At 51.1% G+C, this 140,514-nt stretch overlaps 4 protein-coding genes and 2 long non-coding RNA genes across 16 annotated transcripts; 3 read left to right on the forward strand and 3 right to left on the reverse strand.

Moving 5' to 3' along the window:
• Nucleotides 1-210: 210 nt before the first annotated feature.
• Nucleotides 211-11,167, reverse strand: LRRC47 (leucine rich repeat containing 47; the record flags this gene model as incomplete). Its single annotated transcript, XM_038538816.1, has 7 exons — nt 211-2,025; nt 2,172-2,261; nt 2,598-2,700; nt 3,258-3,373; nt 3,972-4,088; nt 5,096-5,554; nt 10,547-11,167. Coding segments are annotated over 7 exons (1,755 nt in total), but the record flags the coding sequence as incomplete, so codon positions are not given.
• A 95-nt stretch (nt 11,168-11,262) lies between these two features.
• On the forward strand, nt 11,263-14,204 carry LOC119872027. 2 transcript variants are annotated; one of them, XR_005358914.1, is made up of 3 exons: nt 11,263-11,574; nt 12,117-12,302; nt 12,475-14,204. It is a non-coding gene; the product is annotated as an uncharacterized LOC119872027 (long non-coding RNA). The 2 variants fall into 2 exon arrangements; XR_005358913.1 differs by having other exon boundaries at nt 11,263-12,302.
• Nucleotides 14,205-14,925: 721 nt separating this feature from the next.
• Nucleotides 14,926-53,081, reverse strand: CEP104 (centrosomal protein 104). Of its 6 annotated transcripts, none has more exons than XR_005359810.1 (23): nt 52,934-53,081; nt 48,472-48,597; nt 47,022-47,195; nt 46,491-46,629; nt 44,934-44,996; nt 44,550-44,629; nt 42,271-42,439; nt 41,652-41,807; nt 40,444-40,668; nt 38,520-38,717; nt 37,810-37,977; nt 37,038-37,211; nt 34,896-35,072; nt 31,387-31,593; nt 30,883-30,990; nt 26,647-26,683; nt 26,178-26,244; nt 25,509-25,617; nt 23,441-23,579; nt 23,229-23,296; nt 21,020-21,110; nt 18,428-19,862; nt 14,926-16,920 (listed from the first exon to the last, which is right to left on the reverse strand). XR_005359810.1 is itself a non-coding variant. In XM_038537750.1 (22 exons), the coding sequence occupies exons 2-22, from the start codon at nt 48,582-48,584 to the stop codon at nt 19,747-19,749; spliced, it is 2,775 nt and encodes a 924-aa protein (XP_038393678.1). In that variant the 5' UTR covers nt 48,585-48,597; nt 52,934-53,081; the 3' UTR covers nt 17,497-19,746. The 6 variants fall into 6 exon arrangements, 3 of the variants coding, with proteins under 3 accessions (XP_038393678.1, XP_038393677.1, XP_038393679.1); XR_005359809.1 differs by lacking the exon at nt 14,926-16,920 and adding an exon at nt 17,092-17,490; XM_038537750.1 differs by lacking the exon at nt 14,926-16,920 and having other exon boundaries at nt 17,497-19,859.
• Nucleotides 53,082-53,417: 336 nt separating this feature from the next.
• DFFB (DNA fragmentation factor subunit beta) lies at nt 53,418-68,590 on the forward strand. 4 transcript variants are annotated; one of them, XM_038537752.1, is made up of 7 exons: nt 53,418-53,760; nt 55,492-55,618; nt 60,935-61,168; nt 61,949-62,028; nt 62,130-62,300; nt 64,028-64,128; nt 67,329-68,590. In XM_038537752.1, the coding sequence occupies exons 1-7, from the start codon at nt 53,596-53,598 to the stop codon at nt 67,561-67,563; spliced, it is 1,113 nt and encodes a 370-aa protein (XP_038393680.1). In that variant the 5' UTR covers nt 53,418-53,595; the 3' UTR covers nt 67,564-68,590. The 4 variants fall into 4 exon arrangements, with proteins under 4 accessions (XP_038393680.1, XP_038393683.1, XP_038393681.1 ...); XM_038537755.1 differs by having other exon boundaries at nt 60,980-61,168; XM_038537753.1 differs by having other exon boundaries at nt 53,418-53,718.
• A 3,186-nt stretch (nt 68,591-71,776) lies between these two features.
• On the reverse strand, nt 71,777-79,667 carry C5H1orf174 (chromosome 5 C1orf174 homolog). The gene is made up of 4 exons (XM_038537757.1): nt 79,513-79,667; nt 74,050-74,160; nt 72,767-73,249; nt 71,777-72,392 (listed from the first exon to the last, which is right to left on the reverse strand). The coding sequence occupies exons 1-4, from the start codon at nt 79,525-79,527 to the stop codon at nt 72,282-72,284; spliced, it is 720 nt and encodes a 239-aa protein (XP_038393685.1). The 5' UTR covers nt 79,528-79,667; the 3' UTR covers nt 71,777-72,281.
• A 70-nt stretch (nt 79,668-79,737) lies between these two features.
• LOC111095966 lies at nt 79,738-99,235 on the forward strand. Of its 2 annotated transcripts, XR_005359813.1 has the most exons (4): nt 79,738-79,850; nt 86,365-86,533; nt 87,112-87,383; nt 87,971-99,235. It is a non-coding gene; the product is annotated as an uncharacterized LOC111095966 (long non-coding RNA). The 2 variants fall into 2 exon arrangements; XR_005359812.1 differs by lacking the exon at nt 79,738-79,850 and having other exon boundaries at nt 86,104-86,533.
• The last annotated feature ends 41,279 nt before the right edge of the window (nt 99,236-140,514 follow it).

Genomic DNA, 140,514 nt, shown 5'->3' on the forward strand with positions numbered 1-140,514 from the left:
AGGGGCAGGTGTCTCTGGGAGGGGATCCACCTCTCGCACCAGGCCTGGAGGGTCCAGCAGCCTCTCTGGGCCCAGCCTGTGTGATAGTTCAGTGCCTCTTGCTTTTTGCCGGCAAGATCTGGGTTGGGAAGAGGGTTCGTTCGGGTCCTTTGCTTTCCCATAGACTACCCTGAAATAATGGCAGGAGGGGATTCACCAGGGAGGAGTGGAAATGTTATGAAATGACTTTTATTAGAAGGTCAGGCCGGCAAGAATGTCAGGGTTTGTCAAAGGGATGGCTGGCAGCAGAGACCAAGGAGGTCTGGTTTCCCAAGGTAAGTTCAACACATCTGTGCACTTCACACAGGGTTCAACACAGGGTTGAGCCGTCAGGCTACAGGGTGACAGGTAACAGGACGTAGCTCCAGCCACAGCACCCACAGCAGCCAGCACCGAGTGCCCGGGGCTCATGAGAGGACAAGCCAGAGGCACCAGCCAGATGTTCAGTAGGGTTGTGGTTAACAGAACGAGGAAAAGCCACCATCTGGTTCACGTACTTCAGCCCAGCCACCGCCTTCAGGGACGGAGGGGAAGGCCTGGGGATGTCCAGAGAGCGAGATTGGGGTCTCAAGGCAGCCGTGCAGTGTCCTACAGAGCGGGTGGGCTGAGCTCTGGGAGAACCATGTGCCTTTGTCAGTGAGCCTCCATATGTCTGGTTTCAATGGCTAAAAGCGTGGGTTCAGTGGCCGCTTGCAAATGCTCCCCAAATCCACAGAACACACAGCCTGACTTTCGCAGGTCACAGAAAGTGACACAGACGGAGACGTTAAATAAAAAGTCTGTGAGTCCGTAAAAACCACCTGAGTGGCTGGCTGGCCGGTGCCTGTACGCAAGCACGTGCAGACTCGCACAGACGGATACACAGCTTGTCCGAGACATTCAAAACCGGAAGTAACCTAAAACACAAAATGCTCAAGAACCGTTCACCTGGCACCCGCTTTGTGGTCACCAGCTCCAAACTTGGCCTCCCACAGCCCCTGCCCATCTGTCCTTTAGCCAGATGCTGACAGAACAGTCTGGCTTGTGTGTGGAAGCCCGTTCTGCAACAGGGAACCATGGGCTTGGCCTGAGCTGCGTGTTCTGTTGTCTGCTCCTCCCCACGGTGCCAGTGTACACGAGCACAGCCCCGCTCTTCCCCTGAGGCCCAAGGAGGGGATGCTGTGGCTCTACCCCTAACATATCCAACCGTAATATTAAGGGAAAAAAAAATGCTTTCACCAATTTTAAAGTCACCTAAAAAATATTCTTTTCATAAAAAGATGACGATTTGCGGCAAGGAAGGAACATGACGTCACTCCACATCTGTAGGCTGTACCAATGGTGTGGTGTGGTTTTAAAAGATGCCGTATTGTAGAAAAGTAATGGTACAGCTCAGCGAAATGTGTGTTCTTTAGCTTCCCAGGGTACAGCTGACTATCCAAACCAATTAGTGTTTTTTCCCCTGAATAGAGGTATTTGCTATATCCACATCATCTCAGAACGTTTTCAACAGTTAATTCCGATATTTGAATAATTTCGTAAAGCGTTAGTAATCAATTTGGTGCTGGAAAGGGAAAATGATTCAAGCCCAGGATAATGTGGTGTCACTGCAACGGGAGAGAACTGTCTGGACGATCAAAGAGCCAACGCGTGCACCTTGAGAACCACCGGGGTGAAAATGTAACAAGTAACTTGATGTCACCAACAAGAGGCACGGCTGAGGACACGCGTGGCAGTGGCGGACATGCCGCCCGGGGCTCAGCGGATCACGGTCACGTGGGGAGCAGCACAGCCCAAGTCCGTCTTGGAGGGGTACACCACTCTCAGGTGCCCGTCCTCATCCAGCACCCGGACCTGCTCCACCACCAGCGGGGCACTGCCGTCCTTTTCGGCACTTGGGCTTGTGCTGGGACCCAGAGGTGGTCCAGAAACTGCATCAGCTTCAGGATCTGAAAGGGATCCGTCCTCTTTATTTTCTAGAGTGTACTTGTTGATTTCTGCCATTTTCTGCAAATGAACAATATGGTTTTAGGGGCAACTGGGGAAGACAAAGGCAGCCTGCAAGGGGCAGCGGGGGGGGGGGGGGGGGGGGGGGGCGTGTCCGTCCCGCATGGCCGGAGCACTGACTGGGCGAGAGGTGGAGGCTGACTCACCAGCACGAGGGCATCCATTATCTCTTTACAGGTCTGTAGACTTGTAGCACTTGTTACTTCCAAAAACAGATCAGAAGTTGTTTTCTTAATCTTAAAGAAAGAGGGTTTCAGAGAAGAATAAAATTATTGAAAACATCAACAAGTGTTCTGAGGAGAAACCTATAAAACGGTGCCCTGCAAACCAAGACTGTCCCCTTCCCCAAATGAGGCAGAGGCTGGAATGCACATGCAGTGACACATGGTACAGCACCGCATATGACAGGAACGGGAACTCCGGAGACTGGGAGCCTGTGAGCCACAAACAAGGGCTCGGGGACTGCACCTCAGGCATGCGGACAAGATGTATGTCATAATGGAGTAGATGCTGTGTTCACTCAGCAGGTGGAACAGCCCCAGACACAGGGACATGCATAGGCTCTGCCCTACCTTTGTCTTCTCGCTGTTGGTTATCGGTGGGAAAGAAATCACGTCACCATCAGCATCCACGAGGCAGGGGTAATTCTCCTTCCCATCCAGTAAGTGCAGATACCTGTGCGGGAAGAAACAGGAGAGGCCTAACTATGGGAAGATAGGCCTATGGGTTAACAGTACAAATGGGTGGGAGATAAGGGCATGTCCATGAGCTCGGCAAGATGTGCTAAAGCCTGTGCTTATGTGGGCCTGGCAGCGTGGCAGGGCACCTGAACCCCACCTGAGCCACTGGTGATGGGGACAAAACGCTGTGGCCCTGACGGCTTTCCTGTCATCAGGGTGACCACACTGCCCCCCCCCCCCCCCCCCCCCCCGTGCACATGGTGTGGGCAGAGGGACAACTGTCCCTCCCGATGAAGGGCCTATGTGCCTAGAAAGCCTGTTCTCCCCAAAGCAGTTTCTGAGCCCCGGCTCCACCAAGAGAAAGCCCGTGTGGCTCAGTTCCTTTTATTCCACCTGAGACTCCCTGACAGCACAGGGAATACAGTCTGGGAGATGTTTCAAACACTGATAGGGAAATGTTTTCAAGTTATGGCAGCCTGTGGGTAAACGGAGGCTGGTAGGCAGGCCTCCCGCTGTGGGGTGAGTGCAGCAGCCAGAGAGGAGGCCCCCGACCTGTGGAGGCCTGAGACGTTCTGTCTTTTCTTCTGCTTCCTATGCTCCTCAGCCTCTAGCTGCAACTGCCGCACCAGGTCCTTGGCCTTGACTTCTTTGCGCCCCAAGGGGACGATCTAGGGGGTAATGGAAACAAGTTTCCGTTAGGGCTGCAGCCAGGACATGCTGGTCCACTGCTCATCTGGCCACCAACATGGCGTCCCCCCCCAATCCCTGTGACAGTGGTGTGAGCACAGGAGGCCCCCAGAGGCCCCTCAGGGTCCTGACTGCCACACACACCAGTCCTCTGGGAACTGACTAACCTTCAACCCGCCATGGGCAACGGTGGCTCCCAGGCCTGTGGCCCCTGGATGGCCCAGCAGCTAGTGCTGGTCAAGCCAGGCATTCCACACGATGGCCACAGGGAGTAACAGACCGTGGCGGGACTTCGACAAACCAGGCTCGTCAACTCCAGTGAGGGGTTTTGCAATTGGGACATAAACCAGTGTTTGGTGAAACGGGAGCAAATGAAGAAAACCACTTCCAAATCAGCACCTTCTCTGACGAATTTACTTTCAAATGAACCGTGAACACAACCGGCTTTTGACCTGATGTACTTGTCAGGGACAGCATCAGATGCTGCCTCAGAGAGTGCGCACCACCCCCAGCATGTGCATATTGCTGAAGAATGCAAAAAGAACAGGTACGAAGGGAGGGAGGGGCATGCAGCATCACCTTGAGGTCCTGCGGCGGGCGGGCGGTGTAGACCAGGGGCCCACGCACGGCCCGGAGGTCGTGGGTTGCGATGGTGGCCGCTGTTCTCTTCTCACAGATGTCCTCGTGGAGCTTTGTCTGCAACGTGAGACCTGGGGAGCTCATGCCCAAGCACCGCACCCTGCCCCCTCGACCTCCCCTGCCCAAAATGCATCTTGTGGAACTGCCACTGGAAAACTCTCTTATCTGTTCAGGGACAGAATTTCTTTCTCTAACAGAAGATCTGAGACTTCAAAGAACCCTTCCTGAACTAAAATTTATGACCGAATAAACAAAAGCAGGACTTAAAAAGAAAAATCTCCCCTGCATGTTTTTCTTCAAAAACACTGACGTTTGAGTGTATTCAGCACTCCTGGCTGGGAGTGCGCTTTGCTTCCTGAAGCAGCGTTGTCCCCACAGGGGCACACTGGTGGGTTTTTAAACATCAACGATGTGGCTTCTACTTTAAAAGCGGACAGACTGGGCAGCCCCTGTGGCTCAGCAATTTAGCGCTGCCTTCAGCCCAGGGTGTGACCCTGGAGACCCTGGATCGAGTCCCATGTCGGGCTCCCTGCAGGGAGCCTGCTTCTCCCTCTGCCTGTGTCTCTGCCTCTCTCTCTGTGTCTCTCATGAATGAGTAAATAAAATCTTAAAAAAAAAAAAAAAAGGCGGGCAGACTGCACAGAAAAATGAATCAGGATTCGTTGAACTAAGATCCACAAGAAACTGAAGTCATAGGACAGCAGCTGGCAGGAGCTGGCAATGTTAATACTGCCTTGTCAGAAACTAATTCATTACGGAAACCAGAAAATGCCCCAAGACGTCAGCAACTTGGGAAACACTGGTCTCTCGTGGAACAAAGCTGACGTCAGAAACAAGGCAGGACTGCAGGGGTGCCCACCCCCATGGGCAGCCCCGGGACTGAGGCCCAGGTCTCACCCACACTGGGTACACGTGCGCTGGCACCACCCCCACCTGCACTGGAGCCAGGTCCTGCTTGGCCTCCCACATCCCAGGTGTGGAGGGGCAGTGGGCAGTGGGACAGTGAACCAGCGGTCCCTCACTCTGCTCACCCCACCCCCCCGCCCTGGGCCGCAAACACCCACCTGGGAGGTGAGGAACCGTCTGAGCGCATTCCCAGCCTGCAGGTCCATGCCTCTCACGACAGCCCCCACAATGAATGGCCGGACATCCTTGACTGCGGCGTTGACGTGCACAGTCAGCGGGGTGGGGTTCTCAGACACATGCAGGACGCGGAGCAGCAGCCTGCTGGTGCTGCCCACCTCCTCCTCCTCGCCCTCACCACTCTCCCTCCTCCGCCTCTCACGCCGTCTCCTGCGGGCCTCTTCCTTCTCAGGACCGTCTGTCCTGCCCTTGCCCCGTCCACCACCCCGGCCTCCGCTGCGCAGGTACTCCAGGATGGACTTGGTCTGGCAGCCGTGCACCATCTTCTCCAGCCGCCGGTCTGTCAGCTTGTTTCCCCGGAAGTTGACCTCCTTGAGCTTGGGGCAGTCAGCCAGCTCTGCCGGGACCTCACTGAGCTGGTTGTTGGAGAGGTCCAGCGTCTGGGAGGGAGACAGAGGGCCTGTGGTCACACAGCTGTGGGTTGCGCAGCCCCACCCCACTCCACCCCACCCGAGCTGTCCCCAGCTCTGCGAGCAGACTGACCCCCACTACCACGACCCTGCACCCAAGGGCAATGGCTGCCAACAATCCCCCACGGAACACTAGTCTTCCTCTTTCTGCTCCCTGCAAGTTTCCTTGTGGTGACAACTATCCCAACAGACAAAGGTGACAGAGGAAGGAGCACAGGACAAGGGGAATGTGTAGTTATGAACAGATAAGTACTTGAGATGAGAAACAAGTTCCCCACAAGATGATGTTGAGATTTTTTTTTTTAACTAAATGAACTAAAAACGAAGAACACAGGGTGGGTAACAAGTCATTGAAATATGAAGCCGCAGCAGCAGAATGCACAGCACTCAACTCCATCTGCACGCAAACTGGCAAACTGGCTGTGACGCTGGCCTGGATGCTTGATCCTCCTCCTGACCCAGGAGAGGGCGTAGTGCCTCTGCTGTCTGCACCATAAAGAGGCAGATGAAACCCTATGGCTCATGCAAAATAACCTGCCGTCAGGACGGGGGCTTTGAAAAAAGGGCATGGCTGGCATTAGTATCGCTGAGATGATTGATGGAAATCATCCAAACAGCCACTTTGTGGGGTCACCTCTTCCAGGGCTGGGCAGGACAGGAGGTGGGTCTGGGGCAGGTCTTCTGCTTCCCCTTCTGGAGCTGTGCTGAAGAGGACAGCCACCCCCCCCCCCCCAAAAGGTCAGGCTCTGCCTCCTGTCTTCCCAGCACAACCGTGCTAGTAGCAGTCTTGGCCCAGACAGCACTGGGCCTCTTTCTTGTTCTCCTGCTGGGCCAATGGGAAACTCTGGACTGGCTTTGCTGGGCACAGCTAAGACCAGACAGGTCTTAGAGCTTCAGTATGGCAGCCTAGAAGAAAGCCTGTTATCTGGTTAGCTGGAATGAGCACAGGGGAGTGGTGTTTGGAAAATGGGAGCAAGGGGCAGTGGCTTGGGGAGAGCTCTGGAGCAGAGGGGGCCTGTGTGAATGATACCTGGTCAAAGCAACGCCAGTTGGCACCCCCTCCCCCCCAACACACACACAGGTCAAGCGCTCACATTTGGTGGGCTAGGCTGGTGACCAGGCCTGGTCCTGACTGGGATGTAACGGCCCCAACAAAACGGGTGATGGATTTTATCACAAACTTCTGGGAAGAGGGGAGGGGCTCTGATGATCCAGAAGACGCTGTGTGCTTTGGCTGCTAGAGAGGACAAGTCAGACCCCAGTCATGAGTGAAGCTATCCTGTGGCTCAAGGAGCCAGGCTGCTGAGAAGCTGGGCAACCAGAACGCAGAAGAGGTGTCACTGAGGAGCCTCCGAAGGCTACGCCAGAGCCTCGGGAGGGAGGGAGCAACTAGAACAGGCTTCCATCTCGCACTTGGGACCCGGGACAAAGAAGAGAAGCAAGTAAGCCAGACCTGGCCTTCTGTCTCAGTTACCTCGGGGGACTGAGCGGCCTAAGGGGCTATGGCCATCTCGTGCCTCACCGGGCCTTTCCACTCAAGCGGGATTGGGAGGGTGGGGTAGGTGGAGTGTTATCATGGCCCTTCCAGGTCCCCACCATCTGGAGGCTTGTGAATGACAGCCAGCAGCTGGTGTTTTGAGGTCAGGTTTGGGGTAGCCTGTATGGCGCCACACCTGCACACACCAGCTTTGGTCTGCCACATTGACCAAAGGACCTTGGAGGCTTGAGAACTCCACACTGGGGTAGCCCTCACTGCTGCACGAAACAGGCAGGCCAGGTGGATGCAATGTGCAGGGAGCAGAGGAAGAACCAGGGAGGAGGAGGCTGGAAGGAGGCGGCTGGGGGCTGTGCCTGACCGGCTGCCCACCCCCACCACAGTGGCCGACAGTGCGAGCATCCTGGGAGCAGAGGCTTCTTTTAGGGGCAACAATGAGCAAATTATGGACATTTCAGAGCAGTAAGGAGGCGGTAGCAGATTGGAGTTCTAGAAGTTGGGGGTCCTATAAAAACGTGGTCACCTGCAGATCAGGGTACGCGCTGCTCCCGTACAAACCTATGGTTGGTTGGCACTGTGCACCCAGAACAGCAGACTCAGTTGGGTTTCTGTCTAGAAGAGGAATGCTAACGGAATAGAGGAGCCTCAGGAGAGGCCCTGAGATAACAGGCAACGTCACTGAGGAGCTGCACTCATGCAGGAGGGCAGGTCTCTGACCACGAGGCTGAGTTTGGATTGTGTGTGCTAACCCCTGAAGGGTAACTGCACATGGAAGGGTGCCCCAGAACCCGTCACCCAGAACCGACACATGTAGACACCCATTTACTCCCTTCCTGCAGGTCGCATGAACATCTGTGACCTGGACTGGACCATCAACCATCACTGCTGCAGGGCCACGCTGCCGCGGAAGGGGTCTTACAACCCTGGCCTTGTGAATCTGAGACAAACACGCCACCTCCAGGCTGTGCTAGGACTATCTTTATTCCAGTGGGGGTGCAGGGCCCGAGGGGACCCAGACCCCCACCCAGGCACCAAGTGGCCTGCTGCCTCTGCAGCCACTGAGGAAGACACAAAGACGGAAGAAGGGCTTCTAAACTTCAGTGTTTTTGGGTGCTGGACAGAGGTGTTGCATTTGAAGTATAAAGTCTCTGTGAAGCCTGACCACAGGGGACTCTCACCCATGAGTGGCACGGATAGCCCAAATGGGTGCAGGGACCAGCAGGGGTGAGAGGAGACCCTGGGGATATCTATCAGCCCCAGATGGCTGGACAGAGCCCAGTCAGTCACCTGTGACAGGCAGGAGTGACGTGGTGTACCACGGCCTTGGCAGCTGAGCCCCACAGGTGACAGAAACCCAATGGAAGGACACGGCCCCCGGGAGAAACCCTTCTAAATGCTCCGAGGTCTCTTGTGGGGAGCTAAGCTGAAGGGCCAGACACCAGGAAAACTCCGTAACCGGGCTCAGGGCAGGCAGTTAACCAGTTGGTGAGGTTCAGCTTGGAGAGTACACAGCCGTCTCCTAGTCCTGTGTCACCTGTGGCCAGAGAGGGGAGAGGGTCAGGCCTTCACAGTGGCAGGGTCTGGGGCCACGGCCTGGAGCAGATTCTTGGGGGAGGGCACACTGGGGCACCTGTCTCCTTGCTGTGGAAGTGAGGGGGGGACAAGCAGAGGCCTGTGTGCTGCTACTCAGGTGGCTCCCGCTCCTGGGGAACCACACCTCTGGGTATTTACATCCTGCATGAAGCCTCCCCAAGAATGTGGACCGGGCTTCACTCATTTAATTAGTGGGGTGCTAGTTCCAAGCCTTCCCCTTGAGGAGTCCTCCGGCAGTCGAGCTCTCAGGAGCCCTGAGCTGCCACGTAAAGAAGTGGATTAGCCTGCTGGGCAGAGAGAGGTGCCAGCACGTCGTGGAGAGAGCAGCCATCACAACGTTCCAGCTGAACCCAACCCAAGCTCACCGCCAGCTGAATGCTCACTCATGACCGGGCAAGCACAGTGAGGGCTCAGCTGGGCCAGCCCGGGGTGGAGAACCATCAGCCACACACAACTGTTGCTGTTTTCAGCCACAAGGTTTCGGACATGGTCCTCTAGTCACAGTTGGCCCTCTCAGTGCCACCAACTCCCTGTTCATGGCACTGTGGCCGTCCCCACAAGTCTCCCATGGCCAAGGACACCGGCAGTCCTGCCACGGAACAGAGGAAACCCGTGCTTCTACCTTGGAGCTCATTTTCCCCACACCAGCTGCCTCCCCACAGCACCAGGCAGGACACAAAGCCCCAGCACGTGTGTAGCAACGCTGCTTGCACGGTTCTAGTACCTACTGCTCCTCACAGGGGCATCATTTTAGAAAGGCCCCCTGAGGACACCTAAATCCAAAAGGGATTCCAAGTAGGTCTGGCACCACACTCTGCGCAACACAGACAGGCCTCTTCACGTGGAAGAGATCTGATGGAAGCCTGGAGCTGGCAGCCAGGACGGAGAAGGTGAGGGAGGTCGCAGAGGAGACGTTTCCTGAACGATGGTGTCGGGACACAAAGAAGGCCACGTCACCCATGCCTTTACACGTGCTGCGTGCTGCGCACGTGGTGCAGAACATGTAAAACAAACTTAAACTCGGGTAAGACATTCTAGATCTGAAGAGAAGAACCGAGTCTGCGCTCTCAAGACCTGTACTGAGCCCTGTATCTGGTACATCGGTCCTCCGGAAAGCCAAGAGGTCCGACACACCTGAAGATGGGGTCAACAGTGCTGCCTGTACAAGGTGTCGCACCTCAGCCACAAAGGCAGGCCTCAGGCCCCGGTGACCCCAGTGCCCTGGCAGTCACCCCGACAGCCCCGTCCTGCCACCAAGCAGGCGTCAGTCTGCTGAGCGGCCTCGTCCACTCCTCCTAACTACGGACACACACACGCATGCACATCCACGCACACAGCTGCTTGCACACTTAGGTCTGTACAGACACGTATTTGTAAGATCAGTTGATTATATCCTAAGCGTAATTTCTGCTGGAAATACAACAGTCCCTCAACCGTCCACACATTTTATTGCTTAAAGAGTCTGCATAAAAAGGTTGAAAAGTAGGAGGAAGAAGAAATACGAGTCTGCCTTTTTAAGGATGAGATGGGAGGACGCAGGGGAGACGGTGGTGGACAGGCGGCGCCCCCGACGGGGTGTGGGTCTGGCCGCGCGATTCCCATCCTCCCCACTCCTACTCGGACTCAGTGGGCACCTGCCCCCGCAGAGCATCCCGCTGGGGACCCGGGGAGAGTAAGCAAGCGGCTCCCACACAGTGCAGTCTAGAGGAAGACACGAAGTATTTGTCGTGGGCTCCGGGCAACCCCTTCCAGCCTCGGTGAGGCAGTCGTCGGGGTGACGGGGGCGGACAGCTTCCCCGCCCGCCGCGGGCCTCTCCGCCCCGGGGCCGCCCCGCCCCCGCCCCCCCCCGGAGGCCCGCCCCGCCCCCGCCGACCTTGAGCGAGGTCAGGTGCGCGACGTCGGGGCTGAGCTCCCGCAGGCAGTTGTCGGCGGCCGCCAGTTCGCTAAGCAGCGGCAGCGCCCCGGGCCGGAAGAGCGCGGCGGGGAAGGAGTCGAGGCGGTTGCCCGTGAGGTTGAGCGTCTGCAGGCGCGGGGCGCAGCGCGGCAGGTCGGCCGGCAGCTCGCGCAGCCGGTTGCCGCTGAGGTTGAGGCTCTGCAGCTGCGGGAGCCCCGGCGGCTCGGCGGGGCCCAGGCCCTGGCCCGGCGGCAGCGCCTCCAGCGCGTTGCCCGACAGGTCGAGCACGCGCAGCGCGGGCAGCGGGCCGAGCTCGGGGCTCAGGCCGGGCCCCAGCGCGTTGCGCCGCAGCACGAGGCTGTGCAGCTGCGGGAGGCCCTGCGCCAGCCCCGGGCCCGGCTCCCGCAGGCTCCCGCAGCCGCTCACCTCCAGGTAGTGCAGCAGCGGCAGCGTGAAGAGCCGCGGCGGCAGCCGCCCGCCCGCCTCGCGCACCCGCTGCTCCAGCCCCGGCCCCGTCAGCAACAGCTCCCGCCGCCGCTCGCGCTCCGCCAGCTCCAGCTCCGGCCAGGCCTCGGGCGCGGGGGCCGCCGCCGCCGCCGCCGCCGCCATCGCGCCGCCGCCGCCGCCGCGGGACCGCTTCCGGGGCACGGCGCGTCACTTCCGGCCTGGGCCGGAAGCGGCGACCTCGCGGGGACCCGGCCGAGGGCGGGGGGGGGGCGGCGGGGAGGCGCTTCGTAGGGAGGAGGAAGGGCGGCTGCGGGCCTCGGGGGCGCGGTCCGACGGGCGATGGTCGCCCCCGCCTCCACCCCTCCTCCCCCGTGGACGCCGAGTGGTGGTGCCCCCTCCGGCGGAGCGGGACTGCGGACGCAGCAGCGCTGACACCCCGCAGACGACCCCCACGGTCTACGTCCAGGCCTTCCCGGAGGGGAAACCGCCTTTAGCCCGAGCACGGCAGGGCCTCCAGCCTCTCCGGCCTCTGAAGTGTGCGGAAGTCAGGGAGGTTCACGGTCGGGCGCCCCTTCCCGCCCCTCACAGCCCGGGCAGCTGCTCTTCCCGCCGGGGGCCCTTGGTCCCGTGCCCCAGACCTCCCCCCGGCAAACCGCACCTAGACTCCAAAGCCACAGCCCCGCCACCCTGCGGCCCGCCCTGCGCAGCCGCGGCCACCACCCGACCCCACCGCAGCCGACTGACCTGGAGCAGCGGTGGTCACCACCCCCTCCACCCTGGCCGGTGACGACGCCCACCGCCTGCCCCAGTGTCCACCCCAAGCACTGGCGGCTCCCATCCTCTCCCCCTGCCCCCCGCTCGCACCCCTCCCCAGCCAGGCCACCCACCCCTCACCCCCTCACCCCCTGAGGTCTGGGATTGCATGTCCTGGTTTGCACGGGCACCAGGGTGACTGCTGTGCAGATCTCTGTGGTGCCCCCAGGTCCCAGGGGGCGAGGGCGCTTGGGATGGGCCCGTTCTCCGGGGCCAGGGCCGCCACCCCTCTCTGCCCCTGTTTTCTTTTTATTTTTTTTTAAAGACTTTATTTATTTATTCATGATAGACACAGAGAGAGAGAGGCAGAGGGAGAAGCAGCCTCCACACAGGGAGCCTGATGGACTCGATCCCGGGTCTCCAGGATCACACCCTGGGCAGCAGTCGGCGCTAAACCACTGCGCCACCGGGGCTGCCCGAAATTTTGGAACTTTGAAGTGTGATATACACCCAGAAAAGTGTGCACGCGTCATAAGTAAGTTCACAGATTGGTTCTGGTGGGTTCTGCTCTCGGTAGAGGAGGCTCCTCAGTGGCTGGCTGCTTTCCTTCCACTCGTGCCTGTGGGTTCACCCCGGTCGGGGAGGCAGCCGTGGATCGTGGCTGTCGGCTGTTAGGAGTAGATTGTGAATCTGCCCCGTCTTTCCAGCAGGGTCCTTGGGCCTCGGGGACAGCCCACCCCCCCACACACCAGCACCACCCCAGTGGATTGTCCTCTAGGTTGCCATGGTGATCACTCCCTCTGCAAGGGGCTGGTGACGCCTATGCCCCCAGGGCACTGCAGGGGCCTTCCTCCTGCTGTCCTTTCTGAGCTGGCTGCAGCTGCCCTCGGTGACCTGCTGGAGCCACTGAATGCCGAACAGCCTTCAGCTTCTGCAGAGATTTCTCGGAGGGTCCTATACACATGTGTGGGATCTGTGTCCTCTTGCTGCTTTTCTCAAATAGATTTTTGGGGACGAGTCCAACATCTCTTCCCTCTTGATGGGCTGTGAGCGTATTAGTAGTTTTATAGTAGCCAACACTGCAGACAACCTTGATGTCCATCATGTGGCCTAGGTGGGTCACATCCCCTCATGTACCTGGGTCAAGGAAGACTGCCACCCAGCTTGCACTCAGTGGGGTGTGTCCTGCCTCCCACTCACATGGCCAGAACAAGGAGGAGGCAACTAAGTGTGAATCTGTTCTAGAAGCTTCCATCGGCTTTGAGGGAAAATTCTTTAGAGTCACAGGCTTAGGGCTGGAAGGACGTCAGACTTGAATCCTCTCAAGCTGCCTCATCAACTGGAGCATCTCCACTTTCTGGCATCCTCAGCACTTCCCATCCTGGCTGAGCTCTGCAGGGGCTGCTCCCAGAAGGCTTTGTTTGGGTGTCTGACCTGCCCCAAGGGAAGGGTCACAGCTGGCCCTGGAAACCCTTTTTGCCAACAGTGTTTCTAAGGATAGGCTGTGACTTCAACCTGGTCCATAAGATAGAAGTGGATGTCTGCTGGGGGCTTCTGGGAAGTTTTACCTGAGTTAAGAGAGGCATGTGAGGAGAAAGCCCTTTATCTCCCATCTACCTTTGTTTTGGCGTAGCACACTGGAGTGTAGGATGTAATGCTTGGTGCTGCAGCAGCCATCTTGAGACCATGAGGAAAGACAATGCCAAATCAGTGAGAGCTACAGAAGGAGCCTGGATCATTTCAGTGGTTTTACTGCTGTTTAGTTATTTTTAAAATCCTGAAAATTCAAACTATGCATTGAATTAGCATTGCTAATCTAACAAAGTGAGCTGCACTAGTTCAGAAAGTGTGCTTGTGTACATGCCTAATCCTCAAGAGAAGAAAGCGCTAAGCAAAGCACAGCTTCCGTTGCAAGAATAATCCTTACTCTCAGCCAGACTTTTGATGGACAGGATGATTTTGAAAGTGAGGTAATAACTCAGCAGTGGCATCTCTGAGGGCTCCTGGGACACTCTGGAGGTACTTCCTGTGGGGCAAGACCACTTCTCACTGTCATTAGAGAATGGTGTTCCACACACAAGCCCAGGGTACTCATGTCTCCTCTGAGTTATCAGCTTCCCACTAGCGTGGAATGAGAAGGAGCATTTTTGGACCTAATATAATTATCACAAAAGGCACCATGACCCAGAGGTGACTCCCTGAGATACTGTGTCTAAGATGGTGCTTTAAAAAATAGAAAATCATCCAGGGGCGCCTGGGTGATGTAGTCTGTCAGCTGAGTGTCTGACTCTTGGTCATGATCTTGGTGGTAGGTTTGAACTCCGAGTCCTCTGCATGCGGCGTGGAGTCTACGTGAGATCCCCCCTCCCTCTCCCTTTGCCCCTCCCCTGCTCTCTCTCTTAAAAAAAATAAAAAAGAGAAAGTAGTCCTAACTTCAGCAGCATATATACAAAAAAGAAAATAGTTTCTTTTAAAAATGGGTATTACTGGGGCAGCCCCGGTGGTGCAGCGGTTTGGCGCCGCCTGCAGCCTGGGATGTGATCCTGGAGACCCAGGATCGAGTCTCACATCGGGCTCCCTGCATAGAGCCTGCTTCTCCCTCTGCCTGTGTCTCTGCCTCTCCCTCTCTCTCTGTGTGTGTCTCTATAAATAAGCAAAATATTAAAAAAATAAAAATAAAAATGTGTATTACTAATTGCATTTTCCACTTGCATATTGTTCAGTGTATTTTTAATATTTTTTATAAATGTCTTGTTTATTCAATGATAAATTATACTCAATCTTTTAGGAGTTTACAGTTCATTTAATGTTTTATAATTTGTTTACATGTTATTTTAAATGCATTGGATATTGTTTTGGTATTTTTATCATATGAATTGTAAACTATTTTTAGTGAAACTACTGTTTTTAATGTGAAATAAATATTGAAATGCCAGTATTGCTTTGTTTTTTAAAAGGTTTATTTATCTGTCAGTGAGAGAGAGAGAGAGAGAGCACGAGTCTGGGGAGCAGCAGAGGTAAAGGGAGAAGTAGGCTCCCCACTGAGCAAGAAACCTCCCTCACCCATTTTGGACTCTCTCCCAGGACCCTGAGGTCATGACCTGAGCCGAAGACAGACACTTTACCGACTAAGCCACCTAGGTGTCCCAGTATTGCTCTTTTTTTTTTTTTTTTTTTCCTGATATTGCCATTCCTAATCTTTGTTAAATGTTTTCCACATACCCTTCAGGTGAAAAGTGATGCAGACATTAGGCGTATGGTGTCCTTATCCAAACAGTGGGCACAATTATGACCCCCAGAGAAGTCCAGGCTCTAATCCCCAGAACCTGTGCAAGTGTTAAGTTTTATGGCCTAGGGGAAAGATGGGTGATGATGGGTGACCTGAAGATGGGGAGGGGGCCCAAGGTGGCCACAGGGTACAAGTAGAAGAGCAAGGCCGAGATGGGGAGCCAGGGGGCTGGTGGCTGAGCAGCCCCGGTGCAGAAGAGGGGCCCTGTGCTGGAGTAAGCAGGTGCCTCTGGAAGCGGGGTGGTGAGGAGTGGATCCTCCCTGGAGCCCCCATGGAGGGACACATCCAGCTGAGCCCCGATCGTAGACCCGAGGGACCACGGGAGATGTGTGATCTGCAGGATCATGAGGGAGGGTGCACAACCTGTCCCAGCAACAGCAGGTCCCTGACACTCAAAGCGAGGCTGGAGGCCAGCGCAGTGCTTTTCTGGCGATGTACAGGAACTCTCTGGGTCTTCCGGTGCCGACTCTCTGTGGGTGGCCTGTTGTAAATGTGTCCTTCTGGTTTTCTGTTTCTGTGAGGTGTCCTGACACGCCTTTTGACACAGACTCAGGTTGTTAGAGAGTCAGATGATCGATTGTTTAGCTGTTGTGTTTGTGTCTCATTTCATAAATCTCCATCTCATTCAGAAGCAGAAAATACAAAATAGGTCTGGGTAGGTTAAACCTTTGAATTGGAAGAACCTAAGTAGTGATTGCTTTCTGTTCCCGGCCCTGCTCCTGGCCTGGCCACCAGGTGAAGCTTAGAGCCTGGACACCTGCAGGCTTGGCCTCCTGCCTCTCCCACCCCAGGCTGGGATCCTGGCATCTGGGAGACAGCACTCCCAAGTTATTCCATACCCCATGGGGATCCCTGCAACACCCCCACCCCTTTAGGCAGGACACTGCACCCTCCCTCTCCTGGACAGTCCCAGGACACAGAGGTGCCAGAGATGCCTCTCCCAGGGAGTCCTCAAGCTGCAGGCCCAGGGCCACAAAAGAGCGTTTTGCTTGATGACCTCTTGTGCACAGGGGAATCTACCCAATGGAGCATCTGACTTAACCCCCCTGACTCTCCCCGCCCCTCCCGTGATACCCGCACTAGTGGGTTCTGGTTAGGGGGCCTGGGGCCTGAGAAGCTTGGTGGAGTCTTGAGGCCTTCTGGTTCATGCCTGTCTCCTTGCTCCCCTACCCCTTGCAGGCACAACTTAGTGAGGGATGAAGGGCTGGGGGTGGCCCTCAGCTTAGGGGCGGGCTCCCTCCCCCAAATTGCAGACCCACAGGCCAGGCTGGGCCTCATCAGCACCTTCTCCTTGGCTTCACTCCATAGAGGGGAAACCAAGGCAGGTCTGTGAGGATCCAGTGTTCTCACCTGGGCCCACTGCCTTCTAGGGAGCCAGCATCCCTGTCTGCCATTGAGGAGGACTTCAACTGCCCCTCTGCCCCATCCCCATCCCGTGGTCCTTGTGAGGATTCTGTGAGGAGTCCAGAAGATCCCCAGGGGATTTCCCCGCCTCTGTCCCACAAGGAGCAGCTCAGAGGGTCACCACCCTAATCACAGATTAGTCTCTCCTGCAGCCTGTGTTCCAGAGCCAGGGTGTTCAGCTGGCAGCCCAGGACTTCCTTGATGGGGAGGGTAGGCAGAGGCTGGCCAGGGGTGGTGAGAGCCAGGAAGGCTCTGGGCACACACCACAACAGCGCTCAGCTTCTCTGCAGAATGGACCCGGTTTCTAAGAGCAAACAGGCAATGGCACAGAGGAACATCTCATTCCAGCCGCACACAGAAGGGCTCTCTCCTCCTCTTGCACCTCTGCAGGGGTGAGTGGAGCGCATGCCCTTGGAACATGCACCCTTTGGTCCCATGCTCTGCGGTGCGCGCACACACCCTGTTCACCAAACAAAAACAATAGAAGTCATTTTCCTGTTGAAACTGTAAAGCCATTAAGGTTAATATATATTTGTGGAAGGGGGGGGAAAAAACCTGTGCATTGTAACTTCAACATGGAAGTGAGTTTGCAATTCCCCAGACTAATCAAAGCTTAAAATCACCCCATAAATCAACAGAGAAAATACTGCCTTTTTACTTATTTGAAAGCCAAATGGCCTTGTTGGAGGGTAAAAGGTTCTGCGGCCAAGGGGACCACGGAGGACACTGCCAAGTCCAGTGGGCCCGTGACACCAGGTGAGGACAGTCTGACTCTGTTCCCAGGGTAGAGCTGGTGATGATTTCCTCCAGTTAACGCAGCTTACAGTCCTTCGGCTCGCTCAGGAGGAAGGCCAGGCTCTGTCAGTCTGTCCTCATCCTCGCAGCAGATCGCCAGCTGCCCTCTCCACACACCCCCACCCCCAGCCATATGCAATTTGCCTTTTAATTGTAATCTTGAAATAAAAGTGACAAAACATTTAGTGATCTTTTTATTGTGTCAATATGCTCAGGGTGAACTGACCCCTAGGCCCTGAAATAACAACAAAAATATATTAGTTAGATATTATCATTCTGGTACCTGAAATAAAGACAAATATAAAACTATGTTAAAATATTAAAAAGTTGCAAATTTTCATTAAAAGTATTTACATGTGTATTCTGATGCCAAATTTATAGACATATTTCTTTTAAATTAGCTTGATAAAAAATTCTGAAATATGAAAATAATAGAAATAAATAGTTAAATATCCACAACATATTCATGAATGAAAAGTCAATTATTAATTCCTGTTCCAAATTTACATATTTATTTATAAATGGCCAAGGGGTCTTACAGTTCCTTCCAAATTTTTTATCTTTTATTTGTGGTTCCTTAATAGTATATAACTCTGCTGTAAAGCTTTAAGTAGCCACTAATCACCGCCAGAGATCATCTCAACATAAATGCACAATTCTTCTGTAACCAGCAATGCTAACTGGTTTTAAACACCCCGATTCTGTCATCTCTAAAATTAAATATTTTTACAAATATCTTTTTTAAATTTATAATATATAGAAAATATATATTTAAAGGTTTTGATTGGAGGGGAAGGGAGGATTCCTTCCCTAACTCGTGTCACTGTTACTCTAGTTACAGAAGTGGCTGGTCTGTGCGGTGAGGACGGAGCCAGGAAGGCTCGTGCTGTAATCCCAGTGGCATCTGCACTCGGCTCTGTCCGCTCAAAGTTTATTCTCCTGATATACTTTTTTAATTGAGTTATTTTATTATTTTATTATTTTTTTGAGTCATTTTATCTAAAGGTGATTCTCTTAGTCCTATTCTTGCTGCATTAGGAGGAAGTATTAGTTTATTCAGGATGGAGTGAGTGGTGCACATTCTACCCGGGGAGCACGCTGCTCAAACTTAGCTGTTAGTTTTCTAATATCCATTTTGTTATTTCACATGGTTGGGAATGAAAAATACTTACACACGATGTAGTACACATCTGACCCACTCTACCACTTCTCACTGGTGTTCGGAAAGCCTGCCTGGTACTCAGGACAGGAGAAGCATGCCTGGGCCGTGTGGGGGGACAGGAAGGGCTGGCTGCTGCAGCGGGTCCCAGAGGAGACGCTGGGGCCTTCCTAGCAGAGCTCACACACACACTGGCTCTTCCCCACAACCACCTGCATATGAAGCATGTGGAACCACTTCCCAGACACGATGGCTGGTCAGGAGCTGGTCAGGGGGCTGGATTTCCAGGTCTGGCTTCTTCATTTTGAGCGATGTTGGCTGTTTTAAGTGTTTTAAGTGTCACAGGACGTGTCTGAGAGTGAACATACAGTCGCAATCCAGGTGTGGACATGTGGGGGGGAGCACGGTAGGCCCAGGGCAGCTGCTTGGAGCCTGCTGGTCTGTGCTGGATGCTCACTTGGGGATGTTACAGAATGTAGAAGCTACCCCACGCCAGAGTCAAGTATAATGCCATGTTTGCCTCAAGGGTTTAAGAAAGGGTTGTTCCGACCGACCCGAGCCCAGGACAATCAGGTGACTGACAGTCACTTCATAATTCTGTTGGGGATGGCACACATGGGAGGGACGTGAGCACCCTGAGGACAGCTCTGACTTGACTGACAGCAGCGTCGACCTCCGCTCCACTGGGGGGCTGCTGCAAGAGGGGGCTGCTGGGCCCAGCACTCCTCATGGGCCTCCAGCTGGGAAAGTGCCGCAGCGGGACCCATGCTCAGCGGCCTGTGACGGTGGGGGGGCACGGGCTCCGCAGAGACGGGCGAGGAGATGTGCTGGGCAGAGAAGGCCCCCGGTGAGGCTCGTGTGTGCAGTCTCTCTTCTGCTGGTCACCGCTGCCCGGGGAGCTGAGGCCCGGCAGGGACTCTGCAACACGTGGGAGCCGGACATGCAAAGGTCACAGCAAACCTTCGTGGGGATCACTGCAAGTGCTTGAGAAGAGGGCACTGTGCTCGCACTACGCCCTCAGCCTGCTGACCTGCCCGGGCGACAGTGTCAGTCCCCTTCAAACACAGCGACTGCTGGCTCTTCTGTTCACACTGGCTAGGAGGGCAGAGGCCTGGCTGCGTGTAACTGTGGTGGGTCTGGTCCTAACCCCAGGACGCAGGCTCTTTGGTCAGCTTCCAGGGCGTGGCAGGTAAGGACGAAGGGGGCCAAGGGACAGTGGGGGGCGGTAGACAGGGTCACCTTGTCCAAGGACGGATTTTAGGAGAAATGATTCACAGTCAGGAAACGTGCTCAGTCCCTTGTGGGATTAAGGGAGACAGAACGTGTGTCATGTCACCGCTTTGTGTACGTCCTGCCAGAGCTTTTGTTCAGTCCCTTTGGGGTCGGGATCTTGCTTCCGATCTTTGATCCTGAGGTCCCTGTTTTGGTCACGGCTGTGCCTCTACCTGCTAAACACACAAAACATAGGCACTGAGTTAGGAGGGAGAGTCAGTTACGGACAGAGCATAAGGCCACAGTGATGGCGCAGTGGCCGCTCAGTCCTCAGGTGGCTAGGCTGAGTGGGCAGTGAGGACAGGCAGTGCTGGCTACACAGGAGGTGCCATGTGAGCTGACAGGACAGGAGGGAGAAGAGCTCAGGGGAGGGACCCAACATCAGGGGTGGAGGGGAAAGAATGGAGCTGCTTGCCAATTGCTGGCATCAGAAATTCAGTTCCAGAAATGAAGTGAAGGAGCAGCCGTGGGACCAGAGCTTCACATCCTGGCTGATTCACCTCAGGGCCTCCGAGTGCCCATGATTGCTCGTCTGTGGAGGAGGCTGCTGTGAGGGGGGCGCCCAGAACCCACATCCCGGCACTCATCTTGGTTATTTTCCTACTTATTATACGTCCCTAAAGTCAAGCTGTGCACTCAACAGGTTTTTGGTCAGGAATGATTTTCTAATGAAAAATAAACATTCTTGTAAGATATTCTAAATCTAACATAAAATAACTAAAATTATAATTTATGAAACAGGCAGGGATCCCTGGGTGGCGCAGTGGTTTGGCGCCTGCCTTTGGCCCAGGGCGCGATCCTGGAGACCCGGGATTGAATCCCACATCGGGCTCCCGGTGCATGGAGCCTGCTTCTCCCTCTGCCTGTGTCTCTGCCTCTCTCTCTCTCTCTCTTTCTCTCTCTGTGACTATCATAAATAAATAAAAATTAAAAAAAAAGCTTAAAAAGAAATAAAGAAGTATCTTTATAATAAAAACAAACAAACAGGCAGCAGCATTACCTGTGAGTCTCCTATTTAACTTTGTGTTTCTAAGTGCTCTGTGTTGGTGACACAGAAAGACACCGAGGACCAGGGTTGCACCCTAAGAACACCCAGGGAGCTGGGTTTGCTGTCTCGATGACGCCTTGTGGAGCCTCGGGAAAGGGCAGGACCATAATGAAAGAACCTCTGGCAAGAGTGTGGTGCTGACAAAAAGAGTTCTGGTCACGCAATTAGCCTGCTCGTTAAGACCCAGAGACAGGACACAGACTGGAGGGACATGTCTCCAAGCCACCGCAGAGGGGCGGGGACCCCTCTGCGATGGCACAGATGTGCAGGAAGGCACGGCCTTACCTGGCAGTGGAGCAGGCACCTTGTGCAGCACGTGGGTCTTACGCAGGTTCATCGTGCAGCCAGCTGGGCCCATAAGATGAACTTTCCACGCCTGAAACAGAGGAGGAGGCACACAGTATGGCAACCAGGCAACCGACAGAGCTCACACTGGAGCTGAAACCAGGGGCAGCCATGGCTCCTGGGCCTTGTTATGTAAGTGTGTTTGACCCCCAGGAGTAGACAGTGGCTCTGGGTGGACGGCCAGTAAGAAAGCAGGGGTCAGTCCTATAGTGACAAAGAAAAAAATTCTGCCAGCAGCTGGGTGAGCTTGAAAGATCCCTCCCCCGCATAGCCCACAAATGGGAAGGTGGCCTGGGGATACCCTGTGCAGAGGGGCCTTCACCTGTGCCCACAACTCCTGACCCACAGAAACTGCGAGATAATAAAAGGGTGTTTAAGCTGCCAAGCGTGTGGTGATTTGCGACACGGCACAGATGACTGTACTCTGAGAAAACAGATGAGGACGAGAGGCCTGCAGACTGCCTTGTAGCCGTGAGCTGTGAGCTGGGCTGCGGCTCCCCAGCTGGGAGCATGAGGGCATGCAGGAAGAGGGGCCGAGGGTTGCTTGGCTCAGAGCAGGCAGTGACACACAGCAGCCAGAGGAGGGGACTGGGTATCACAGGACAGCATGAGTGTCATGGTAGCAATAGGGACACAGAGGCTCCTATTTTCTAAAGATAAACGGGGAGAGAGAACAGTGTGAGAACTACGTATCTCTTAAAACGGATAAGCTGTTGAAGAGGAAACGAGCCCTGTGAGGACAGAGGGGTGGTAAGCAGGGGCAGGGACAGCAGCCATTCTCTCTCTGGTCTTTCCTGAATACGTCCCATTCCATAGACTTTGGGACCAGCCAAGTATTTTATGTCATCATAGGACTTCATTGTAAAAATTCCCTATTCGTCCTGGAAGAACGCACCACTATCTAAGAAGTAACCACAGGAAACACATAGTTTTAAAAATCAAAGATGGATCTGACCTGGCCTTGCCTCCACTCCCCGGGAACAGGGCAGGAGAACTCATGCCAGCTGAGGGGAGGCGGGAGTAGATCCAGCCCACAGGAAACCCTACTAGGCAAAAGGCTTCTCATCAAACTGTAAGGAAAGAGCTTGAGAAAGAAGCTACTTAAAAACATATCGAGTGGTCTCGTGTGCAGCCCCACCTGGAGCCTGTACACTAGTGCTTCTGCCACTGTGCTGCGACCAGCAGCACGAGCCCAAGGGGAGCAGCCAACGGTCGTGGTTTGTGGAGCAATGTGGCGGAGCACTCACAGGGCAAGGGATGCGCTGTCCGGCTGGGCCTCTGGGGAGCACGAGAAGGGGGCACACAGGTTGGGTACAGAGGGAACACCAGCCCACAGTCATTTCTGCGGGTGACGGGACGTGAAGGCTGCCTGCAGGTTCCTTTGCTCTGCTGCGTACTTTGTTATATATTTGACATTTTCTGAGAGTGGCCGAGCAGGGCTGTCTGGTGTGAGTTTTCTGTGGCCAAGAGCTCCAGGGTGCAGCTGGATCTGAGCCGTCATGCGGGTACCACATCCCACGGGGTTGGGATGCAGTGGAGGACGGCAGGTAGCAGTGGGTAAGGAGGCTGGAACAAAAGTGACTAAGCCAGAGGCAGGTCTCCAAAGCTGTACTGCCTGGCACACAGAGGGCATCGCCATGGTCATGTGAGCTGAACAACCCTCACGAGCCTCAGACTCCCTTTGGTCAGAGAAGCGGGGTACAGGACGGAGGTTGGGGAATGGAAGGCCTAAGCCGGAGGCACAGTGGGTGGGCGGGGTAGCAGAGGGGAGAACCTGCATCACCCATGAGGTGGAATTTCCAAACTGCACTGAGCTCGGTTTCAGTAATGAGAAGGATGGGCATGCTGCAGTCTGAACTAGACGCCATTTGGGGCCCCAGGACACAGGGGAGCCCAGTGACTGGACAGAGGCCAGAGCTCACCCCTCAGAGCTGAGCCCTCCCAGAGGATCCACAGTGCTACAGAAGGAAAAGATCACATGAGCAGGTAGGTAAACAGAGTAAGTATTTGGGCAGAGCTGAAACGGATCAGGCTGCTCCCAGAACACTCACTGCCCCCTGCCCGTGGTCCAGCCCTGACAGCCCGGTCATCATCACTTGCCAGGGGTGGCTAACCCCGTGTGGGGTCACTGCCTGAGGTAGACCCTTACCTCTTCTCCAGGTGAGAAGTTCTCATGGCACAGAGGGCATCGGTTTGCCAGCTTCTCTGGTTTGGCAGCTGAAATGGTGTCAATAAAACAAGATTTAGTTCTTCCTATGAGACCTGGACACCCCCTCCACAGCGTGTCCCTCCCCGCTGGGAGGACACTACAGACACAGAGGGCACGGAGGGGTCCAGGCAGGGGCCTGAGCAAGCACTCACGATTACACTCCTTTGTTTTTATGTGTCTGGGCAGCTCTTCCTTCAGAATGGCCTCACTGCAGCGGTAGCACTTCCCAAACCCATCTTTCTTGTCGCATTCTGTCAGCAGGTGCTCCGTCAGGCTGGAGATCTCCACCACCTGCATGCCAAAATGCAGAACACGGCACGTTGCCAAGAACACTGGGGAGTGTGCTGCCCCCGCCGGCCTGCATGACCCGAGCATGCTTCGGGGCTGGGGCTGGGTCCTTAGCTCAGTCCTTACCCTGCTAGCCCACATGGCTCCTGCAGTCATTCACAGTATTTTGCTAAAGACCCTGTGGCCTCCTCATGTGACTGTGGTGGCACATCAAGGCCATTACTAAGGGTGAGGTTGGAGGAGCGATGGTTAATTCCAGGGCAACACTGGTAGTGAGCTGCAGAACAGCTTAGCCGTGTGGCCTCTGGGTTCGAATCCCAGCTCCCCGACACTTTTAAGAGTGTGCACAGAAACAGGATCACAAAGAGTGTCAGGAGAGTCTCTTGCCTCCCTGGTATGTTGGGCAGGAGTGACTTAATGCCCGATAAATCGTCAAGCCATGGACTCATGTATCCTGTGGAGAAGCCAACCATCTCCACTAGGGTCCAGAGTCCACACTGCCAGGCGGAGGGTGGGGGGGGGGTCTGCCCACTTGAGCACTTGCAAGAGCCCCAAGGTAGAGGCAGGAAGTCCCTCTCCTTATCAAGAGGAAGGCCTACTGCACCTCAGAAGAGATTCAAACTTGGGGGGGTAGGAGATTTCTTCACCAAGATACACAAAGTGTCAACCAAGAGACGGACAGACAAGGTGGACAACAGTAAACTTAAAAGACGCATCAGGATGATGCACATGCAGGACCCCGAGTGGGAGAGGGTAGCTGTGGCACCCAGAGCTGGCTAAGGGTTCTGGTCCAGATGCATTAAGGATGGGCACAGATTAGCAGAGCAACTGGCAGTTCAGTGTAATCATGAACAAGAGACTAGAGGTATCTTAGAAAAGAGGGCACTTGAAGGGCCGATGGACACCAGACAGGTGCTGCACCTCGCCATCGGCAGAAGCAGGGAGCTGGTGAGGATGTGGAGCAGTCCCCCATGCCAGGGCTGCAGTGTGGACATGTGGCCCCTCTGGAGTACCGCCTGTGTCAGCCCTGCAGCCCAATGCCGCACGCCCGGTCACTCCACCCCTTGGGGTGGGTGCATCCACAGGTGTGCCAGGACACAGATACCAGAATGTCTGTAGTAACAGTATTCATGGTAGCCTTGAACTGGACACCACACAATTTCCAAAAACAGCAGGATGGAGGGATGAACTGTGGACTATTCAAACCATGAGTGCTATGGAGTAGAAAAACTAACAGGACACAAAGGTCAGGGCAGTAGTGACCCTGGGGGGAGAGGGCCTGGGAGTGGTAACACAGGCATGCCATCTGTGGTGCTTCTTCAGTGGGTGCTAACACACATGACTTAAAAATGGGCACCTCATTTTGTCAAGCTTCATAGATGCTGCGTTGTTTATAAATTGAGGGTTTGTGGCAACTCTGCATCGAGTGAGTCTGTTGGCACCATTTTTTCCAACAGCATTTGCTCACTTTGTGTCTCTGTGTCACATTTCAGTAATTCACACAGTATTTAAAACTTTTGCATTATTATCACATCAGTTATGGTGACCTATCTATTATCAGTGAATATGGCTTGCTGAAAGCTCAGACGATGGCTAGCATTTTTTAGCAATAAAGTATTGTAAAGTATGTACATTGTTTTTCAGAGACAATGCTATCACTCACTTAACAGACCATAGTATGGTGTAAACATAACTTGTGTCTGTCCCCGGAAGCCCTAAAAATCATTTGACTCACTTTATTGCAGGTTTTCCTGTGGGGGCTGGAGCAGAGCCCACAGTGTCTCCGAGCTGTGTCTGCTACATACGTCAAAGAAAACAAATCAACCCCAAACAAAACGGGTAGCTATGCAGGCAGCTATTTTTCCCACAGCTTTTCCTTTCCAAACTCTATAGCTGGAGCCACCTCTGTGACTCAGACCCCCGGGGACTGACCTGCTTGCAGTGGGTGCACCTCGTCAGCATAAGACAATGCTTCCAGTAATGCAGGTCCAGGCCCTCCTCCGTGAATGACTCACTCCTTTCCCCACAGAAAATACACAAACTGAAACAAAACAGAAGTGAGAGGAAGGCCTGGGTGTCACCTGGAGACATGCCCGCCTTCCCTGTCCTCAGGCGGGCCTCACTGGAATTCCGGTCCTGGGGGCACAGCCCACTAGTAGCTCAGTAGGAAGAGCAGGTGTTTGTGACAAATTATCTCCAGGTCATTCAGATTCTAAGCAGTCAGCATAATCTAGCGCAGACTCGAGTTAAGTCAGGAGAACAAAGACATTTTACTGAAATTCCTGTAGGTTTGCTGCCGTGACTGAATGGGAAAAAGTATTGTGTTGTCATAGTATTTTGTGCCTTTAGCAGCACTTCTGACAAATGGGCTGTTGCCTTCTCTCAGGGTCAAGTGGGGAGGCCTCCTGACTCCACCAGAGTGAGCACCTATCAGTCCAGTGTGTGTGTGGGGGGGCGGGGCATGTCCTAATGTTTACAAATGATTGAGAGCTATCAGTTTACAGAAGCCCACCGCGCTCCAGAAAATACTTGCTTCATGGCATGTTCATGCAGCTAGTCCCTCCAACCCTCACAGACCAGGGTAAAGACACCTCTACTTACTTATCTAAATAGTGATTATCTGGGATTTCTGGAGCCGGAGGTGGGGCTGCTTTCCCTCCTTGTGTGTCTGAAATGAAGAGAAAGCATTTAAAAATAGCTTTTCGTAGAAATTATTTTCAAATTTTTAGTAACCAGTTTGCTATGAAATATATTGAAACGCACACAAACTGAGGGGTGCCTGGAGGGCTCAGTCGCTTGAGCCTCCAACTCTGATCTCAGCTCAGGTCATGATCTCGAGGTCGTGGGATCAAGCCCCATGTCAGGCTCTCTGCTCAAGGGGGTCTGCTTCTCCCTCTGCACCCCCTCCCTCTGCTCACACTCCTGCTCCCTCCCTCCCTCCCTCTCCCTCAAATTAATCAATCATTAAAAAGCATAGTAGTCGACAAGGGTTGTATTAGTTTTACATTCCCCGGGTATTTGTTCAGCCAATGAGGTGGCCCCTGCAGGGAGCCCCACACCCAGCACCTACCTTGACTCTCCACCTCCATTGAGGGGCCTTCTTTTCCCTAAGACACAAAAACAGAAAGATCAGGAACAGGTGGCTGCATGGTGAGAGCCTGTCCAGGATATATTTTGACACTGAAAGTAAGCTTTTCTGTATTCAGACTATCAAAGTAACGTAGCACCGTTACTCGTGAGCCGTTAACACCCAACGGTGCACCTCCCTCCCATAGGGTCTGGGCAGCACATGACCAGCACAGTTCTCCACGGAGGCCTAGGGTGCTCCTGAGCTCCACCTCCTCAGCCACCTCCCCACTCCTGGCTCCTTATGCTGGGCATACCTTCTCTCCTTGGGGGTCCCAGGACCCAGCTTCTCCTGACCAGGCTGAGCTGCTGCCCCAGGCCACCCTGCTGAGATGAGGCTCCAGAGTGACAGGTGCACACGGGGACAGATTGCAGCCTTCTACCCTTCTGCCCACTCAGCCTCCATCGGCCCGCCAGCCAGTCTTCAGCTGCCCTTGGAGCACCCTCTGCGCCTCTCTTGCCAGGTCAGGGCCCTGTTTCTGGGGGCCCTCCTAAGCACTGGCTGGTGTACCCGTGAATGTCTCGCAGGTTCATTTACTTCTGCTTGAAACTCTCAGCCGGCTTCCCAAGTCTCCTGTCGCTTATCTCATCTCTGCATTGCCTTGTGCTCCAGTCTCCTGGCTCCCGCCACCCTGCCAGGGCCCTGGTGCTTGAGCTTTGACTCTCCCCTCTTGTCACCCAACTTTTCCCAAGACAAGCTGCCCCAGAGGCCCCCACCGAACTCGGTGTCTGCCAGCAGCCGTGCCCCTCGAGCCCCTCCTCAGCCCACCACCTGCCACACTCTCATGCATTCCCTTGTATATCTTGATCATTGACGGATGCTGCTAGGGGAGGCACGGGTCCCCGAGGATGGAGAATTTTGTCTGTTCTGTTCTCCGGTACACACTGTCCCTGGCACACACTGTCCCCAGTATGCTTGTGGACTCAAACAGATAACCTGGCATGACAGCATTCTTGTGCTGAGGCAGATACTGGGTACCCCCTAGTCTAATGGACTGGGCCTTGCTTTTCCAGCCAGGCTCCCCTCCTGTGTCTGGGAGCTAAGGAGGGGAGAGGGTTCCTTATGAACACCTGGTGTCACTGCTGGTGGCCAGCTGAGTGGGGCCACAGGCCTTCCTGCTGCAGCTCCTGGGCTGCCCCCAGTGCCCCCACCCCCCAAACTCTGGGAGCCCCTTTAGCACATTTCCTCCCAGCTCTCTGAACACTGCTTTCCTTCCTACAAAGCCTGACCCTGTGGTGAATGCCTCACAGCACTCTGGTGACCAACCAGCCTCGCTTGGGTTGAGCCTCGCTTGGACTTTGCATGTTAGAGACCAGAGACAACAGGTGGCCCTACACCCAGCACTTAAATGACGTGTTACAAAAAGGTACTGTCTGCTGAATTTGTAGAGAATTAAGCTTTATGTCATAGTATGTGACCTATGTCACAGCCAACCACGGAGCAGGAGGCACACACAAAAGAATACAATCTTAGAGCTGGAAAGGGATAGACTAACATGAAGCTGGCACACGGATCACATGATGTATATGCCTACACAGAAAGCAAACTTCGTGACTGGATTTTAGGCTTTAATGTTTCTTTCTTTCTTTCCTTTTTTTTTTTTTTTTAAGATTTTATGTATTTACTCATGGGAGATGTGGAGAGAGGCAGAGACACAGGTAGAGGGAGAAGCAGGCTCCCTGTGGGGAGCTCCTTGCAGGACTTGATCCTGGAACCTCGGGATCACGATCTGAGCCAAAGGCAGATGCTCAACCACTGAGCCACCCAGGTGCCCCAGGCATCAACATTTCTTATTAAGAGAGACGAGTTTGTGTATTTTGCAGGGAGACAATGTAAATGTCGAAAGCTGAATTTTAGCTTCAAGTTTTACCTTATCAATGCTCTGGATAGCTTAGGAAACCAATCAGTAATTTTAAATCTTTTTCTAAAATTCAGAAGCAATCAGGCAATCTAAAAATATCCTGTCATTCACGAAGTCTTGGAGATGGATGGTGATATTGCTAACCATACAAAGGTACATAATGGCACAGAACTGTACACTTAACTGTGGTTAAAATGGTAAATATGCTGTAAGTATTTCACCACAATAAAGACACAGAAAAAGATTCCATTGTCCTCAACAACCACTCTAAGACGGCAGGCTGATGTCCAGTCCCTGCCTCGAGGTCTACCCTGTGTTGCTTTTTCTTTCACTGTCTCTTCCTCTTGGAGCAGTGGCCTGGACGGGCAGGACTTGGTTTTGTTTCCTGCTTATTTCCAGAGCCCAGCACCATGCCTGGCACAGAGCAGGTGCTCAGCAACATGCAATGAATGGAGATGAGCTGGTGAAGGTGCTCTGGGAAAGCTGAAGGACGAGGTACCCAGCATATTTTCCCAGATATCTATGGGGGGGTGGTGCATGGCCTTGGTGGTGCCCACAGATTCTGAGGCTGGGCACTGGGGCAAGGCTCAGGGCAGCTCTGGAGGAGACAAGGGGTTAGCAGCACCAGCCTGGTTGTCTTGGCTTCACCACTGATAGGTCTGTGCTTGGAGTAAATCACTTCAGTTCTAAAAATTTGTTTCTCCTTGGGGTGCCTGGGTGGCTCAGTGGGTTAAATGTCTGACTCCTGATTTTGGCTCAGGTCATGATGTCAGGGTGGTGAGATCAAGCCCTTTGTTGGGCTCTGTGCTGGGTGTGGAGACTGCTTGGGATTCTCTCTCTCTGTCCTGCCCCTCACCCAGCTCATGCTCTTTCCTCCTCTCTAAAAACATAAACAAACAAATAAATAAACAAAATTTTGTTTTTCCATTTGTATAACATTAGGAAAAATTATGAGCACCTGCTGGGCCTGCTTTAGCAGGTGAGAATTGGACCAAACACGAATGTCTTTTTTTTTTTTTTATACTTTATTTATTTATTCATGAGAGAGAGAGAGAGAGAGAGAGAGAGAGAGGCAGAGACACAGGCAGAGGGAGAAGCAGGCTCCATGCACCGGGAGCCCGACGTGGGATTCGATCCTGGGTCTCCAGGATCGCGCCCTGGGCCAAAGGCAGGCGCTAAACCGCTGAGCCACTCAGGGATCCCCCAAACACGAATGTCTTTTAAAGAACCACCCTTGAGGGGCACCTGGGTGGCTCAGTTGGTTGAGTGTCTGCCTTCAGCTCAGGTCATGATCCTGGGGTCCTGGGACAGAGCCCCATGCTGGGCTGCCTGCTCAAGGAGGGGGGGTCTGCTTTTCCCTCTCTGTCTGTCCCTGCTCCTCGTTCGTGCTGTCTCTCACTCTCAAATAAATAAATAAGATCTTAAAAAAAAAAAAAAAAAGGGAACCACCCCTGACTCCATGGCGTCTGTGTCCCCAGGAATCCGCATTTCTCAATGTACCTTCTTCTCCTGTGCTGTTATTCCCAGGTGTCCGCACCTCCTGAATCATCACTGTGACTCTGGGCCACAGGCACTTCAACAAACATTCTGTTGCATTTTCTCTTTTTGAGCAGTGGAAAGAACCCTCACTCCAAGGTCTACCCTCCTCCTAGCAGACCGCTGCAGGCACAGTGCAGTCCTGTCAACAACAGAGATGGTGCCATGCAGCACACTCTGGAGCCTTCTCTTCCTGCAGCCCTGAGACTTGATGCTCCTCGAAGAGCTAATCTCTCTCTCCCTTTCTCTAGAAGAGATTTTCTTTCAACTTAAGGAAATACATTACAAAATCAATGCCCTGAAACTGGTGAAATGCCAGAAGGAGGGCAAAGCAGGAGGAGTATGTTTACACTCACCCAAGCACTAGCTGACTGCGTCTCCGAGCAGCTTCCTGTGGCAGAACATTCCCTTGAAACTTGCCTCCTTTAATGCATGGGAATCAGATCTTCACAGACAAGTTTATTTTCCTCCTTTGCCCTGAGGGAGCCTAGGAGCTCTGAAGAGGAAATAGTCCTCCACTGCCTCCCTTTAGCCTTGGACTTACCTCTTTAAATATGGCCAGCAGCTCATGCCACTCCCTGGAATCAGCACCTAATTCAAACTAGCCAATGGATGATTCCTTTTATGTATCCTCAAACTAGTTTTAAGAAAGCAACAAAGCCTACAGATACCCATCTGCATGATGTAGTGAAAGGAAAGCAAGCATGCTGTGCATCTGTCTAGGGGAATGAGGAATCAGGATGCCCATGAACAGGGGTGAAGGAAACCGTAGCATTCCCAACCTGGGCTTCGGCCTGAATGTCCTTGAGTGCAGCCAACTGCCCTTGCAAAGCTTTAATTTCGTCTTTCTTTCGTTTTTCTGCTTCTTCTGTAGCTGCTTTCTTCTGTGCCTGGTACGGAAATGATTTTTCCATTAGAATAGCTTTTTAGGGTAGCCTTAGAAATTGGGAGAACATATGAATTACAGCACATGAACTACATTTCTTATACATTATAATGGTCACTGAGACTAATAATATAACTGCAGTCAAGCTACCTTCACTGGGTTAATCTGATCCATGTTTACTGACAGAATAACCACAAAGTCCTCTCGGCTATCACTGTTCCTATCTACAGATGGGGAAACTGACAGTCTCATGCAGAAGGTGGAGGAGCCAGGATCTGAACTCAGGGGGACGTTTCCCTGGTTTCCTGCACATGAAGCTCTTCAAGTAATCTGTAGTTTATTCAGGGACCAAATAACTTCAATAGAAGGTTAAATCATAACTTCATAATAGTTAACTTACCCTAATTTCAGCATCTGTAGGTCTGCCATCTATTTTAGCAAATCCCTCAAAAATTGTTTTATAGAGAACATTCTTGCGCGTGGTGCTGTCGTCTGGAGGGAGGTACTCTAGAATAAAAGCCCGGTGCTGTTTATACATGTCCAAAATAACTCTAACCGCTGTCTCTCGAACCTCATACACTCTGTGCTCCAGGGCACTCACTGAAAACTAAACATAAAGTTCTTGTGGTTACTGATTCTCACGATAACAGTTTATTTTTCCCAGCATTAAAGAAACATAGGCACATTATAAAATTTTGAAAAAGAAAAAAAAAAAAAAGACCACCACCCACAGAATTCTGGCTATTACAACACAGAGCTTTCCTTACTGTATCTGCTCACACATAGTGGAGCTCGTGTTGGATAAAGAACTTTGTGTTTTGCTTTTTTCCACTTAATGTGCCAACAAGCATTTTTAAGGTTAAATCCTTCTATAGACGTCATATTAAATGTCACAAAATATTCCAATCACAGAGAAGAGGAAATATAATAAACTTCATGCATCCACTATCCATAATAACCGATATTTAACTTTGCCATGTTTGTCTCGGATCTTTGTTCCTAAGACATAAGACACTAGTGACAGTGTAAGTCCCCGAGGAAGCCTCCCTGGCCCCAAACTCTTCCCATGCTCCTCGGAGGCATGGCTCTCCTGTAGCCAGCCTGCGTGCTCCCACCCAGACGTGCATATTTACTAGTGTGTCTGCGCCTTGTACACACGTGGTTTTTTTTTTTTTTTTTTGACATTCTTAATGGTAGACTGTGCTTATCTTTCTCAAATTGCCTTTCTTCCTACTCAACATTCCTGCCAAGGACAATTATTCACAGGATCCACTTCAGCTGCTCTCCAGTGTTGCATCACAAGGACCCACCGTGATACATTTACCCCGACCCTCAGTGACGTGACCATGCTCAGTAAACCGACATCTCCTCATGGGGGGTATGGGCGTGGAGACCCTCACTTCGCAAGGCCTCAGCCTGCCACAGGCTCTTCATTTTACCCCAGACCCTGGTGCCCCCAATTGTGACACCACCTCTAGGAGTCCTGGCTTTAGGGGTCCCACCTTCTGATGATCGTCTCCTACTTTTCTCACTCACTTTTTCCTACTCTCTCCCCTGACAATTCCTCAATCTCATCAGGGCTTTTGGTACACTCTGGCACCCACCACTGTCTTCACCCGTCTGTCACCTCCCTCAAGTCTTTCCTGCCCTGAGGGTCCAGCCTGGATAGTATGGTCCATCACCAAGTCATTTTTGGGACCCCTTCTTCCTGTGCAGTCACGGGGCAAGTGGACTCTGCCTGCAGACTTGAGAAGCATGCTGACTGGTCTCATGGGGGCCCAGGGGAGTGCACAGAGTCCTGACCTGAGGCATTTCTGGTCAGCTCACTGTCTGAGATATCAGGTGGGTAATTCATACTTCCTTCTGGCCTATAAAACTTCCATTATCCAGTCTGGCTCTGAGTGGACTCCGTCCATTAAGAGGATACATTTTCCCTGCTCCACGTGCAGCCAGCCCTGTGAATATGCACCAGAGCCCAATCTTGGGCCACTCAGGGACTTTCTCCTCCTGTAGTTGACCCCTCCTTCCAACTTCTATTCCTGTCTTTCTTCTCTTCCCTCTGTCTGGATTAATCCTCCCAGCATGCAGGTGGACCCGAATATGGCTAAGTACTCAGCAAGCCAGCTGCCTTCTTCCATGTGCACAGCTGTGCCACACTTCCCTGCCCCATGCACTTAGGTCCCAGGAAGGGAGTGTGGGAGCAGCTCTGTCCATAAAGACCCCCTCAGCACCCTCCACTCGTTTTCCCTGTTTCGTGACCCCCAAGTCATGTGAAAAAGCTGGTGGCATCCTCCTGGAAGGCGGTGAAGGCCTGAAGGCCAGCATGGGGCAGAGCCTCCACTCATCTTGAACCGCACAGGACCATGAGGGATGGAGCAATCAACATTTACCATGTTACTCCACTGAAATGTTTATGCTTGTTGCTACAGCTGAACTTAGTGGGACTGATGCTGACGCTGGCATCTGGAAGCAGGGCGCCATGTCGCAGGGATCCAAGTGTGTGGGGCAGGCTCCATGTTCTGTGCTAGGGAGCAAGGAAACTGAACTTGGAGCCAAGAAGGGTGGTGGTTCACGTGGTTACAGGGCTGCCAGTGCTGGAAGCAGCGGGCGGCGTATAGGGGCTGCGGCTTGCTGCCTCTGGCGTTTTTACAAAAGAGACGAGCCTTGGAAAGAGCAGGCAGTCTGCATGCAGAGAAGAGCGCTGGGAGGCATTGCAGGCCTGAGCGGACTTGTGTGATGGGAGCCCTCCAAGGGCTGGTGGCCAACAGACTGTAGGACGAGTCAGAAGGAAAGTCTGCTGGGGAGTTGGGGATGGCCGGGCCGGGCGGCATGAGAGTTTGGGGGCTGGGTCAGTATCTGGATGTACTTGGAGCAAGAGCTCACAGCACTTGCTGAGCAAACAGAACAGTGTTGCTGTTAACAGAAACAGAGAAGGCTGAGAAGGAGCATGCCAGAGAGGATGGCAGGCGCTCCATTCAGATGTGGGGCATCCACAGCTTGTGGGAAGAGTCAGGCGTCCAGGGAGGGCATGTGCAGAGACTGTGTCTTCCATGGGTGGGTGCAGAGGCATGGGCGAGGTCACTGAGGGAAGGTGTGTGCACAGAAATCAGAAGAGGAGGTCTGGACACTCCAAAGTCAATGGGATCAGGAGGATAAAGAACCAGGAAAGGGATCCAGATGATGAGGCTAAGAGTGGGGGGGACACGGGGCTTAGAGCTCCAGAAGCCAAGGCTTATTCACTTCAGTGTCTAAATCATATATCCATGATAGAACACATGAATGAAAGTGGCCTGATAGGATCCTGCCTTTCCTGATCATACATTTAATGACATCAAGACCTGGCCCAGGTCTCCGACTCAATGCACCACTGGAATCCACAGAGAAGGGAGACCCTGCCCTTCTCACAGGAATAGGAAGCGTGTGCAGGCTGTACCAGATTGGGCCACTGTGAAAGCTCTGCCTCTCCACTTCTGGCCAAGATGGTGGCTGTATGATCGAAGCTCACTTCCAACACATTTCAAATTAGGGAGGAGGGAATTCTTGCTCTGGCAGACAGTTCCTCTTCCAGAATGTCTGCAGTTTCATCAGGTTGTCCAAAGCACAACAAATACCTACACTTCCATATGCTTCATGTCCTCCATGATAGGCAGTTCTCTCATACAGGTACGTGCTCCTTATAATCTGTCCACCACCACGGACCAACGTCCACACATAATGTACTGTCTTGTGACAGAACGAGGGGTGGGGAGCCTTTCGTACATTCCTTTGTTAGATAAAACAGTGACTATTTTTTTTTTTTTTTTTTTGCAATCATTCATTCATTCAAGAAACATTGATGAGACACTCACCACACTCCAGGCCCATCTCCAGTGTGGAGACTGCGGCCCATGGCACCAGAGGTGCACTTACCTTCATCACGTTATCAATGGTGAAGCCTGTGGTCCCCGTGCCCAGGTCTTTCAGAAGCCGGGCCAGGAGACTCATCTGACTCATTGCCAGATGAGTCGAACAGTTGGCTTTTAATGGCTGTACCAAGTAGGATGGAATAATTTGGAGAGACCTAACTTCCTTGAACAAGGCCATTTCCTATAAAAACCAACATGATCGTGTTAATTTGTACTGGAAAATGCTAGAGGCAACTTAGTATACTTCAGAATCTTCAAAGTAAACAACAAAGGGAAAAAATAGGGAATAAAAAATGGCAGTAAGATAATTTATCTCTAATAAGCTCATATTTCTATTTAAGATATAATGATTAAAAACAAAATCCTAAAGCACAAAAACATAAAAACATGATCACTCACAGATAAATGAAAGCTTTATAAGAAATGTGATCTAAAACTTAAGATTTCTCAGGATTTTCCAACTTTAAGAAAAAGGTTTTCTAATTTCTAACATTCTAAAACAAATGAGTATTGTGTTAGTATTTATGAAAAGTCAGCTGAGAGTGTAAAGTGCACAGTACTCTGGCTGATGTGACTCCTGCTGGGCTTATGGGCAAGCATGAAGTCCACTATCAATGAGCAAGTCTTTCTATGATTAATGTATTTATCATTTAAACAGCCAAATACAGAAAGAGGAATGATAAAATACTGAAGCATATGGGTTGCAATAGAGAAAGAAATCAGTTTTGGGAGCAACTGGGAGGCTTAGTCGGTTAAGCCTCAACTTCTTTTATCTTTTTTTTTTTTTTTTTAAGATTTTACTTATTTAAAAAAAAAAAAAAAAGATTTTACTTATTTATTCATGAGAAATGCAGAGGCAGAGACATGGACACCACCCAGGTTTCTCAGCATCCGATTTCTTTTTTTTTTTTGCATCCGATTTCTGATTTCAGCTTAGGTCATGATCTCAGGGTCATGAGAGCGAGCCCTGTGCTGGGCTCTGCACTCAGCAGGGAGTCTGCTTGGGAATTCTCTCTCTCCCCCTCTGCCCCTCCCCACCCTTTCCTCTCCCTCTCTTAAAAAATAAATTACTAAACAAAGGAAGGACATACTAACATTTTCAATGTTCCTTTTAAAAGATGACATCTCCCCCAGATTCTGAGCCACATGAAGATGGAGTATCTTGTAGGACTTGAATATCACTTTTACCTTCTTGTTAGTATAACTTACTTCTCCTTTTTCATTCTCCCCCAGAACTCAAGTTTGTTAAAGGAGATGAGTGGTTCATCATACTGTAAAAATGACCCCTCTGAGAAACTATGAAAGCTATGGAGTCCTTCCCAACAGAATGTCATATAAAATGTGAGAAATTCATAGACTTGCTGAAGCCCCGGCATAGGCCTCAGGGTAAGAACTCCTAGAGCATGGGGTGCCTGGGTGGCTCAGTGGCTGAGCATCTGCCGTCAGTTCAGGGAGTGATTCTGGAGTCCCAGCATTCGAGTCCCACATCGGGCTCCTTGTGGAGAGCCTGCTTCTCTTACTGCCTATGTCTCTGCCTCTCTCTCTGTGTCTCTCATGAATAAATAAAATCTTTAGAAAAAAAAAAAAAAAAGAACTCCTAGAGTTCTCTCTCTCTCTAATACTTGGCCTGGAGTGAAAGCCCAAAACTATTTAGATTAAGGTCATTACACATTTATTATCTCTTTACTCCCAATTTTCTATTATGGTTTAGTTTTCCATACATTTTTACTAGAAGTTTCTAGCATATGTTGAAGAAAAGAAATACCAGACAAGCCAAACTATACTTTATAATTTTTTTTCTTAAGATTTATTTATTTATTCATTCAGAGCGAGCGAGAGAGAGAGAGGCAGAGACACAGGTAGAGGGAGAAGCAGGCTCCACGCAGGAAGCCTGATGCGGGACTCAATCCCGGGTCTCTAGGATCACACCCCGGGCCGCAGGCGGCACTAAACCGCTGCGCCACCAGGGCTACCCCCAAACTATACTTTAATCGAAGGCAACCTTCAGGTTTCAGAGCACCAGTAAGTATGACAGGGACCCACGAGGAGAACCAATAATGCTCTTAGGAGAGACAGAAACTGGTAAGGTATTCAGAAAGTCAGATAACATAGTAACGTGCTTATTATTTTCTGGTGAAGTTCATACCTGAATAAAATTTGAAGCTATGACTCGGAGGCGAGCAGAAGAGTCTCCAGTCCTGGTGAGCAGAACAGGTATGGTTCTTTCCACACAGTGAGCAGTTTCAAGCTTACTCAGTTTGTGTTTGGGAATATATTGTGTAATTATCATTTTCAACAATTTCAAAGAAGCCTGAAAAACCTAAGAAAACAGTGGTAAAAATGGAAGAGCTCCCATAACTGCATTCCAGCAGAGAGAACATGACGGTTACTGACGGGAACCAACATGAACACGATGTTGGGGATTCTGTGCTGCCTGAAGGGCTGGAACAGGTCACCCGAAAACCACTTTCTAAATGCAGTTCTTCCCATATGGAAGGCATGTGCTCTCATGTCACATGCCAGCAAGTGCCCCGTGTTGCCCTGGATGCCACACCCTGAACATTCCTGCCTAATGGCAAACACGAAGGCAGTGGTGCACCTGGGGCGTGCTCACTCTTACGGCACCCTCAGAGTCAGGGGAATCCAGGAATAACCTCAAGCTCCTCAGTTTTCATTAAAAATAAAAACATAAACTGAGCATTTTCTCAGTCATGGTGAGTCCGGCCTCCGCAAACCTTTCAAGAGCATGGGAAAGCTGATGCCGTGCAAGAGCAAGGAGCACGGCCAAGTGAAGACAGACTCTGCAAGCTTTTCACTGACCACATTTCTTGCCAGAGACCCTTAATTCCTAGTGATACACTGTGCTTCCTCCTGGCCCACTGGACCTCCTGGGGGACCTTGGGGCACAGGGGACTCACCGGGGTCACTATGTCTCTAATGGCTCTTCTAACAAGGAAGATAGATGCTCGCAGCATGCTCTTCAGCTCTTCCTTCGGAGTTCCAGCAGGTGTCTCCATCAGCTGCTTATACAGGGCGAGCAGCGCATCTTCCCGGTATGACCAGGTCTTGGAATAGGCCCCCGCAACCTACACAGAGTGGAGGCTGGCTGACTCGGGGCAGGTGCACCAGTGACACCACTGCCGCCCCTCAGCCATGCCACCTGAACCTTTGTTTCACACAGAGAAAAATCTCTTGTAAGAGCAGAACAAGTACGTGTGTTTAAGGAAGTAATTTTTCTAACATGGAATACTGAAGACCCTGTTAAAATACAGAAAGTACCAGAAGTTCGACCAAGGGAAATACTGTGAAGCTGGGAAGAAGGGGAAAACCCACTGGGCTCATTTCCATATGGAATGCTTCCATCTTTTGTTTTGCTCTGCCCTCATTTTCTCCTGGAAGGGGCAGGTGTTCCAGAAGGGGCAGATTTCCGATATCAACTCTGTCAGTACCAGACAGAAACACTCAGTCTGGTACGAACAGACATTCGTAAGATCTTAAATTCTAGTTTCTGTTTTTGCTGCTTTATATAATTAATAATTATTGGAAGACTTCAAATGAATAGTGATTCCAAAGGGAAGCCAACAGTATCAAAAACAAAGCCAAGGGCGCTCTCCAGCCCTCCATGTACCAGGCTTTCTCCAAGCACGTCCACGGCAGGGCTGGCCTCTCTCAGTGCCTTCTCTGTTAAGGGCTCAGGCTCTCCAGCGGCACCTCTTTTGGGAGCCTCGCTGACATCAGAGTCACTCTTTTCTGGTTCCAGGGCTGCTGCCGCCGGCTGCTTCCGTGTAGCAGGAAGGGGCCGCTCATCATAGGGCACAGACTGGAGCTACAGGAGAGAAGGGCGGCTGCAGAGCTCCCCAAGGCCCCCCACCTGCCGACACCATGTCTACACCGCTGGCCTACTGCTCTGCACCCTTCTTGTCTGCATGGCAGCAGTTTTATCAGATAAGAATAATTTATGTGACAATAAGATTCACCTGAAAAAATTAGATCAGTTTCCATTCTTTTCTAAACTCAGCGCGGACCCAATTGAAAAGTGATATAGATTCGGCCTCGGTTACTACTTACCACTAATAGTTACAGTTCAGCTGACACGTAGCTTACCAAAGTAAAAGTTATATGTTTTCCTGACAAGACTTCTGATTTTTTCTTAGTTTATGACTTAGAAATAAGTACCAAGCCTCATTTTAAATGTGTTCATTATCTGCGAGATTTCCACTAAAAAACAGGCAACCGAGCTAACAATACCTCCACAGCTTTCCTGGGCTTTGCCTCCTCTAGCTCTGGGCAGGCAGCTGTCTGCTGCCTACCCCCTCAGCCCTGCAGATGCTCATCGGGCCCCCTGCCCACGCGATGGGGTGACATGGGCTCTCCACCTCCCAGAGCTTCCATCCACATCTGGAAACACAGATGCACACCTAAACAAGTACATATGTAGCAGAGTTTTGGGAAATTAAATAACAGATTCCAGAGTAATTTTCTGAGGCAGGTGTCACTATGACATTCACACTTCATACCCACTGAGATATTAACTGGGTATAAACCGCATGAGAGTGAGTATCTACTCTGCTGTAACACAAAACATGTTGACATTCTAACAAAGGAGAAATTGGAGTATTTTAAATCAAAGTATTAGATATGACTTAAAGCAATAAAGTTACAGACAAGATGCTCCTGATGGAGATGACATCAAGATGTGCCCTGGGAGGCCAGCATGAGTGCTGTCCCCTCTGGCTTTCCTGGAGGACACTTGCCCGTGCCCACCCAACATCCTGTCTTCCTCCCCAGAGTCGCTAGCCATGCTGCCTTGCATGCCAGCAGGACCTCCAGTGAGACCTCTTCTGGTCCTCACCATCACTCAGAGGCTGGTATGCGACTGATAAACTCGGGAAGACTCTTGCTCAGATGGGACAACGTGCAGACCTGAAGCTAAGGGCCACGTGACAGCTCCAGCCCTATGGTGACTTGGAACCACAGGAAACAAAGTTGACAGGAGAAAAGAGGCATTGGTGATGCTATGAAGCTACTGAACCCTGAAACCCACATGACCTCTTAAGTCTCGAGTTACAAAAGCCAGGAAACACCCAGTGGGAGCAAGGTCGTCTGTTACTTACAACACAGAAAATCCTGATAGTATATTAACCATGCATGACTTGTGTGGAGGTTCTACTGAAGTCAGACCTCAGTGGGCGCTTTACAAACATGGTCTTGTTTATTCCTGGAAATAATCCCTTAAGCAGCTGTTTGTGCATTTTTACAGAGAGCAAAGGAGAGGCTCAGGAGGATGGTGCATCCCAGAGCACCGGCTGATGGGTGCAGACACAGGTGCGAGGGCTGGTGCGTCTGACTGCAAACAGGGTCTCCCACTAAGGTGTGATTACCCGCTGGGTGCATGTACCACCATGTTCTGGCTTTGGGAACATAGGGCAGGAAGGAGTTCTGTAGTTGTGTGCGCTGATCCATCCCCTGCACCAGGAAAGCCTTAGCACCATGTGGGTCCTCTCTATGTATCTGTTGAATAAATTGCACACAATCTGTTACCAGTTACCTACATGGGTCTTGAGATGAGGGTCTGTGGCAGGTGGTGACTGGTCTGCTGTGGAGTGCTGAGAAGGGCCTGGGGGATGTGCTGGAGGCTTTTCCTGAAGGAAAGGCTCTGCAAACCGGCTTTCTGGTGCACTTTCTTCTTGCGGTGGTAGAGATGGCACTTGCTGTTTGTGGCGAGGACTGGCAGAGTGAGTGAGGGGCTGGAGGGGCAGGTCAGAAGGCCTTCGCATCTGGGGAAAAACAGGATGCTTCACTCCCAGTGCTGTTGCCACACCACTGGGGGGAGGGGGGGCGGGAGGATGTGACAGTTTAGGAAGGCAGAGTGACAAGCTGCATCAAGGACTGCATCAAGCTGCACGAGGGCATCAGGACTGGTGCCCTCCAGTCCTGTCATATCCTTTTAGCTATCTCTCCATGGCTGCCATGTGCCCTACAGAAGTGACATGTGTGCCAGAACACTAGAGTGACAATAAGCACAGTGCCTGGGTTGCCACAGTATGGAAACACACACACAGACTTGCCAGCAAAGGTGTGGTATGTAGGTAGGAAGCACCTGGGTGGGACCTAAAACCCAGTGGCTGCAAAAGCGGGCTGTTTTGTGTCATCACAACATAGTTAGCATGTGGAGGCCATGGCGGTAGGTGGGTCAGACAGACGATCTCATTTAATGCATACCACTTTTACCCCATAAATGGGAGAAGGAAACTGAGGCAGAGTGGCTAAGGAATGACCCTGAGATCACACAGCCCTAAGGGGGCCAGGTCTGAGCCCAAGCAGCGCAGCTCCAGAGTCTGTGCTGTCACGCACGACTCTGCAATGTGGTGGTACGTACACCAGCTGCCTGTGTGGGTTCTAAAGATCAGTGGCAGTGTGTCCCAGGAAACACGGCCTCAACAAGCTGAGGCCGTTAGGATTATGCGTGCACAACACTCCTGAGGCTACTCATGGCAGGGCTGCCATCGGTTCATTTTACAAATGAGGAAGCTGAGCCGGGGAGAAGAGGTGAGATCCCCGATTCCAGCTCATCCCCTTTCTCCTCTGCCATGAGTCTTCGTGCAAGTGGGTGTCCAGCAGCACCTCTAGAGCTGACGTCACCTGTCTGAACTGTCACCTGTGTGTTATGGAGCCATGTGCACGTCACATACATAATGAGGACACACGGGCCCCGTGGCTGAATCTCTTTGGCCCTGGGGACTGCTGCCCAGGCACCTACCGGCTCAGCATCCACGAGGCTGTGCAGCTGCAGCTGCTCATACACTTGGTTGCGAAACTGCTCCATCTGCTGCTTCTTCTCCTTGGCCAGGTCATAGTCCTCCTTCTCAACCGCACAGCGCTTTTCCACCTCATACCTCCCAAGGCGCTCGCCAACCTGAAGCACACAAGGCCACTCTGCTTCAAATGTGCATCCAGCCACATCCAGTGCAAAGACAACTTTTAAAGCAAGGGCTAGGTGATAGAGGTGCTGCCTGCCCCATGTACCTTGCTGGGAGGAGGGGCCAAACCTGGGCAGTTAGACAATAGCCACGCTGGCCTGCATGGGGCGTGCTGCCTGTCACCACGCCAGTGTCTAAGAAACTGCATGAATCCATGGGATGATAAGCATCTTATGTTTTTCTACTGCCTTAGGAAAGCAACATGGCATCTGAAGAGGCTGAGTTTGTGCCTTCACTTACATTTTACTTAGCTGCTCATCTGTCTATAACTTTATGTTGCTTACCTCCTTGGACCCACACTAGTGTCCATAGCTTTTAGTGGCCTACATCTTTGCTGTACCATGTGTCAGGACCACTCTCACACAACCGAGGGAGGACTGTTGTCTCCAGGAGTAGTACCTTTTGCAAATCAGCAATAGCTTGTTTTAACTTCTTGGCATAGTCGTAACGTTCCTTTTGGACAGCTTCACGTTTTCTTTCATCTAATTTGCGTATAATCTGGGCAACTTCTGGATCTTGGTACATATCAAAAGCTAAGTCATCCAGTGGAGAAATGTAGTCAGATTTCCTAAAGGAAAGAGATGAATATTTTAGCTAACTTCGACACGTGTGATAGAGTGATGGTGGAGGGAGTCCTACAGGCTCAGTCTGAAGGTACAGATAGTCACAGAAATGGCACCCCCACATCTGCTCTTGGAGCATTCTTGCCAGAGAAAGTGGAAGCTCAGAAAAATCAGGAATGGGCTTCAGGTCACCCAGCTCTTAAGTGCAGGTGGGTCTCTCTGACTCCACAGCTTATGCTCCTGACCATTAGTTAACTGCACTTGGGGGCATCTGAGTCTTTGGTTTATTTGTTCTTTAATAAATATTTTGAGTGTGGACTCTGTGCTTGGCTCTGTTCTAGGCACCGGGGACATAATAGTGCAGGTGAATCATGTGTAGTCTAGGGGAAAACCCAAGCCAAAGTAGACTACCAGGCCCCATCCATAAAGAATCTGACTTGGTGGGTTCCAGGTGTAATCTAGGTGTCCATACTTGACACCAGTGCCACAGTAACTGTGACAAGCACTAAAGATGCAGAGGTGCCCTGCTAGGGCCTCAGCTCAAAGTGTCAGACTGCATGATATCCCAAGTCCTGGGGAGATCAGAAAAACCCTTCCAGGAATAAAAGATCTTTCTAGTGATCTGAGTAACTGATTTCTGATTAAGTATTACCTCATTCTTTCTTTCGTGTTCTGCAGCAGGCTGGCAGCTTTCTCTAGGGTCTAACATTTAAAACAATAATGCCAGTCTAACCACTCAACAAAAATGTTAACAGGGGACATGTTTCAATGTCTCTATTGTAACAGCTACACAAAATAAGCCAACTGGCAGCTTTGACTTAGATATCTTTATATACAGGTAAATTTTAATGACAGTATTACTTGTCATAAAAAATGTGGCCGTCAGGGCACCTGGGTGGCTCAGTGGTTGAGGTCAACCTTGGCTCAGGTCATGATCCCGGGGTCCTGGGATCAAATCCTGTAACAGGTTCCCCACAGGGACCCTGCTTCTCCCTCTGCTTATGTCTCTGCCTTTCTGTCTCATGAAAAAATAAATTAAAAAATAAATAAATAAAATAAATAAAATAAAATAAATTGGTTGTCTAAAAATAAATTGAAACAGGACACTGTATGACATCACCTTTCAGCATGATCAAACATCCCCCCAACACTTCTCAACTCTTGGAAATGAGGTGATGGGGTCAGCTTTGGCAGCTTTGAACAGTATCAGTTAATCTCAGTGATGACCAAACAGTAACACGCTTTGGTATTGGCACAAGATTAACTATTTTTACCTAAATACATACTATACTCTTAAGTCAAAGTTTCTTTGCCTTCAAGTCCTAGAGATGAAAACAAAGACTTAATTATGAAAATGCTACAAAGAAAAAAAACATGACATCATCTGGCATGGGCAGTGGGCAGCTTCAGAAGAGCAGGTCTCGCCCTGATTTAGGGACAGAGTCTATTTTTTAAGCACTCCCTACTGACATCCACCAGTTGATAGCCAGGCTGCAGGCCCAGGAAGACTCCACAGGAAGCAAGGCAGTCCAAACACTGACACAAAGTAATTCCTTCTTAAGCCAGGCTCTTGTGCTTGCATAAAATATGGAGATTCTCCAGGAGCCACTTGCTGTGCTAAGTGTATGCACCAGTGGGCAGTGAGCCTTGCGCCCAGTGGAGCCGCCCCTGGGCCCCCCCGCCTGCGGGAGGCAGAGCTGTATGTTCACGGGATGGATGAGAGTGGGGAGGGCTCAAAGCAAACAGAAGATGAAGGTTCTAGTAATGGATAATCTGGGTCAATGAATTCCTTTAATTTTTACCTATGAAGTTGCCTGTGCCAGTAAAATACCAAAGTACAGCCGATAGATCTATCTGCACTCATTGTAGGAACTTTCTAGTAACACCTGAATACACGAGAAATAGAGCTGTCTCTGAAGGGCAATAAATGGAGATGTGCTAAGGAGAACAGTGACCTTAATCTTTAAGTATATTTGAGTCAATCTCATCAGTGGCTTATCTAGCTCAGAACTGAATTTAGTGGCTCTCAAAGTCCTAGTCCTCTGGAAGTGACTCACACCTTGGCCATCCTGAAGAAAGTCCTAGGAGCTGAGGGTCTAGGGGGAGAACTCTTACCCAGTACAGGTTCCTTCCAGAGCTGGGTCCTCACTGCTGTGCTGGCCCAGGTAATGATCAATCAGTTTCTCTCTAGAGGTCTTTGGGAGCAAAGAGTTCTGCTTAGCGTTTCAGAGGAAAACAGGAACAACATGAAACCTTAACTAAGAGGTATGATATAGAGATGTCAGTGGGCTTTGAGGATCCTAGGTTTTTGGAAGGACAGTTAAAATTCTTGAGGAAAAGAGATTTTAATATACTATAGCTGCCAAAAATTATCTGCTAGCTATTCAAGAGACAATTTAATAAAGATTTTTCAAGGTGACACTTTTTGTGACAAAAATAATCAATCCTGCTTGTTAGAGATACATTTTCTTCTTTGAGAATGAAACCTCCCAAACTTACAATATGGCTTTCATCACCGAAATCTGCAGGGTCTCCAATGATATTTACTGCAACCAGAGCAACCTAAGAAAGAGTTAACCAATAGCAATTAAGAATAAAATTTTGGCAATGACTTATCCCCTTTATTACAATCTGCTTGTTCATACTGTACTGTCATCAAAAGGGATGATGTACACCAAAGTATATTAACTGTAAAATGTCAAGCTATAGAATTATTATTACTAATTCCTGTAAATTATACAAGGTAATATTCTAACACCTAATCAAGTGGCTGTTTAATTTTTAATTTTTAAAAAAGATTTTATCTATTTAAGAGAGAAAGTGCTCATGTGAGAGAGCACAAGCATGGAGAGGAGGCAGAAGGAGAGGGAGAAGTGGGCTCCCCGCTGACCAGGGAACCTGACCTGGGGCTTGATCTCAGGACCTCGGGATCATGACCTGAGCCAAAGGCAGATGTGTAACTGGCTGAGTCACTCAGGCATCACTCAAGTGGCTATTTTAATATCTAAAGTACATTAAAACAATAATGGCTAAAAACCTCCACAGTTTTAACACAGTGCCACACCAAACCATCCACTCACAGTCCAGTATGGGGTTCCATCTACTCAATCTTGGTAATCTAGACAATGGACTGAAGGCCTGCATTAGCACAGCTCAGTTTGTCTGGGCCAGTGGCTCCACCTGACACCGTCCCTTCCTCGAACGTCACTGCAGTGGAACTGAGCGACAGGGTATTGCTGGTGGGCCGAGGTAGAAGCACGTTAGTGATCAATCTTCAGGTTTACAGTCAAGCACTGTTGCGGCAGACCAAGCAATGGAACTGCATCTCAGAGCTCTCCTCAACCTACTTGCTGGGTTTAAAACTCTGATTTGGTGGAAGGAATGTTTCCACTCCTCTTGGAGGGAGCAGGGAGTGCTGTCAATATCCATGCTAATTATGAGTCTGCTTTGGACACAACTGATTTCTACTACATCAATCATGCCAAATCCAAAACAAAACTAAAAGACAAGAAAAAGGAACAGAAAGACAAGGGGAGGGAGGGAGAGATTAAGAATGAGGACTTAGAGCTGGGCTGCCTGTACCATGAAATCATACCCCTAAGTTCTACCAGGGGATTTATCTCTTAAAGGTTTATAGGTTTATTCAGAAGAGTGTCACCTAACAGAAACCATGCAAGCCACACAGATAATTTTAAGTTTTCTAGTGGACACAGTAAAATTTTGTAAAAAGCAGATGATGTTAATTTTAAACCCAAGATCACCACAATTTATCATTTCACTGCATAACTAATTCTATTACCCACACAAAGTCTTTGAGTTCGAGTATCCAGTTAGCCTGAGTGGCCCATCGTACTTGGGTTGGCCAGGCTCCCAGTGTGTACCTGTGGTGTGGGGCAGCAGCTCCTGATCACATAGCACAGTTCCAGAAGAGCTTAATATTCTTCCATAAAAGTTACTATCTTAAAAAAAGATTTGAAATACCTTTGCGCAGGGGTGCAGGCCCCTATAATGCTGCAAGGAGATAGGGAGCAGTCTAGGTGAGGGCACGTGTCTCACCTGATTGTATATGTTGTACTTGTTGACATGGTTCTCATGAAAAATCAGCTTAAGAAACTGTCCTACTGCATCCACGTACACTGACTTCAGCTCCCGGGCTTTACAGCCTGTCTTCTCGTTGTCACAGAGAGAAACATAGCTGAAAGAGAGAGCACACGCTGGAACCATGATGACACGAAATGTGTGTGCAATGAAACTGGCCTCTGCTCCTACTGAGCTCAACGGGTTTAAATCAAAGTTTAAATCAAAGTCTGAAGGGAAAACCTAGGGAGAAGCCCAGAAACTGTATTCTAACCAGTTTTCTTAAAATGAGTTCTGCGTCTGAAAAGCAGAGACAAATGCTAGCAACAGATGGACAGCACTGCTAATAGAGCACATCTCGGTGTGGCAGCTGCTCAGAAATGTGCTTGAGCACATGGGAGTCTGTGACCCAGGACCAAAAGCAAGGGGTGGTCCCTTCATTCCCACGGCTCTGACACAGGGAGAGTCAGGTTAAAAGTTCCCAAAATGAGCCTTCACTCTCACCCTTACCCAAGTCTTCGAAAGCGCTCAGCCTGGTAGGGCACGAAGTACTCGGGCAGGCTCTCACTGATGTAGAACTCCACTTTACTGGGGATCATGTACTGGTGGGCAAGCAGTTGCAGTTTCCTGATTCGACACCTCTCCACCATCTGAAGAACAATTTCTTGTGGAAACTGGCAAAATCTGAAAGCAAACACATTTGGCTTTTCACATGCGCGGGTTCTGGCTGCATGTGCGGTGCTCTGCACGCAGCGAGGTGGTCTGCGAGTGCTGTGTCTGAGACCTGCCTGTGGTGGAGCTGAAGCTCCAGTGCAGACTGCATCTGCCTGCTGCCTTATGTGAATCATGCTTCTGGTAGTGGGAAAACCATTTGAAATGAAGTTCAACACGAGATAAACAACATCAGTCGTAAGAGGCTGTACTAGTGGGCAAGAAAGAGCCAAAGGATTTTTCCACAGGAACCCAAATGCTTCAGGAAAGCCACCTGCTTAGAGAATCCTGAGGGATGTGTGCCTATAATGTGTGCTTGGCAGTCTGCAGGAGAAGCCTACAACTGCCCACAGTGGAACTTCTACTTTTGCTTAGTAAGTGACAGAGCACGTTAAAACTCTACATGAGAAGGAGCTGGAGAACCAGTGTCGACAAAGACCTCACACTGCAGGAGCTGATCATGATTTAGCAACAGAGCACAGTGCCCCAGACAGTAGATACTACATACGCTGGGCTGGCAAGCACTGGATTACTAAGACACTGGGGCGTCCAAGGCCTGGGCAGGGGGAAGCAGCAAAGGATGGAACAGCTGGACAGGACCCAGTGGTCTCCTGGGTGAGCCCACTCCTGCCTCCTGGCCATGCTCCCTCCCTTCTCCGCCACCTCTCCTAGCAGCCCTACACACCACTGTTGAGAAAGCAGGAGCCTCACATGGGGCTGTTCCTACTGCTCCCCAAATGGAACAGCATCCCTGCTGGGGCCTCATCCCCCACCCACACCCCAAACTGCACCAGGGCCAGCCTGTCCCCACCCTGGCTTTTCTCTCCCCATCACTCCCATCAACACACAAACACACTCTGGAACCCACCCCTCCACCCCCATTTTAAGAAACCCCTCCGTGACCCCACATTCTTCTCAGCAACCAAGCCACCACTTGGCTGCCCTTGGCAAACATCACATAGGAGCTGTCTGTGGCCACCAGCACAGCTCTCTCATGCACCCCCTCCTCACCCGCACCAGGGCGCCCTACTTGCACATTTCTTAGGTGAATGTCAGTAAATGTTATTAGGGGAAAGGGTCCAACAAATTTTCTTTAAAAACATAAGGAAAAAACCCATGGCATCAATGCACAGACGGCACTGCAGCATGCTAACCACCACATGGTTCTGAGGCTTGAGTCATTAATACAAGCAGAAGTGTCCAATGAAAGGAGCCTGCCACCCTAGTCCACAGACCCAGTCTGGCCCACCTCGGTGACCTCCACCCGCTGACAGTTGGTGCGTGGATCATTAGTTCCCGGGCACTGAAGCCATCTTCATGTCCAGAGGAGCTGACCACAACGAAGCCAATCTTGTGGGGCATCCTGGACGCTGGGCTGTTTATAAGGACAGGAAAGACTTCTTTAAGATAAAGGAACTTGGGAACATTTTATCACATTGAACGTGTTAGCTCATGCCTTGCTCATAGACAAAATAATTCACATGTCAGAATTTTCCCATCTCTGAAGGAATCTAGGTTTTAAGTATTTCTCATGGGAGCCTCTAACTCTAAGGTACCATTTATCTTCACTTTTTCCAAAAGTATGTCTTAAAAATTTGACAAGTGTTGTGGGTTGAATTGTGTCTCCCCCCCAAAATAGGATGAAGTCCTAACTCCCAGGACCTGTGAATATGACCTTTATTGGAAATAAGGTCTCTACAGATGTAATAAGGTGAAAACGAGGTCATGCTGGAGGACGGTGGGCCCTGATATGGAAGCACTGGTGTCCATCTGAGAGGCACAGACACGCACACAGCCAAGGCGAAGATCAAGAGATCGGAGCAGAAGCCAAGAAGGACCCAGGAGTGCTGTCAGCACCAGAAGATGGGATGATCCTCCTGTGGAGCCTTTACAAGGAGCATGGCCCTGCCGACACCCTGACCGCGGGCTTCTAAGTCATCTGGTTTGTGGCAGTTTGTTATAGCAAAAATAAAGAGTTTTGTTAAGATAAAAACATCAAGTTTTTTATATTAGTTAAGAAACTAATATAACCAGTGTGTTAATAAGTTACACAAAAATATGGGAGGAAAGGGTGGGTTAATCAACATCATGACAACTGCTGAATGCAAATGTATGGCTCAAGCAAGGAAGGCAGGACTACAGGGAGATATGCCAGGTGCAGAAAGTACACCTGGGGCCTGCTTGAGGAGATATTTAAATATTGGTTGATGAACTTTTTATGTCATTGTTTAGTGAACTGCTCATAGTTGAATATCATTTTGAGGGTGGGTGTTGTGATATCTGGTCATGCCTGCTCAGCATCCATCCTATCCTGGTTTGGAAACAGCACCTCAATTGCAGTTTCTACCTGCACTGCTCCCAGGCTTGGTCAGACTGTGGGTTCCTGAACCTCAGCAGCTGGTTCAGGAATGGCAACATGAGAGCAGGACCCAAACTGGACTGATGTGACTCTATCCCGGGCCTCTGCTGGGGCTACCGGGAAAGAGAAGCTTTTTTGCTGGGGCTGCAGGCACAGAATATTTCCGGGAGGGGATCCCTGGGTGGCTGAGCTGTTTGGCGCCTGCCTTTGGTCCAGGGCACGATCCTGGAGTCCCAGGATCGAGTCCTGCAGTGTGCTCCCGGCATGGAGCCTGCTTCTCCCTCTGCCTGTGTCTCTGCCTCTCTCTCTCTCTCTATGTCTATCATGAATAAATAAATAAAATCTTTTTTTTTTTTTAAAGAATATTTCCAGGAGTTACTGACAGCCACCAGTGAGGAGGTTCTGCCAAAGAACAGGCAGACATGGGGAAACAGCTGTCTTGGGAACCCTGAGGTTCAGCCACATTTAAGGCCCAAACTACTCATGAACTTCTGCTTATTTTCCAGTTCTGGAGCCAATCAAATTCCCCTACAGTAAGCCAATGTGAACTAGGTTTAAGTATCTGCAACATGAAACCCCATCCTCACTAAGAGAAAACAAAGAATTCTCCAGAATGTTCTCTGGGATAGGACATACTGTCAATTGAAATTCTGAATAGCAAGTAACATATAGATATATCCTAAATGAAATTTTGCTTATTTTAATATGTTTGATGCATGATCTAGATCTTTCTTTTACTTTCATTTAGAACCTCAAAAGGCCTACATCAGGGGATCCCTGGGTGGCTCAGGGGTTTGGCGCCTGCCTTTGGCCTGGGGCATGATCCTAGAGTCCCGGGATTGAGTCCCACCTTGGGCCCCCCTGCGTGAGTCTGCTTCTCCCTCTGCCTGTGTCTCTTTCTCTGTCTCCCATGAATAAATAAGATCTTTAAAAACAAAACAAAACAAACAAAACAAAAGGCCTACATCAATAAATTATTAACTGCTACTTGCCAATCCTCTTAGAATATATGAACACAAGCATTAGAAATAGAATAAACCACTATTAAAGATTGTAATTTTTGACAATGAAGGATGTCACAGTACAGCAGAGGAATACTGAAGTAAACTCACTCAGAAAATAAAGGAAACCAAGCACAAAAACTGAATGATTATACACAGGGTGTGCTATAGAGCCCCACCTGCATTCCCACCAGGAGTGGAATTTGTCTTCCACAGCCTTGGGCTCTTAGCAGACTTACCCTCTGTCCCACTCCCCATTCCTCAAGTGCCAAGTCTTATTGGTCCTGCCTTTCAGGTGATAGACTATGGCTGAATCCACTCTTCTCCACCCCACTGTCTCTTCTACAGGGTGACAGTGCACTGTGGCCAGGTCTCCCCACCTGGAGCACTCCCCCTGTTCCCAGCTATACTGTGTTCCTTCTCAAGCCCAACTGGGGTCATCAGTATCTGTGTCCTAACTCAGAGCTCTTCATGTGCTCCCTGTCCAGGGCAAAAGGGTCAACTGTGTCCTGACCCAATCTGCTGTTCAAACCCTCAGTTCTTGTCACGCATTCTAAAGTCCAGGCAAGCTTAACTAAAAATCAGTTATCCCTCTTTCTGTTCTGAATTTCTCAAATTTTTCCTGTCATCTTTAAGAGCAGGGACCATTACGCCCTATTCCACCTTGAAATTAGTAGGTATCTACTAAATATCTTCAACTGAACGTGATTATATTTCCTGAAATTCTAAAATTTGAAACACCATGCATATTGCCCCATGTATATTCCTTTACAGAGCGCTCTTGCTTGCAGATAGACACTACCTTTAATGCACTTATTGTGTGCCAAGGGCCGACCTCAACACTAGACACATACGCGTGCCTTCATAACAACTCTGACAGGTTTGTCGTCATACCAACTTTAGAGATGTGAAATTGAGGTACAGAGAGCCCTTGCTCAAGGCTATAAGACTAGCGAGCCCTGTAGGCAGAGTGATTTTAGCTGGTTGGGTTCCAGAGTCTCTGATCTTGGCCAATACCCTCTGCTAAGGTTCTTAGACTTAAAATAGGACCTTTGAAATCCAAATAGGGGTTATGTCCACTATACTATATTGCCTCAATAAATCCCAAACAAAGTACTGGTGTGTAGGAATCAGGCAGGAGGAACGCCCTGGCACTGTAGAGACATCACCTCGCTTTAAGTATTGGAAAGCATTCCTTTATGGCCACTCTCTTCCAAAGCCCTTCCACCTCGTACCCCAGGGTCCTCTTTGTGGAAACCTTTGAGAGTGTTACATGATGCTGGAGGTGTCACTAAAGGATGCTGCTATCAGACTATAAAAATCACCGCTGGGATCCCTGGGTGGCGCAGCGGTTTGGCGCCTGCCTTTGGCCCAGGGCGTGATCCTGGAGACCTGGGATCGAGTTCCATGTCGGGCTCCTGGTGCATGGAGCCTGCTTCTCCCTCTGCCTGTGTCTCTGCCTCTCTCTCTCTCTCTCTCTGTGTGACTATCATAAATAAATAAAAATTAAAAAAAAATCACCGCTAACATTTTGACAAAAATCAAAGCTCTGCTGAAACTCAGCCATTAGCACGCAGGGCCCCAAGCAGCAACTGCTGTCCTGGGTTCCCTTGCTACCATGCCGGTGCCTGCATGGACGAGGGTAGCTCAGCCGGTCCTTCACTGCGGCTATCAACACGTATCTTTGTGTTACGTGTATCACGTGTGTTACGTGTAATCCTGATTGTGTATCAGGATTGTTGACATCTAGAAAGTAAACTGAAATAATTCGGCAACTTCCCAACATTTTGCTACAAGACTAGGAGATAAACCTTGTTTCCACTTCTCTTTTTAGGGAAACTTAAACGTTACAAGTGCAAATAACGTTCGGTCGAGTAATCCTAAAGCCTGAAAGTGCCGCAGAGCGTATCCGAAACTGAATCGGCACCAAACGGAGGGGGTGGGCGTGCAGAGCAGCGCTGAACCCGCACAGGGCGCGGCCGCGGTCTCCCTCCACTCGGGTCGGTCGGGGTTCCGGGTCACCGTCAGCTAAGCCCGGCGCCAGCTCCAGGCCACCGCAGACCGGACCTCGGGTTGTGGCTGGCGGTGCCCGCTCCGGCAGGGGCACCCCCCGGGGGCGAGCTCCCCGCCCGCGGCCCGGTCCCCGGTCCTCCGACCGCGCCACCGCGACAGGCGCCCCCCCAACCCCGGGCCCAGCCCCAGGCCCCGACCCCCGGCCGCGCCCACCTCTGCAGCCCTCCCCACCACCCCCGGCCGCGCCCACCTCTGCAGGCCGCTCCCCGGACCCCCGGCCGCGCCCACCTCTGCAGGCCCCGCAGCCCCGGCCCGCGCGTAGTCGGGGTTCGGGGTACCTGTCAGAGCGGAAGGCCCGCCGGGACCTCGGCGCGTGCACGACCCCCACGGCCCTCCGCCGCCCTTCGGCAGCGCCTCCCGGAGCTCAGGCGGCGCCTCCTCCGCCGTCCCCGGCCGGCCCGCACCCCCGAGCCGCAGCGCCGGTGGCCGCCGAGGAGCAGCCGCGGCCGCCTGCGCCCAGCGCCAGGGCCGCGGCCGCCGCTCTCATGACAACCAGGCGGGCCGGGCCGGGCTGCGCCTGCGCACAAGGCGGGGCCGCGCCTCCGCGTCCAGGGGCCTTCTGGGTAATGGAGTCTCCGGGGGACGGCGCCTGCGCACAAGGCGGGGCCGCGCCTCCGCGTCCAGGGGCCTTCTGGGTAATGGAGTCCCCGGGGGACGGCGCCTGCGCACAAGGCGGGGCCGCGCCTCCGCGTCCCCGGGCCTTCTGGGTAATGGAGTCTCCGGGGGACGGCGCCTGCGCACAAGGCGGGGCCGCGCCTCCGCGTCCCCGGGCCTTCTGGGTAATGGAGTTTCCCGGGAACTCCGCGCGGCCTTGGTGCCCGCCGCAGAGTCCACCCGGGCGCAGGATCCCGGTCGCTCAGCTGGTGTCTGCGGCCCGGGCGAGAACTAGGCTGAGCGGCCCGACAAGCAGGTGCCTCCGGCGGGGTCTGAGGCCCTGAGGATGTTTGCGGTGTTCCGGAAGCCCAAGACGTTCAAGCTGCGGGCTCTGCACAGCCAGAAGAAGTTTGGGGTGGCGGGGAGGAGCTGCCAGGAGGTGCTGAAGAAGGGGTGCCTCCACCTGCAGGTGCCGGGCTGGGGTCCGGGGACCGGGTGCTTCCACCTGCAGGTGCGGGAGGCTGCGATCTGGGACCAGATGCCTCCACCTGGAGGTTCGAGAGGCTGGGGGCCAGGACTGGGTGCTTCCACCTGGACTGGGGTCCGGGGACCGGGTGCTTCCACCTGGAGGTGCAGGACTGGAGTCCGGGGACCGGGATGCCTCCACCTGCAGGTGCGGGAGGCTGCGATCTGGGACCAGATGCCTCCACCTGGAGGTGCGAGAGGCTGAGTGGGGGCCAGGACCGGGTGCTTCCACCTGGACTGGGGTCCGGGGACCGGGTGCTTCCACCTGGAGGTGCGAGAGGCTGGGGTCTGGGGACCGGGTGCCTCCACCTGCAGGTGCGGGAGGCTGGGGTCCAGGACCGGGTGCTTCCACCTGGAGGTGCGAGAGGCTGGGGTCCGGGGACCAGATGCCTCCACCTGGAGGTGCGAGGGGCTGGGGGCCAGGACCGGGTGCTTCCACCTGGACTGGGGTCCGGGGACCGGGTGCTTCCACCTGGAGGTGCGAGAGGCTGGGGTCCAGGGACGGGTGCTTCCACCTGGAGGTGCAAGAGCCTGGGGTCCGGGGACCGGGTGCCTCCACCTGCAGGTGCGAGAGCCTGGGGTCCGGGGACCGGGTGCCTCCACCTGCAGGTGCGGGAGGCTGGGGTCTGGGACCAGATGCCTCCATCTGGAGGTGCGAGATGCTGGGGTCCAGGACTGGGTGCTTCCACCTGGAACTGCAGGACTGGGGTCTGGGACCGGATGCCTCCACCTGGAGGTGTGGGGCTGGGTTCCGGGGGCCTGGTGCCTCCTCAGACTTTTTCCTCTAGTTACTCAAGCCCCCTTCAGCAGGAATTTGTGGAGGGATCTGGGACCTCCCTCTTCTGACTATGAGGATCATGGCAGGTCTGGCCTGAGATTCTAGCACACACCTGCTAATTTGCTCTGGGTTCCAGGGCACAGCCCACGTGGCCTCTCTGGGCCTCAGTATCCGTTTCTGTAAAATGAAGGATTTGTGCTCAGAGGGCACTAAAGGCCCTGCTAGCACTATTGTTCCAGGGATTTCAGTCACCATTCTTACTGGATTCTTAACTGCATTTGTTTTCTTGACTGGACTTGGACTTGGAGCATTGCTGGTTGTGGGTGTGTGTATGTGTGAGGTGCAGGTGCATGAGGAGTTGCCATAAACGTTCATAAAGCTGATCAATATCTAACAAGTGCCTGCAAAGTAGTGGCACTGTGTGCTGGTTACGCTTTGTCAGAGAGGGGCGATGAGTCATTTTCAGTAAGATGTTCTCCTTAATTAATCATTGCCCAAGAAAACAGAGTGCCCTCAGTGGGTGTGTCCTGACGCCAGTCAGGTGCTGTGCCCTCACGATGGGGATGTGTTTATGGGCTTAGTGGAAGCAGTCAGGCATTATTTTCTGAAACAGGCTTGGCTTTTAAGTGCCCTTAAGGAGCCAATTTTGAAAGGGTCTGTGTGGTGAGTCTTGCACAGTAGTCACCACTATGTATGTATGTTCACGTGACTTGTCACTGTTTAGAGCAACCTGTGTAGTAGGTGTCTGTTATGACACGTGCGTACCTTAGACCCCAGCACTCTCCACCTGTAGAATGCAGACGGCATCCTGAGCAAAATGTACTTTGTTCTTGCTGTTTGTGAGGACCGCAGGTGGAAAGGCCTCAGGTTACCACTCCCAGGGTGGGCCTGCCAGAGACCCAGTGCCTAAGCATCCCGCCCTGCTCTCCCTCTCCGCAGCTCCCTGTCGCCGGCTCCCGTCTGTGCCTCTACGAAGACGGTACAGAGCTAACTGGAGATTACTTCTGGAGTGTGCCTGACAACTCGGAGCTGGTGCTTCTCACCTCGGGCCAGACCTGGCAAGGCTGTAAGTGGTGGGGACGTGGGAGGGCAGCAGTGAAGCTGCACTGGCTTTGGAGGTGCTGGAGGTGCTGTGGACAGCCGCCTGGGAAGGAGAGGGTCTTTCTGCTCACAACTCTGGAGGGGCAAGCCCCCAGCATCAAGGAGCACGCTTAGATGGTGGAGCTGCCTCTCCTCTTGCCCAGGAGCCCAGTTGGGGATTTTAGGTGTTTTCTTTTCTTTTCTAAGTTATTTAAATTTTATGTTCTTCTGAGATGTCCTCATAACTCCTGAGGGCAAAAGGGAGGGGTTTGGGGGTTGGGACCCGCAGGGGTTGTGGTAAGGCAGAGCCAGAGAGTGGCCCTGTTCTGTGCCATTGGGCCCTGTGGCTCTGATGGAAGGGGCGGTGCCTCGGTTGTGCTCACTGTCTGTTCTCTCGTGCTGTTTGCTGACATGCTGTCATGTTGGGGCCTTAGCAGAGCCATGGTTTCCAGGGATGATTCTCTGTGGGTGTCTGCAGGATGATGAGCTCCACACTGGATCTGCAGGTCGGTGGCAGGTGTGTGTGCTCTCCTCCTAGGAGGGTTGTTATGGCTCTTTTGCAAAATGGCTTACATTTCAGGAGATGTTTCTGGTGCCCCAGGAAGGAAGCGGGAGCCCTGAGGATGGAGATATCTGCCTCTTTGGCCTAAGGGGCAGAAGGAAGCCCCAGAGAAGTGTGTTTGTGACTCTGCCCTGCGGTTGGGACTCTGCTGCCAGCAGTGAGGGGTGAGATGTCTGGTGTGTGCTCCGAGGTTGCAAGTGCTCTTGCTCTGTGGGGCCTTGTCCTTCTAGAGGAAGAGCCAGAAAGCAGAGTCAGCTTGATGCCACCTGGGATGGTCCCATGCAGGAGGTGGGGCTGGGCAGTACAGAGTTGTGGTCCTCAGAATCTTTGTCTGTTCCTACTCTTTCCCATTTCATGGTGTAGTTGAGAGCAGACCAGGCTGGGCCGCTCCCATCCCTACTCCCACCTACCCCTCCTTGTCTCCCTCCGTCCTTCCCCCCTGCCCCCCCCTTCCTCTGTCTGTCTGTCTCTGGCACTTTATCCCCCTCTCTCCACTGAGACCACTAGTCCTTTCACTTGGTAAACTTCTTTGGAAAAAAAAGTTTAAATTGCTTATTTTGAAACAGTGATGGATTCATAGGAAGTTACAAAGACAGTGTCCCCTAAAAGGTGCAGTTGATGTAGTTTTAATACAACATCCAAATCAGGAGGCTGACACTGGTCCAGGACATGTGCTCTGTGTCACTTATCACCATGTGGGTTTATGTGTTCGCCGCTGCCGTCAGCATTGCAGAGGTGTCCCATCTGCCACCACAAAGTTCTCCTGCATGCTGCCCCTTTATAATCATGCCATTCCTCAACCTTGGTGACCACTGATGTGTTCTCCATCTCTGTAATGTTGTCATTTCAAGAACATTAGGGAAATGGAATCACACTATAATCTTTTGAGATGGGCTTTTCTCACTCACAGTAAGCTGCTGAGATCCATCTAAGTGGTGTGTGTTCCTCTTCATCACTTCATCATTTTAAGACATAGCCATGCCTCCATTTGTTTACCCATTCACCTACTGAGAGACGTTTTAGCTTCCAGTTTTGGGGTATTATGTTTAAAGCCCATGGGGCCAGTTGCCTACAGGTTTTCGTGTGGGCGGAAGTTTGCATTTCTTCGGAATAAATGTCTAGGAGTACAAATGCTGGGTGCTGTAAGTATATGTTTGGGTTTTAAAGACAAGGATGTCTGTGCTTGTCACTTCTATTTAACATTGTACTAGAGGTTTTACACAGGGCAGTTAGTCAAGAAAAATAAAGGCATCCAGACACTGTGATCTCGTGTATAGAACATTTTAAGGAGTCCACTAAAAAACTATTATGACTGATCAGTGAGTTCAGTAACGTTGCAGGATACAGGATCAATATGAAAAACCCAACTTTGTTCTTATACGCTTGCAATGAATAACATAAAGATGAAAAAAGAATAAAATACTTAGGAATAAATGTAACAAAAGAAGTCCAAAACTTCTATTCTGAAAACTATAAAATATTGTTCCAAGAAAATAAGGATTTTTTAAAAGATATTTTATTTATTTATTTATGAGAGACACAGAGAGAGAGGTGGAGACACAGGCAGAGGGAGAAGCAGGCTCCATGCAGGGAGCTCGATGTGGGACTCGATTCGGGGTCCCCAGGATCACACCCTAGGCCGAAGGCAGGTGCCAAACTGCTGAGCCACGAGGGTGCCCGAAAATAAGGATTTGAGTATATGGGAAAACATACTATGTTTGTGGGTCAGAAGGTTTAATGCTGTTAGGATGTCAGCATTTCTCAAATTGACCTGCAGATCAAACCAGTCCCTATTGGAATTCCAGCTGGTTCCCTTCCAGAAAGCTGATTCTAATCCATGATACATATGTAATCTTGAGAAAGAACATAGGGAGAGCACTCACCCTTCCTTATCTATCTATCTATCTATCTATCTATCTATCTATCTATCTATCTATCTAAAGATTTTATTTTTTTATTCACGAGAAACACAGAGAGAGAGAGAGAGAAAGAGAGAGAGAGAGAGAGAGAGACATAGGCAGAGGGAGAAGCAGGCTTCATGCAGGGAACTCAGATGTGGGAATTAATCCCGGGACTCCAGGATCATGCCCTGGGCTGAAGGCAGGCACCAAACCACTGAGCCACCCAGGTATCCCCACACCTCCTAATTTAAGAACTTACTTCAAAGTAGCAGCCATCAAGATATTGGACTAGAAGATAGTCCAGCAATGAACTCATGCATCTGTGATCAGCTGATGGTGACAAGGGTGCTGAGACCATCCAGTAGGGGAAAGGATAATCTCTTTAATAAGTGGTGCTGGAACAACGGGACATCCACATGCCAAAGGATGGGCTGGACCCTCAGCTGGCACCCAATCAACTCAAAATGGGTAAATGACCTAAATGCAAGACCTAAAAATATAAAACCCTTAGCAGAAAACACAGTAGTCAGTCTTCATGACCTTGAATTTGACTAAGGATTCTTAGGTATGACAAGAACCACTAAAGAAAATAAATAAGTAAATTTGACTTTCGAGTGTAAGGCTTTTGTGCTGCCATCAAGAAGGTGAAAAGTCAACCCACAGAATGGGACAAGAAATTTGCAAATCATGTATCTGGTAAGGGACTTGTCTAGAATAAATAATCCAGCAGTAGAGGAACCTAATATAAAACCGGGCAAAGGTTCTGAATAGACATTTCTCCAAGGAAGATATTCAGGTGGCAAATAAGCCCATGGGAAGATGCTCAATATCATTAGTCATTGGGGAATGCCAACCACACCCACAGTGAGGCTCCACCTCACAACTGCTGGGCCAGTAACATGCTGGTGAGGGCAAGAGGGGAACTGGGACACTAGTGTGCTGCTGGAGGGTGTAAGATGCAGCTGCCGCAGGGGCCAGGTGGGTGGCTCCTGCAACTGAATAGAATCAGCTGTGACCCTGCAGTCCCACCGCTAGGGTACACCCCAGAGAGACAAAAGCCATTTCCACATGAAGACTTGCGCGTGATTATTCACAGACGCTTTGTTCCTAATGGCCAAAAGGTGGAAGTGCCGCAGTGTCCACAGAGAGACACATGGATGAACAGTGTGGTGCATTAGCCCCATGGGCTGTATACTGACAGGGAAAGGGACCGGGTGCTGACGCTGCCCCTGCGTGGACGACCCCTGCATGTGTCACACCAGGGGAAGGGAGGCAACTACAGATCATGTATCGTATGGTCTGTTCGTATTGAAATGTCCGTATTGAAATGTCTGGAACAGAGATGTCTACAGAGGCTGGAAGTGACCAGTGGTTGTTTCGGGCTGGGGGCAGGGAATGCAGGGAGGGGGATCCAGCTGACAGGTGCAGGACTTGTTTCTGAGGTGATGCAGATGCGCTGAGTGGGATGTGCAGATGGGGGCACATACTAGGGAACACGGGGTGTGCCTTTCCATTGGGTGAATTATGAAGTGTGGGGGTCACCTCTCAATAAAGTGGGGAGTGTGTGTGTGTGTGTATGTGTGTGTGTGTGTGTGTTTTAAAACAGAGAAATGGCAGCCCCGGTGGCTCAGCAGTTTAGCACCGACTTCAGCCCAGGGTGTGATCCTGGAGACCCGGGATTGAGTCCCGCATCGGGCTCCCTGCATGGAGCCTGCTTCTCCCTCTGCCTGTGTCTCTGCCTCTCTCTCTCTCTCTCTCTCTCTCTCTAAGAAATAAATAAAATCTTAAAAAAAAAATAAAACAGAGAAACAGACTGTGTCCTGGAGTGGTGGTGCTCGTTCTGTGGCCGGGTGGGCTGGAAGGCTGTCTTCTGCCCCAGCCACCCTGATGGGTGTGTGGGGCCATCTCGGTGCGGGCAGCTTTGCACCCCTGTAGGGGCACGGCCAGCTGTCTGTCCCTGGGCTGGTTGGCCGGCCACCTGTCCTCTCTGCGGAGGAGACTGTTCTTTATCCATTTGTCTTGTCTGTCTTCTCATTGGAGTTTTTAACTATTGGGTTTTGGGGTTTCTCTCACGATGTGTTCTGGATACGAGTCTTCTGTGAGATGTGTGGCTCACGGGCATCTCCTGCCTTGTCGCTTGTCTTTGCATCCCTGGAGCAGGCTGTTTCAGGGAGTGGATGTTTTCCATTTGGATGCAGCCCATGTTGTCTGAGCCTTCCTCTTGTGCTCACGCTCCCCACGTTGTCTGGAAACTTCTCACTAAGCCCTCGGCCTGGAAGAGTTTCTCCCCAGTCTTTCTGCATCAGTGGATATGATCATGGCACTTTTTGTCTTTAGCCATTGAGGGCCAATCATACTGATTGATTTTCTTTTTTTTTTCTGATTGATTTTCGAGCACAGACCAGCCTCTTGTCCCTGGGACGACCCCCCTCGGCCATGGGGTCCTTGTGCACACTGCCCCTGCTGCTGTAAGAGGTGTCGTAGGGGCTTGTGGAAGACTCTGGCTTTGCTGGCTGCTCAGCGCTTGCTCAGCCGCAGGCAGCACCATGGCGGGCAGATCTGGAGGAAGGTCTGGAAGGAGGCCCCAGGATGCAGGAGGTTTCATTTGGGGAAGAGAAGGGCAGAGACTTGCTTGAGTGCCATCCCCTCCTCGTCCGACCCCTGAGGGGCAGGCAGCGGGGCCCAGGCCCCGAGGTGGGGGTGAGGTGGCTGGCTGGTGTCTGGGCGAGGATTGGGGCCCAGGGCAGCCCTGAGGTTGAGCAGTTCCAGAAGCGAGGCGGTGCCGGATGTGCGGAGAGCCGGTTCTCGTGGCTGGCAGCTCCCTGTCTTCCTGCGGCAGCGCCCGGGAACTGGCTCTTCTATCTGGTCCTCCTCCTGCTGGCAGATGTGAGTGACATCAGTGGCTTCCTCAGCGCGTTCCACAGGCCGTCCGCGGGGCTCATCCAGGCCGCTCGGCAGCTGCTCTCGGACGAGCGGGCCCCACTGCGGCAGAAGCTGCTGGCTGACCTCCTGCACACCATCAGCGAGAACATCGCGGCCGAGACCAGGGCCGAGGACCCACCATGGTTCGAAGGTAGGGGGGTGCTGGGAGTGGGAGGGCTTGCTTGGAGCCGCCGCCGCGTGGAGACCACCAGATCCCATCCCAGTTCCCGGGCCAGGGGCTCCCCGGCTCCCTCTGCTCTCAGCCCTGGCACCGGCCTTTTCATTTCTTCACTGTGGAAAAGTGTGTGTAACATAAAATTTTCCACTTTAACTACCGTGAGTGTGTAGTTTAATGGAGTTGAGCACATTTGCCGTGGTGTGCCGCCATCACCACTGTCTGTCTCCAGAACTTTCTCAGGTTCCTCCCCTGAGACCGTGTGCCTATTTGGCACTGCCCCCCGCCCCCCCAGGTCCTCACTGTGGCCCTTGGCGCCTGTCTCTGCTCTGACTCCCCTAGGGCCTCAGACGGGATCACACGGGGGTTCCTGAGCCCGGCCGCTCTCAGGGGTCCCACGTGGCATGGGACCTCATCCTCTGAATGATCCCCTGAAGGGCTTCTCCCTTCTTCAGGCTGGCTCCAGCTCCCCTGTGTGGCTGGACCACACTTGCTTGTCCATCACCTGGCCGTGGACCCGTGGTGCGTCACCTCGGGGCTGGCCTTGAAGCCTGCAGGAGAAGCCCTGTGAGTCTGCAGCCCCTTGGACTTGGATGCCCATGCAGGGGGCTCAGGGGACCCTCCCCAGGCAGAAAGAACCGGAGTCTGTGAGCAGAACACAGCACGTTTCTCAGCTGAGGCCGGCAGTATGCACAGCCTGCTGCCGGGAGAGCTTGGCCATGGACTCCAGAGCCGTCTTGTCTTCTCTGGTTCCAGGCTTAGAGTCTCGATTCCAGAGTAAGTCTGGGTACCTGAGGTACAGCTGCGAGAGCCGGATCCGGAGCTACCTGAGAGAGGTAGGTGGATGTGGGAGCCCGCCAGACTGTGGGCCTGGGGACCTTGTGGGCCTGGGGACCTTGTGCGCCTGTGTCAAGCCCTGTCCTTTGATTTCCTGCAGGTGAACTCGTATGCCCCCACTGTCGGCGAGGAGGCCCAGGGGGAGTATACCCGCATCGTTGATCTCATGTGCCAGAAGCTGAGGACGGTGCAATACAATGGCAGCTACTTTGACAGAGGAGCCAGGGCGGGCCTCCGGCTCTGCACCCCAGAAGGCTGGTTCTGCTGCCAGGTGCGCCGTGGGCCACGGATCTGGGGCCACCCAGGGGATGCTGAGCCAGCCTCCTGTGGCTTCTTCTCTGGCAGCCCTCTGGGCCTTGGCCTGACGGGAGGGTCAGCTCAGCCATTAGATCTCCAATCTCTGGCATTTGAATCCCTACCTCCCCACCGGATGGTCGGCGTAAGATGCCCCTTGGTCCCCAGTGGCTGGTTTGGCAGGCCCTCTGATGGCTTCCCTGGGGTGCTGCTGATGTGGTCAGGAGTGCACAGCTGCACCAGGAGTGGAGTCTTCCCTTGGGAGGAGGGTACTGGGCAATAAGGACAGTTTCACAGCCTCTAAAAAGCAGTGTGTCCCTGGGGAAGCTTTCTGGATGGCAATGCAGATGTCAGGATTTGTGGCCAGATGTGACCTGGTGGGGTCACACCAGCTGGAAGCAGTGTTCTGGGCTTCCTCCTGGACACTTGGAGAAATTACAGAGGCACCACTTCCCAACAGGTGGTACCAACCTGGGTCACAAGTTTAGGGGCTTGGAGCTGGTGGTCTTTGCAAGGACTGGCAGGGGCTGTCCTGCCGCCCTCTCCTCCTTCCTGGCCTCCTGGGCTTCAGCAAGTATCTGGGCCCCTTTGCATTTCCAGTAAAATCTCCTCCCTGCACTGATGGTGTTTGTATTGCCACTGAGGGTACAGAGCAGGCCCTGGAGGTGGGCATGGCCTCTCTCCCACAGATGGGCTCCCTGTGCTTCTGCCTGGGCGGTTCCTTCTGTGGGTGATGGGTCCTGACTGGCAGGACACCCCTTCTTCCCAACCAACTGTATATTAGCCTCCGAATGACTGCAGTACTCTCCATGAGCGTCACCTGAGCCCAGGTGTTTCACGGGGGAGGGGCAAAGATGAAAAGCTTCACTCTGACTTTGGGAGGCTTGAGGCTCTGAGGTCTGTAAGTGAGTGAGGGAAGTGGTCTTAGAGCTGGGAGGCTTTGCAGGCCCTCAGGAGACAGGACAGTCCTCGGTAGGGTGAGCTGGGGATTTCAGGGAGGGAGTGACACTTTAAAGCCGGGTTGAAGGATGTGGGAGTGGACAGGTGACCCTGCAAGGGGATGAGGGTAGGGAAGTGGGGGCAGTGGGCTCTGTTGGAGAGCTGCACACCTTGGGGGTGACTGGAGCATCAGAAGGCGGGTGGGGGCCATGGCACGTGGCGTGTGCTCAGCAGATATCTGCGAAGGAGTGACTGAAGCTGCGGAATGGCCAGGAACGCCAGCCACGGGGAAACCGAAGCCGGGAAGTCCAGACTGATGTCTCTGACGCCCAGCCTCTGTGTTGGGATTGTAGGGAAATATTGGGAAGGGCTCGTGGGGCAGACAGAAAGGAAGCAGCCAGTGCATGGGCCATGCCATGGAGGAGGGGGATGGCGTGTGCCTGCAGGCATGTGGAGTGGGCTGGAGACAGTGGGTCTGTCTGGGTGGAGATCCAGGAGGCGCACGGTTGGAAAGCTGGCATTCCTAACAATGGCAGGAGCCAGCCTGCCCCCTAGCCACTGCGGAGTATCGTACTGGGGGTAACGAGGGAAAGGGGGCTGCCATTCCAAGGACAGAATTCCTAATTGCCCCAGACAACTCGCCGTTTACCAGGACTGAATCTCCCATGGGGTAGGACCTTCTCCTCAGCTCCTCAGCTTGATATGAGACCAGCAGTGAGAGCTGAGCCCGCTTCGTGGACTTCACTGTGTTGTCTTTCGGCCTAGGGTCCTTTTGACGTGGACAGCTGTGCATCCAAACACTCCATCAATCCCTATGGTAATCGGGAGAGCCGGGTCCTCTTCAGCACGTGGAACTTGGACCACATGTGAGTACGCGTTCTGTTGAGGTCAGAACTATATCCACAGACCGAGAGAGTGCCTGTGGGGGCCTCTCCCAGCCGTGGCATCCGTGGGTGCCGTCTGTGTCATGTTTCATGTGCTGAGCTGTGGGTTATGGACTCAGAGATGTACTGGATGTGTGGGGTGGATGAGGTGCCAGGTGCAGGCCCCTCACCTGCGTGATGAGGTGTCCTTCAGCATGGTGGCTGTGACAGGAGCTGATCGAGACGTGGCGCACGTGCCCCTATCCCGTCCGGCTCCCATCTGTGGGGCCCAGTGGGTGCTGTCATGGCGTTGCACTCTGGGGCCATCTCCGCCTCAGCCAGGATGAGCTCAGAGCAGGTGCTCCGGGTCGTTCTCGTGTGTAGGGCATCTCCGGCTTTCACCTGGATGAGTGAGGGCCAGCAGGATTGTTCTGTGTATATGAGCTCATTCTAAGAGCAGAAATAAAACTGTGTTATGTTAGCTGAGGTGCTTTCCTGGAATATAATGGTGTCCTTGTCTCTGCTTTATGAAGACAAACATCTTTGATGCCCTTCAAGTGGCTAAACCACTTTTGGGAATCAGATGGGACTGGATGCATCCAGGGGTCACTGGGACAGTCGAGGCTGCCTTCCTACCTCTCCGTGTCCATCCCCTTCGACACCCAGGAACCTCTCTTCTGATGTTCGTACGTCTTCTTCTGATACCTGTTGGTACAGACATTTCATCCATGAAAATGGACATGATGGGGTCACCAGTGGTGACACTGCACTGTGCTTATTCATCCTGTGATGCGTTCGTAGGGCTGGGGTGCTTGTTTCCCAGGTGCAGAGTGCTTCATTCTGTGACTAGAATGTCATTTGCATCTGCATTTCTGAACTGGTAGGCATTTCTGGTCTGATTTCCAGTTATAAGACCACCTGGGGTGAACACCGGTTCAGGGCTAAGCTGCGTGGTGTCCGGTTCTGGACCACATAGATGTGGTCCATGGGCTGGCAGCAGTAGCTGGGGATGATCAGGAAGGCAGATTCTTGGGCCCTGCCCACCATTACTGGGGCACGGGGATGGGGGTGCACATCCAGGTGAGAAGGGCTTTCCTGGTGGCAGAGCTGGGGGGCAGAGATACCCTCTGGGGAGGGCCTGGGGTCTCACCCCTTCTGTCTGGCCCTGAGCACCACAAGATGACATCTGGGCTCTCCAGCTCATTGTCTGCTACTTTCCATGACGGGCTGGGGCATGGGGACATCCATCTAGAGGTCAGTCCCAGCTTGAAAGGGGGGGAGCAGGCCAGCCTGGAGCAGAGGTGGGAGGTCTCGGGGGGCCCTGCCCTTTACAGTGGGTGTCAGGAGGGGGTTGGTCTGGGGACCTCTCCCTAACCTCTTAGTGGTGTGTCTCAGGGTGCTGTACCCTGGCTTTCTCAGAGCCGTCCATGGCTGTAACCCCCTTGCCTGTTGCTGTGAGGTCCTGGTGACGGTGTGCCTGGATTCTGAGTTCGTCCTCCATGGGAATTGTTTTCAGTTGGCGTCCTGGGTACACTGGCTCGTCCTGTCCCCAAAGACTGGTTTTGTCTCTGTTTCTACAGGACACTGGGCTTTCAGTGGCTCTGAAACAATGGAGTATTGATTCCTTGTTTGGCTGCTGCTCCATGTGGCAGTGTCAAGGGTGAGCCTAGGGTCCTGGTTTTCTGTGTGACCATGGAAATGGTCATGCTGTTGTTACTCCCCGAATCTGGCCTCCTGGTGCCTGAAGCTGTGTGTCCTCCCCACCCCTCCCCTTACTGAAGAAGGCCCGGCCACTTGAGGCCAGCAGACAGGATGCTTGCTCAGGGGCCTTGTTGTTTTGGGCGCTGCCATCACCAGGGAGGGGCCTGACTTGGCTCCTTGAGGGTGAGAGGTACCCAGGGGGAGCCTGGCCCCCAGCCAGCCCTCTAGCCAGCACAGCCATGGAGTGGTCAGGGTCAGCAGGAGCCCTGCCACACCGACCGCCAGAAGCCACTGCCCCAGGGCTGGGTATGCCACAGGAGGGGGCTGATGGGGTGGCTTATTCTCCATCTCCAGAGCTCTGGGCTCCCTGCCACTTCCCTTCCTGCACTGATGGCTGGAGTGGGGTCTCCCTCTTACCTCTCCGGCTCTCCCTTTGGGCCCCTTCTAGACGCAGTCTTGGTAGGATGCAGAAGGGTGGCTCGCCCCTAAAGATCAAGTGTGGGCATCTCTGCTTCTGGCAGTGGGGGTCCCCTTCTTTCTTGTGATCTTATGCATGTACTTCTTTTCCCATTTGTTCAGCATTTCTCTGTGCTGTAGGGACATGAGTCTCTGTGGTCTGGTCTGCCACGCTGCTGGCAGCCCTCCTAGCTGTGGTATTATTTCTGGTTCTTTCTTGTCGGTCTACAAGCCTCTGTACCTGTTAGTACATGGCGGTTTTTTTTTTTTTTTTTTTTTTTTTTTTAAAGATTTCATCTACTTATTAGAGAGAGAGAATGAGCAGTGGGGCAGGTCAGAGGGAAAGTGAGGACCAGACTCTCCCTGAGCAGGGAGCCTGATGGATGCAGGACTCAATCCCAGGACCGGAGATCATGACCTGAGCTAAAGGCAGATGCTTCACCCACTGAGCCACCCAGGTGACCCATTACATGGGCCTTTGAGTAGTTTGTTTATAAGTGAAACAGATTTGCACAAAGCAGCATGGACACACACAAGCACGAGGCTTGGGTTGGAAAGAGACCTCAGCCCTTCCAGCGACTTTCTCCAGGGAGGATGGAGTGGCTCAGCTTCATTTCTGCAGCTGTTGAGGAGGCGCTCCTGCCTCACGGCGAGGACACTGGGCTTGACTCCTCTCCTCCTGTGTACTTGCCAGGACTGGAAGGTGTGCACGGCCCCAGCCGTTCTGTGGGTCCTAGGCTGGGCCAGCAGGCATGGCCACATGCGGTGAGGAACCTGTGAAGGGCTGTCCCCCAGACCTTCTCCTGCAGACAGCCAAACGAGGTGTCCCTGCTGTGCTGTTCCTTCGGGGTGTTTCTGGGTGTGGTGCCTTCTGAATTCTGAACCGCTGTGCTGTGTCTTTTCCTGTAAGCCCCCTCATGGTGGTTCCCATTTCAGCATCAGTGGCTGAGCAGAAGCTGATGGAAGTGTCTCTGTGCTGTAACAGCAGGCGTCCTGGCAGGTGCCATGGGACAGCACACAGTGACCGGCTCTCCCTTCCTTTGCAGAATAGAAAAGAAGCGCACAGTGGTCCCTGCACTGGCGGAGGCTGTTACAGAGCGAGATGGCAGAGAAGTGGCCTGGGAGTACTTTTACAGCCTGCTCTTCACCTCTGAGAACCTGAAGTTGGTCCACATCGCCTGCCATAAGAAAACCACTCACAAGCTCAGCTGTGACCCACACAGGATCTACAAACTGCCGACGAAGTCCAAGAGGCGGCGGCCAGCCCGGAAGTGCCAGTGACGGGCTGCAGGTGCCTCCTGCCCTGGCCTGTGCACGATCCCAGAGGCTCCTAGGAAACCTTCAGGGGCCACAGACTTTGACCTCATGTTTCTGAATCAGTTTCTGCACCTCTGAGAGCCCAAGCGCCCAGGGACAAGTTTGGTGCACTGCAGGGGAATGTGTGGGTTGGCAGTGACGAGCCACACTCCTCAGTGCAGGGGCCCACCTGCCCTGATGTCCTGCTGCTATGCACGCACAGAGTGGCCTCCACACTGACACGGCATCAGGCCAAATGTCTGCGCCAGTCTCCACTCCACGGCGGATGTGGAGCTCTAGTGTCTGGACATTTCTGATTGCTCTAGCTCATTTGGGGTAAAAGGTTTGTATTCCATAAAGCTCGTGCAAAGACACGTGCTATCGTGTCGTTTATGATTCAGAGAGCAGGAAACCCTCCCTGTGTGTGTCCGTAGGGGACGGGCTGACTGTGGTATTGTGTTGAACCCACTGGAAGTTGCTGTTGTTGTGAATCAGAAGTGGTCCGATGTCATGACTCAGTCTTACCCGTTGACATCATGCGAAGCCGTGTAGCCGTTTTGTGTTTTTATGTACAAAACAGGGGCTGTGTGTCAGGCACATGAAGCAGCCAGTGACTTTACCGTGCAGTGTGACCTGCAGGTTTGTAACCGGCTGTGCATGTGTGTCACACGAGTGTGTTAGTGCACGCAGGAATCTGCAAGGAAACACACTGTCTGGACAGCAGTAACCCTGGGGACGTGGTGGGGGTGTGCTGGATTACAAAGGGCTAATTTTCTAAATCATGTATTTTATAAAACTTGAAGTTTTTGAAATAAGCCTTTATTTCATAATCTTTTTTTTTTTTATTTCATAATCTTTTAAAATACTTTTTAAAGTCATGCAGATTGTAATATTTGAATTTTATATTTGTATAATCATAAAAAGTAATAAAAGATTTTCATAAGTAGACACATCAAAAAAAGTTTACACTGTCTGGGGATGATAATAAGGATAAAAATAAAGGGTGATTTTTAAAAAAATACAAATCATTCCATTTTCTTTCTTTTTTTTCCTCTCTTTTTAAAAAGGTTTACTTATTTATTTATGCATGAGAGACACACAGAGAGAGAGGCAGAGACATAGACAGAGGGAGAAGCAGGCTTCCTGCAGGAGCTTGATATGGGACTCGATCCCAGAACCCCTGGGATCACAACCTGAGCCGAAGGCAGATGCTCATCAGGTGCCCCAAATCATTCCATTTTCTTCACTGAAATAGCAGTATCTTGGAATGAGCCAGTCCTGCGAGTGGGGCCATAGCAGTGCCTGTCAGCACCTGGTATTCACCTGGCCCCGCAGGATAGTGCCACTCGTGGAGCTGTCCGGAAGTGCCCTGGTGCTGTCTTTGCTGACCTGTGGGGCCACCCACCTTCTTCCAGCCCAGAGCACTGCAGGTGCCACCCACCTGGCTGGGCTTTGAGATTTGATTGGCTAGGACTTCACTGTCTCCCCCACTGCCCTCTGTTCCCACACAAGCTCCTGCTTACCTTTCTAAAAACTTTTATTTATTTGAGAGAGAGGGAGGGAGCACGAGTTGGGGGGGTAGAGGGGCAGAGGAAGAGGGAGAAACAAGACTCCTACTGCAGGGAGCCAGTCCTGCTCACTTTTCTGATTGGGAGGCTGGACACCAGGAATCCAGTCTTTGGCAACACAGAGCAGACTTGGAGCAAGAGCTGCAAGGCTATCCTGGTTGTGATGTGGTTGAGTCTGCTTGTTTTAGGGCCCTCAGCCTGGATGCTGGGTGACTGTTACAGATGGGAGTGGTGTCCCCAGGCAGGAGTTGTGTCACCCTTAGACTCCCAGGTTGGTGCAGGTGGGAGGAAAAATTGAGGAGCTGGGAGCATAGAGTCTGGTGATCTGAGGGCGCAGGACTGCCGTGACACCCAGGCAGGAGGTCCTTTGTACTGGCAGGCCATCCACTTGCCGTGGGCCAGGCTCTTTGGTCAGCAAGGCCGCAAGATGACCTCCAGACCCTGGTCCTGCAGCTTACAGGAGTGGGGCAGTGGCCATCGGCCTCAGATGGCAGCTGAGGAGGGGGAGAGGGTGCCGGGATGGAGAGCCAGGGCTGTGGCTTGGAACCACCCTGCCCTGGGAGGGTCTGTGCACAGAAGACCCTAGGCCCCCTCAGCGGCAGGGACCTGGGTGGGGCTGGGACCCGAGGAGCCTGTGTGACTGACCCTAGTAGGGCCCCGGTTAGCTTCCAGGTGGCTGCAGAATGAAGCTGTCGCTGGAGGCTGTTCCCCTCGCACTTTGCCCTACGTGTCCTTTCCCTGTGATAAGCAGGACTGTGAATATAGTGGCTTCTTTCCTGAGTTCTGGGAGTGGTGGGGAGCATCAGGCCTGATACTGGTCTAAAGGTCCTCTGCACAAGGGGCGCTGAAGTCAGGGTGGCAGGACGGCTCTACTAGTCTCTACACGGCTCACCCAGCCATGTGTAGGTCATTTTGTGAAGACCAACCTCAGGGAGTGATTCCAGAAGTTCACACTCTTAATAGTGCCAGGACCTGGCAATTATTTTAAATGCTGGCAGACAACCGAGGCAGGATGGATCACCAAGAACTCATAACTAAAGTCATTTTAGCAGCTGTGTTAATATGCTTCCTGAAACTTGATCTTGTCCCAAGGCTCTGGGCCACTACTTCGGTGTTGCTGAAGTCATCCTGTGCGGGCCCTCCAACCCGGAGGGGTGACGTTTCTGCTGTGCTGTCCCATGGCACATGAGCAGTGTGTCTCCCCAGTTCCCCACGGTCTGTGCTGGCTCCCAGGGGACACTTGGCCTTTTCTTGTGGGAACACTGTGTCTCACCTTGAAGTAACCAGCAGGGACACACATGTGCCACCTCTGCCACCTTCCCAACCCCAGGAGATTGCACTGATGTGAGCAGGGGTCAGCTCCCAGGAGTGGGCATGGTTTTTGTTTTGCATTTTGGTGGGAACATGGCCACACATGTCTTCCGCACGTGTGCCAATGCTTCTCCTAGAAGTGTGTGTAGGACACAAAGACTCCGGGAATTTGAGGCAGCCTGGTCACCACAAGCCCACGTGCTGTGATCACTAGTTATTTCTGCAGTAATCTCAAGTAGTTAGCTGTTTTCCCTGGCTACCGTCAAAATGCCTTTATGAGTAACAATTTCGAAGTATTAAATAGAGTCATTTCTTGATCAATAAACCATACAATTATCTGGCGTAGGTGGAGGTCACAGCTGCTAATGGGAAGATGATGACACTGGAAGCAGAGGGGCTGCAGGGAAAGGTCTCTTGGGTGGGTGTTTGGAGGAGCTGAAACTGCTTCCAGGGCACCTCAGTTACTTGCCCCCAAACCATCCTTCAGGTAAGGTACCTCTGGGCCTCACAGGGCATTTTTACAGGGTTAAATCCAGCTGCTGTTATAACTAAGCCAGAAATGTCCATTATGGGGGCAGGGGGAGGGTCCTTTCTGAGACCCCCAGTGGGTGCCTGGAGGTATGGCTGGTCCCGACCCTCTATGTGCCAACCCTTCTTCTGTACACACACCTGTGATCAAGCATAACCATAAATGACACACAGGAAGGGAAGAGTGACACAGAGGGCTCTCAGCAATGCACCGCTGTGATGCTAGGTGACCCGGATCTCGTGCTCTCCTGGCCTGCATTCACCCTTCTTCCTGGGAGGCTGTGACATGGTGAATGGCTATGTGCTGAGATAAAGGTGAGCGACATGGGTGGGGGACAGCGTTGGGCTACTTCCACCGACCTTAATGAAGCCGACATAGGGAGGACACTTGCTTCCGACTCGCGGTGGGGGGTGGGTAACTAAAACTGCAGACCCAGTGCAGGTGGGGGGGTAACCACAGCTCAAGAAGAGATGGTGGCTCCTCGTGAATAACCCTGTCTTCTTGAGTTATAGATGGCTCCCTCCCACTGGTCCTTCTCCCCAGTGCTCCATAAGCTGCTCCACCACGTGGGTGCGCAAAGCCCATGGGGACGGCTGGCCTTGTCACCACGTGGGGTGAAGACTGCACGGCCTCAGCTCTGTACTCCGGGTGCCCCCCACCCCCATCTCTGGGTGAACGGGTACAAAGGTTGATCCAGCCTTACAAATAGAAGAGAGGAGTCATTTTCTCCACTTGGCTCTCAACATTTTAGAAAGGAAGAGTTTTAGGAACATAGAGATTTCCTTAAAAATATTTTCAAAATATATTTTATTTCTTTCTCATATGCATTTTGCAAAATTTCCAGGGTAAACATTAGCTTCATATACAGAGATAAAGGAGAGTTCTTTAAGAACTGGCATTGACTCAATCACAAGAATGATCAAATTTAGATAATGGAAAATAAACTCATGTATTATCAAAACTAAAGAGTTTAGTGGGGAGTTTCTTTAGAAAGATCTCTCCCACTGAGTCCCGAGCCCCCTGGGGGACCCAAACTGTGTCATTTACACACAAACACAAGAAAATGCATGCGTGTGGGAGCAGTGGCTGTGCAGTCTCAGAGATGGTTCTGGATGGCAAGTGTAAACACTCCAGGTACTTGTTCTGTATGAGGACTTTTACGGGCCAGCTTCAACATTTGGTTAAGAATATGGTTTCTTGGGAGATAAACTTGATATACATCTCATCACTTGCTAAACTGTCGAACTATTAACTGTATTAAATATGCAAGGAAATCACTGTGTATACTTTATTCTCTACATTTCTGCACCATCATCATCGTCTTCATCATCTTTGGCTCTGAAATGCATTTTCCTGAATTCTCGTCTGCTCATTGAAGGACAAGACGAAGAAGCTGGTGGAAGGTCCTTGGAGGAAGAAAACACTCATTTTAGCCACGACCAGCCCACAGCACTGGTCAGCACTCCAGGGGAGGGCTGGCTCCCCACCGGCTGCTCCCTGCCCACAACCGTGTGGGGAGGCTAAGAGTCACCCAGCAGGCCACCCAGCCCACACCTGAAGGCCCAGCAAGGAAGGAGAGGCCTCCCAGCAGTAGCTGGTGCCCTGGCAACGATTCTCTGCTTAGGACAGGTGGGGTCGTTCCCAGTTAGCGACGATCTTGCTTCTCCTCCTGGGGACTGGAGTCTGTGCCAAGGCAGTGCCAACATGCGGTGAGAGGGGGGTGCCGCCCAGTGCTGACCGAGCCTGGAGGTGGCCATGGGGCAGGAGGCACCAGTCTTACCTGCATGAGCTCCACATTCCCGAAGAACCGGCCCACAGGCATTGGCTGGTTGCTGTCCTCATCCAGAAAGACGCTGTCATCCGTCTGCAGCGGAGGTCTTGCGGCCTGCTCGGTGTGCAGTGTGGACCCACCCTGTGCTGAGCGGCTGCTGTGAGGCTCCTCCCCAGCCAGAGGTGTGTGTGCTGGCAGGGCCAGGCTGTCCTCCGTCTCTGCTGGGCAAGTGTCGCCCACAGCTGTGGCGTGCCTGAGGGGGCACCCCGCGGCCTCCGGCTGTGCAGGAGCTCCAGCCCCCTTTCCTGGGGGCAGCGCGTGCTCTTTGGCAAACCCCAGAGGCTCACTGTTACCAGGGCTCTCGGGTGGTATTCTGGGCACAGCAACACGGTCACTCTGAGGGGCTAGTTTCTGTAATTCTGATTTCACCAGGTGACCTTTGTCACATTTGAACTTCTTGGACGTTCGTCTGTCGGCAGCTTTGTGTGACGTCTGTCAAGAGAAAACATCTAGGATTACGAGGCAGAGAGCAAAATTAAGAATGTCTCAGTCCCAGAGGCTAGTATTCCTTCTCACACCTTACACAATACAGATGTTGTTACCACAGCTTGTACAACAGGGTTACAACACTGTCTGCCTCCAAGGGGACAGAGTTTAGAGAATCTAGACACACGCCCACCGCTGCTCCCCCAGGACTGGTGGAGTTCCTGAGGGAACTTCAGAAGCAGGTACTGACATATTATAAAATTATAACCAAACACTCCAGTTTCCAGGCATCTCTGCTAGAACGTAAGCTGCATGAAGGCAGGATGGGTTTTACGGAACAGAGCAGGTGCTCAGCAAATATTTGTTAAATGGACTTCAAAGTTTTTAGAACAATGCTCAGGAGAGAAACCAAGTCCCAACCAGACCTTTGGGCGTGTGTGAGGGAGGTCAACCCTACTGCAACCCTGGGCACTCAGGCTCTCGGCAACTGTACAGCAGATGCGGGCAAACCTTTCTCTAAAGACTTTAGGGGAAAAGGGGCCTGCAGCATGCCTACTGGCATCACGAGGAAGGCTGCATTCCAAGACTGACTAGGAGAGGTGCGTGTGAAGACCGAGTGCGAGGCACGTAGGCCCAGGAGGGGTGAGCACTCCAAAAGCACCGCCCCGGACCGGAGCACGCAGTGCTCTCTGAAGGCAGTAAAGGCACTGCTGTCTCCTCTCTGGGGTATAAGCAACACAATTCTGTTTTAGTAGGACACTTGTCAGGCAATCAAGTCCAGGCATCTTCGTGGTAAAAAGGCTCACCTGACATACTGTCCTGGCAGACACAGCGGTGCTGGCTTCCCGAGCAGAGGCCAACCTGGCCGAGCAACGGCGGGCTCGCAGGCGCGCTGAAGACCGCACTGCACCTGTGAGCTAGACAGGGTCCCATAGTGTCAGAAAGTGGTTTTAGGAGACGTGAGCATGGAAACAGGGATTTCCTGACTGAAAGAAACACTGGAGAGTCCCTCCCACCCCCGTCTCCATCATCTTTCCAGAAAACACCTGTGGCTTTGTGCGAATTCAAACAAAACTGCTTTGGGTTTAAGATGCAGGTCTACTTTTTCCTGTAGTCTTGGAAATTTCAGTTTGCCCCCTTCACTTTATACATTTCTAGGAACCTCCATTTGGCAGTTAGTAGATGTTACATTAACTTCAAACGTGCTCAGCAGCACATACCCTTCCTCAGAAGGTTCTCCAACTTTTTACATGGTGTCCAAGTTCCTTTTTTTTTTTTTTTAAAGATTTTATTTATTCATGAGAGACACACAGGGAGAGGCAGAGACCTAGGCAGAGGAGAAGCAGGCTCCATGCAGGGAGCCCAATGCGGGACTCGATCCCAGAACCCCAGGGTCATGCCCTGAGCCCAAGGCAGATGCTCAACTGTTGAGCCACCCAGGCATCCCTGGTGTCCAAGTTCTTGATAAAAGGTGACATAAAAAACAAAAGCCACCCCATCCCACCCTCCCTCAAATTATAGGTGTCAGTTTAAAGCAATTAACTTCTGGCTAATCTTATCAATTTATTGGTCTGCATCCACTTTATTCTGAATGCAAGACAGTCTTCTGATGACAACAAGGAATGAACTAAGAATCAACCTTATAACCCATGGTGTATCTGGCAAAACAAATCCAAATTCACTAAACTAGACTGGATTTGAATTTTACCAGTTTTTCCACTAATTCCCTTTTCTGTTCTGGAAAGGATACCAAATGCACTTAAAAAACAGTGCCCTTAAAGATCAATTTGAAACCTGGCAATAAAGGTGAGTCACACAGAGTAGCCAGTGAGCATGGGTGGGCATGCAGGTGGGAGGCCCGAGGGCTCTCATCACAGCAGTCCCCAGAACTGGGGGCCCTGGGGCCCAGAGAAGGGCAGCATGCTCGACAGAAGAGGAAACCAATCAAAAAAGAGATGAGCTAGCTTAGAAATCTCTACTGTGTCATCCTGCCCACTCTCACCTACAGCCCTGGAGGTATCCAGAGGTCCTGGAAGGTGACAGCTCACCCAGGCTGTGAGATACTGGAGAACATTCAAAATGTAAGGAAAAGGAAAGGCAGGGGCCTGTGGAAGGACAGGGCACCCTTTCAGCTGTGCACAGTGGGGACAAGGTGCTCCAGGCCAGGTAAAGGGCCTCTGGGTGTGTGCACCTGGGTCTGGGCCCACGTCGTATCAAGAGCAGGGTCTGCTGAAGCCCGGCAGCAGTGGGGTCAGTCATGTGCAGGGAGCAGAGCCTGCAGAGATGCCGGAGGTGTCCTCCTCCCTGCCCTGTATCAGCACACCTCCTGCAGCCCTTTCCCCTCCAAGGAGGGAGTGGCCACGTTAGCCCCAGGCCACCACCTGTCTTCTCTTCCCTGTTCTAAGTCCTACTCCCAACACTGTCCCATGTGACTGCTTAGCTGGGGGTGCGGGACTGGCCCTGACTACAGCTCCCAGTGTCACTGAGGTCTGACAGAGGACTGACAGAGCAGGCGCTGTGCTTGAATAGCTTCCAAAGCAGCCTTCTCACTTTAGAGTGAAGATGGCTCCAGTGAGGAGCCTGTTTGAGGTGACCCAAGTGACATGTGGCCTCAAAGTCCTTCTTGCCCTGCATCATGTCACAGGGCTCTCCCATCTATGAGCTCTAAGAGCTGCCAGCATGCAGCTGCTTGGCTACTCCGCACGGGCTGGGCAGGGGAGTGGCTGTCCTGGCTCTTATCCTTCCCTCTTTGTCCCCGAGGCAGGGACTGTAACCCGGGGGTGCACTAGGCTCCCCGAGGGGGCTTGTTCACCTTTGACTTTCCAGGCCCCCTTGAAGAGGCAAACTTGGGGGCTCCGGGTGGACACTCAGGGGCTGTGGTTGTTCTGGGTACCACCTGCCATCCACGTGAGAGCTGCAGTCAAGTCTGGCAGCTTGCTGGCTTGAAAGCAGTCACAGCTGCCTCCTCCCCCAAGGTACAAGCTCCCACTCTTGGTTAAGGATGGAGCAGTTTCTTGTCTCTGAGAGCTGGTTGCTTCCACTTAATCCCCAAATGAGAAACTTCTCATTGTTGAGGTCTTCTGCCTTCCAAGCAGACTGCTTAAAAAGTGGGATGTCAAAGGCAAAAATGTGGCTTCCCAAAGGGCAGGACAAGATTGATGTCCAACAGGACAGCATGAAGAGCCCTGTTGACCCCCCATAAAACTGGCAAGAAGGATGAAAAATCATTGAAGACTTTTGGAGATGGTCCTGTGGGCAAAGAGCAGATGAACAATCACTCAAGACCTCCTATAACTCAGTGGTATTTGAACTCTAGACTGCCAGTGCTGAGAACACAGGTGCCCTCCCACTCCCAGGCGGAAGGGTTTCCTCCCACACGGGGCAGGATGTCAGCCTTTCTCATTCTGCCCCGACCCCAGCTGTGGGTAGAGGCTCCACCCTGGGCAGAGCACTAAGACTGGGACCCCATCACCCTAGCCCTTGCTTGTGGAGGTGGTTCCAGACCAGGAGAAGCAAGCCGAGGGGATCTCGGGCTGCTGCCAGCACCCCCTCTCCCAGAGCATTCAGAATCAGAAGTGTCATACAGTGAAGCCTGTCACTGTCCCAGACGGAGCCGATTCAGAGAATGCCTGAGGAAAAGGCAGACACTAAAACAGAAACTCTTAATCTCTTCCCCAAGGAACTGACTTCATTTGTGAGAGGTGTGGAGAAGGTCATGCCTAAGGCGGGTCTCTAGAACAGAAGACTGTGGAGAGACAGTTAGACGGAGAATCAAGATCAACTTCAGGCCACATAGTCAACTGAGCAATTTATGCCCCAGGCTACTGTGGAAAACAACTGAGCAATCAAATGGCGTTCAATGGGAGTTTAACAGCCAGGTGTGGTAGGAGAAGGAGAGGAAGCTGGCTTTCTCCATCCCAGTGTGCCTGTGGGCTGCCCAGTGTGGCCTTGGAGGGCAGGTCCAACCTTTGCCCGGTGAGGGTAGGGTGGGGGGACGAGTCCAAGAGGAGAATCTGCCTGGTCACTAAACAAAGCCTGACAAGAAGCCACGGAGTGGGGGTGGAAGCAGGAACCCAGAATTCCTACATTATCTGAAATGCCCAGTTTCAACTACAAATTATGGAGCACGCAAGAAAGCAGGAAAGCAGGCCCTTGCACTGGAATAAAGGCCACCAACAGAAGTGCCTGTGAGAGTGACCAGGGTTGAGGTTATCAGACAAAGCCTTAAAAGTACCCATTACGAACACGTTCAAGAGCTAAAAAACGTTCAAGAGCTAAAAAAACCACAGCTAAAGCACTGGATAGAGAAAAAAGAATCGAGGACACACTGGACACAATTAAGGGCACCAACATATGTGTAATGGGAGCCTGAGGAAGGAAAGGGGCAGAAAACATATGCAGAGAAATAATGGCTCAGACTTCCCAAATGTATTGAAAAACCACCACCAACAAACAGGAGTCTCCAAGAACCGAACTCCCAGTAGGAGAAATGCAAGGAGCTCCATAAAGAGACACTGCGGAGAGCCAAAGACAAGAGAAATCGTGAAAACGGCGGGAGAAAACAACTCCTCACTACAAGGGAGCTGCATAGACAAACAGTTAACTTAGCAGAAACAACAGTTAACTTAGCAGAAACAATGGGTCTCGTCAAACACATCCCAAGTTCTCAAAGAAAAAAATCTGCCAACGAAACATCGTCCATCTGGAAAGCTATCCTTCTGGATGACAGCAAGACACTCCCAGGTACCAGAGAATGGCGGCCAGCAGAGCTGTCTTACAGGAATCCTCAGGGAGGTTCTGTGATCCGGGATGGGAGTTCATGGTCATAGAACAAGCACCAAGTCCCTACACTAGTACCTCCTTCCTCTCTTCACGGATTTGAGCAGCAGCTGACGGCGTATAAAGGTGCTGTGTTTGGCAGCAACAGCACAGCGGATGGGGTGGAGGCACGGCCGACCTGCGCAGAGGAATGGCCTGCAGACGGAGAGACCATGAGAGCAGGACTGCCGCGTTTCTAACGGGAAAGGATGGAGGAGGGAACAGGCACAATAACCCTCCAAGAGAGGTAAAGGGAAGGTCCACTTTTATATCTCACTGGACTTAAGCTGATTCCACTAAGTTACGGGACATGGCAAAACCTAGAGCAACTGCTGGGAGAAAAATATTATAAAAAAGTGAATAATTAAAATGCTACAGTAGAAAATATTCATTTTAATGCATTTAAACAAGGAACAGAAGAAACCAAACGTATTTAAAGAAAACAAAAGTAAAATGACAGAATGGTAAAACGGGGGTCCGACTTTAACGTGAACTGGTGGGGGCGCGCCTGGTGGCTCAGAGCTCAGGTCAGCACCTCAGGGTCCTGGGATGGAGGCCCCGAACCGGGTGTGTGTTGGGGGGGGGGGCCTGCGCAGCGGGGAACCTCTCTCCCTCTGCCCTTCCCTCGGTGCGCTCTCTCTCAAATAAGTACATAAGATCTTTAAGAACGAATGAATGAGGACGCCCATAAAGACTCCGCCCCTCCCCAGGACCCGGCCCAGCCCAGGTGCCCAGGGCCAGGGCCCGGCGCGCGGTCAGTCGCCTCCCACCCTCCTGGGCCAAGCTGAGGTCACCTGCTGAAAAACCAAGTGGCTTCAGGGGCGGCGGCAGCGCTCGGGGCTCCCGGCTGGTTCCAGGGGAGACCCCGACCCAGGGCACGGGACCGTGAGGACCGACCCGCCCCACTCCTCCGGCTGGTCTGGGAGACCCCGACCTGGGGTACGGGACCCTGAAGACCCTCCCCCCGATGGCTGGTCTGGGAGACCCCGACCCGGGGTACGTGACCCTGAGGACCGTCCCCCCGATGGCTGGTCTGGGAGACCCCCCCACCCCGACCCGGGGCACGTGACCCTGAAGACCCTCCCCCCGATGGCAGGTCTGGGAGACCCCGACCCGGGGCACGTGACCCCGAGGACCGCCCCGCCCCCTCCCCTCCCCCGGCTGGCCTGGGAGACCCCGACCCCGACCTGGGGCGCGTGACCCCGAGGACCGCCCCGCCCCCCCTCCCCGGGCTGGCCCGGGAGACCCCGACCCGGGGGGGCGTGACCCGGGGTGCTCCCCCACCCAACGGCAGGTCTGGGAGGCCCTGCCCCGGGGACGGCCCAGGGGGTGCCGACCAGAGGCCGCCCCTCGGCCCCGGGCGTCCCGCGGCCACTCCTCGGCTCCCAGACAACGGGTGGCCGGAGCCCCAGCCGCCTTGGCGCAGCTCCTGCACGGCCTAGGCCCCTCACCTTCCGGCTCCTCATGAGTGTGAGCGGCGCACTGCCGCCCCCAGCACCGCCCCAGAACCCCGCGTCCCGACCTAACGCTTCTCAGAGGAGCCGCAGCCCCGCGGTGCTCGGCCCGCGCCCCCGGCGTCTGACGACACCAGCAGCTCGGCCAATCACAGCCCGGCGTCCTCAGGCACGTGACCCAACAAAGTCGGCGCTGTGCGCAGCGGGCGGGGCGACGGCCAGGTTTTTGAGGGGCACCCGGCGGGCTTCCGCTGTGGCCACAGGACTTAAGAGGGGCGGCGGCCATGTTTGTGAAGGGCACCTGCTGGCTGCTCCTGTGTTCACAGCATTTAAGGGTGCGGCGGCCATGGTTGTGAGGGGCGCCTCCGAGGTCACAGCATGGGGGTGGGGGGAAAGGCGGCCATGTTTGTGAGGGGCACCGCCTTGGGCGCCGGCCACGTGTCTGGAGTAAGGCGGGAAGTGGTTGTCCGCCGGAGGGCGGTCTCTCTTCGCTCTCCGGGGGGGCGGGCTTCTGGGCTCCGGTCCCTGGAGTCCGCGCGTCGCGGCAGCGCGGGAGTGCCCGGCCCGGGGGCTGCCGGCTGGCGAGTCCCTGCGGGCTTCTTCCTCCAGGTCGGCGGCAGGGACTACACGACCGGCCCGGGCTTGACCGCTGCGGGGACCGCCTCTGGCCCTTACCCCCGGGCGCGGACGGCCTCGGACGGCGCTTCCTCCCGGGTCACCCGGCGGGCGGCTCCTCCGCGGCCCCGGCCAGCGCCCGGCCTCCCGGCGGCGCGGGGACCCGACGAGCCCAGGGACGCCTCCCAGAGTTTAGACGGACGAACCCAGGCTCGCTAGGACGCCCAGGCCCAGCGCTGAGGGCGAGGACTGCTGCCTGGAGACGCCGCTGCACCGCCCGCCAGCCTCCCCGCGGACTGAGGGCCGCGCGGTCCTCGGGACCGACCCCAGCTGAGGGGCGCCTGTCCGTCCTCGCGACCGACCCCAGCTGAGGGGCGCCTGTCCGTCCTCGCGACCGACCCCACCTGAGGGACGCCTGTCCGTCCTTGGGCTATCAACCCCCAGGTCTGAGGGACCCCTTTCCGTCCTCGGGCCATCGAACCCCAGGACTGAAGGACACCTGTCCCTCTCAGGCCATTGATTCCCCAGAACTGAGGGACACCTGCCTGTTTTCTGGCCCATCCCCCCGCCCAACACTGAGGGATACCTGTCTGTTCTCTGGCCTATCGGCCCCCCCAACACTGAGGGATACCTGTCCGTCCTCTGGCCCATCAACTCCCCCAGGACTGAGGGACACCTGTGTGTCCTCTGGCCCATCCGGGACTCCTGTCTGTCCTCTGGCCCATCGACCCCGCCAACACTGAGGGACACCTGTTTGTCCTCTGGCCCATTGATCCCGCCAACACTGAAGGATACCTGTCTGTCCTCTGTCCCATCCACTCCCCAACCCTGAGGGACACCTGTCCATCTTCTGGCCCATCGACCGCCCCCAACACTGAGGGACACCTGTCTATCCTCTGGCCCATCAACCCCCCCAACACTGAGGGACACCTGTCCATCCTCTGGCCCATCCGCCCCCAATACTGAGGGACACCTGTCTGTCCTCTGGTCCATCGACCCCCCCCCAACACTGAGGGACACCTGTCTGTCCTCTGGCCCATCGACCCCCCCAACACTGAGGGACACCTGTCCATCCTCTGGCCCATCCGCCCCCAATACTGAGGGACACCTGTCTGTCCTCTGGTCCATCGACCCCCTCCCAACACTGAGGGACACCAGTCTGGCCTCAGGCCCATGGACCCCTCAAACACTGAGGGACACTTGCCTGTCCTCTGGCCCATCGACCCCCTACAACACTGAGGGACACCAGCCTGTCCTCAGGCCCATCGACTCCGCAAACACTGAGGGATACCTGTCTGTCCTCTGGCCCATCGACCCCTTCCAACACTGAGGGACACCTGTCTGTCCTCTGGCCCATTGACCCCCTCACTCCCCCACCAGGGCTTAGGGACACCAGCTCTTCCTCTGGCCCATCGCCACCCCACCCCAGGACTGAGGGACACCAGCTCTGTCCTCTGGCTCATCGAACCCCCCAACACTGAGGGACACTAGTCTGGCCTCTGGTCCATCACCACCCCACCCCAGGTCTGAGGGACACCAGTCTGTCCCCTGACCCATTGGCACCCCCCCCAGGACTGAGGGACACCAGCTTGTCCTCTGGCCCATCGACCCTCCCCCAGGGCTGAGGGACACCAGTCTGTCCTCTGGCTCATTGACTCCCCTCTCCCAGGACTGAGGCACGCCAGCTTGTCCTCTGGCCCATCGACCCTCCCCCAGGGCTGAGGGACACCAGTCTGTCCTCTGGCCCATTGGCCCTCCCCCCAGGACTGAGGGACACCAGCCTGTCCTTTGGCCCATCAGCCCTACCCCCCCAGGACTGAGGGATACCAGCTTGTCCTCTGGCCCATTGACACCCCCCAGGACCGAGGGACACCAGTCTGTCCTCTGGCTCATCGACTCTCCCCCACCCCGCCCCAGGACTGAGGGACACCAGTCTGTCCTTTGGCTCATCGACTCCCCCCACCCCCTGCCAGAACTGAGGCACGCCAGCTTGTCCTCTGGCCCATCGACCCTCTGCCAGGGCTGAGGGACACCAGTCTGTTCTCTGGCCTGGCTGGCCGCTGCCCCTCCAGGACTGGCCTCCTGGTGGCGCCCCACAATTGCAGCAGCCACCGTAGGTGTGCTTCGCCATCCAGGAGAGTGCTGGTTATTATATTTTTACAGGTGAGAACATTTAAAATAGGCAGTTTTGTCAGAAGCATTAGATTTTCCAGTTAACTGTAAAGGTCGAAAAGTGACCTGTGTTGTGCTCGGCCCCATGTACTGCTCGAGGGTCCCTCTGCGCGTTGTTCCCCAGCACACGTGCTTCTTACTCTTCTCTCCAGGCGCTGACTCCTCTGCTCCTGGGGACCGCCTCCCTCAGCCTGGAAATACACCCAGTGAGCCTATCTAGTGCATAAATGTGAGCGCCCCCCCCCCCCCATCCCGCCGCTGCATACCTGCCCTGCAGACTAGGTGGGGCCCCTTCAGGCAGATCCCCCGCGGGCTGCTTCTGGCAGCAGGTGAGGACACACGCGGGGCTATTGTGCACGCTTCTGCGCTCACGCTCACACTCATACATGCGCTCATGCTCCCACGTGTGTTCACACTCAGGTACTCATTCTCTCCCACGTGCTCACGCTCACGTGTTCACACGTATTCACACGCACTTACATATATGCATGCTTGTCCCCCGGCCACTGTCTGGACCCTCCTTCCTTCCCAGGGTTGTGTTTTTGTTGTTTTTTTAAGATTTATTTATTCATGAGAGACACAGAGAAAGAGAGAGAGGCAGAGACACAGGCAGAGGGAGAAGCAGGCTCCATGCAGGGAACCTGACACAGGACTCGATCCTGGGTCTCCAGGATCACGCCCTGGACTGAAGGCGGCGCTAAACTGCTGAGCCACCCAGGCTGCCCTAGGGTTGTGTTTCTAGCTGCATGTTTTGCATGGTCTGTGTGAAAGGAAGACAGATGTGCTTGGGCAGGAAAATCTATTTGAAAAGGAAACCGATAAGGTCATTGCCAGCTGTTGGAGGGAAACCCAAGGCTGGACCATGTTAAACACCCAAACTATCTCATTCTTTAAAATTTTATTTATTTGAGAGAAAGAGAGAGAGAGGCAGAGACACAGGCAGAGGGAGAAGCAGGCTCCATGCAGGGAGCCTGACGTGGGACTCAATAACGGGTCTCCAGGATCACACCCTGGGCTGAAGGCGGTGCTAAACCACTGAGCCAACCGGGTGGCCCTAACTTGTCCCATTTGCACCGAGATTGGTTTCCTAATAAGCCAGGTCCTGAAATTTTATTCCGGAGTCCTTCAGAACTCCACTTTCATAAACTAGGACTTGATTGCCACCAGCTAGTTCTTGGCTCTCCCATTGCACATGGTGTCAGCAGGTGTTGGGACCCCTGCATGAGCTCACCTGACTCGGTGGGGCCTCCAGAGTCCAGCCCCCCAGGGGGAGGGTTTCATCTCTGTTTTCAAGTATGCCCTGCTCCCCCACCCCTCCCCCAATGTGGGAATGGTGTGTCCAGTCCCCCAGCTGCTCAGGCCTGACACCCAGTTCCCGCCCGCCCCCCCCCCCCCCCCCCCCGCCCCATCAGCTCACCCTCCCTCACCGCCCAGATCCAGTCAGTGGCCATTCTTGCTAATTCCAGACTGCACAGCTGGTCCCCCTCCTTGTTTTGCCCACAGAGCCCACAGCAGGGGAGTGGTCACTTACCAGTGCCAGCTGACCCCCTGCTGAAGCTCTTTGGTGCTTCCTCATGCTTCTACAGTTTAAGCCCTTGCACATGGTAGGTGTTCAGTGATGTTTGTTGAATGAATGTGTAGGAGGTGAGGTGCCTACCACAGCTCCACTGCTCTCTCCCTCACCCTCTGCTGTGTGTGCTCCCTGAGCTATGGCTCCTCCTTGGAAAACTTGCTCTCCCCAGCCCCCCACTTATCTTTCCTGACTAATAATACCTGCTTCAGACCTCAAATCAGCTTAAATTGCCTGTCCTTGACGGGAGGGGGCATCACCAGACTTCTCCTGACCAATCAATTGCCCACAAGTTCACTTTCCTCATTATAGCTTTATTTAGTGTTCTGCTTTTCCTTCAGGATGTGGGGCACTGTGACTCTTTTCTCTCTTGGAGCATCACTCCTTCATTTGCTCGCTTGTTCATTCTAGGTGTTTGCTAAACTCCTGTTGTGTGCTAAGCTCCTCTTGTATGCCAGGGACTGGGCTAGACCTGGGCTTACAACAGTGGTGCACTCAAGGGAGTCATCAGGCCTGCCTTTGTCATGCTTTTAGTCTAAGGTGGTAGAGTGGTGGTTAGGGTGGGGGTCAGGGGGGTGGGTGCTGGTATAATAATCAAACAAGGAATTGTAAATCTTCAGCAGTGAGGGAAGTTACAGGGGAGAAGCCACATCAAGGGACAGCTCATGGGGGTGGGGGTGTGAGATAAGGCTCCTGGTAGGAAGTGGCAGTGGAAATTACTCAGGGTCACCTCTTCCCTCCAGGACCAAGTCCCATTCAAGCGCAGCAGGAGGAAGCAGGCAGGAGCCCACACCTGGGCCAGGGCTGCACCTGCCCCAGGGCTGCCACTTCTGGTGAGGCAGGAAGCCCCAAGCTGGTGGAGGAGCCGTTCTTCGCTTCTCGGGCTCCTGGCACTGGGATGCCATGAATCCTGCATGCTAGAACCAAAGCCCGTGCCTCTGTGTGGGTTCCTGACGTGTACTTCATTTCCCTCTTCAAGACTGATTGTGCCCTGCCTTCCAGGTGGGGACACAATGAGGGCCGTCCTAATGGCAGGTGTGCTCCTTGTTTGTGGTCAGTCCCCCACAGGGATCCTCAGCTCCTGGAAGGCAAGACCTGCATCTTGCTCATGACCACGGCCCCAGAGCCGGGCTCAGTGGCCGGGACATGCTGCTAGGTGCTCAGCAAATATTTGTTGAAAGGATGAATGGTGGTAAGAATGCATATGAGGAAGTTGTGGATTGAAGATTGGGAGGAAACTCTGTATTCTCGCCTGTAACACAAGCTCACCATCCAAACACTGCTATGTCCACAGTTCAATATTTGCCCTCCACAAACACTGCGGGGCTGGCGAAAAAGTTAGAGAGAATTTTCAATTGATTAAGTCAGTGGATTCGTTCACTTGGGTCATCCTGGCCCGGAGCACACCTCCTTAGTACCAGCAGATGGTGGCCTGTATGACGAACGATTGTCTCTCTTATGCTGACCTTTTATATATAAAAAAGCAGATATAGTAATTTTTTAAGTGAGGGAAAACCACAAGCCAAAAAGCTCACAGAAGAATATGAAGCAGCAGGAGCTCTCTCATGGCTGTTGGAATGCAACATGCCATGGCCACTTTGGAAGACAGGTTGGTGGTTTCTTACAGAACTGAACATCTTCATACCCTGTCATCCAGCACGCATGCTCCTTGGTATCCACTCAAAGGATGTGAAACTTATATCCACACAAAAGCCTGCACAAGCATGTTGGATAGCATCCTTACTTGTAATTGCTAAAACTTAAAAACAGCTAAGAAGTCCTTTAGAAAAGGTTAGTGGGTTAACAAAACGGTCCATCCAGACTATGGAGTATTATTCAGCACTAAGAAGAAATGAGCCGTCAAGCCATGGAAAGACATGGAGGAACCAATTGCATCACACTAACGACAAGAAGCCAATCAGAAATCTGTACATGCTGTATGATTCCAGCTATGTGACATTCTGGAAAAGGCAAAACTAGACGGGTGAGGCAGGCGGATGAGCTGAAGATAGGGTCATTCAGGCAATGAAGTGACTCTAGGAGTAATTACTATTTTCATCCAAACCCAAAGAATGTCCAACACCAAGAGTGAACCCCACTGTAAACTGTGGGCTCTGGGGGATGATGACGTGTCAACATATGTTCACCAATGATAACATGTGTCCCACTCTGGGGGGGGGTTGTTGCTAGTGGGGGAGGCTGAGTGATGGTGGGAGGGACAGGGGAAATATGAGAAATCTCAGTATCTTCTCAGTTTGGCCATGAACCTAAACCACTCTGAAAAACAAGTCTAGTTATAAAAGGAATGTGATATGTTTAAGCATTGATTAAAAAAATAAAAGCTCCCAGCCTGGTTTTCATTTTATGAGTTGGACAAGCATAGCTCCATGGTTGGACAGATGTCTACTGTGGAAAAGATCTCAACTCCTCACCATGGTCGGACAGATGTCTACTGTGGAAAAGATCTCAACTCCTCACCTAATGCCACATAGGTTCCTGGGGTCCTGTAAGGCATCTTCGGGATGCAGTTGAAGGAGGCCATGCAAGCTCTGAGCTTCAGAGGGCACATGAGAGGCGTGCAGAGCTCCTGCTGTGGCTGCTGGGAAGTGCCATGGTGTTCCAAAGGGCCGCCAGTGTGGAGCAGGAAGTGGTCATGTAGAGGTAGGTTGGGCAAGAAAAGCTTTCTGGAGGAGGCAGTGCTGGCATTGGCTTTTAGTGTGCAGAATGTGTGTGCATACACAGCTGGAGGAAGATGCGGAGAGGGGCCACAGGCACGTACCTGTGCAGGGATGGGTGGGTGGGGACGGTCTTCACGAAGCTTCCCTGGTGGCTAAACACGGATGGGATTTTTGTAGCTCATTTGCAGGCTAATCAAACAGTTTGTGGCATTAAAATGTTTGAGAACAATTGGCCGTGTTCTGCTTCAAATCTCCTACACCCTGCTGGGAAGAGTGTGCAAGCGTGGGTGATTACACATGTGCATGCTTCAGTAAGTTCCTGGTCAGCAGAAGGTCATTGTCCAGGGCCAGCTTCTCATCTGGCACCTCAGAGACAGGGGACCTGGTGCCCTCCATGCTCACAGCTGTGGTCACCTAGAGATACCACCACGAGGGGTCCTTACTTGGGATTTCTTGACACTGTTTTTCACATCCACTTGGCTTTCAATTCTTGCCTTCTGTCTGTTCTGCAATTAGGTGTGTGTCCTAAAAATCTAATAGCACTTCTGTTTTTATTGATAGCAACTCAAAGTCATTTTGGGAAGTAGTCAGGATGCAAATGTGCATGAAGGAAAATCCTTATAATGCTTCCACATTCCACCAGTGTTGGAGCAGTGCAGATCAGCCCCCATCAGCCGGGAACTGTCTTCTGACACCTCCTCAGCACGTTTTAAGTGCTACCATTGGATATTCATTTTATTCACCAAACATTTACGGAGCTTTCTGTGTGTGCCTCAGCATCTTTAGAAGCATCGCAGACCATATCACACGGCTGGGACCCTGACCACAGGCAGGTGTGGTTCCCACCAGGGAGGGAGGGGCTTGCAGTTTTCACTCCTTTTGGGGTACAAATGAGCTGCAGTCAGCACGGAGCATTCAGACCACGAACCCTGACATTGCCTTGGCCTGGAAGCTCCCTAGCTGCTAGCTGCACAGTGTGTGTGTGGGGGGGACCACAGTTACACTGTCCTTTGAATAAAAAGCCTGGAATTTGCAGAGCCTGGAAAAGGCTAAATTTCCAGCTAGATGAAGAAAATGCCATTTTATGAGAACCTTTGGGCAGGCGGGAAGAAAAACACAAAGATGAAAAGCCCTATTTTGGGAGCTCCCTTGCCCTCAAGCAAGCAGGGTGGTGGTGGTGGAAATCAGCTTATGATCATATTAACCGCCAAGCGAGGTTCGGGCTGCGGAGCTGAATGTGTAAATTAGGCGCTCACAGCAGGTTTATTTCTGCCTCCCACTCACAAATGCTTCCGTGTCCCATCGCCCTTTTGGCTCATTTGGCTAAGCATCAGTGACACGTTAGGGACAGCCGCCAAAGAAATGAAATTTGTCCACAAATACGATGATCATTAACTGGTGGTTGTTTTTCCCTCCGTAGGCAACGTAATGGTATGCGGCTGTGCAAGAATAAGTTCTGTTGGAACGGTCTGTGTTTCAGGCACCAGAACCCAAGCATTGGTAGGACCCTGCCACCACCCACGTCGGGGAAGCCATGCAGGAGAAGGCACTGCGGTGGTCCTGCCCGTTCTCACTGATGTCACATTCTGGCAGGACATAGAGCAATAGGACCAAGAATGACCGACCCTGAGTCTAGGTCTATTTATGGCTGTGGCCTTGGAGAGCTAAATTTCATCAGATTCCAAATCAGATGAGTTTCCTCTGGGCTGTAGAGATGCTATCAGGTGCCTGCATCTTCCCCGGGTGTCAGTATGGGTGATGAAGGCCCTCGGAGGGACAGCCAGGGCAGCCAGAGGGCAAGCAGGCAAGAGCCAGCTCAGGAAGGCAGAAGTGCCTGCCCCTGGAGGCCCAGACAATACATGAATCCCTTCTTTCCTGTGGTCTTTCACCCACTTGAAAGACATGCCACGAATATGCAGTTTTGCTTGCAGTGATGTGGGACCAGAGAGATTTTGCATCAGCAGTATTTGTTGGGAAACATGGCAAAGTCAGGGGGAGCCCCGTATTTCTCCTTATCATGTGGATGGTAGCCGGCTCAGGGAACAAAGAAAGGTATCTGATCGAGGAAGTGGTTAATTCACAAAACCATAACTGATGTGAGTCTGTAAGTCAAGCTGAGAAGGTGGCTCTGAGTAAACTGGAGTCCCAAGGGACACGGGAAGGGCCTCCCCACGTGGGTCAGCGAGGGTTCCCCTTGCTCCGTGGACACGGGGGACAGCATGGCACATCAGCCTGCCCTCACTCCGGCTGGCTCCTCTGCATGAAGGAATCCCCGCTATCCTTGAAGGGCATCTGTCTCCTCGCATCCCCGCGGCTGGCATCCCTGTCTTGCTGCTTGCTAAGAATCCAGAACAGATTCAGGTCAGTGCATTTCGAGGCAGCTAAACGCTGGATAAATGGCATTGTACGTAAATTTCAGTGGCACAGCCAGGGTTACCCGCGGCCTTGCTCGCAGCAGCTAACAGGTGTGAGCTAATGTCACGGATGTAACCTTGCTTCTCCGGTGGTGCCGCTGCCAAGGCTGGATTCCTCCCCGCTCTGTCCCGGCTGCTTCATGGAACGGTTTCAGCTTGTGCCACTCCAGCCGTCTTTTTGAAGTCTGGGCAGAAAGTGGAAGGCAGGGCCTGCTTTGTTATCTGGTCTCCACACTCGTCTCTTTTGGTTCCTGGGTTTTTGGCTCACAGACGAGGGGCGGCTAACAAGGTTTGTGTCTCGTTGAGGGTTTTATGACTGAACCATCTGGAATTTTTGGACATTTTCAAACTAGCACAATTGGCATGAATTTAGAGGTGAAAAGGTGGGGATAATCTTTTCTCTTGGATTTGTTGGTCCTAGGATATAGAACGTCAATATCCAGAAGACACATTCGTACCAGATGAGGAATTGGGAGAATGATATTCTTTCTTTCTCTCTCTCTCTGACTCTTGTTCTGTCTCAGATACATGGCATGAATTTAGCCCAGTTTCAAAGTTATTTATTCATGAGAGACACAGAGAGAGAGGCAGAGACATAGGCAGAGAAGCAGGCTCCCTGACGTGAACTTGATGCGGGACTCGATCCCAGGACCCCGGGATCATGCCCTGAGCTGAAGACAGACGCTCAACCACTGAGCCACCCAGGCATCCCTCAACTTCACAGGTAAAGGACGCAGTCCACATGAGACCTCCCTTCAGCTGCAAGCTTGGAGTCCCCATGACCACCCTCTGGTTAGCTAATTCTCTAGAAGGGGTCATGGAACTCTCCGAGGGCTCTTACGGGGAATGGACACAAGTTGAGATCAGCCAAAGGAAGAGACACATGAACAGATCCTGAAAAGTGCCCAAAGTGAGTTTCGCTGGCCCTCCCCACTGGGTCAGCATTGATGCACACACAGGGGATCGCCAACCAGAGAGCTCCCCCAAGCCTCCCTGCCCCACATGCTCATTAGATAGCTCTGCCTCACGGAGGGATGACTGAGGATCCATCAATTGATTATTGACTAGTGGGTTGCGTGCATCGTTGGTCTCAGTCTCCAGGTGATGGGTACCTAAATCACAGGGCTGGTCTTTGAGGCATGGCCGGCCCTACCCTAGAAGTATCATGTGCATCTTGTCGTTGGATTACTTGGGATGACCCATGGCCCCAGGAAGGCAGACCCTCCTGCCAGGTGGGACATCTTAGAGGTCCCCCAGAGGTGGGAGACAGATTAAATTATTTGCCCCCTCCCCATGGAGAAGATGAAATACAGTGTCCTGGTGGGTCTGTAACTCCCTCTCCCTCTTTCGTAGGCTGGTTGGAACTTTCTTATCTCTTTTCTTGTGATTTCTGCTGAATTCCCTGGAACTAATGCCCATTGTATGCACCTGATTACAAAGGGAAAGGTTTTATAGAACATTTCTCCTCTCAGGAAAATGAGAGGCACCCTGCCTTTTTCTTGGTGAGAGAGAAATGTTCTTTTGAATAATTTTTTAATTTACTAAAATTTTTTGATTCCATTGCTGCAAGGATGCAATCTTCCAGTGGAGAGGCACACAGATAACGATGTTTTAATATTTGCGCTGCTCGGAAGTGAGGCCGGCGAAAGCCCAGGGGCCGCCAAACTGCAGTGATTTGTTAAACAGCTCCCGCCAACTTGCTGAGATGATGAAACACGGGTCCCTGGGCTGGCAGAAACACATTCTTCCCCCTCTCCAGGACCACCAGGACCCAAGCCAGGCTCCTCTGCACCCCCGACCCACAGTACCCCTGGCCACTAGCGTGCCCCGGAGGCCAGCCTTCCCCGTCATCCACAAATTAATTATCTGTACCTCCAATGGGATGATGTTCTTGCCGTTCATTTACTACCTGGAGTTTAAAAAGTCATGTGTTTTAAGGTCAGTAAACCCTCGGTTCTGTGCCTGGCGGCACCTGAGTTACTGGTTACTTAAGGTCACCCACAGGCCATGGTGCTGTGTCCAGATGGTGATAAGTTTAGCTTCAGTGTCACCATGGGGCTCTTGCTAGCAATGGCTTTTTAAACTTTGCAGTGTCAGGTACGTCCAACTTTCTGAGATAGTAGAGCTGCTCCTGAGGTCCAGTGGTCCAGGCCCCAATGTTCACTTACCTCTCAAGCCTCCTGGCCTGGGCTGTGCACTGGTGCTGGAAGTACAAGGCAGTTTTCTGGGGAAGTCTTCGGGGGATGGCAGGGCAAACAGGGCACTCAGGCATCAGTAGAGGTATGGTGCCCCAGCTGTGCATACTTGGCCACCCTAACTACTGATTGGCATGAGGGTCTCATCTTTGTAGAGAGTAGGGTACCCACCTGCAAAGGTGGCTAACACAGAAGTGGGGTGTACTGGGATGGAAGCCGGGCCCTTCGCAGCTCCCTGGTAACTGTTGATGGAGTAGCCAAGTCAGGTGACACTGGGGACATTCGGCATCTGAGCCCCCATGCTGATGGGGTGAGCATAGTGATGCTTATGTGCTCTGAGGGCACTTTCATTGTGCCTGACACTGTTCTTAAGCTTCTTCTGTGCATGACCTCATTTGATTCTTGAAGCACCCTAGAGATGGGTTCTCTCATTGCATCCATTTACACCTGGGGAGACTGAGGCATGAGGAGGAGAGGAAACATGCCCAAGACCACATAGCAAGGAGGTAGTAGCGTCAGGTTCTGGACTTAGATATCCTGCCCCTGACTGAACTTCGCTACCAGGTGAGCTTGCAGGGGAGAGGTCCTCTCCCCTCCCCCCACCCCAGGAGGGGAAGTGCTGGGTGCCAGTAAGTGCTAAGTGGAGGGTGGCCAGCTGGAGAGCCATCCTGGGCCTGCTCACCCTGTAGTCTGGTGTCTCAGTCCTGACAGCAGGGGGCAGGATGAGACAGGGAACTGCAGCCACGGTAGGGGCTCCAGCTCCTGTGGCCGGCTCCAAGGAGACTCAGGATGAGGGCGGCAGGGGCAGGGCAGGGAAGGTGGCTCCTTCTCTGACGACCTTCAGAATCTATGGGTGGGCCAGGGTCTCATGAGCAGCAGCCCCTTCTGTAGAGAAAGTGCCTCTTTGGCTCCCAACACCCTGTTGGACGAGGGGTGTGAAAGCGTATTCCATATGAATCGGGGAGAAGTGGCAGGTGCTCTCATGCAGGCTCATCACAGAGGAACCCCTGCCCCTGCACAGTGCCTGCTTGCTGGTCCGGAGGCAACGTTGATCTGATGCCACAGTGATGTCTGTACTCTCGTTCTGTGCTTGGGGTCTTGCCTGGTGGTGGGTGGAGTATGCTCACCCTGCCTTCTGCCACCCTCTGCTGCCCCTGAGCTCAGCCCCTCTGCGAGGTCTTCGGGTCACTACAGGGCGGGCCAAGCTAGGCCCCTATGTCCACAGGGCCTCTGCTGCTAGGACCTAGGAGGCATAGCCAGGACTTGGGACCCAGGTCAAGGGTGCAGACTTTCCCTCTCTCCCCACTCCCCACTCCGTGGGCTTCTAGAAGACCTTCCTTTGTGGGGCTTCTGACGAAGCACGATGGAGGGAGAGATGTGCTGGTCCACATCTCTCAGCCACAAAGGAAGATGGGAGGCCCAGAGTGACAGAGGCTGTAACGGAGCCCTGGGGCCACTGGCTGGGCTGCTCCTGGGGGGTGTGCCCTGGGGCAGGGCTGTGTTCTCTCAGCATCACACTCCAGCTGCTGCCTACTCCCCACTTTTCCTTGAAGCTTTCCTTCCCGTACTGTGTCTTGAACCTTGTTCCTGCCTCTGCTTCCCTCCTGGGGCAGATACCCAAGCCCCCAGCCCAGTTGGAGGAGGGATATCAGCAGCCCATGGTCCCAGGGTTTCTAGGGCTCCCTGGAGAGGCCAGCCTTGATTTAACATGGACATTCCACACAGACACTCTGCTTTGGTTGTTCCCAGGCCCCCTCTGCATATGCACTCCAGCACCTTTATGCCAAATCTTAAGTTAACCAGGGCCAAGAGATGGGGCAGGAACTAAGGACCCAGACCAGGGTCAGACCAGCAGGCACGGGGTCACCCAGCATCACTGGCATCTCTGTGTGGGCATAGGCGTCCTCAGAACAGAGCCTTCTGGGGTGCAGTTCTGAGTGGCTGCCGTGTCCTGTGTGGGGACCCAGAAGGGAGCCTGTGAAGCCTAGTGGGTCTGGGATAGTCTGTCTGATGGCAAGTGGAACCAGAATGGAACCGAGACATGGAGGACAGTGTCTGGCCTGCCCTTGGGGCCTGCTGCTGGCTGTGGGGTCAGGGCTGCACACTCTCATGACTCTGCCATTGCTCTGTGTCTGGGTCTCCAGTGACCTGGAGGCCTGGGGAGAGGGGCTCGGGAGCAAGGGGCTGAGTAGTAGAAGTTTGACACAAACTCCCAGGTTTAGACCCCAGGCCCAGGGAAGCGGCACCTGAAAGGAATATGGCCAGGTGGTGCCCGGGTGCAGCTAGCCCTGCTGGTGTGGACAGAGGTCAAGCATGTGCACTTCTCTGCACTTGGGACATGGCTCAGAAATTCGCTCCCTTGAAGGCAACTCTGAGTTGACAGCTCTCCCTAGGGATGCCCAGGCACTCAGTGTCCAGCTCCTGCTATGGAGGCTTCTGAAAGCCTTGGGAGGACCTGACAAATGACCCTGAGGAAGGAGGACAAGACAGTTGTGTTGAGGACAGTGGACAGGAACCGGGAGGCATTGTCTGGGGCTGCAACAGGACAGGTTTAGGTTAGAATACAGTTTTGAAATATTGATGATGCATTTATTCAACATCCATTTATAGAGTATCGATTTTGTGCCCGATCATGGTGTAGACAATGTTGGGGACACAGCAGTGGACACAAGTGGCCCCGGATGCCTGCCCTGTGAATCCAAGGCTCTAGTGGAGGAGATGGGAATTGACATAGTATGTGTGGTATCTGGGCCCCCTGAGGGTGACGTGGGATGAGCTGGGACAGGTCTGGCATCGGGAATGTGGGGCGGCACTTGAGTGTTATGATGTCAATATGAGGAGCTGGCACGTCAGAAGCCAGCAGCCTGGGTTGGAGTGTGAGGTGGTGGACGAGCCCGTCACAGACACGTGAGGACCACTGAGGCCGCGTCTCCCATGGTGTTCCTGAGCTGTCTGGCCTCTGAAAGTGGTGCTGGTGCCCCGTGACAGCCATTCTTCTGGGGAATAAGGGAGAAATGGGGATATCACCCCCACTACCCTGCCCATCCCACTGCTGGGATGTACAGCCAGGTTCCCGACTGTGGCAAAGACAGACCTGGAGGGGCACCATCTTTTTTTTTTTTAATTTTTATTTATTTATGATAGTCACACACAGAGAGAGAGAGAGAGAGGCAGAGGGAGAAGCAGGCTCCATGCACCAGGAGCCCGATGTGGGATTTGATCCCGGGTCTCCAGGATCACGCCCTGGGCGAAAGGCAGGCGCTAAACCACTGCGCCACTCAGGGATCCCTGGAGGGGCACCATCTTAAGACCAGATATGGCTGTCTATTTTATGTGTCAACTTGGCTGGACCATGGTGCCCAGATATGGGGCCAAACATTATTCTGGGTATTTCCATGAGGGTTATTTCTGGATGAGATTGAGATTTACGTCAGTGGAGTTTTAGTGAAGCAGATTGCTCTCTGCGATGTGGTGGGTCTCATCCAAGCAGTTGAAGGCCTGACTAGAGCAGAAGACCGGCATCTCCTGAGCAAGAAGAAATTCTGTGGCGGACAGACTTGGGACTTGAACTATAGCATTGGCTGCAAAGGTTGGGTCTACAGCTTCCTCATCCATTCTGCAGATTTGGGGCTTGCAGCTTCCATAATTGTGTGAGCCAGTTCCTTGAACCAAATTTCTCTCCACGTGTATGCACATCGTTTTGTTTTTGTTTCTCTGGAGAGCCCTCACTCATACACGCCAGGGCAGGATGCAGCTGGGGTTCTCTAAGACAGAAGAAATGGTCCCCGAGAAGCAGCATCCAGCAAGGGCTGAAGAGCATCCTTCTGGACTAGGGAGCTTTGCAGGGTCACGTCGAATCTACTGTAGCAAGGCCGTGGTAGCTCACCATCAGTCCCCAAGAAAGCCTGTCCTTTAACGCACAACACGCAGCACCCATGCCCTCTCCCCATACAGCCCCCAAGGTGATTGTGGCTGGTGCCCTAGCCCCTGTTCATCCCAGCTGCTTCCCCTTCGCTTGACTGACACCACCCATGACTCATGAGTACCTCCAGTCTCCAGAAAGGGAAAAGAAAAGGGAATCCAACCATCATCATTCTGAAGAGTCCCTTGGTCCTCTGTCCATGCTGGGCCCTCTACTACACTGCTCCTGACCTCCCCAGCGCAGTCCCCCGAGTCTCATGGAGGACTCCCCCAGCTCCCAAGAATTCAGACTCCCTCATCTCTGTCTCCAGGACGTCTCTTGTCCACTTGCCCGGCCCTTCCTGCCAAGGCCGGGCTCTGCCTCTGGGCAGGCCGGCGGTCAATGTGTGGCCTGCAGGGTGCGGTGCTGCAGAAGCCGTGGTTCTCTGGGGCCCTGGTGGCCAGATGTGGCGGTGCTCAGACACAGTGGCTTTGTCGGCATGGCAGGGTGGCAGAGGCTGTGGCTCAGCCAGCCCTCCACAGGACCCATGTGGGGCACCAGCTGGGGCCAGATGCTGTGCCTTTGGCTTCTGCTACTCGGCTCCCCATCTGCTGCTGCTTCAGGCTGGAGGGGTTTGTTCTTCCCCTCCCACTCCCTCCATACCTTCCTCCCCCAGCCATCCCTCCACATTCTCAGAAGCCATAATCCCCATAAGAAACTCCTTTTCCTAAAATGTGGGCATTGCTTCTGCTTTCTTGACTGGCCCCAATCTGCTCATGGAGTATGCCCTCAGCAGAGATACGGCCTTCTCACATGGAGAGGATGTTTCACTAGGCAGGTCAGCTGGTCTTTCTCTAAACTTGTCCAATCTTGCAGAGGGCTCTGGGCATTGTCTCTGTGTCACCATGAGGCCTGGGTGTCTGGGTGGGTGGTCACTGCCTGTTCCTGACGTTTCCTTACAGGGGAGAGATGTCCCTTCGTGGAAGGCTCCAGGCTTCCTGTCCTTGCTTTGTGTCCTGACTCCACAGGGGAGTGAACCTCCTGTGGGTGAGGGGCGGCTCCTGGTCCACCTTTGCCAGTAGGATGCAGACGAAAGAGGACATGTCACGAGCTGAAGGGCCTGGGTATCCCTCCTTCCTTCCTTTCTGCCCAGATGGGGGGCGGGGAGCAGCTGGCCAGGTCTGCCCTGGGGCAGGGAGGCTGCGTGGCTCGGCCACAGAGCTGTGCCCCAGCCCTTCGTGCAGCAGTGAGATTTTGGTTCTCCGCGCACTGACTCATTTGTCTGATTTCTTCCTCAGTTTGGAACCTGGGTTTGGGTCCCCCCTCAAAGACCTGGGTGACAGGCAAGCTTTAAAAACAGCATTTTTAAGGCACCAAATTGCTCTTTCCCACGTTGGTATTTCCTTCGTGCTAAACAGAAAGCTCGTGTTGGAATCTGGGCTCTGCCACTGACTGGCTGTGTGGCCTGGGGAGAGTTCCAAATCCCTGCGTCCTTGAAGTAAAGTGCAGATAAAAATACTTTCCATTAAAAAAAAAAAAAACAACTTTCCATTGAAGTTCTCAGAACAGGGGAGATAGTGAATGAGCACATGCTCTGCAAACTGCAAAACACCGTGTACAGATCAACCCACTTCATCAACCCTGATGCGCACTCTCCCCCATGCTGGGTGCATGTGATGGGGGCAGGGCAGCCTGGCGGGGGTCGTCCCCGTAGGCTCTTTTGTGGACGTGGAGGCTTTTCCTTGTGCCACGTGCACAGCTGTAGCCCAGGCCACAAACCACACACGACCACCTGAGGACGGATGGGGTCCCACTTGTGGCTAAAGCCCTTCCTCCGACACCTTGCACACACATTTTCTTTTGATGCATGCACACGAGGGAAAGGTGGTATAAAACATCTCTAAATCAACCCACAAGAGTTTTGGTTTTATGAATTCTAAGATCAATTAAAAGAGAGCAGAAAGCATTGTAGTAAAGTGTGGTCGGCAGTGCTCTCTGGTCTTCTTAGTCGTCCGTGATACATGCTGTGTGCGTGTGGATCTGATGACATACGTGATTTATATCTGTCAGATTTGGGCAGATCTGAGGGAAGAGCTTTACTCTGCAACTAAATTGCTGTGTGAACTTGACCTTGCTGCTCAGTGCCTTTTCTGAGAGTGGGGGAAGTGTGGGTTACGACTCTGGGTTTCAGGTGATATGGAGACGCCACAACAGATCACCCAACTGCAGACCCCAGGCCTGGCTGCAGACCCTGGTCCTGCTCACCTCTGTGAGTCACCTGGCCCTCGGCCCAGCATTCCGAAAGGGGCCCTCTCCAGGCTTTCTTTATGCAGTTGTCTTGTGACGGGCACACAGGAAAATATCAGGGTTATGTCGCACTCCTGGCCCGGGAGTGGGAGTTGGTACTTAACCTCCTTTTGAGGGATAAGCACATGCGGAAGTAGCTCGTAGGGGGATGAAAACCAGCCTCCAGATTCACTTCACTGACATTCATACAGCAGATTTCCTACGAAACTCTTGAACTAATTCCAGGTAGAGTTCTCATCCAAAAACACCCACTGCAAACAGCCAGGATGTTGGAGTGATGTCAGATTGTGACACACGGTTGAGACCTAGAGTCCTCCTGAAGGGATGCTAATAGGACCGGGGACTTATTCCAGGATCCCTGCCCCAGGGACTTGCCAAAGAGGAGGCAGAGGGACACAGTAGCATGGTGCCCCTGAGATCCTAGTCCTTCTGGCAAGACACCCCTGGTTGTCTCCCTCCTGCCTCTGGACCCCCATCAGGCGACTCACCAGCTACAAAGGGCTTGCCCTCTCCAGTGCTATTTGTGGCTTCGCGGCTCACGCAGGGCTTTTACTTGGTTCAGAGGAAGCCTTTGTGTGCCAGGAAGGCCAGCGTGGAGGCCAGCTCCTCCCAGCCCACAGACATCAGCTGCGTGTGCAGGGACAATCTCTTTCCTTTTCCAAATAGGGCTTGAAAGTCATCTGTGTCGAGACACCTCCCTTTCTCAGTGGTGGCAGCGGATGGCTATGCTCTGTCCTGCTCTAGGATATGATGCTCTGTGAATGGGCAGGGATGGGGAGTGGGGGGCTAGACTTACTGTCAGTCCCCCATGTTCTCTACCACTTTACCTTGTGATCAAGGCAAATGTTTTTTTGGCTGGCTGGGACACCAGGAAACAGGGATAAGTCACCTCTGGGGACTGTGAACCTGCTTCAATGCCAGGGATGTTTCGATCGGCAGACAGAACTATTGGAGGAAGATCCAAATGCAAGCTGCCTTCCACGCACTAAAATGGACTGCTGCCAGCTCCGTGGCCCAAGGGAGCCCGAGAGAAAGAGACAAGGACTCCTGCTTGTCCACCCCCCGTGGTACTTCTGGCCATTCAGGAATGACTCCCCCATCCCCTCTCTTTCCTGGGATTGCTCTGGAATATACCCAGCCTGCTGCCTGGGGCTGTCGTGGCTCCTGGGCCCTCACCCCTTGAAAGCAGGTGGGTGGGTGAACTCTGGTCTGCAGGTGACAGGTACCTGCGTTCCTAGCCCATCTGCCCCCTTCCCGGGTGCTGGCCAGCTGGCACTTCTTCTTGCCCCTGTTTGCAGGTTTGGGGGTGACAGTGGGCAGTAATGTTTCATGGGCCTTGGGGATGGCCACCAACCCTGGCCTCCACTTTAGGGAGAGTGATAGCCAGATTGTGACAGATCTGCCTGGATCAGGTGTCCACAATGTAAAATTGAGGCCTCTGGAAGAGAGGCGATGAGTGGGGATGTGGCCCCGGGGCCTTGCTGGGCTGACAGAGACTGTCCTCTGGGGCACTGGTTCACTGGGTGTATATAATTGCCTGACTCTGAAATGAACACTGGCACTGTGCATTTGTTTCCACATGTCCATCGTACATCAGCTGACAGTGGTCCCCAGCACCAGTCAGGACTTCTTTTTGCTTTTTTCACATGTACATGGGGTTTGTGGTAACTGGGACACCCATGTCTCTTAGTAAGGGATGTGCCTAGGATGTGGTGGTCATCCACGCAGGCTGGCTGCAATCTTACTGTCTTTCCCATGGAGCAAAATGCATTTTCTCTTCAGTGAGAACAAGGAATGTCTGTGGGTTAATGTCCACCTTTCCTGAAGACTTTACATGCTTCTACCAGACTCAGCCACCCCCCCCCCCGCCCCGCCTCCAGCTCGGGCTAGGGTATTATGTGGACAGATTTTTTTACCTGTCCACCACCTACCTGCCCCGGGGGGAAGTTCCATGAGTGCAGGGATCAAGCCTGCTTTTCTTATCACCGAATGCTCAGTGCCCAGCATAGTGCCAGACACAAGGGACTCTTTAGAAATATCTGTGGAATGATTTGAGGATAATGATGATGGTGTTGGAGAGGATGGTAATTTTATTTTATTTATTTTTTTTTTTTAAATTTTTATTTATTTATGATAGTCACACACACAGAGGGAGAGAGAGAGGCAGAGACACAGGCAGAGGGAGAAGCAGGCTCCATGTACCGGGAGCCCGACATGGGATTCGATCCCAGGTCTCCAGGATCGCGCCCTGGGCCAAAGGCAGGCGCCAAACCTCTGCGCCACCCAGGGATCCCAGGATGGTAATTTTAATAATAACTATAGTAGTTAACTTTTAAAACCTTTTCATTGTATGGGTGCCTGTGTGGCTCAGTCCGTTAAGCATCCAATTTGATTCTCACTTAGGGTCGTGAGATTGAGCCCTGAGTCGGGCTCTGCGCTGGGCATGGAGCCTGTGTGAGATTCTTTCTCCTCCTCCCTTTGCCCCCCTTGCCCCCACCCCCCCCGCTCCTGCCAAAAACCCTTTTCATTGTAAAATAAGGCACACATGCAGAAAACTGTAGTTAGCTTAATGGGGTATTAAGGCAAACAGCCCTGATGCCCCTGCCCATGTCAACTAATGGAACTTGTTTTACTCTTACCCATTATTTAAACCTGATACATCTTCATGTCTCTTTTAACTGACTGAGAAGGTTCCCATCCCTTTCTTAACCTTACACCTTATCTGTGAAGGATCCGGGTCACTGGGCCGTGGAGGTGCCCACACTCTAGTTTGCTGATTGCATCCTCGTGGTGTGGTTTGTCATGTTCCTTCCTCCTCAGGACTTCCTGGTGAGTGGCAGCTAAAACCGGAGGCTCAGTCAGACTCCAGTGTGGTCCCTATAGCGAGGTGCTGAGTTCTTTCATCCAGAGGCACGTGGTTTGATGTTAGCAACTGTAAGGGGCTACCCCCACACATTCCCCCTATGGTTTCTTAGGCCGCCCACCCATCACTGTAGGCTTGGAGAATGACAGGTATCTCTCCCCTGCTGTCAGCCTCCAGGAGAAGAACAGGTGATGGGAGATAAAGTCCCTGCATGGGAAGAACAGGGTCTGCTGATCAGAGAGGGCTCTTGGCCAGCAGGCAGCCTCACCTGTCTTGTTCTTGTTCCTTGTCTCCTGAGCAAACCCTGTGTGCACCTGCCCATGTCTGCCCGCAGAGGTTCTGCTGGGTCCTCAAAGCCTGCAGTCCCAAGCCACCTTCACTCCTGCATTCCCCAGTCTTGCTCTGACTTTTGCCAATGGCCATCACCATGGCCAGAACTGGCCAGTCCCTGCAAGTCCCTACGCTTCCTGGCCCCTCAGGGAATCAGTCTCCCAATTATGTCTGTTTGCCTCCTCATTAGCCCTGGGACCTGCTTCCTCTCCTACAGCCCCCCACCCTGGGTGGTCCTTAGCACCGCTCATGGATCCCAGAATCACAGTGAGATATGAACACATCTGTCTCCAAGTAGATGGCAAACACCTTTCCTAGCTGGGACCATCTGGACCAGCATGTACCCAGTCACCTTCTCCTTCAGGAAGCCCTCCCTGCCTGCAGGTGGGATCCTGCCCTGTATCCCCGCCTCTAAGAGCTCACTACAGCACAGTAATATTCCTCCACCCACACCTCGGGCTTCCAGAGAGCAGGGGCCCTGGATGCTTACCCCAGGGCTCAGAATGTGGGATGCATGAAATGAAATGTTCAGGGAGCTCAGTTCTCTGAGGGGGCGCTAGGCTTGGGAGGGAGGTGGAGGCCTCCTAGGTTATTATCCTAGACAGTGAGTCACAGAGTCCCTTGTGTGACTTGGCTGGCCTGAATCCTCACTCCACAGAGAGCCCAGTTGCCTACCTTCAGCCATAATTACTTCTTGCTCAGACACAGGGTCTACACCAACCCCACACCGTGCTGAGAGGGTGCAGGCCTGGGGATGTGCCCATTCTGACGGCCCAGGGATTCAGTATTGTCTTAGAATTGAAGCACCTGCTGGAGGCCCAGGGCTAGGAAGCAGCAGGAGGTCGGTTTGAGGCCGAGCATCCGCAGAACTGGGGTGGCTGGTGTGAACCAACTGGTTAGTTGGAAGAGAGAAACTCATTGTTTCCATTTCCTATTGCTGTTGTAACTGATGAGGCACATTTAGTGGCTTAAAGCCACTCCCATTTGTTTTTTTTGTGGCCTGGGGGTCAGAAGTCTAAAATATGTCATCAGGGCTGTGCCCCTTCTGGATGTTCTAGGGCAGAATCTGTTTCTTTGCTTTTCCCCATATTCCTTGGCTTGTGGATCCTTCCCCTATTTGCGAAACATCTCCTCTCTGTGACACCCCCACTCCACCCCCTTCCTGGGACCTTGTGATGACAGTGGATCCGCTCACATAACCCAGGATAATCCCCACCTCAGTGTTCTTAATTTACTCACATTGGCAAAGTCCCCTTTGCTGCGTACAGTGACCCATTTACAGGTTCTGGCGGCTAGGATGGGGGCACCCGTGGGGGCCATCATTCAGCCAGCCGTGGCCTCTGTGGGCTCTGCTTAAGCAGCGACCCGGCTCCCTGGTGTTGGGAGAGGATAGGGAGCAGGAAGGGAACACCTGAGCAGACAAGGGACTTGCTTAGACTAAAGGCCAGCCTACCCCCTGGACTGGGCGAGGCCTCTGCAAACACAGTGCATTATGCAGCATTGTTTGTGGAGGGAGATTACCATTGCCTCAGGCTGGAAGCTCCTGCCCCCAACACCTGACAGTGACAGAAGGGGCTGTGTGACAGAAGGCTCATTAAAAATGAAAACATGCTGATTTCCAGCAAACTTAAATTACTTAAGCTGGTATAAGTGGATAAATATTTCATGCCACAGTTTATTAAGTTCCCACCAACAGTACCTCCCTGGATGCCTCCGAGTGGTCTCAGCAGGGAGATAGGGGGAACCCACTCCCGGGAGCGCTGACATGCCTCAGGCAGGTGACCTTCTGGGTTCTGGAGTCATGCTTGGGTCCAGCTGCGAATCACTGGGGTTCTGGGGCTCTGAAGCGGCTACAGCAAAGTGGGTAATGATCAGACCCAGAGAGAGATAGCAAGCAGAATAACCAGGGAGCGGATGCCTCATGGTTTTGTTTTTCTTGGCAAGGGAAATTGGGACCCGGACAATTTGGGAGCTCAGCTTCTGCCTTCCTCCTCTTGGCAGATGTGCAGAGGCTGGCGGCGCCCCGCGGCTGCTGGCGGCAGTGTGCTGGCGGCCGGGGAGCCCACCTGAGCACTGTTTGTAATGAGTCTGCATCTGCTGGCTGCAGAGTCGCCTGGACACTGGCTCTCCACGCCCCTTCTCTGCTTGACTCCCTCCACCCCCCAAGTCTGCACGTATAAAGAACAATCTCTGTCCTAAGAAACTGTACAAAGGACTTGTCTTCCCCCACAATGGAGCAGAAAATAGACACACCGAGGCAGTTTGAAGGGGGGCACACAACACCCCCAGCCCAGCTGTGGCCTGGCCTAAGCTGCCATGTGTCACATGCTCCACTGCTCCTGCCACTGGGCCATGTGAAGACCCATCTGCAGGAGCTCATGGGCAGGAAAGGGCATAAATCCAGACAGCTGGTTACAGGTACATGGGGTCCCTTCAGGTTTGTATGCTGGAGCCCTAACTGTGTCTCTCAGAATGTGACCCTATGTAGAGAGAGGGTCTTTAAAGAGCTGATTAAGGTTGAATGAGGCCCTGATCCAGTAGGACTGGTGTCCTCATGAATCTGGACATTCATCAAGAGCGCCATGGAAACATGAGGACGGCTGCAGGTCAAGGAGAGAGCCTCATCTTCAGGAGAAGCTGACCTGCCACCACCTTGATCTTAGACTTTAGCCTCCGGTCCTGGGGGTGAATGAATGTCTGTGGTTTAAGCCCCACATCCCCCGGATCTGGTGCTTTGTTACTGCCGCCCCAGAAACATAAACAGCCCATATTTATTCCTCTTGGGAGTCGAGGTGGGTAGAGGGAGTCCCTCATTGGGTCCTCCTGGGAGGGGAGGTGGGTGGAGAAGGAACTTTCTTGGCTCCTCCCTGGGACAAAGTGGGTGGAGGGGGCCCTCATTGGTGGCAGTGACTGGAGCAGGGGAAGAGCTCATCTGTATTTAAAAAGCACCTTTTGGGTTGAGAAGCCAAGTCTAGGGGAGCTGTTTCCAAAAGCCACTGAGAGTTTTCTATGTAGTCACCACTGGAGGAAGTGCTTTGTTAGCTCATCCAGCGCTCAGACAAGCAGGCACTGCCATTTCCCCCACAGGATGGACACAGGAAGGTGGACACTTGTCCAAGGTCACATAGCAGGCAAGTGGCAGAGCTGGGATTTGAACGTAGGATGTCCAGCTCCAGGGGCTGTGCTCCTGCAGGGAAGAGTGGGGAATGTCAAGGACATTGGTTACCTCAGGAGATAGAGGCGACTTGGCAGCCAAGTGGTGCAATGGTCCCCAGGCTCTGCAGCCCCTGATTCACCTGGAGAGTGGTCTGGTGTGGTACAGTGGGCAACATGGTGCCCAATTGGCATACTCCTGCCCTGAAGGTGAGGTCACATGGGGGCCTCCACCCACAGACCCCAGTTCCTTCCCTGCAAGAACTAGATGCCCAGTTACTGCCTCAGTCTGAAAGCCCTGTCTTTTCCAGACCATGTTGTTCCATTCTGCTTGAGGTCCCTCTAGCTATTGCCCTCTGCCCACAGTATTGCTGTATGGGTGGCCTCTGGAGGAGCCCACCTGGGACCCAATGGCCCCCACTCTACCCCTTTGACTTCAATCACAAAAAACAAATCCCTCCAACTCAGTCACTGGGGAGTCCATTCTCCACAAATATGTCCCAGTCTGCATAGCCTGGGCTCACTGAACAGAGGGCATTGGCCTGCTGATGGAGCAGGAAACATGCCTCTGCTCAGTCCAGGGCAGTATACTGAAGGGCCTTCCCCTCTCATGCTGGTGGTGGGGGTGTGTTCATTCCAGAGTAAGAATAAGGTCTCTCGGGAAGGAGGCATGGGTGGTCATGCCAGCTCCCCAAATGAGCCCCAGGTCTTATGCTTGTGGAATTCTGGGTGTTGCAGCCCTTCGCACAAAGGGTCCTGGGAACTCATGACTGGACACCACTCTGGGGCATGGGAGTTAACACCAGAAGCCTGAGCTCTGCTTTCTGGGTTTGTGCTTTCCTACAGATGTGAGGGGAAGAGGAGCCCCCACCGCTGACACAGGACTGTGGGTGGGCTGAAACATTAGAGGTGTGTCTATGTGTTACTTTCCCTTCCAGGCAGGAGCAGAAAGGGTTCAGCAGGCCCCAGAGTTGGGGTAAGGCTGCCCCGGGAGGGGGGTGGGGGGCAAAGTCAAGGGCAGTTGAGCCAGGATCAGCTATGGTGCTTCCCCACACTGACATGGAGACACATCCTCTGCATCTCTGGGTCCCTTCATCCTTTCTGACCTCTGCTGCTTCAAAGGTTAGGGGTGGGGTCAAGATCTCTCTGCCCCCAAGGAGGAACCAAAGGCCCTATCCTTGTCCAAATATGCGGGAGTCTTCAGGGAGGAGAGGGCCCCAAACAGTTCATAGCTCTGTTGGATACAAGCACCCAGGTCACCATCCTGCATGGTCTCATGGGGAAAGGGGGCGCAGGGTACAGGTGTGGCTGGAGGTACTGAGGAATGTAAGATGAAGCCCTGGTGGCATGTGAGGGGCAGAAAGAGTCCAGGGTAGCCCCTGGAGGCTGGGACGAGCCTGGGGAGAGGAGGGGAGCCCTGAGATTAGGAGCCAAAGTGAGAAACACCTCTGGGGGCTCCAGCCTTCTCTCTGTCCTTCCCCAACACCAGCCAGAAGGTAATCTGACCTCCTGGAAGCTGTTGATATATATCTCTCCAAGTGCCAGATTCAAAGAGAACTGTAGAAAAGGAGAGAAAGGCCAATGTCACTTTAGAGGTGGCCTCTCATATGAGTCAGTGTTCTGCAGCTGCTTCTCCACCTGGGCGTGTCGAGGGAATGGAGGTGCCATGATTCCCCACCGCTAAGTACCCAGCCAAGAAGGGAATTTCTCTGGGCTGGTCCTGTTTGTGGTCCACTGAGATTCTTCAAGCTCTGGGTTTATGTCTCTCACAAAATTTGGGAAGCTCCTCATTATCTAAGTATCCACACTGTGCTCTTCTTCACCTCCTTTGGGGGCTCCGATGACATGAATGGTAGATTTTCATTTTTTTAATCGTCCCATAGATCCCTGAATCTTTCTTAATTTTTACAGCTATTATTCCCTGTATTGTTAAGATTTGATCATTTCTATTGATCTATCTTGATCTTTACTGACTCTTTCATTTCTTGTATCTTATCTACATAGACCCTGTCCAGTGGGGTTTAACATTTTAATTATTGTATTTTTTCCAGTTTGAAAGTTTCCATTTGGTTTTTCCTCTACTTTGCTAACTAAGACTTTCTATTTTCCCTTTTGTTTTAAGAGTGTTCATGTTTGCCTTTTGGAGAATTTTTATAATAGCTGCTTTAAAGTCTTTGTCAGATAATCGCAACATCTGTGTCATCTTGGCATTGGCGATGATTGTTGATCTCCATGTGAGTTGAGATTTTCCTGGTTCATCATATGCCATATAATTTTGGATTGTATCCTGGGCATTGTGAATATTATGAGACTCTGTGCTTTGTTTATATACTTTGAAGAATGGTGGTGCTTTTGTTTTATCAAACAATAAGCTTGGTTGGGTTCCAGCCACATGTTCCAACACATCTTCTGTGGGTTTGTGGTTCCAATGTCAGTTCGGTTTTCAAAGCTGTTGGAACGCCCTTCAGATCTGTCTCACGTGTTCTTTGCCAGAGGGCTGGTCTTTGAGCTAGAGGTGGTTCAGTTCTCCAAGTCTTTGGTATACCATTTAGGATCAGATTCATGCCATGTGTGGCTTGGTTGGTGATACCAGGAGTTCATAGCTACTTTATGGGGTTGCTTTCCCTCTCTGCATCTTCCCCATAATCTCTGGTCCTTTTTAGTCCTTTGGCTGGGAACCTAGGACTCTAGTGACTATGCTCTGACATGCAGTTCTGTGACTATGCCCTTATCTGGCACCAGTGATGGAAAAAGAGGAAAAAGAGCAATGGGGCTTCTGCTATCCTCTTGGGATCCTAGATCCACTAACTGGAGAGGAAGATTCCTCTGGTTCAGAATTATCACTTGGGGGCTGGGGTGTGAGAAAATAGAAGAGAAAAGATGTGGGATGTCCATGTTTTCTCTGAGCATTAGGAGGCTCCCATCCTTCTCTTTTAGTCAGAATTAGAAGGCTTTCCTTAAGTTTCTCTGTGCCAGTGTTCACTTTTGGTACTTAAAAAAAATCTGGTTTTCTTTCTCAATCTGCCTGCTACTATTTACTTTTCAAAGCTCTCAAATAACTGGTCCATGTATGTGTCCAGGTGTTACAGTTGTGTTTAGTGGGAGAGACCAGGTGGAGAGTGCTTACTTCATCATATCTGAACTTGGAATCTTTGCTTTATTTTTCTAAAGACAATTTCACTGTATACGACTTCTAGTTATGGAATGAATAAATCACGGGGATGAAAGGTACAGCATAGGGAATATGGTCAATGGCATTGTAATCGCGTTGTATGGCTACATTTGGAGTGTGTAGCATAATTTATAGATTTGTCTGATCACTATGTTGTACACCTGAAACTAATGTAACATATCTTGTTAACTATACTCAAATACAAAAAAGAATTCTGTTTCTTAAAAAAAGGATAACAAATTCACTGCATAAAATTCCAAGTTGACAGTTTTAAAAAACCCCAGTAGAGATGTTGATACATTGCCTTCTTGCTTACATTGTTTGCAATAAAAAATCTGCTGTCATTCTGACCTTTGTTTCTCTTTATGTAACATGTCTTTTTCTTCTGGTTAATTTTGCACATTTCTCTTCATCATTGAGGTTAAACAAATAATGTGCATTTATGTTTCTTGTGCTGGAGGTTCACTGAACTTCTTGAATCTGTGGGTTTGTAGTTTTTTTCAAATTTGGAATATCTTAAGCCATTATTTCTTTAAATAGGTTCTGTGTTCCTCTTCTTTGGCGATTCTCATTATATAATATCAGGCTATGTGAAGTTATTCCTCAGCTCACTAGTTCTCTGGTAATTTTTCAAAATTATTTTTTCCCTTTGTGTTTTGTTTTGGATACTTTCTATTGATATGTCTTTAAGTTCATTGGTCTTTTTTTTTATTTTTTTTTTATTCTTTTTTATTTTTTTTTTTTTTTTTTATTTTTTATTTTTTTTTATTGGTGTTCAATTTACTAACATACAGAATAACACCCAGTGCCCGTCACCCATTCACTCCCACCCCCCGCCCTCCTCCCCTTCTACCACCCCTAGTTCGTTTCCCAGAGTTAGCAGTCTTTACGTTCTGTCTCCCTTTCTGATATTTCCCACACATTTCTTCTACCTTCCCTTATTTTCCCTTTCACTATTATTTATATTCCCCAAATGAATGAGAACATATAATGTTTGTCCTTCTCCAACTGACTTACTTCACTCAGCATAATACCCTCCAGTTCCATCCACGTTGAAGCAAATGGTGGGTATTTGTCATTTCTAATAGCTGAGTAATATTCCATTGTATACATAAACCACATCTTCTTTATCCATTCATCTTTCGTTGGACACCGAGGCTCCTTCCACAGTTTGGCTATCGTGGCCATTGCTGCTAGAAACATTGGGGTGCAGGTGTCCCGGCGTTTCATTGCATTTGTATCTTTGGGGTAAATCCCCAACAGTGCAATTGCTGGGTCGTAGGGCAGGTATATTTTTAACTGTTTGAGGAACCTCCACACAGTTTTCCAGAGTGGCTGCACCAGTTCACATTCCCACCAACAGTGTAAGAGGGTTCCCTTTTCTCCGCATCCTCTCCAACATTTGTTGTTTCCTGCCTTGTTAATTTTCCCCATTCTCACTGGTGTGAGGTGGTATCTCATTGTGGTTTTGATTTGTATTTCCCTGATGGCAAGTGATGCAGAGCATTTTCTCATATGCATGTTGGCCATGTCTATGTCTTCCTCTGTGAGATTTCTGTTCATGTCTTTTGCCCATTTCATGATTGGATTGTTTGTTTCTTTGGTGTTGAGTTTAATAAGTTCTTTATAGATCTTGGAAACTAGCCCTTTGTCTGATATGTCATTTGCAAATATCTTCTCCCATTCTGTAGGTTGTCTTTGAGTTTTGTTGACTGTATCCTTTGCTGTGCAAAAGCTTCTTATCTTGATGAAGTCCCAATAGTTCATTTTTGCTTTTGTTTCTTTTGCCTTCGTGGATGTATCTTGCAAGAAGTTACTATGGCCGAGTTCAAAAAGGGTGTTGCCTGTGTTCTTCTCTAGGATTTTGATGGAATCTTGTCTCACATTTAGATCTTTCATCCATTTTGAGTTTATCTTTGTGTATGGTGAAAGAGAGTGGTCTAGTTTCATTCTTCTGCATGTGGATGTCCAATTTTCCCAGCACCATTTATTGAAGAGACTGTCTTTCTTCCAATGGATAGTCTTTCCTCCTTTATCGAATATTAGTTTCCCATAAAGTTCAGGGTCCACTTCTGGATTCTCTATTCTGTTCCACTGATCTATGTGTCTGTTTTTGTGCCAGTACCACACTGTCTTGATGACCACAGCTTTGTAGTACAACCTGAAATCTGGCATTGTGATGATCCTCTCATTGGATGCAGAGAAAGCATTTGACAAAATACAGCATCCATTCCTGATCAAAACTCTTCAGAGTGTAGGGATAGAGGGAACATTCCTCGACATCTTAAAAGCCATCTATGAAAAGCCCACAGCAAATATCATTCTCAATGGGGAAGCACTGGGAGCCTTTCCCCTAAGATCAGGAACAAGACAGGGATGTCCACTCTCACCACTGCTATTCAACATAGTACTGGAAGTCCTAGCCTCAGCAATCAGACAACAAAAAGACATTAAAGGCATTCAAATTGGCAAAGAAGAAGTCAAACTCTCCCTCTTCGCCGATGACATGATACTCTACATAGAAAACCCAAAAGTCTCCACCCCAAGATTGCTAGAACTCATACAGCAATTCGGTAGCGTGGCAGGATACAAAATCAATGCCCAGAAGTCAGTGGCATTTCTATACACTAACAATGAGACTGAAGAAAGAGAAATTAAGGAGTCAATCCCATTTACAATTGCACCCAAAAGCATAAGATACCTAGGAATAAACCTCACCAAAGATGTAAAGGATCTATACCCTCAAAACTATAGAACACTTCTGAAAGAAATTGAGGAAGACACAAAGTTCATTGGTCTTTACTATCGCAAAGTTTAATTTGCTACAAATTTCATCCTGTGTATTTGTCATCTCAGATACTGTGCTTTCTGTATCTGGAAGGTTTATTTGGGTCTTTTAAATACTTTCCATGTCTTTATAAATTTTTGAATATATGTGATTGTGATAAATTTTTCTTTTTTCTCCTTTTAAAAAACACTTTGTTTTTAAGAGCAGCTTTAGGTTCACAACAAAGTTGAGGGGAAGGTACAGAGATTTCCCACAGACTCTGTACCCTCACACATGTATAGTCTCTCCCATTATCAACATCACTTATCAGAGTGGGACTTTTTTTTTTTTTTTTCTACCAAGGAGGAAACTATGTCAGCATATCAACATCACCCAGAATCTATAGTTCACATGAGGGTTAATTCTTGGTGTTGTACACTCTATAGGTTTAGGCAAATGTATGACGCCATGTGTCCACTGATATAATCTCATACAACATGCCCTAAGAATCCCCTGTACTCTTCTCATTACTTCTTCCTCCACTCCTGTCAAATGCTCATACTTTTACATCTTTGTCTTTTCCAAATGCCATATAGTTGAAACCCTACATATGTAGTGTTTTCAAATTGGCTTCTTTCACTTAGTAATCACATTTAAAACAACAATCCACACCTTTTCATGGCTTGATAGCTCATTTTTCTTTAGCTCAGTCATATTTGATTGTCTGGATATACCATAGCTTATTTAACCGTTACCTCCTAAAAGGCATCTTGGTGGCTTCCAAGTTTTGGCAATTATGACTAAAGCTGCTATAAACATCTGTGTTCAGGTTTCTGTGTGGACATAAGTTTTCAACCCATCTAAGTAAATACCAAGGAGCATGCTTGCTGGATCATATGGTAAGAGTGTGTTCAGTTCTGTAAAAAACCACCAAACTGTCTTCCAATGTGGCTGCACCATGTTTCATCCCACCAGCATCCCTGGTGTTCCACATTTGTGTTGTCAGTATCTTGGATTTTGACCATTTTAATAGGTATGCAGTGATGTCTGGTTGTTTTCTGTTTTGCATTTTTCTAATGACATATGATGCAGAGCATCTTTTCAGATGATTCTTTGCCATGTGTATATCTTCTTTGGTGAGGTATCTGTTCAGATATTTTGCCTATTTTAAAATTAGATAGTTTGTTTTCTTATTGTTGAGTTTTAAGAGTTTTTGTGTATTTTGGGTAACAATCCTTTATCAGTTATGTCTTTGCAAATATTTTCTCCTGGTCTAAGCTTATCTTCTAATTCACTTGACATCGTCTTTCACAGAGCAGAAGTTTTTAATTTTCATGAAGTTTAGCTTATTAATTAATTCTTTCATGAATTGTGTCTTTGGTGTTGTATCTACAAAGGCATCATCAAATCTAAGAGAAAATCTAGTTTTTCTCTTATGTTACCGGCTAAAAGTTGTATAGCTTTGTATTTACATTTATATCTATGATCTATTTTAAGTTAATTTTTGTGAAGGGTGTAAGTCTTGTATCTAAATTCACTTTTTTGCATGTGGATGTCTAGTTGTCCCAGCATAATTTGTTAAAGAGATCTTTGCTTCATTGTAATGCTTCTGCTCCTTGTCAAAGATCAGTTGACTGTATTTACAGGGCTCTATTTCTGGACTTCTTATGTTGTTCCATTGACCTATTTGTCTGTTCTTTCATCAATACCACATTGCCTGGATTGCTGTGGATTTATAGTAAGTCTTGAAGCCAGATAGCATTGGTCCTCCAACTTTGTTCTTCTTTTTCAATATTGTGTTTGCTGTGATAACTTTATTTATTTAGGATCAAGGATCTTTGAAATTTGCTAGCTTTCTTTTTAGGCACACAGTCGTTTTTTTTTTTTTCAATTAAAATTGAAGTTGACATACAACGTTATATTAGTTTCAGATGTATAACATCATGATTCAACAATTCTATACATTACTCAGTGCTCACCATAATAAGTGTAGTTTCCATCTGTCACCATACAATGTTATTACAATGTTATTGACTATATTTCCTAGCTGTACTTTTTATTTCCCTGACTTATTTATTTTATAATTGGAAGTTTATACCTCTCAATCACTTTCACCAATTTTGACCATTCCCCCATGTCCCCTTGTAATAAATGTTCCTGTCTGCTAATTCTAACATCTATGTCTGCTCTAATTTCATTGATTTTTCCTTTTATCATGATCATATTTTCACACTTCTTTGCATGCCCAGAAATTTTTGATTAGATGCCAGACATTCAAATTTTATATTGCTAGTTATTGGATGGTATTTTTTTTAATAGATCTAAAATATTCCTGAGCCAGTTGAGTTACTTGGGAACATTCTGATCCTTTCAGATCTCATTTTTAAGATTTGTTAGGTGGGGCTGGCAAATCAGTAACAATTATCCTTAGCAATTAATTACCCCAGAGCAGACCAGCATCTGGTCTAGGGGTAACAGATTCTCATGACTGAGGCAAGATCCTTCTGCTATTCTACCCAATGAACTATGGGATTTCCCAGCCTGGGTGTGGGAACAGTAATTCTCAGCCTTGTGTGAGCACTAGGCACTGTTCCCGCTAACCCTTTATGGGGACTTATTTCCCCAGTTGTGGGTAGTTTCCTCACCCATATGCACTGATCACCTCTCTCCTGATACTTCAAGGGGATCTTCTGCAGATCTCTGTTGCTTTTTCTAAAGCTTTCTTCTCTATAGTGTTGTGTCCTAGGAACTCTGGATGCCTCAGTCTCCCTGGATTCTTAGCTCCATCTTCTCTACTCAGGGTCCCTTGGGATCCACCTGGGTGCCCCGTGCCTGTGCTGCAGTCTGGAAACTCACCCAATGCAGCAAACAGGGGAGATCTTCAGGCTCATATTGTTTATTTCCTATGTCTTAGAAATTACTTTTTGTTGTTACCTGATGTCCATGGAATGAAAATTATTGTTTCATATATTTTCTCTTTTTTTTTTGTTGTTATTTTAGTTGGGAAGGTAAATACCTGTTATAACAATTGGCCAGAAGGATTAATCTTTACCTGTAGACCATTTAGAGTGAAAGTGTCTAGAAAATAATACATTTATTGAGCACCCGCTGTATACCAGGAACAGTGCTAAAAACTTTATTTCTCTTATCCATAGACTCTACACATTAGCTCACTAAAGTAGGTACTGCTGTTTTCCCATTTCCCACAGGAGGTGACTGAGTCTTGGAGACATCACTCACCTAGGGATGGTGAGGTTAATCCCAGGCAGTGAAGCTCTCGGCCACCCCAGTATCCTGCCTTATTAGCGGATAGGCTTAGGTTTCAACAGGGAGCTCCATAAAGCTCTTCTCATGGACTTTTCCAGGATGACAAGGAATGAGTTTCAATCAAATTTGAAAGTATTTTGTGTGGGTCTTTGAAAACAGAAGTGACCTTACTCATGAAGCTTAGAATAAAATTCTGGTGATGACCTTAATTTGGCCATTATTTTTTTTTCTCCTTTATCCCACTGTGCACTCCTTTACTGACCCACACTTTGCCAAGGCTGGGACATTTGAGGGACTGTGGAGGTCTGGTCACAGTTGAGGCCCTCTAACTTTAGCCATAGGGGTCATTTCTCAGTAGTCAGATGGCTCATCCAAGGGACTGTAAGGAAGCAACACAACCATGGCTCACAGGTCTGCTTCTACTGGGAGCTTCCCTGACTCTTTTCCCCTGAGCATCTACCCCTCCAGCCAAGTTTGATCAGACTCTCCCTCACTGTCCTTTGCTCACCTAGGTGGTAATATCTGTCTGTCTCCCCTCCTATACTGTAAGCACTTGGAGCAGAGGACTTTTTCTTACTTGGGTTTTTATTCTTGGCACTAAAGAGAGAGAACCCAGGTGTACTGGGTTCTCAGCAAAGATGATATGAATTAATTAATGACTCCCAGACTTGTACCAGTGAGGACACTGGATCCTAAGTAATGGAAGCGCCATCTCAGGATGGTTTAACCATAAAGAGATGCATCATCTCACGTAAGCACAGATTCTGAGGTGAGGTCAGCTGCAGGCACAGTGCCATCAGGGCTCTAGCTTCACTGTTCTGTGATTCTCTTGACTCTACTTCTCCTTGTCCCCAGGCAGCCTTCCTCATAGCTTTAAGATGTGTGCTGCCAGCTGCTGATTGGACAACACCCAGTGGGAGAAAGATAGATGGAGTACAAGTTCTTCCCATCCTAGCGATTGGCTAGCCTAGATAATATGTCTCTGCCTGGACCTATAATAGTCACCAGGGGAATGCTCTGTGCTGATTGGCTGAAATAATCACTGGCAAGGAGGATGGCATACTGTGATTGGCTAATCAGGATTCAACCAGAATGACAGATGGAACGTTTCCCAAGTCCATGGGCAGTGTAAAGGAGAGGTGGATGCCAGAGCAAATATGGGGCCCTGTGGGGAAGGAGGGAGTGGGAAAGACCCTTAGAAGGACATTGTGGAGAACAATAAAGAATCTATGAATGAGAGAAACAAAATACTGAGAACACAATAAAGCTGAGGCTATGACTCCCAGGGCAGCAAGTGTGGGGATGTGCTGCACCCCTGCATGCAGTAGCTGTGTCAGGACCACCCATTTCTGCCCACGGAGACAGTAATATCCACAGTGGCAGTTCTTAGTGGGGGCCTGCTCACTGCACATACATGTACTTATACAGTCCATAGGTGTTTATTGGGCACAGGTGATGATGTGCTGGTCATGCTGCTCAAATCACCTTATTGAAACCTTCTGACTGTCCTGGAGAGTGGGGGTAGGATAAGCTCAGAGAGCCACATAACCCAGTGAGGGTGAGGATTTGAGCCAATCTTCTTGGAGGCCTCATGGCCAAGCCTGTACCCTGGAGCCCCTCGCCCCTGCACCCCACCCACCCCAGCTCACCAGGAACAGCCCACGACACGTGGCCACATATTGCTTTAATGCCCCAGAAACTAGGTGGTTCTTTCCTACTCTTTTCTCATTGCTGTGTGCAGGCAGAGTCCCTCTCCTCACGTCTACTCCAAAATTCAGGACTTCCCTTCCGAATCCAACAGGAGCAGCTGCATTTGTGGCCTGTGCCTCTCAAATTCATCACCCTGTGAATGCCTGGAAAAATGCAAATAAATGTAAGATTATGATATTTTTCGTAAATAAGCAATGTAGCAACTCAAATCTGGTTTGGGCTGTCAGCCGAATCCACCAGAGAGAAATTGATGTTGAAATGTTTGCGTATGTTCTCATGGAGCATTTATTGTGCAACGCTGGGCTGCAATAAAGCCTTTATATAAATTATTCATTATGGAATTCAGATGAAATGCCAAAACCCTCCCACCAAGGGGCTGCCTTTTTTTATTTTAATTTTTTTTTGTTACCTCCCAGGAGCTGGGGTTGGTTAGCATCTAACACCACCAGCCAGGCAGACAGTGTAATTAGTGGGGAGAAATGGATTGGTCTGGGACCAGGTTTCTGACCTTATGCTCACACCTCTTCAAGGAACCTTGGCTTTTCTTAAAGGATTTTCTCTGCTGGTTGAGCACCTGCTAACATCCTCTTCCACCCACCAGAGAGCTGTGGTTACTGTCTTTGGCCAGGAAGACTGGGTACTCCCACCAGCACGATCCTGCAAGGCTCCAGGAGGAAGTCGGAGCAGGTGTAAGGAGATCCAGCCTCAGAGATGGTTGTTGCCCCTAAATTCACATGTTGAGGTGCTAACCCTAACACTTGTGAATGTGATCCCGTTTGGAGATAGGCCTTTACAGAGGGATTAGGATGGATCCTGACCCAATAAGACCTGTATCTTCAAGAGGGATGTTGGGACATAAGGCATGCAGTTAGGGAGAACACTGTGTGGACAGGAAGGCATCCATCCATAGTGGGGGAAGAGGACTCCAGAGGAACTGACCTGCCGACCCCTGGAGCTTGGACTCCAGAGTTGTAGAGAATAGATTTCTGTTGTTTAAAGCTGTGGTTTTTATTATGGCGGCCCCAGCAGACTAACCCACAGACGGAGTGACTGCCAAGTTCAAAGACAGTAGAATGGGATTTGAACCAGTGGCCTCCGTGTCCAGCTTACTGGCATCTCCAGGTTGGAGAAGGAGGAGCACACTTTGCAAATGGCCCCAAGGCCTCCTGTGAAACCTGAGTCAGAAAGGCAGAGGCTGAGACAGGAAGTCTGCCAAGGCCCTTTGTTTCTCTCTTCCCAGAGCTTGCTAAAGCTCTCTGTAAATATTTGAGGAGTTAATGTCACAGTTCACAAATGAATAAATGAAGGACTGAGCAAGTGAGTCCTCAAGGGAAACTGCTAGATGCCAGCTTTGGGTATTTGGTGGCCACCACAGGCCATGTCCCCAGAGCTTGGAGCCTGGGGACCACCGGGGCTCTCCTGGGGCCAGCGGAGGTGCCTTGGGGGGTCCTGTTCTCCCGGGCTATGGGGTGAGCCCGGGTGTGGCCTCAGCCTGGGTGTAGACAGGTCTGCCTTGCGGGGAGTCCTGACGGATGTGCAGTTTCTGCAGGAGAGGAGGGCCAGGCAGTCGGGGGACTTGCTGTCTCTCCAAGACCTTCTCCATGGAGCAAAGTCTGCTGGCCTGATTCAGATCCAAATGTGGCTTGGCACGGCCTCAAATGATCTTTGGGGGTTTTCCATTTTCATTGTTAACATTATTAATCACTTCTGTTCTCTCAGGGAGAAGCAGGCCGTGCATTAAGGAAATTGTTTGTGAAATGTATTGGATTTATGCTGAAAACAGTTAACATCTCACAGAGCAGCACTGGGTCCTGAGAACTTCCAGATCCTTGGTTCTTCCGAATACCCCAGTGGCGGCTCGGATCAAAGCAGACACCCGCAAAGGCAGGTGCTGATGATGCTGCCTCTCTCCTTTCTTCCTTTCGCTGCTCACCCACCCCTCTGTTCGATCCATGTGCATGCATGCATTTTGTTTTTACTGCTTGTACACATGCTTTGTTAGCATGTTGTTCAAAATTTTTTTTCCAAAAAAAAAAAAAAAACAAATTTTTTTTTCCTTTTGTAAAAAAGACTTATTTAGTTATTTATTCATGAGAGACACGCAGAGACACAGAGAGACAGGCAGAGACACAGGCAGAGGGAGAAGCAGGCTTCATGCAGGGAGCCTGATGTGGGACTCGATCCCGGGTCTCCAGGATCACACCCTGGGCCAAAGGCGGCACTAAACTCTGAGCCACTTGGGCTGCCCTGTTAGCATGTTGTTCAAAATTTCTAGTTTGCTTTGAAGACTGAGCTGTGGAAAATTCGAGTCCTTTGGTCTGACAACCTCCAGCTGCCCTTGGCTCTGTCCCCTCTGTCCTTCTGCTATGTGCTCATACAGGGACTTCCACCTGGGTGGGTCCTCCTCTCCATCCGCACTCCTTACCGCTGGCCCTGCCCTGACTTTGGGAGCCCTTCTGGCCATGTCGCCATCCTCTTACTATCCAGCATCCCCTGCCGGCCCCCAAATCAGGCCAGAGTCCCATGTCCAGCCATGGCCACACTCAACCATCCCCCACCTGCCTCCTCCAGCCAGGTCACCCAAGCATGGCCTCCCTCCATGGATGCAGGCTTGATGCGCTTTCCCGTTGCTCTTGCTCTCTGCCGGTGATGGTCCCTCAATCATCATGCCAAAGAACGCGCTCAGGGAATGACAACGTGGTTACTAAGAAAACCATCCATGGAGCAAAGTTTGTTTTTTGTTTTTGTTTTTGTTTTTGTTTTTGTTTTTTTACCCTCTAAAAAGAGCAGTGTTTGGGCATCAGGAAGGCCATGCTTGCAGCATTGGTGCATCAAGGATGTGTATCTTTGATGGCAGATGCGTCAGGTTTTGGTACACCAGTTCTCATTTGCATAAAGCAGAAGGATCTGAGGGAGCTTCTCTCCTCCTTCTCTCTCCCTCTGTCCACCCCGCCCTTTTGCACACCCCTCATCCCCATCTGAGCTGTGCTCTTTGCTGTGATACAGACTTGAGTGTGCTTTGGCATGCCCCCTGGATGCACAGTTCTCCTTGTCCTGCACTTAAAACGCAGCAGACAGGGAGCGTTTGGTCCCACTGCCCGGTAAACAGCTGCACACGGTGTGTGATTTATGCATCTGTGACTCTGGCGGTGCCCTAAGGTTGTGACTCTGAATCCCCCACAGTGGAAGAGTTGAGGGCTGAGGGATGGTCCGAAGAGAAGAGCGAGGCGGATGGGGCCAGCTCCTGCCACCTGTCCCAACCCCGCAAGGTGGAATGACAGGCAGCCGGCCCTTCTGGAACCCGTCTGCTCTTGGCTGTTCAGTGATGTGTTATAACATGTTCCTGGAACGCTTCTTTGCCATCTGTCTCGTGAGCTAGATTACCGTGCGGGCTTGGAGAGATGAGTCCCAATTTGCAATTGTAAATTGTTTTTTTTTTTTTTTTTCTTCCTCTTCACTCCTCATGCAGCCACTCTGACGACTTCAAGGGGTCTTCATGGTTTTTGGTGAGCATGGCTTGTATTCCATACAGCATGAAACATACTGTCTGGAGTCCTCCTGGAGCCTGGGACACCCTCGTGGGAACCCAGATGCACAGGAGGCTGGGAAGAGGAGAGGGGCCCAAGACATGGCCTACTCCCAAGGTGACCTTGGGCTGATTCTAGGCACTGGCCCTGGGTCCATAGAGGGGACCCAAATCCCAGAGCCCACCCTGATGAGCTCATGTGCACCATGTGGTGAGAGCCTATCCCACCAATACCCATCTGGCCTTCTGGTCTCCATTTCTGTCCTGCCAGAGCCCTTCCAGTCACGTTGGCAGCCAGAGAGCTCCTTTGCCACACAAGGCAGATCTTGTCACCTCTCCCTGCCTAACGTTCACCGTCCTGACTGTGGCCTGTGGGGCCCTGTACGCACCTGCTGCCCTCTGCCCCTCAGTGACACCGACCTCCTGATGATTGTGCCTTGAACATGCCAGATGCACACTATGCCGGCCTTTGCCCAGGTGGCTTCACTGCTGAATCCTGCCAAACATTTAAAGAGTTCATACCAAAGCTTTACAAATTCTCCCAAAAAATGAAAGAGGAGAAAATGCTTCCCAGCTCAGTGTATGAGTTATGCTGATACTTAATGAGAGAGATGCTCTTGCCTCAGCTCCGGCTGTCGTAACAAATTCCTCGGGCCGGGGCTTGAACTCAGCTACTTACCTCTCACAGTTCTGGAGCTGGTCTGAGGTTGGGGTGTTCACACGCTTGTGTTGTGGTGAGAACCCTCTTCCTGGCTTGCAGACAGTGGCCTTCTCACTGGGTCTCCCCGTGGTGGAGAGAGCGGCTCTGGTGTCTCTTCCCCTTCTTGCAAGGGCACTAATGCCATCAGCTGCACCCCCAGCCCATGACCTCATCTAACATTAACCCAAGGGCCCCGCCTCCAAATACAATCCCACTGGGGGATTAGGGCTTCAGCACAGAAATTTGGGGGACACCCAATCCATAGCACACCTCGAGATAAAGCTGCAGGCCTGTGTGGCCCTCACTCTTCTGCCCAGGCCCTCCCCACATCTCGGCCTGCCCCCAGCCTCCTCCTGCTCCAGTGCCACTTCCTTCCGAATGGTTCATATAATTTCTCTATGTCCTGCCTCTGTCATGTCCAGAAGCGGTTCAATCTAAATTACAGATGGAACCCGCTGTTCCTGTTACATCACATTGCATGATGGGAACGAGAGTAATGGCAACAGGGAGACAGACAAGACAGACAGCTTAGATGCCAGTCCCTGGTGCCAGTCCTGGGGAGGGTGAAGTCAGTAGTGCGCACGGGTGGTGGCACAAAGCCACACATGAGGATTCAGGCCTGCACTTGGCTCCTCACAGCCCCCAGAGCTGTCCAGTTAATCCTTAGGGGCTTGATCCCAGGACAGGTGGAGCGGGGGCTGGATCTGGGGGCCAGGCCCACTGGCAGGGTCTTTTTCAGAAGATGTGGATGCCATTCTCTGGAGGCTGCGGTGGGCGGGGGCAAGAACAGGTGTGTCGTGGGGTGGGTCCCAGGCCTGGGGATGAGCCCTGGGCCAGCTGTGGGGTTGTTAATAGGCCCCTTGGGCGCAGGGTAGGACCTGGGAATCTGAACCTTGCAGAGCAATAATTTAGACCTGGAGGCATGGCTGCATTTTGTGGGCAAAGACCACAGGTTGGCCAATGGAAGCCCAGACAGTCTGCACAACTTTGCTGTCTGCCAGGAGTCGTATTCCACGGGCTCAGCTTCAGGGGGACCCTGTTCACTGTGGGATCTCCTAAAGGTATTAGGGTCTCCATGACTTAGGACCCAAGGCAAAGGGAACTTTCCCTCACTTTTAAGACCTCACGCTGGTGGCTCCTGAGGCTCCCCTCACCTGCAGTTCTGATACTGCAATATAGCTTCCCCTGCTCTGGTGCCCAGAGGCCTCAGGCCCAACCACACCCTCCACCCACTCCCCCCTCCTCCCACCTATGCTTTCCAGGTTACTGCTTTAATTTCAGCCAACAGACTGCTCCTCTTCCACTTGGGATGAGAACTGCCACCAATATCATGGCGAGGAGGTCCCCCCTTGACACCTACGGCCAAGGAAAAGCAAAAACCGTTGGGCCATATACAGGTTATGACTGAGCTCCAGAAAGCCTGGTGACCCTCTCAGCCATGATCATCACGGTGTCGACAAGCACCGCCGCTGGCACAGCTGCTTGTCCTCCCCAGATGGCATCCCTCACAAGGCAGAAATGCCCCCCGCCCCACTGTGGGGGCAGAGGCTCTGGATGGGGTTAGGCAAAGCCACATTGACAGAGAAGCCACTCCACGTGCTCAGGAGAGCGTTGGTCCTGGTGTGCCAGACCCCATGCTGGGATGCTTGAGTGGATGAACCGCAGTGAGCCAGCTGGAAGTCTGCCCTTCGGAGAAGTCCTTACTTAGAGGCCGGGGGTTGGAGCAGAGAGGAGGCTGAGTGGATCTCTGTAAGGTGACAGAGATGCAATGAAGAGGAGAGGGTAGGTAAAAGTTGAATGTGCTTGGTGTCACAGAGAGGTCCTGGGGCTTTCCCTGAGAGATGCTCTGGGACAGACATGGAAGCAAGAGGATTAAGGAAGAAGCTTCTGGGAGGGCTAGCCAAGGACTACCAGTCAGACCACTGATGCTGCAGTGCAGATCCTTGAACACAAGTCCTCATGGAGACAGGACCACAGGGGACCCCAGCTGGTATCCCTGGGTGACGTTCCTGACTGAGGTCGAATCCCTTCCAGACAAGACAGACACAGGATGTACAACAAGAAATGATATGAACTGGAGAGCCCTTCTTCTTTGAATGTGCCATCCTCTGGTGACCCATCTGGTGCCCCTGTCCTCACATGAGGCGTTGGGGCACTTGGTGAACTCCTCTCAGCCCAGAAACAACAAGAGATTTGGAATGTGAGTCTGCTTGGAAAGGAACAGGCTCCTACCTCCCCACCTGATGGAACCGTGTCTGGATTACTCCCATCCCTGCCTTTATCTCCTTAGTGCAGAGAATGGAGGCTTGGTGGTAGATCACGTCCTTCCCAGCTGTGGATCCGGTCCTGGGAGTTGGTCTTCCAGGCAGGGATCACATTTCCCAGCCTCCTTATGACTAGGCAGGGCCAAGTGACAGAGCCATGGACAAAGGGACATGGGCAGAAGGGATGGAAGCCACCCTAGCACTCACCTGCATGCACTTCTATTCTCTCCGTTCCCTTCCAGGGACTGGATGGGAGGATCTAGGGGAGGACTCTGCTGCCCGGTGATGGAAGAGCTGCAAGGTGGAAGGAGCTTGGAGAGCCGCCTGGTCCTCAGGAACATCCTTTTGGACTTTATCTGAGCACAAAGTAAACTGCTGTTGTGTTGGGCTATTACATGTGTTTGGGTTTCTTTAGAACACGTGGCATCACCTTACCTAATCTACTAGTAGAAACTTTCATCAGGTGTAGAAGGGACACACCAGTTTGCCTCCTGATGGAGGGATTTGCAATGGCCATTGCCAAAGGACACTAGATTAAAAAAATTTTCAGACCTACAACAGCTGGAGTTTCTGCCTCTACAAATAGATTTCTAGCACCGAGCCCTCCCCAGGGGATGAGGCTTCTTTTTGGAGTCTAGATGAGTTAAATGCAGGAAGGAGTATAACAAGGAGGGAGTATCACAGTGGCCGAAACAATGGGGAAGTCAATTTCTCTTGCATGGAACCATCCACATAGAAGCTGACCAGGTTTATAGGGCGGCTCCACCAATGTCATGGAGTCATTGTCCTTGCTGCTGTGCTGTGCTCAACAGATGGCTTCTATCACAATGTGGTTGCCCCAGGTCCTGCCATCATTTCTACACCCCAGCTAGAGTGCTGCTGTCTCTCTGTTCTTCCTGCATCTTTCTCCCACACCTTGGGGGTACATTCCCCGTAGCACAGGATGCTCAGCATTCCTCTCCCCAGCCAGTACCTCCCCTTCCCTTGCCTGCCCCTCTACCCAGGGGCTATCAATCAGGATTTGGGCAGGGACACGGAAGCCACTCCGATGTTTTGAGGAGAAAGGAGAGGGAGGGTTCGAGGCTCACAAGACATTGGAGGGGAACTATGAAATCAGGGAGGTGGCTTCTCTAGCCCAGAAGGGTAGAGATGACCAAGAAGCCTCACGAATGACCCTGGCTTCCTGCAGCACCAAGGTGAGGATCAACCAGGGAGGTGTTTTAGGAGAAGCTGTGGACTCCTGCCCACCTCAGCGGGAACCAGATACCCCACAGCTCAGGGTTCCCTTGTCTGGATCCAGCAGAGCCTCAGGCTCACTGGCAGGTTTATTAGACAGTGTGTTCAGGAGTTTGGAAATGAGGGGTGTCCCCCAGATAACATCAGCCTCCCCGGGGTGGGGGGACTCTACGGGCAGACAGTTCTGGGGGCTGGGGTGGACAATCTCTGCTTCCGCGGTCCTGGGCCTTGCCTTCGTTCCCTGCTTCCTCAAGGACTTTGCAGGTATCCACCCTCTCAGCCTCATCAGAACCCCTGACCCGGGTCCCTGTGTCAGTGCCTTTCTTGCCATTGTAATCACCAGCTTTGCAAAGCCTCCTGACCTGGCCACTCTGCGCCCTAGGCCTCTGCTCCCCTTTGCACGACTGTCCCCCAGGGGACTGACCGTCCCCCCGCCCACCTCTGCCTTGGCCCCTCCCGCTGCCCCGCACAGGGTCCTACATGCCCGCTGGTCCTTCTCCCCACTCTTCCTGGACCGTCCTCCTCTCACCTCCCTGCGTGGCTGGCTTCTCCCTGTCCTTCCCACAGGACTTCCCCAGATTGCTGGGATCACCCGGAAATCCTCCAACTCAGGCAGGAGGGGCTTTATTCTGGAGGGTTATTTTAAGGGGCTAAGGGACTATTGGCAGGGAGGAGGGGCTGCCCTCATGGGGGAGTATCCTTGGACCCTAAGGTGCAAGCATCTCAAGAATCAGGCGGAAGGGTTTGTGCCACAGGCAGGAGCAAGCAGGCCAGCTCTTGGCTGTAGGCCCCAGCCTGAGGCTGACCTAGCCCCTGGGGACCAGAGTGCTTGCTGGGTGGAGGATGGGGGATGTTGTTGACTTCTGCAGGGCTGCTGGGCTGGGTGGGGTGTCAGTGGAGGGAGGCAGAGCCCTCTCAGGGTTGCCCTGAGTGTCACTGTCCCCTGGGCATCTCCCTGGGCAGCAGGGTGGGACCAAGGGTGGCATATGGGGGAACGTCTCCCCACAGCTCAAAGAGGACTGGATGGGAGGACCTGGGTCATGATCTTGAGCAACTCTCACCATGACCTCACTTTGTCCACCTGGGACTTGATAGTGCTGTGGTCCCTAACTGCCACCAGGCCGTGGGGCAAGAGTTCTGTGACTGTGACTCCACACGCCCTCTCCATCCCATATCTGTGGCAGCCCTAGTGCTACTTTGCATCTTAGTTTCTCCCAAATAACAACATAGGGTGCCAGGGACTCTGGCTGGCCTCCCCTCTCCCCAGTCTCTTTGACTCGTCCCCATCTTTGTTGCTGATGGTCTAAGAGGCTGTGCTCTGCTCTGCAACCTTGCTTAATTCAACTTTCCCTGACCTCATCGTGGCTAGGCTTCCTCCCAGGTGCCCAGGACGGGGTCTTGTATTCAGTAGGTGCTCAGTGCACACGTAGTAGTCCTGCTTGATCAAGAATGCATGTCCACTCTGGAAGCCACAGCTGCAAGTCCTGGGCTAACCCTGGGGAAGGATGGGTGGCGATGGATGATGTAGCTGTTTGGGGTGTGGGGGTGGGGTGTTGCTGGGTGGGAGGGCACTTGGCTCCTCACACGTGAGCCGGAGTATGAGTGTGGGTCCACCTCCCTCCCCCATCCCCAGGTCTCACAGAGCCTGTGGGAGCCAGCTTCTCTGTTCATCTTCTCCGGGCATGCGTAACACTTGCCTGGGGAAATCTGCTGGAGAAGGAAGGGTTCACCTTCGTGGCGCGGGAAGGTGCCCGATGCGGCCGCCGCCGTCTGGGGAGAGCGCTGCCTGCACGCCTGGTTGGCTGTGGCTCACTCTGCCTGCTTTACTGCAGCTGAGCTCCCGTTTCCCTGGTCCTCTAGGAACAGGACCCCTTGCTCGCACACTCGATGGATGCCTCCCCCATTTCTGGGGGGCATCCGACAGGGGTGGTGGTGAGATGCAGACAGAGGAGGGGGTCTCCTGGGTCAAGGGCCTGCCTGTCAGCTGTGCTTTCTTGAAACAGATTGGCCGCCAGAACCACATTCCTACCAACCTCTGTGGGTCGGGATTTTACCACTGTGATTGCAACTGAGGAACTGGGAGGTCCAGCAAGGGTCCCAAAGCTTGCCCAAAGTCACATTGCTAGCACGGATCAGCTCCAAGCTTTGAAACCCTGTTTCAAAGCCTGTATGGACACAGATGCATGTGTTTGCATGTGTGAGCACACTCACGTGTGCACATGCATATGCACTCGGATATCACACTACCTCCTGTGGTGCAGCACCCTGTGGTGAGCGGCTGACCCGGCAGCACATAGGTGAACGTGTGTTAGAAAATTCAGCAAAGCCCCTGAATCCCCGAGGGCCTTGCAAGGATGCTCAGGGAAGTCTTCCAGCGGCAGAAGGAGCTTGCCAGAACGTGTGGCCTTCTGAGCGTCAGCGCCTTGCTCTCATCGCCCCAGGGCCTGGCGCATGTGAAGCCCCCTCCTTCTCCTTAGCCCTTCAGTGGCCTGGAGCTCTGGTGGGGCCTCTGACCTGGTGTGGAAGTTCAGTACCTTCCCTGGGGCCAGCGGAGGCCTCCAGCTTGGCTCCCCTGCCAGCAGGAGTTCAGGCAAGGTGGCACAGCCTGGGGTCTGTAGAGGGACCCTTCCCTCTCCCCAGGCACCAGCACCCAGCCAAAGCCTTCCCAACCGGCCCCTTACTCAACCCTGCCAGGATGGTTTATTCCTTTGTGTCTCGCAATAAATGACTAGTCTGGCCACTTCGAGGAGTGGTGCTTTCCGTGGGCCCCGTGGGGTCACCAAGTGGAGCTTGGAGGACCCGCTCCGCTAGCCCTGGGCTGTGTCTCTGAACACCTCCCTCCCATCTCCAAGGCTGATTTGATTTCTCTGCTGCATTACTTACAGGAGAACATCCATTCCCACCCCTTCGGGCTTGAATCCCAGCCCTTGGGGACCAGGGCATCCGCCATGGGGCTGGCCTTAGCTTTCTGTCAGAGTTGTGGCTTACCCAGACTTAGAGGAGAAAGCCTGGTCTTCTCCTTGCTGGTGTGTGACTCCTTTACCCCACCCTCTCCCCACCCCCCAAGCCAAACATTTAAAATTATCCTTATTTAATTGGGCTAATTTAGGAGGAATGGCAGCCGTGATTTGCTCATGTTGCTGAGTCTCTTTGAGAGACACATTAATATTCTGATTCCAAGAGGGATCTGTGAATTCCTCAGTTACAGATAATACAATTATATTTCTAAATTCTTCCCCTAAATTAGTACAGATGGTTAAAAATACCCTCGCCTTTTAATTAATCTTCCCGGCAATAGTCTTATGAATACAAATGGATCATTATTCCCTTCCACAGATGGGGCTGGGGGATGGGGATGAGTCATGAGCCCGACTGTGGTCACGTCCCCAGCAGGTCACGAGGCCTCAGTGAGGTTCTGGGGTTGCAGTCCTGGAGGTGGAGACAGGGGTCCCCAGCACATTCCTCTCATTTCCAGGGCTTTCTTGAGTCTACTGGGCCCTTCACGGTGACTTTTGTCTCTCAGGGGGGCTGAGGGAGCCACCCTTTGCCAGCCAACTGTCCTAGGGTCACTTTGCTTGTGCAAGGACCCAGATATTTTCTGGGTTTCCTTGTTTTCTGGCTGTCCTAAACTGTGTTTGGATGCACTTGTGTGTGTGTGCTTTCTAGACAGCTTTGCATTGAATGACATAGCTGAGGCATGATGGTATATTATTGTCCGCAGACTGTAGGCAGAGCTGGCTCCTTATTTGTGGACCCAGAACCTAACATGGGACAGGCCCAGAATGAATCTGAGAGCTTGTTGAAATTAGCTGTTCTTTGAAATTCAAAGCCAAATTTCCTGGACTACATCAAAGTAAAATCCTTCTGTGCATCAAAGGATACTATTGATAGAGTAAAAAGGGCAACTCACAGAATGGGAGAAAATATTTGCAAATCACATATCTGATAAGGGGTTAATATGCAGAATATATAAAGAACTCCTACAACTCAACACCAAAACCCCAAACAATCCTATTCAGAAGAAGGGCAAAAGACTTGAATAGACTTTCCTCCAAAGAAGACATACAGATGGCAAACAGACACATGAGAAGATGCTCGACGTCACTAATTGTCAGGGAAGTGCAAATGAGCATGACCATGAGAGACCGCCTCACACTCCTTAGGATAGCCAACTTACCCAAACCACAGAAAACAAGTGTTGGCAAGGATGTGGAGAAACTGGACCATTGTACTGTCGGTGGGAATACAAAGTGGTGCAGCCGCTGAGGAAAACAGTATGGTGGCTCCTCAAAAAATTAAAAATAAACTTATTATATGATCTGGCACTTCCACTTTTGAGGATCTACCACAAATAATTAAAAGCAGAGACTTGAACAGGTATTTGTACACTCATGTCCATAGCAGTGTTTTTCATAATAGTCAAACTGTGGAAGCAACTCACAGGTTCACTGACAGATGAGTAGATACACAAAATATGATAGAGCCACACAGTGGCATATTATTCAACCTAGAAACAAGGAAGTGCTGACACCTGCTATAGCATGGATGGACCTCGAGGACAGTATGCTCGGTGACATAAGCCAGTCACAGAAGCATGAGTCCACTTCTGTGAGGAACCTATACTGGCTGGGTCTTAAAGACAGAAGGTGGAAGGGTGGGTGCCAGGACTCAGGAGGGGGTGTGTTTAGTGGGAATGGAGTTTTAATCTGGAGATGATGGTGGGGATGGTTGTACAACAAAGTGAATATGCTTCATGCCCTGAGCTATGCACATAAAATTATGGTGGTAAATTGTACATATATTTTACCACAATTTAAAAAAAAAAACAAATTCTCTTGTCAAGAAAGCTTACCACTGGGTCCAACTGACCACACCTTCTCTGGCACTCATGTGAAGCCCTGGGTGGAGGCTACCCCAGAGAAGCAGAGCTGGGCCACAATGCAGATGGTGACATCAGATTTTACTCAGGACTCTTGCAGTAAGGGAAAGAGAGCTCAGGGAATAACTGCTCTCAACCCTGAGGACAAGTGAAGAGCAGGCCAGGGCAGTGCATGAAGATTACTGATGGGCATTCTGGAGAAACAGACCTGACAGCGTTCTGCTGATGGCAGGCCAAGGTGGCCAGACATCCCCTGGGCATGGTGGGGGGTGGGGACCCCATCAGATATCCAGGGTGGGGGTTCCCTCCAAGCTGATGTCGCAGGATTCTTGCTACAAGGGGCAGTCTCCCAGGGATGGAGGAGGTAAAGCCCTGCAGACTTGGGGGAGGCAGACAAGAGTTTAGGCAAAAAAAGAGTCTTTGTCAAGGCACATAAACTCAAAGGGACTGTTTCTGAGCTGCAGGTACGTCCGCCTATACCCACCTGCCTGCTTGCCCAAGGAACTGACCCATAGAAGCAGGTGGGTCTGTAGGCTGAGGCTGACACTACCTTTATGCAGAAGTGATGTTTCCTCCTGGTAATTGGTCCCATATAACAGATTCCTCTTTCTTTAGAGCCCCAGAATCTTCAGCCAGCCTCATAGAGCCTCACACCTGGCAGTTCCCGGGGTTCTGCTGCCACCACACTTTGGTCCCACATGGTCAAGGCCAGTGACTACAGCATTTCCAGGACCAGAGCTGAGCTGTGACCAAAGAGAATGAAGGCATGGGAAAGGCAGAGGGATTCAGAAGGTCAAGGTTGGCAGTGTTCGCAGTCAGTGGTGTGCTGGGGACCTGTAACAACCAGCTCTCTGACTAAATGTATGCACACCTGTGTACATAAGTCAATATGTGTTTTACTCTACTGAAAGAGGATACACAGCATGCAATTTACAAGTAATGATAAAATATACAATACTTTTTACTGTAAATTCCATATGGTCAATTGATTCTCACAGATTGCTCTTGTTGATTTTTGCCAAACTCTTGTATTTTTCATAGTCAGCTGATGCTGGGTGAACGAGCATGGCTCTTACATGAATGTTAGCTCATGCTTTTGTTTATGCTGGTGAATAAGACAAAAGTAAAACAAGAAAGCTGCATGTCTGGACTTCAACAGTTTGTCGATGATGTGAGTGATTTCTTTGCTGAGCTGGATGATGGTTTACAGATAGTGGAAGGATATTTCCTGAATTGTTTGTATTCTCTGCAGTGTAGCTAATGACTGCACAGAAAACACACTTTTAAGTTTGATCTGCCTCCTTGGCAGTAATAAATCAAGCTTTTATGTACAGCAAATGCCACTTTCCATGGTGTAAATTCTACCCTGGCTCAGCTCTAGCTCCCCTCTGGGGACATGGTAAGAAGCACGGCTGGGAGGAGGATGAGCAATATAAGGCACAGCCACGCAGTCCCCCAGGCACACACACGGTAACCTGTGGCAGACTCATTAGGAAGTGAGGGATTTTTAGTCCTTATTGCCTTTGTTTTTATTATAATTCATTTAATTGTGAATTTGCATACTTTAATTTGTAATAATGGCTATGTTTTTAAAACTGGCTCCTAAAACCCCTGAAAAGTTACTATGAACTCCTACCAGGCACAGTGAGCAGGCTCTAGTGCCCTCCTCACCCCCGCCCCCCCCCCGCCCCGCCCCCAGCAAACTCCCTCCTCCCCATCTCCCAAACAGTTTGAGCTAGGGAGATACTCTCAAGGAAACTGGTGGCATGTGAAGTGACCAAGGCATGCATGTCTCCCAGGCCCCAAGCACCCCAGGCTGCTGAGATGCATGCACACATGGCCCTTCACAGGTCTGACCGCTCAGGCATGGAGGGCACATATGTGTCACTCAAAGCCACACAGTAAGTGCTCCCATTTCAGAGCCCTCGTTGGGGGTGCTCTTGCTGTATCTTGCTGCCTTTCTTAAGAATAAATGGGAAAATAATACATCCTTTTAGAATGCATTAAAATATTCAGAAATCTGACACTGTAAATCTTCATGGCTGGCCTCCATTGATATGCAACTACTGGCCTGGAGGTCCCTATGCACCTGCCATAGACTGTATACCCTTGATGCCACCCTTGGAGCAGGGTGGTTTGGGGGCTGTGCTATGGACTGAATTTTGTATGCCTCCCAATTCATACGTTAAAATCCTAACACCCCACTCCCATCCCGTGTGATGGCCTTATGAAGTTGGGTCTTTGGGAGGTGAGGATAGAGCCCTCATGACTGGGATTAATGTCCTTTTCAGGTGAGAGCTTGCTCTCCTTCTCTGCTCTTCACCATGTGAGAACACAGCAAAAAGACATCCATTTACAAACCAGGAATCAGGCTGTCACTAGATGCTGAATCTGCTGGTACATCCAGCTCAGACTCCAACTGCCTGGCCTGTGATATTTTGTTTATAGTAGCCTCAAAACGATGAAGAGAGGGAGGTACCGAAACTTTTTGAGCCTCAGTTATTCATTAGCTTTGTGGTTGTGATAATAAATAGGAATTTGGAGGAAACAATTCAGTCCATAGCAACTGGACTCATAAGAAGACGAAAACACTGAATGAAGACAGAGACACAGGGATAAGGTTATCTGATGACAGAGGCAGAGCTTGGGGTGATGAAGCTGCAGGCCAAAGATCACCAAAGATTGATGGCCACTACCAAGTGCCAGTAAGAGGTAAGGCAGGATCTGTCTAGAGTCTTGGATGGAGCATAGACCTGCTGACACCTTGATTTTGGACTCCTGGCTGCCAGAATTTGAGAGAATTAATTTCTTTTGTTTTAAACTAACTGACTTATGGTACTTTGTTACAACATCTGTAAGAGAGTAACACATTCATGACTTGACTATAAGGACACCTCATAGTTATATGACTGTTTTGCACCGACCTCATCTTCCTAACAGTTATTTACTGAGCACCTGCCATGTGCCCTGAGAAGTGCTAGATTCTGGGGTTATAAGAAGAGATGAGACAGAGGCTTTGTTCTCAGAACAAAGTACAAAACATAGGACTGTGGCTTATATGTACAAATCAATAGATCAGATCAAAATATTGTCATAATTATGACCTGTGGGCTAAGCCCCAGGGACAAGCCCCTGGGAGCACCTAGAGATACCCAGTACATCTTGGCAGAGGGGGTGTCAGGGCAGCTGAAGGATAATTAGGGGAGAATAGACTCAGGGTGGGCACAAGGTGGTAGAGATAGACTTCTTCCAGGTGGCTAAGTCCTGGAGTTTTAGCCAGAAGAGGAGAGGGAGCATGAGTGTCATTAAGAATGGAGTCACTTCACAGGACTAAACATGCAGTGCCAGGATGGGGTGGAGAAGAGGAGATACACAGTCACAGAATTCAGGAGGAGCCACTTCATGGGGGACCTGCTAAGTTGAGGTAAACCAAGAACTTTATCCCCAGAAAATGGGAGAATTCAATAATTGTCATGATTTAATGTATTTCCATATTTTAAATCCACTGACAATTAAAGCCAGTTAATGAAAACTGGTCGTCTCCTGAACCAGACACATATCCCCGTGTGGCCAATCTAAGGAGAGTGTAATCTACTCAAAGCCTCTTCCCTCAGGGGCAGCTGATTACACCCAGACTTAAAGTGGACGAAGCTCACCTGCTTATATTAAAGGTGTGGGTCCGAAGGCAGGCATCTAAAGTAACACATGCGTCTAGCAGTGTTCTACTGGAATGCTCTCTGGGGATGAGGCTGGTGGGCACCACCTTCACACTTTTCCTTCCCTGTGTTCCAGAGCATCATCTCCTGGAATTGGGCTTTTACATGTGTCTGATGCCCCAATCATTGCAGACACTTCCCAGGGGACTCTTTACTGCCTGATGCTGGAGGCCATGGGAGCTTGTGTTCCTCATCTCATGGGACTATAATAATTGGTTTCACCCAGAAAGGAGTTCAAGACCCTTGTCTGGTGCCCTTATTCTTGCAAATGCTGCCAGGGGACACTTCTACATACCCGGCTCTAGTGGCCAGTGGGATTTATGCTTGTTGGTCCCACAGGACTGAAACAAATTGGGAAATAATTCTTAAATAGCTTTGATGCCCAGGACACAGCAAGAAGCAACAGATCCTGATCTGTCTTTCTGTGAAGGAGGTGTGGAATAACTAATCATCATGGCTTTTGCCTGAAGGGCAGTCTTCTACTTAAGCACACATCTGGATGCTGTTATCCTTTCCAGACGCTTCTGAATGTGGGTGTTATCTTTAAGCTCTCCCTCTGATGTGCTCCAGAGCACCAGTATCTCCTGGAAGGGAGTTTTCATGCACTTGGTGACTTGACTTTTATGTCTACTCTTCCAGTTCTTGTGGCTGCTGGGCAGTGAGCATCACCTGGCACTGGTGTCCAGTGAGGCTTACACTTTTGGTCCCACAGGACTGTATATCTTTACACTTTAAAAAAAGCTGCTACTACCAAAGGGTCTGGCTTCCAAATAGCCTGGATCTAGGTACTGAGATCCTGACATGTCTTGGCACAGCCTCACCTACCGGGAGCTATTAAAAATATAATAGGCTGCTTGGACAAGCACAGAAGTTTGACAGACAACAAAGAATTAGGGCACAAATGAATGACAAGTTTCTTCTCCCACACAAAGCCATTCCTTCATGACTGGGAGAGGTGGTTGTTTCATCTATTACATAGAAACTAACACAGAGAGTCAAGCAAAATAAAGGAAGAAATGTGTGGGAAATATCAGAAAGGGAGACAGAACGTAAAGACTGCTAACTCTGGGAAACGAACTAGGGGTGGTAGAAGGGGAGGAGGGCGGGGGGTGGGAGTGAATGGGTGACGGGCACTGGGGGTTATTCTGTATGTTAGTAAATTGAACACCAATAAAAAATAAATTAAAAAAAAAGGAACAGAGCAATATGTTCCAAATGAAAGAACAAGAGAAAACCACAGAAGGGACCTGAATGAAATGGAGATAAGTAATTTACCTGATAGAAGTTAAAAGTAATGGTCATGAAAATGCTTCCTGTCTGGGGAGAAGAATTGTTGAACATGGTGAGAACTTCAGCAAACAGATGAAAATCTTAGAAAATACCAAAGAGAAGGTGCAGAGCTAAAGACAATAACTGAGATGAAGGATATACTAGAGGTTTTAACAGCAGACTAGATGAAGCAGAATAAAGAATCAGTGAGCTTGAAGACAAGGCAGTGGAACTCACCCAACCAGAGCAACAGAAAAGAAAAAAGAATGAAAAAAAGTGAAGATAGCTTAAGAGACTTTCAGGACAACATCAAACAGACAAGAATTTGTATCATAGGGTTCCCAGAAGAGGAAAAGAAACATAAAACATCAGAAATTTTATTTGAAGAAACAAATAAATTTCCCTAACTTGGAAAAGGAAATAGACATCCAGATCCAGAAAGCCAGAGAGTTCTAAATAAGAAGAACCCAAAGAGACCCATACTAAGATAAATTATAATTGAAATATCAAAAGTTAAAGGCAAAGACATAATATTAAAAGCAGCAAGAGAAAAACAACCTGTTATATACAAGGGATCCCTTATAGGAGTATCAGAAGATTTTTTATCCAAAGTTTGCAGGCCAGAAGAAAGTGGTATAATATAATCAAAGTACTGAAAGAAAAATACTTCCAACCAAGAATACTGTATCTGGTGAAATTATCACACAGAATTGAAGGAGAGAGAAAGATTTTTTCCAGACAAGCAAAAGCTAAAGTAATTCATCACTACCAACCTAGCTTTATAAGAAATATTAAAACAATTTCCTTAAGGTAAAAAGAAAGGGTGCTGATTAGTAACAAGAAAACACATGAAAGAATAAACCTCACTGAAAAAGGAGATACACAGTAAACATAGTGGATTAATCACTTATAAAGCTAGTATGAAGATTAATAGACAAAAGTAGTAACTTTTATTTAAAACTTACTTATAAAGGTAGTATGAAGATTAAAAGACAAAAGTAGTAACTTATTTAAAACTAAAATTATGATAATTACCTAAGGTAAGATAAAAAGATGTAAAATGTGCTTCAAAAATGTGGGAGGAGAGTGAAAGATGTTGAGCTTTAGAATGGGATCAAATTTAAGTCCTTATCAACATAAAATACACTGTTATAGATGTAAGTTATTATATGTAAGCCTCATGGAACCCACAAAACAAAAATCTATAGTAAGTATACAAATGATAAAGGAAAGGAATATAAGCATACCATTAAAGAAAGTCATCAGGGATGCCTAGGTGGCTGATTGAACATCTGACTTGATTTCAGCTCAGGTTGTGACCTCAGGGTTGTGAGATTGAGCCCAGTGTTGGACTCTGCACTGAGCACAGAGCCTGCTTAAGATTCTCTCTTTCCCTCTCCCTCTGCCCACTCCCACTCATGCATGTGCATGCCCTCTCTCTCAAAAAGAAAGAAAGAAAGAAAGAAAGAAAGAAAGAAAGAAAGAAAGAAAGAAAGTCATCAAACCACAAAGGAAGAGAGCAAATAAAAAGAAAGGGACAGATAGGAACTAAAAAAACCCTGCTGGTAACAATTACCAAATTGCAATAAGTACATACTTAACAATTACTTTAAATGTAAATGGACTAAATACTCCAATCAAAAGACACAGAGTGGCTGAATGGATTTTTTAAAAAAGATTTTATTTATTTATTCATGAGACACACACACACACACACACACACACACACAGAAGCAGAGACATAGGCAGAGGGAGAAGCAGGCTACATGCAGGAAGCCTGATGTGGGACTCGATCTCGGGACTCCAGGATCATGCCCTGGGCCGAAGGCAGATGCTTAACTGCTGAGTCACCCAGGCTTCCCTGAATGGATTTTTAATAAAGATCCATCTATATGCTGCCTTCAAGACTCACTTTAGAAGTCAGGACATACACAGACTGAAAGTGAAGGGGTTGAAAAAGATATTCCACAGAAATAGAGCCCAAAAGAAAGCTGGGTAGCTATATGTCAGAAAAAATAGACTTAAACAAAGACTATAATAAGAGAAGAGTGTTAAATAGTGATAAAGGGGTCAATTCAATAAGAGGATATAATACTTGTAAATATATATGCACCAAACAAAGGAGCACTTAAATATATAAAGCAATATTAACAGACTTAAAGGGAAAAATAGAAAGCAATACAATAATAGTACAGGACTTTAATATTCTATTTACATCAAATAAACCCATGCATATATACTCAATTAATTTATGATAAAGGAGCCAAGAATATATAGTGGGGAAAGGAGTCTCTTCAGTAAGTGGTATTGGGAAAACTGGAAAGTCACATGCAAAAGAATGAAATTCCATTACTATTTTCCACCACACACAAAAATTAACTCAAAATGGATTAAAGACTTGAACATTAGACCCAAACCCATAAAACTCCTAGAAGAAAACATAGGCAATCAACTCTTTGATGTTGGTCTTGGTGACGATTTTTAAAATCTGGCACCAAGAGCAAAAACAATAAAAGCAAAAATAAAGAAATGGGAATACATCAAACTAAAAAGCTTACACACAGCAAAGGAAACCATAACCAAATGAAAGTTCAACCTACTGAATGGGAGAAAATATTTGAAGATCATATTTCTGATAAGGGACAAATTCTAAAAAATATAAAGAATTCATACAATTCAATAGCACAAACAAACAATCTGATTAAAAAATAGGCAGAAGGTCTGAATAGACTTTTTTTTTTCAAAAAAGACATGTAGATGGCCAACAGACACATGAAAAGATGCTTAATATCACTCATCATGAGGGAAATGTAAATCAAAACAACAAGATATCACCTCACATCTCTTAGAATGGTTACGATAAAAAAAAAAAAGACAAGGAGTAGCAAGTGCTGGTGAGGATGCAGAGGAAAAGGAATGCTGTTCGCTGTTGGTAGGAATGTAAGATGGTGCAGCCATCATGGAAAACAGTATGGGGGTTCCTCAAGAAATGAAAACAAAAATCACTGTATGATTCAGCAATTCCACTGCTAGGTATTTATCTGAAGAAAATAAAAATAATAAATTGGAAAGATATACACATCTATCTGTTCATTGTAGCATTTGTTACAACAGCCAACATGTGGAAGCAATCCATGTGTCCTTTGATGGATAAATGGATAAAGAAGATGTAGTACATATATACAATGGAATATTACTCAGCCATAAAAAGAATGGAATATTACCATTTGCAACAGCATGGATGGATCTCAAGGACATTATGTAAGTGAAACAAGTCATACAGAGAAAGACAAATATCATACAATCTCTCTTATATGTGGAAACTAAAAGGCAAAACAAGCTCATAGATACAGTGAACAGATTGGTGATTGCTAGAGGCGGGGGTAGGGAGATGGGGGAAATGGATAAAGACAGTAAAAAGAAAAAAAAGATTCTTAGATGCATTCATTCAAATGTATCTACCCCTTAGCTCAGGGTTCCACTCCTCCTTCAGCCCAGGACCTTCACCTTGGAAACCTGTCAAGGCTATGCATTCAGTCCCTTATAATTTTCTATCCTTCAGTGTAATTACAGGCCTGATGTTGAACACCATCTACCCTCTGGCTACAGGAGATGAGGGTCACTTTATTTTTATTTTATTTTATTTTTTAATAATAAATTTATTTTTTATTGGTGTCTTTTTTGTCTTTTTATTTTTATTTTTAATAATAAATTTATTTTTTATTGGTGTTCAATTTGCCAACATACAGAATAACACCCAGTGCTCATCCCGTCAAGTGCCCCCCTCAGTGCCCGTCACCCATTCACCCCCACCCCCCGCCCTCCTCCCCTTCCACCACCCCTAGTTCATTTCCCAGAGTTAGGAGGGTCACTTTAAATGCTGTCATGGAGACATTCTGGCTTTGATGGAATAACCTGAGCTGACAATTGGTTGACCTGAGCTTGTCATTCTCTTTCATCAAGTTTAAAGCAGTTAACAGAACCCAGCAAACTCTCCCAGCCCTATAACTCTCATTACTTCCACACACTAAAGGGGCTGGTTACTGTATAAGCCAATACTTCCCTTCCACCTGTACCTCACACAACACTCTACAGGTGAGAATTTCCATAGCTGTAGTGCTATTGCACACCAGGGATTGTCATTACTCTATTTGTCACCCACTAATGGGTTCCTTGCTGGTGTTCCACAAGGGAGCAATAGAGTTCCAGGATTCCATCCTGAGGGTTGACTTTATAAGTTTGGTTTGGATTCCTCAGAAGCAGAGCCTGAGACAAAGGCTTCGGTAGAGGTACATTACTGGAGAAGTGATTTCAAGGAGTAGGAGCAGGGATAGTGTGAGTAGAATAGTGCAGGAGGAAAATCCAGTGAAAGAATTTGCTATGGAGATAATTACCGTTGTGTTCAGCTCAGCTTCAGTCCCACTGGGGACCCTGTAAGCGTAGTGCAGAATGCCCCTCGTTATTGTGCCTCAGAAGAGAGAGATGGCCATTTATCTGACAACTCCCATCCGTATTTTTTCAGGGTTGCCTCTAGGGTGTAATCTTCCCCATGCCGTGGGCTGGGCCGAAGCCAGGGCAGAGAGAACCCTGATGCAAACAAATCTGGGGGAGACAAGGGAGCTGTGCACACCCACAGTGCTGAAGTCAGATTCCTGAGGGGTACACATCTGGGTGGAGAGGGGGAACTGTCCATATCCACAGTGCTGAAGTCAGGTGTCCCAAGGGGCACAAGTCTGGGGTGGGGGACTGCAGAATACCATCAGCGTCTGCTACTCCTGACAAGTAGATTTGGATCCAAAATGCTTCCAAAACACTTGACTACATCATCAGCCTGATAATGTACTGTGCCTTGCCTGCCATACACTATCCATTTGCCTCAAAAATCTAATTTCCTTTACCTATGGTCCTGGCACTTCAGCTCAACATCTAAAATCCCAATGGATTTACATTAATGGGGGCACACAGCATCTGTGCCAGGAGAGCAGAGGGCAGCACACCAGCTGGGAGTCTGTCTGTAACTTGTTTGTCAACTCTTGTTTGTGGAGGGGAAAAAACAGACAACCAGCTGTTGCATCTGTGCGTGGAGAAAACATCATGTTGATTCTGGTTTTTGTATTTTGGTCGAGTAGTCTGCTAGAACCTCAGGGGGTGTCAGGTCAGGACACTGTAATCTTTGGCTGGGATAAATAGTGGCTGCACCATTTTTCTCAGTTTGGGCTCCTGGAAACAAACGTCAGCTGGTTCATCAAAAACAAAGTGCTCCCCCGTGGGAGAGTTTAAACAGCTTACTGAAGAAGTGTATTACTTTTTCTTCCACTTCTGAAGTCTGCCCAGATTTTTCCTTCTGCCTGCAGCACCCTTGAGTTATAGGTCTCTCAGCCATAAAAGAGACATAATGTTCACCTTTCATGAGTGAGGGGCCCAGGAGCACTTGCTAAAGGCTGCATGCAGCTCTCTGAAAAATGTACTGTAGCTTTGACCTTGTTAGCTGCGGAAGACCCATCATGAGGGGATTGAGCATCCAGGCTGTGGGTGGATGTGAAGACCATGCAGGCAGAGGGAAAGCTTGTGAGCAGGTGGTCCCTGAGGTGGGAACTCCTGAGCACATCATTAAGTACAGGGGTAGTTGGTCATGGCTTTTCTGCTCTTGAGCCCCCAGGGCACAAGTGAGGGAAAAAAAAGGGGATACAGAGTTTGAGGATGTAAATAATTCTCAACCTGTTTTTCACTTTTCTGAGAGCCCAGGATCCAAGGCTATTTCCCCAGTGGGCAGTGGGAAGAAATTGTGTGCTGGGGGCAGACTTGGAATGGAGTGTTGGCTGGCCATTTGTCAAGTAGTGTGACCTTGAGCAAGTTATTAAGTTTCCCTGAGCACTGGCTTCTTCATTTGAATCAAGGGCATAATACTCTTTACCTCATAGGGTTGTCATAGGGATTAATGAGGTGACACAGGCGACGTGCTGGCCTCATACGGGGCACACAACTGAGTGCTTGATGAAAGTTTATTCCTTTCCCTTTTCCTAATTGTAGGGAGAAAACCAAACTCTGTGGTTCCATTGCCTGGAAAGCCCACGGGTTTGGGGACGATGAACCACATGGTTGTCCGCTGACCTTCAGGCAGTCTAGGAGTGATTATAAGGATGGCTTCAGATGTTGGAAGCACCAGGAGCTACCTCTTTGATCTGTCTGCTTTTAATGTTCTATCCTTACAGTAGTCTCACTGTAGGCTTTTTCAATACTGCAGGATTTCCTAATCCCCTTTAAATAAAGATCAAAACGGAGCCAGCTCTTGGCAGCATCTCCCTTTTTTCTTGGTCAGTACTCTGTAGAGGTTTGGGTTGAAAGTCCTAGTGACTGGCTCATGAGAACTGAGAATACAATATCTGGGCTCCAAACCAGTTGGAAAACCTAGTCACCTGGTAACTGACCCAACCCCTGATCTGTCTCTTCTTGAGTTTCTGAAATAATAAATGCTTCTGTGCTCCAAGGACAGTTTGAAATGCTTTATATGCATTAACACATTAATTCCTCACAATAACCTATAAAGTAGGTGGCCATTATTGTCACGCAATCACACACAATCATCCATTCATTTCACACAGATCAGGAAACTGAAGCACGTGGAGGTAAAGTGTTTGCCTCAGACCATGCGGAGGGTGAGTGGCAAAGCTGGGATGCTTCCATGTACATAAGCACACTGCTGCAATATCGGGGACTTAACCAACGGCCAGTTCTCAACTCGACTGCAGTTCAGAATAGGCCGTTTTGCAGAGAATTTATGTTCCACCTCACTTCAGAGATGCCCCCCATACCCCTTCCCCTGTGCTGTCCAGACATTTGGGATTCCTAGCACATTTCTGGGATTAACCTTCCCCGCAGCATCCAGGGGAGACTTAGGGAGTGAACACACAGCAATTCACAACTTGTGATGTCCTGGGGAATCATAGCTGTGTGGGCCTGACCACCTATTGCGATTGTCCAAAGATGCCGGGAAACACCTGCTCATTTAGTGCCAGGGTTGGCTCTAGGTTAAACACAGAGCTGGGAAGCATTTTTATTCAGACTTTAAAAGAAGGGCAAATACCCCAAAGATACAGATGCAGTGAAACGCCGGGACACCTGCACCCTGATATTTATAGCAGCAATGTCCACAATAGCCAAATTGTGGAAGGAGCCTCGGTGTCCATCGAAAGATGAATGGATGAAGAAGATGTGGTCTATGTATCCAACGGAATATTACTCAGCCACTAGAAACAACAAATACCCACTATTTGCTTCAACGTGGAGGGACCTGGAGGGTATTATGCTGAGTGAAGTAAGTCAATCGAAGGACAAACATTATATGGTCTCATTCATTTGGGGAATATAAAAATTAGTGAAAGAGAATAAAGGGAAAGGAGAGAAAATGAGTGAAAATATCAGTGAGGGTGAGAAAACATGAGAGACACCTAACTCTGGGAAATGAACAAGGGGTAGTGGAAGGGGAGGTGGGCGGGAGGTTGGGGTGACTGGGTGATGGACAATGAGGGGGGCACTTGGCAGGATGAGCACTGGGTGTTATGCTATATGTTGGCAAATTGAACTCTAATAAAAAAATTAAAAAAATAAAAGAAGGACAAAAAGGCAGAGTGAGCCAAGCTTTGCTGCCCAGAAGCCATCAGCCCTGTTGCTATTTCTGTCCAAGGGGGGCAGTAGGGCTCCGGCTCTGGCATGCAGTGAGTAGATGTGGCAAGTGGGGTCTCAGATGGGGGAGGGCCACCATCAATTTTGAGGTCAGCAAACATTCATCTTCAAAGAGCAAATGTCATAAGTGAGAAGAACTGCTCACTGGATAAGAAATGTGTGTTGAGTAGACCGGGATCCTACAGCAGGGAGTGTGGCCAGAGCAGGCATTGGGCATCACAACCAGGGCCCAGCATGGCCAGTGAGGGAAGAGGTTCCTATGCCAGGGAGTGTGGCCAGGGAGGGCAATGGACACTGCCCCTATCTCGTTGCTCCAGAGGGCAAGGTACTTTACAGATCCGTCCCAGAATGGGGACGTTCCAGGATACCTGTTTCCCCTTAGGATTGTGAAGTGACATGAGGACAGCATGAAGCTGGGAACAAGTAAGGAGCAAGCTCTCTCTCTCTTTAAATATTCTATTTATTTATTCATAAGAGACACACAGAGAGAGGCAGAGACACAGGCAGAGGGAGAAGCAGGGAGCCCGGTGTGGGACTCGATCCCAGGACTCTAGGATTACGACCTGAGCTGAAGGCAGATGCTCAACCACTGAGCCATCCAGGTGCCCCAGC

This window comes from Canis lupus, chromosome 5 (genome assembly GCF_011100685.1).
Source record: "Canis lupus familiaris isolate Mischka breed German Shepherd chromosome 5, alternate assembly UU_Cfam_GSD_1.0, whole genome shotgun sequence".
NCBI classification, from domain to species: Eukaryota; Metazoa; Chordata; class Mammalia; order Carnivora; family Canidae; genus Canis; species Canis lupus.

Bases quoted from the DNA above. Each gene is read 5' to 3' on its own strand.
- CEP104 (XM_038537749.1), bottom strand. From the start codon at position 48,584: ATGCCCCACAAGATTGGCTTCGTTGTGGTCAGCTCCTCTGGACATGAA. The intron at 40,669-41,651 runs GTAGGTGCCTGG...GTTTTTCCCCAG, and splicing joins GCCTCGTGGATGCTGAGCCG to ATGCGAAGGCCTTCTGACCT. The intron at 26,245-26,646 runs GTAGGTGCTGGG...TCTTCATTTCAG, and splicing joins AATGGAGGTGGAGAGTCAAG to ACACACAAGGAGGGAAAGCA.
- DFFB (XM_038537752.1), top strand. From the start codon at position 53,596: ATGTTTGCGGTGTTCCGGAAGCCCAAGACGTTCAAGCTGCGGGCTCTG. The intron at 53,761-55,491 runs GTGCGGGAGGCT...CCCTCTCCGCAG, and splicing joins CCGGGTGCTTCCACCTGCAG to CTCCCTGTCGCCGGCTCCCG. The intron at 62,029-62,129 runs GTAGGTGGATGT...GATTTCCTGCAG, and splicing joins TCCGGAGCTACCTGAGAGAG to GTGAACTCGTATGCCCCCAC.
- C5H1orf174 (XM_038537757.1), bottom strand. The intron at 73,250-74,049 runs GTGAGCCTTTTT...TTCTCTTGACAG, and splicing joins CTGCCAGGACAGTATGTCAG to ACGTCACACAAAGCTGCCGA. The intron at 72,393-72,766 runs GTAAGACTGGTG...TCTTCCTCCAAG, and splicing joins GGAATGTGGAGCTCATGCAG to GACCTTCCACCAGCTTCTTC.